Here is a 144,179-nt window from a genome sequence, read left to right as displayed (position 1 = left end):
GATTATACTCATTCTCAAAGTATTCTGCTTTTAACACCCAGGAAATGTTTATTTATTTTGCCTTCAAGATCCTTATTAGCACTTATAGAAAGTCAAGATTTATTCATCAACACAATCCAAAGACTCCATTTACCAAATTTTTCTTCCTTGCCTTAATGAAATTTGTCTGAAGGGCTTTAAAAATCATTATAGTTAGAAATATATTCAGGTCTGCTGTCTTGTAGATAGATGACCACATTATTACTTGTCCATCAAACATAAGTAGGGTTTTAATAATATAGACATGGCTACTAAAGATTCCAAACAGGAGCATTTCCTTTAGAGGAAATTGCAATTCTAACCTCTCAATTCCCTTTGGAATCAATTAGCAGACGTTTCCTGTACCATACAATTACTTCTTAGTTTAGGGAATAAGATGCAAGTTAATATTCTTCAGAATATCTACCCCTCAAATGGCAAATGAAGATTAAGAATAGAAATAGGAAGATAAAATGATAGTGAATAAGCCAAAATGCCACCCTTATAAGGGTTACTCTCTTCTATCAATTCCATAGGGAACAATACCATTTGGGGAATTCTGTCCTCTGTGCTAACCTGACTTGGCACCTTAATTAGCATAGTCTTTATCATCTGCAAGAGATCCTCAAGATCATGAGCACTTTGATGACCCCTCACAGAGGATAGGGTGAGGGAGAGTCATTAGAACTTCACCTCGAAAACAGACATTTGCTACCTCTTGCTCACTCCTCTCCATGTAATCCTGTTCCAGCTGCATGTAGCCTCAGGAGGTGCTAGAGGATTTAGAAAGTAGAAAGGCATCTGAAATGTGCAGCTTATAGGAAAGTCATAATACATATTGGGGTGAAACTTTTGGATGATATGATTGGTTACTCACACTCTGATAAGGATCTCCTCACCAATGCTTCTATAAATCAGCCCAATGAAATCATTGGCAAGTCATGGTAAAAGTGGGTGAAGTTATTCCTATGGCTGCCTTTTGGCATTACAGTTGGAGTGAATAGACATTTTCTCAGAGAAAATTCACTTCACATTCTTTGTTTCTTCATGTCTGCATCTATTTTTATATACACATTAGTTGGAATGGGAATTTAACAGTCTATCAATCGATTTCTCATCTAGCTGTCTATTATCTATCATCTCTCTCTCTCTATTTCTATCTACTTATCTAGATGATATACAAAGATAAAATATAAAAAAATCTAAATTTATGTATATTTGTTGATACATATTAAAAAATAGATTCTGTTTTTGGTTTAACAAGAGAATCCAGAAACAGCAAAATCGTAAACAAAATACTAGTAAATATGTAAGAATGGATTTTCTGTATCAAGTTTTCTAATTTCTTCAGTGTCCCCAAATGAATACAATATGTTAATATAGGTATCTCTGCCTATCTATCTTGGGAAGAACCACTGTACAGAGCAATTTCACATCATTCAGTCACTAGATCATTGTAGACTAAACAATACATTTTATAGTATATTCTTACTGTGTTCTCTTCTTGCTGAGAAAGCTACAGCAGTAACACTTCATATCTCAAATTGAACATTAAAGTGTTTTAAAAAAAATACATTTTGACTCTTCAGACATTGTCACCATGAAGGGAACCTAGACTTCACTGAATTAAATGTTAGCCACAACAAAGATCCTTCCTTCCTTCCTTCCTTTCTTCCTTCCTTCCTTCCTTCCTTCCTTCCTTCCTTCCTTCCTTCCTTCCTTCCTTCCTTTTTAAAAAATTTTTCTTAAAAATTTCCACCTCCTCCCCTCCTGCCATTTCTCTCCCCCTCTCCCCCCTCCCCCTCCCTCTCCCCCCTCCCCCTCCCTCTCCAGTCCAAAGAGCAATCAGGGTTCCCTGCCCTGTGGGAAGTACAATGTCCTCCCCCCTCCATCCAGGTCTAGGAAGGTGAGCATCCAAATAGACTAGGCTCCCACAAAGCCAGAGCATGCAGTAGAATCAAAACCCAGTGCCATTGTCCTTGGCTTCTCAGTCAGCCCTCATTGTCAGCCACATTCAGAGAGTCCGGTTTGATCACATGCTCCATCAGTCCCGTCCAGCTGGCCTTGGTGAGCTCCCATTAGATCAGCCCCACCGTCTCAGTGGGTGGACGCACCCCTCGCGGGAGCATTGGGGTGGGAAAAGAAGGAAGGATGGAAGGAGAGGAGGAGAACATGAGGTAATGGGATGGTTGAGATGGGGGAAGGACAGAGAGGGAGAGCAAGGAAAGAGATATCTTGATTGAGGGAGTCATTATGGGGCTAGGCACTAAAGAGATTCCCGGGAATCCACAAGCATACTCTAAGCAATTGTGGAGGGGGTGCCGGAACTGGCCTTTCATTGTGATCAGATTGATGACTACCTTAATTGTCATCATAGAACCCTTCTTCCAGCAACTGATGGAATCAGAGGCAGAGATCCACAGCAAAGCTCTGGGCTGAGCACCCAAGGACCAGTTGAAAAGAGGGAGGCGCAATAATATGAGCAAAGGAGACAAGACCATGTTGGGGATACTTACTGAAAGAGCTTACCGGAGCTAATGGGAGTTCACTGCCTCTGGACTGACAGTCGGGGAACCAGAATAGGACCAAACTAGGCCATCTGAATGTGGGTAACAGTTGTGTGGCTGGAGCAGTCTGTGGGGCTGACAGTGGGACCAGGATTTATCCCACCTGCTTGAGCTGGCTTTTTGGAGCCCATTTTCTTTGGATAGATATAGTGGGGAGTGCCTTGATCCTGATCAAGGTGTTGTGCTAGACTTTGTTGACTGCCCATGGGCAGCTTTACCCTCTCTGAAGAGTGAATGGGGTAGGGAGAAGGAAGTGGAAACTAGAATTGGTATGCAAAATGAGAAAAGATTGTTTTTTAAGAAATAAATTAATTAATTAAAAAATAAAAATATGCTTTGTTATATACAGAAAATTGTTTGTAGATTTTATTTTCTCTATTTGCTCCTACTTTTAAATGCTTTTTATAAAGTGTTTCATTTTTAATGACATGTATGTTTGTGTGTCTATGGGTGGGTCTGTTCATATATTTGAGGGTAGATATAGAGGCCAAAAGAGGGCATAGGATCCCCTGGAACTAGAGTTATAGGCAGTTGTGCACTTCCCAATTTGGGTGCTGGGAAATGAATTTAGGTCATCTGCAAGAGCACTAAATGCTCTTAACCAACAAGTCATTTCCCCAACTTCCTATTTCCTCTGGTTTGATTGAACAAAAACATCATTTTTTATTCTAAAAAGGTAAACTCAAACCGATTTTCTCGCTTGCTAGTTCTTATTGTAAGGTTAAAAGTGCAATACTAATAGGCAATAAGATCAGGATTGTCTTGAAAATTGTATGCAATAAGATTTCCACTATGGATTCCACCTTTAGTGAACTGAAAGCATTTGAAAAATGATTGTACTTACATTGTTCAGAGTAAATTTTATACACTAAATGAATAAACTTTGCTTTTGTCCTTATTTTATAAGCAGAGTAATACAGAAACTATTTACATGACATTTCTATAATTGTTAGACATATATAATCTAGAAGTAACTTAAAATATTCAGGACTAGTAGACATATTTTATGCAAATATAATCTTATTTTGTATGAGAATTGACCTACAAATTTCCATATGGGTGGAGTCCTAGAAACTGAGAGTTGTGAACATGGCACATGATCTCAGAAAAATTCTTATCTCCAAGCAATTTATATCTTGGTCATAAACAATGCTTGGTAAGCAGAAGAGGACGAATTTCTTACATTTTAAAAGCAATGAAGTATTCTTTCCAATTTAGTGTTTTATAATTGTAGAGGCAAGGGGGAAGATGGTTTCTCAGTTAAAAAGCAATTTATTAGTAATGAAAACGGTGCATGGACTTAGCAGAAAAGTCTAGAAAGATGAAATTATGAATGAAAATGTGGTAATTAGATTTTCTTAATTCACTACTTAAAATTAATACATTAAAGTTGAAAGAATCTAAATAAGGTCTATGTTTTAATTAAAAAAAGAAATCAAAGTGATTACTTTTTATACCACTTGTTTTACTAATTAGTCAGGCAAAAGTCATAATTAGAATCTTAACAAACTAATTAAGAAAAAGTTCAATAGTCACAGAGAAGCAAATATTTAAAATAGTTTTAAGGCCCAGACATGGGAAAGTGCACTAGAGCTATTATTCCATCTACACATAGTGTCACTGTGAGTTGGCATCACTCCCTTGGAAAGCCATGTGAACCATAAAAACAAATATCTCCTTTGATGCAGCAATCCTATTTCTGGGAATTGGGCCAAAGTAAATAAAAGAAGCCAAATGCTGCTTGAACAAAAGAAAATTTAGTGTCTAATATTTTATTAAGTGTAAAACATGAGAAGATGATAAATATGCACAATTAGAAAACACATGATGGAGTTCTGACTGAATAGAATATTAGGCTATCACAGAAAGAAAATGGAAATGTTTAATATGTTTGATGCAGATCGCTGAAGAAAGGTTGGGTGTTTCAAGTTCAAGATGACAGAAGACACGCAGTTATTGCCATTGCTTCTAAAAACTCACTGGAAAGAATTACAAAAGAATTATTCATATAATATGACTGAAAAGGGAAAATAGGGCCAAGAGCAAATCAGAAATATGATATGTATTTGAACTGTGGACAATATTTGGAGTGACATAAATAAAATAGTGCTATCCACAGTTGGGTCTGCTTTTAGGAAATAGTATGCGAAGTTGTAAGAGCTACAACCTTCTGAAGTTTCCTAAAGTAAGCCTAATCAGTTTACACAAATAAAGGATAGCGAAAAATAAGACAGAGATCAGTATCAGATAGTGTAAAATGTCAGTTATTATGAAAGTCTATACACATATACAAAGGACAACATACATTCATGTATACGTGCACAATATAGAACATTGCTTTTCCGTGTGAGCTCTTTTCACAAGTTTAAATGTGGTGGTAACTGAACACAAGAAGAGTCAAACCTTCCTCATCCTTTCATGTGTGGAGACAGCATAGTGTATTCCTTGCTCGCTTCCCAGTTGTGTATCACAGGCTGACATTTCCAATTGCCAGAGGTTTCTTTATGGAGCAGAACTTATAGCCAGTTCATTTTCTGAGTCAAGATAGGGGAAAGGAAGACAACCGTAGAGTTATAGAATAAATTTTGATTAACCTGTAATAAATGTGGTCCTTCATTCATACATGTGAGCAGGAAAATCAAAGTTCCTCCAGCAGCTATGGGGACACTAGAAGATTCCCCACCATACAAAGATGAAGAAACAGAAGAGGTTTAGTTCTTCTATTAGCACCCAAAGAGAGAATGAAGACAGTGCTTCCATACACACAGAGAAAACTGTAATTAAAATTGGCTTCAGAATTACAATGCAATGCTTAGAATCTTTGTAAGTTTAAAAGTAGTATTATATGTGTTTAAAGTTTTAACTCGCGATGTGTTTCATAAGTTTTGTAATTTATGTCATTGCAATTAAGCCACTTTTAGAGGTGTATTGGAAAATCTTCAGTGGTGTTTGAAATCATGCTTCTACATAACATGCTATAACAATTAGGATTGATTATCAACTTGACAAGAGCTAGAATCCCCTGGGAGACAAGTTAGGGCATGTTTGTGAGGTATCTTCTTGATTTGGTTGAGATAGGAAGATCCCAACCTGAACGTGCACAATGCCATTGCACGGACTGGAGCATTGGAAGTATTGGGAAGGTAAGCATAGCAGCCTTCACCTTACTTTGCTTTCTGGCCGTGGGTGCAATGTGACATCTGCCTCAGTTTCTTGCTCCCATTCCCTGGGAATAAAAATAAACTTGCTTGTCTTAAGTTGCTTTGGCAAATATTTTGTCATGGCAATGAGACAGCTATTAGTACACCTGTATTCCATGACTTTTATCCTTGTTCATTTACAGGCTAAAGAAATCTCAGAAGTAAACTGAAGTCTAAGTACACTTATCAAAGTTTGTGGGATGTAGTGAAAACCTTGCTCAGACGGAAATTTTTGGTATGAATAATGTGTTAGAAAAGAAGAGAGGGATAAGATCAATAATTTGTTTGCCTCAGTAAAACATGAAAAAAAAACGAGAGTAAGCAAAAGAAAAGGAAAATAAGAACAAAGTTAATGGAATGGAGAATACGATACTATCTCAGAAAATCAAAAGACTCAGTATGGCTCTGAAAGTATTAATTGATATGATAAAATTTTAGCTACGTTAGCAAAGAAAAAATTGAGATTGTAGTTGTTTTATTATTATTATTATTATTATTATTATTATTATTAATTATTTTACTTTTTGGTGTTTGGGAGCCTGCCACCCAGTTCCCTAATAAACGCATGGAGACTTATTCTTACCTATGAATGACCAGACTTAGCCTAGCTTGTTTCCAGCCAGCTTTTCTTAATTTATTTTATCTACCTTTTGCCTCTAGATTATTTTACTTCTTATTTTATTGCTGTTTGTGTGGCTGGTTTCTGGTGCCCTCCTCTCCTCCTTTTCTTGATCCCCCCCTCCCTCTCCCTCTCCCTCTCCCTCTCCCTCTCTCTCTCTCTCTCTCTCTCATTTTTCTATCTCTCCTTTTATTTATTCTCTCTGCCTGCCAGCCCTTCCCATCCCTCTTCTGTCTAGCTCGTGGCTGTTCTGTTCTTTATTGACCAATAAGGTGTTTTAGACAGGCAAAGTAACACAGTTTCACAGAGAAACAAATGTAACATTAAAAAATGCAGCACATCTTTGCATCATTAAATAAATATTCCACAGTACAAAAGAATATAGCACATCTTTAAATAATAATCTACAACAAAAATGATTCACACTTCTTATATCAGAAATCCCCAACCTGAAAAATACTTGTGTCAGTCCCATGCAGGCCTAATACATGGGGAACTACTTAATCTTATTTCACATTGATATGTCGTGTTTTGTTACTACTTACAGGAGACCTGCCTTTTCCTGAACAGAAATGGAGAGGGAGTGGATTAGGGGTAGGAATGGAAAGGGGTGGGAGAAGGAGAATAGAGATTGGAAACTATGGCTATGATGTAAAATAAATAAGTAAATAAAGTTATTAAACAAAGAGAAAACGCCACTATGGGCCCATTATTTTTCAAAGGAAAGGGAGGGGTTCTTATGAAAAACATTCTGTCTAAAAATTTGATTACATTTATAAAAGAGATCATTTTGTTGAAAGAGAAACAATCTGAGTAGTCATAGTATCGATTAGAGAGTGATGTTGACAGTTAATCACACTCTAATCAATCAATATTATCGAATGATAAACAAAAGACTCTATTCTACCTTCATAGGTGTCTTCCAAGTAAAGCTTTTATTATGAAGATGTAAATTTCAATATATATAACTTTCTTTTTAAAAAAGAACCCAAATACCTCTTGAAATGTAGCTATACTTTCAGTAACAATCTTACTTTTTTTCCTGTGAAAATTTTTATTTCTTCTTGTCTTTCAAAGAAAGATTTCACTGAATTCAGAATTCTAGGCTACCTCCACTGTTGAAAGACATCTCCATCTTCCTTATGCTATCTGAAGAGAAACTCAATGAAATTCTTAGAATTTTCACTTTACACACAAGGTTTCTGGCTTCCCTAGAAATTTCCTTCAATTTCAATTTGTTATATCTGACAATAGGTATATTTTGGTATCTGTTTGGTCTCAGGCTTCCTGGGTCTCTGGTATACTGCCCATCTGATGTCTGTTTTGTTTAGTTGCATGTTTCTGCTTCCTTTGGTAACACCCCAGATCCTGACTGTTTTAATGGTTATGTTTGGTAGGAAGGAATTCTATGTTTTAGAATCCAATGTTCAGGTGTCAGTATTTAAGAGTTTGTGTGCTTTGCCTGGACTAGTACTTTGAAAACTGGGTCCAAGACTATTTCTGCTTTTAGAAAAGAAGTTTAGAAGTAGCAGAAGTTGGTTTTTCTCTTTGGTTTTATATGTTTCTGTCTGCTAATGTGTCAATATATTGGGCTCAGCTAAAATTGTTTCTTGTAATGGCAGCATAGGAAAAAGTAATAGCTTCTCTAACTTACTTGAAAATGGCTACCGTTCTCTTCCTAGTACTAAAGCAGGGCAGGGTAAGTGATTTTCTATAGCCTTTGCTCTGAAAACCTTGGAAGCCTCTTCAAGTAAATTGCACACCAATGCCAGGTCTCAAGAACACTGGTCCTTTGAAATATTGAATCTCTCGTACTTGTGCACACTAGCATGCAGCTGTCCATCTATGATGAAGCAGGTCTTCCTACCTGCAGATCAGATCCCCCACCTCGTTTCTGCTGGTCATAAACTTCTGTTCTTAGACATTTGCTTCAGGAAGTTGTGATTCAGCATGTCCTCTCGCTCCACTTTCTTGGTCCCAATTTGCCATGTGAAGACAGTTTTCTGGTGGATCTTAAAAGGAGAATTTAATTTCTGTCTCCTCCAGGTTTTATATTAGCTAGAGAAAAGAGACAAAATCAGCTGCCTTTTATTCCAGTCCAGAGAAATTCTTTGTTTAAAGTTTGAACATCTCAATTAAAATGTATTTCAGAAAATCACATTAAAGGAATTGAAGAAAACATTAAGAAAATTGCTCATATTTTGGGAAAAATTTAAAAAGTCAGATTGTGACAAGGCACTATGTAAATAAATGGGATAATAGAAAAGTAGCTTAAAAGAGCAAGGAAAAGAAGAAATAAAAGCAAAGGTCACAATATAAAGTAGAATTTTCTAGAGTTAAAGAGAGACAATGGGCTTTGGAGTAAAACATCTTATTTAATGGTTGAAAATGAATAATCCAGAGATAGGTCATCTTAGATGTTAGCACACCATGGACAAAGGATTGGACTTCAGAACTTCTGAAGAGGTGGAAGGTGAATTTTTTTAGTAGCTTCAAAGGAAAATCAGATGGATAAATACTCTGGGTTTCTCAGCAGCAGTAAAGGACAGGTGGGAGACAGCAGGTCCTTGTATCAGAGTTCTGAAGATAAATCAACATACAATCTCAATGTGAGTCATATGGGACAGTAACAGACACTAAATTTCATATATGATTGCAAATGGACACGTCTGTTGTAAAAATGTCACAGCTAAAAATAAATAAATAAATCAACCAGAATACAAAATGCCAGGAGAGCAGAATGGGGGAAAGAAGAAAATGTATTCTACCCACTGAAGAAAGTTAAATCAAGAAAATAGCATAGAACCCAAGTCATACAAAGGGAATTTGCCTTCATATCAATAGCTGACCTTTAAAACGTCCATAGACTAATCCTGAGAGAATAAAAATAGTCCATCAATCAAAATATCTAGAAATAAAGAGTAAAGGTGAAGATATTCCAGACAAGGCTTAAGTACTTAGTACCCAAGTGTGTAGCATATGATTAAAAAACAATTGAGTCATATTAGAGTAGGAAGTAAAAAAGTTCCAAAGAAATTAATGTGGGGCAAAGCCTCTGCAATAAATATAGTAGTACAAAATTACTGAAGAAATGAAAGGGCACATTGTAACGAGTCTTTCTTTGTTTTCCTTAGAAATGGCATGGAGACTAACTAATTATGAAAGCTCAACCTAGCTGCGTGGTGGTGTCCCATGCCTTTAATCCCATAATCCCAGCACTCTGGAAGCAGAGGCAGGCATATCTCTGTGAGTTTGAGGTCAGCCTGGGCTACAAGAACTAGTTCTACAACAGGCTCCAAAACTACAGAAAAACCCTGCCTCGAAAAACCAAAAAAAAAAAAAAAGGCTCAGCCTAGAACTTAGGCTTCTAACTAGTTATTTAGTTCTTATAACTTAAATTAACTCATTTATATGAATCTACGTTCTGGCACATGGCTCATGGCTGTTCCTTTTCTTCCAGCACATCCCGCCTGCTCTGTCTCTTGGCGTCTCCACCTTTCTTCTTCCCAGTGTCCTCTCTGTCCCTGGAAGTCCTGTCTATACCTCCTGCCTAACTCTTGACCATTCAGTTCTTTACGACACCAATCACAGCAACACATCTTCACGCAGTGTACAAATATTCAGTAACAATGCATTGATTTTCTTAATAAAGAGGAAAGGAGGAGAAAGTGTCAGAATTTGCAAGACCACTCAGTAGGTAAAGGTGCTTTCAGAGAGGACTGATGACCTGAGTTCCATCCCTGACAGACCCAGAGAGTGTAAAGCTAGAAATAAATGTTCTAATTTATTCTTTCTTCTGGTTTTCACAATGGCACATACATATATACTTACAATGGCATTTCATTTGTATTTTAATTAATAAAGTTTGCCTGAAGATCTGAGAGTAAAACAGCTCCAGTGGTCAGATTTATAGACCAGGCAGTGGTGACACACACCTTTAATCCCAGTGATCACACTAGTTTGCCATAGAAAACCAGGTGGTACTTGCCTTTAACCCCAATGGTGCATGCTTTTAACCCAAGCCCTAGAGAGGATTATAAAATGGGGAGAGACTGCTCAGTCTCTTTCTGAGATTACTGGAAGCAGGATCGCCATTTTTAGACTGAGGTAGAGGTAAGAGCCAGTGGTGGCTATTTTGCGTTTTTGACCTTCAGGTTGAACCTCAATTTCTCTCTTTGAATTTTTATTAATCATGCTTCATATACTAAATAAATGAGTGGTAAAATAATAAGGCACATCAATGTATACAATTAAGTTAATCATAAAACAAATCAGAGATGTTATGCACTAGTGCAAGATCTAGAAGACAGACTCACAAAGACAATGCTCTACATTTCGCAGAAATGATGGTCTTGAGAAAAATTAACAAGGGACAGAGAGCTTCATTGCTGCCTGTATTTTGTTGATTAATATGTTTTTACAGTATTACCATAGATTTAGTTAAAACCTATTCTGATATGTATGTCAATGTTGTTAAGGTTGTGAAATTATTAGGTTATTCCAATTTCCTAGCTTGCTCTTCTGTGGTTTAGATAAAAATATAATTTTTAAGAAATGGCATTATAATTAAAAAGGGAACTGATTCCTCCAGACTTCAAAGTATTTGATAAGATTTAATTATCATGTGCGCAGCAGTCACACCTGTTGTATTATGTGGATGCCAAGAAGCATCTTGAAAATGTGCAAATGAATCTGCTACCATGGTTTGATAGAGGCTACTTTGCAGCTACAGGTGACATCATTTAGCTTTATGGTTACTGCGGTGAAAGGTAGGGGCTTGGCTGTAGGTGGTCTGCTCCTGAGAAGCTCCGTAGTGTTTGCACTGTAATTAAACACCCCCTATTACCATTCTCCACCACTGATGCTATCAAGCCAATATTGAGCAAATAATAATTTTTATAACATGAAAAATACATTAACATATATTTGACAAAAATAAAATGCTATTACTCTTTAGAAAGATCAAAAAGTACCTGCTAATGCATCTAATCTATATCATTTTATATCTGACTCCACAGAATTAAAGGATATAATGGATATAAAATGTAATATATAGGATATATATGTATATATATATATATATATGCACACACACATAAAAAGGAATATAAAGGATACAATGGAAATATATATGGATAACTACTCCACATATTCATATAGCCTCATTGAAATAAGGTGACATTTGTCAAACAGAAAGGTATTTTGAGACTTGGGATCTAAATCTTTGTGTTTTCCTAACCATCTGTGCAGGATCAGAGAAAACAGCTTAGATACATTCCTCTTGGGCAGCTCTCTAAGAAAGCTTCTGCAAATAAATAGACAGATCTCAAAATGGAGGCACCTGTGACTTCCTCTAACCCGTGCTCTTGCGTTTTCAGTATGGGTTGCCTCCTAGAGGAGGGGAATTTTACTCTGGTTACTGCTCCAGTGAATTTAGCACCTTCTCTCCATGCTGCCCCTTCAGTCAGTGGAAAATGGGACAAGGTCCACCACTTAGTGTAAGCAGGTCAACAACTACAGCGATTAGGACTTCACAGTTGTTCATTTATGAGATTCATTTTTCTGGATATGATGAAAAAGTAATCAGTGGTTAAGAGTCCTTTTTACTCTTGTAGAGGACCTAGGTTTGACTCCTAGAACCCCAATCAGTTGGCTCACAACCACATGTAACTCCAGTTCTAGAAGATGTGTCAGCTTCTGCTGGATAAAGACAAGTAAGTACACAGACATACACACGGAATAAAAGGAATCCTGAAAGTCAGTCTTAAGTGAACAAAGTAAATTGAATTACTTCAGATAATATGCCTATGTAAACATATACTTGTAAAATTACTCTTAACTGTGAAATTTTACAGATAGTGACTTATTATTGTGATTAAAATCCACCACCTTATTAATAATGATATACAGATACCTTTATATATCATTTGCATATTATGTGCATATAACTTATGTAAGGGTTTGTTTAGTTAAAAAATAGTAACAGGCTGTGCATTTCCCAGGTTACATTTTCTGTCATTTTTAGTACAAGAAAAGAATTTCCCTTTTCTGTGAAATAGGAACAAAAATTATTGAGAAATAAATTTTCATGGAGCGTGATCATATGGCATCCAATACACTCTTTCAGAAGAGACAGAACCAGGCTTGCTGTAATGTGCTGTCACATTTAGTCTCCGGTGCCTCTGATCACTTTATTGTACTTGACTCTCATTTACTTGTTGTACTTGACTCTCATTTCCATCATTAATTTCATGACAATTTTTCCAATTGTTTTCTTTATTTCCTTCACGTGTCCTACCCAAGACTCTCTCTTTCCTTCCTAGTTTTAGTGAAAGTGTCCCTGCACTTGATTTATGTAAATTTAACAGCTATAACTAAAAAAACTAAACATTTGCATTCATATGGAAACTTCCATTTGAAATGTATACAAAATCCACCTTATGTGCTAATGGAGAGGTCTTGAGTTTGCAGGCTTTTTAAGTTTTTAAAACGTATGAAATCCACAACTGAGACTGCTCAATGGGTAAAGGCACAATCTGAATAATTTGGTTTCAACCTTAGGAACCCCACCTAATAGAGGGTGAGAACTGAATAATCCTCACACAACCTCATGTGCATAATGGAATACACCACCTGTACTCACACACACACACACATAAATCTCAAACAGCCACATGTGCAACATGGCAAAAAACACCTGCACTCGCACACACACACACACACACACACATACACATGAGAGAGCCACATGTGCATATACCACCTGCACTCACACACATGTAACACATATACACACAATACACACACCCCCAAAACACACACCATATGTAAATGCACACATATACTGCTAGCAATAATAAAGAAAATGAAAGCTTTTCCTGAATGGAAAAAAAATCCGTCAATGCATTATTTGAAAATCTATTAAATTTTGCCATCAGTTAGGTGATTAAGGTCATTTCAGACAAAGATTTTTAAAAACAGACTTAAGAAAACCTCTTTAATCTTTTTAATAAGTCATTTAAGATAAAAGCCTATTTTTTTATGTGAGAAGGAGCCTCTGAGGTTGCAGTCTAAGAATAGAAACCCATGTTCATCTACATTTCTGAAAATCTTACCCTACATGAGGAAGGATGATCTTGCTCATCTACATCAACAGCCACATCAGTATAACGTACGAATACTCAAGGAGACATGGAGACTCATTTCTGCTTGGCTATTTGGAAGATGCCATGACACTAATAACACAAAAATGCACCTCACAGATAATTTAAATGAGAGATATGTCATGAAATAAGGGATTGAGCACATAAGTCTGCACATAAATTATAATTACTGGTAACTCTAAAAGATCTGGAGACATTAGCAAGAGGAAATCACAAGTGGACATAGGTAAGTCTACTAATAAAATCCTTAAAAAGTTAAAATTTCATTTGTTATGCATTAAAGTTTTAACTGTCCACTATTCTTTTTCTTATAAGTCTTCATGCTTAAGTTACACTTTAGAATCCTGTGATTACTTTAAATATATAAATATTCATTAATGTATTTGCATAAAGTGATAGTCACTATCCTCTCACCTACTATCAAGGCTCGGAATTGATTTTATTAGATATAAATGTGAAAGTGACAATTATTTCAGTTATGCATTTTAAGGAGCATTCAGAATATGTGAGATATGTTCCCATTTTTAGAATGTCTCTGTTATGAAAGACCAGGCCATCTAATACAGCAAATACATGCAGGATTTGATTGCAAAATACCTTAGAGCAGATATAGTTAACTTTCTGTGTTATCCCTAGAGAAATCTCTTTATTAGTTTCTGATCTGAAGAGTTTGCCAGTTAATGTTTCCTCACATGCAAAAACTGGTGTTATATTCACCTGGACAGGGCTCAAACCTGAACATGTTTTCTATGAGTACAGGTACAGATACCTACACACATGTAAACTTAAATATGTATGTATTGCGGTCACAACACAGCTAGTGCTGGACCAGTAAGAAGATGGAGCAGCTGAGATCTCAGTGAACATTTCTATGTCTTCATCCAAGTTTGGGGCTTCTCCATTCAGTCTTTCCACATGATCTAGTCTGGAATTCCTCAGAGCAAGACATCAGTCGTTCTGTCAGACATGGCACAGTGCTCTGCAGATGATACTGTGGAGAGCCAAGCCTCCTAGTAAAAGACCATCCTTATTTCAGGGATAGACAATTGACCCATGTCTCAGCAGGAGGATCGTTGTTGTCAACAATACAGAAGCAGTTGGCATAACATACATGGCTTCCCTTCTGTAGGAAATAATGAATGTCTCAGAATGAATCATCAATGTGAAATTATAAAGCTAAGAAAAGAACTTAATCTACCTAATATTTTTGTAAAAGGCAATGTATAAAGTATTTAAAGTAATTTTAAATAAAATGCCACAGAAGTAAATCAAGAAAGCAGCACACTGAAGAAGTGTTAACTAAGGAGTGAAACAAATTCAAATTAAGAGATCCTACATGATTACTGCATAATCAAATGTTCATCTAAACCCACACTGGCTCTGGAAATGGAAGCTCACTGACTACAGGAAGATGTGGGTTATTTTTTACCCCTTTCCTTTCATCATTTTTGCTTCAGTGAACATAGCAAAGATTGATGCAATTTCTTTTAAGCATTAAAGTGACTGATCTCAGTCATGACAATAATCTCTCTGGCATAGGCTCCGGGCTCTTCCTAAGTCCTAGTAGCACACACTCACCCAGAAGAAAGACCATATGGCTGTGTGCTATAATGTATCATGGTGTGTAGTCTTTTAAAACCTATGCAAACACAACCCATGCACTGATTCCACCATTCTGTAGTCACGAGCAAGAAGATCAGAGAGAAACCATTCTTCTCAGAATTTTTAACCCAATAACTACACTTCATGTTTGAAGTGTTCAGATTGATTGACTTCTTCAAAGAGAGTAGAAGGAATATTTATCAAAACAAGCATTATGTGTTAGTTCAGACATAATGAAAAGAGAGTAGATTGTAATGTCCTGGACCATTCTTATAACATCAGGTTATAATAAACCTGGTCAACTAATACCAACTGATCAGGTAATAACAATGCTTGCTTACTTATGTTACCAAACACTAAAGATTAGTATATCCAGATAAACAGCTAATACTATCTTAACCAATTTTGAAATTTGAATATCTAAAGTATTTCAGTAACGTCACTAATGTGTGATGTTTGGGTTAGAATTCTGTGCCAGTAGCTCTCTGAAGGATTTTCCTGAGCAATCTTTAGTTCTCCAAGGCAACAGTTCACAAACTGATGTGGCCAGAAGCTCCTCACACACGTATTAGTGGGTGCATCCCAGTGGTTTCCTTACTCGTGAAATTTCATTTCCACAGAGAGAAATAGTCACATCTTTGAAGACGTTATAAAGCACATCCAGATACTAAAACTGATGATCAGATAAGAGGAAGAAATATGTTTATTGACTTAAGAAGAAATCTCAACGTTTCATATCCTCTTTATTTTACTTGGTATTTTTGGTGGTATTGGGGAAGTGGAATGTCTTTTTATTCAGATGTCTTTTCTACCTTTTGTTTCCCAGCTTGAAGAATCTGAGTTTTAGATACATGATTTGAAACCCTAATACTCTCCTCTAAAGCTGAATCCAAGAACCGACAGAAATTGCTCAGCTGCTTAAGTGCTTGCCTTCATCCAATCTGAGCTTCTTTCCCACTCTCGGTTGTTTGATTAAGAAAATGGGGAGTGGTAATGTGCATTTGCAACCTTCGTATTGTGGAAGAAGAGATATGTGTATCTGAAAGCTCTGGCCAGTCAGCCTGAGGTGCTTGATGAGCTCCATGTAGACCAATGAGAGATCCTGTTTCAAAAACAAAACAAACAAATAATACTAATTCAAAAAACAAAACAACAACAAAATAGATGGAAAGCACCTAAGGAATGATGCTCAAGGTTGTACTCTGGCCTCCATGTACACACCCACCCACCCACCCATCCACACCCACACTGAGAAAGAGGGGGGGAGGGAGGGAGGGAGGGAGGGGGAGGGAGAGAGAGGGAGGGAAGGAGGGAGGGAGAGGGGGAGGGACAGAGAGAGAGAGAGAGAGAGAGAGAGAGAGAGAGAGAGAGAGAGAGAAAGAAAGAAAGAAAGAAAGAAAGAAAGAACTCAGCAGTGAGGTCAGTATCACATGCCCAAGTCTGTTTGCAGAAACTGTGAGTCCTGGGAAGGCATCAACTTTACAAGTATAATTTCCTTATATGCAAGAATGGAGACAACCAAAGACACCACTCTGCTAGTGCTGTTTTGCTATCCTTTAATGGACAGATTTGCCCAGAAATGAGCAATGAAAAAGAAAAACATCTTGGCCTCTAGTGACTTGAGCTTAGTTAGTTACAATGGGATCATTTCAGTGGGTAAAGAATAAAGTGAATTAAAAACAAGAAAACAGCTACAGTAGAAACAATGTAACACCACATTTATTTTGACACTTTAACCTTAACAGGAAAAGGTCCAGGGGCAAAATCTGACTGCAGAACTGAAAGACGGAGCTGCTATTTGTTTTGCAGACCTGTTCAGAAACTGAAATAGCTACTCCGCTACCCTTAGGTCTGATAGGACCTAGACCAAGTAACCAATAGAGAAACAACAGGAAAACAAAATGTTATTATCTTAACCACACACTTTATGTGGTGGAAAGATGGTTTCATTTACTTTCATTTTTGGTAATATGTATTTAATAATATGTCCTTACCATTATACAAATTCTCGTTTTTCAGGTGCTCTATGAAAAATTCCAAAAATAAAAAGGAAAATACTTGTATGGGCTCAGATGATCTACACTTCAAATTCGGGTCCTTCATGACTTTACTTCGTATGTCTGGGATAGCCCTGACCAGTGTCAATTTTAGGGACTCAGTTTCACCAGGAGGGCATAAAGATACTCTCCAATGCCTTGCAGTCTCATAAGTCTGCAGTTTTAGTAACTGTTCTGAAAGCCTGGTCAATTACATGAAGGTCTATAAAAAGGAAAAATAAACATTCTTTTACAAAATTGGATAAAATTTATAGAAAGGATAAATTCCTCTCTCACATTGGCAATGTTCCAAGTAATCTTTTACTTCTTAACCTCAATTTACATTTTAGTGGTCTCTGGTAGAAATTTCGTTTGATTACAAGCTGTAGAGCATCTAGCTGTGTGAATATCTATAAGATCCAAACATCTCACTTCCACATTCAAACTTGTTCCACAGTGTCTTCCTGGGATTTGCACTGTGACTTTACTAAGAAGCAAAACCACTGAACCCAAATGTGATCTGTTCTTTCCTTAATCTGATATAATATAAATCTTAGAATAAATGCACAGAGTAGTTAAGAGATATTTAATGCAAATCAATATAATTTTAAATGACATTTTAATAGACATGTGTATGAACTCTTTTATTATTTTTTCTATCCACAACTTCCAGTAAGAGTTCTTAGATATGATATTTGATATTTTCTCATGCTATGTTAGTGTACCTGATGGTTTCCAAATAAGTAATATCACCAGAGAGATGGAGATGAATACATGAACTCACTTGTAACATCAATTCTGTATCTTGTTTGTGTAAATACTCATATCCTTTTCCATAAAGGACAAAGAATATATTCTCCCAAGTCTATCAGTGTTTTGTCTCTAAGTTCAAATGGCAATGAGACCCTTTTGATCTTACCTAGTTTACTTCACCACATTACTTGAGTCAGCTTGTTCTGTGAAGTCAGAACAGATTTTACAAGATGATTTTATGTGCTAAAAATGCCATAACATGTAATTAATGAAAGATGTATAACTGACTGAAAGATAGGAAAATACAGTAAGAAAATTACAGTTTAATAGAATAAAGTTTTACATTAGTATAGAAACATTGGGTTTTACAATAAAAGAAAGTTAAATTTAGTGACTCTATTGCATAGCAGTGTTGATATGAGTCACTTCCTTTCCATGAAAGCAACCCAAACCCTAACTTCCTATCCTGGTGTATAATTTGCATCCACCAGCATATTTCAGATTTCAATTCTACACATCTTTGTTCCAGAGAGAGAGAGAGAGAGAGAGAGAGAGAGAGAGAGAATAATCTATCATATCAGGGTACATTTGTACTTTCAGAGGAATCTTAACTAATTCTAAGAATAAAAATGAGCACTAAACACCAAGCAAGCAACACTTGTAAGAACGATTTCCCTTTCAGAAATGGAATGAGATCTCAGCTAAGCTCTACAGATACCATGAAAGGGAAAGTTAAAAAGCACTTTCCTTTAGCAGAGTAGAATAACTTGCCTTTAACTGAGGACACCACACACACACACACACACACACACACACACACACAACAGGAAGACTTCTTTGTTTTGGTTTCATAATGACACACGGTAACCTTGTATAATTTTAATAACATAGCTCAATTTGGATCTGAAAGAAAAATGAGCAAACTATTGTCACTATTTTTAAATTCTAGACTCTTTTTCAGTCTTAATAACATGATTTCTTCTGACATTTTAATTTCTTCCAAGTATTTATCACAATTTCTAATTCTAATTGATTCCTTCGTTCTGATGAAGGATCCTAGTGTGTGAAGACATCCCCACAGCTTTGGCCTTTCTCACTGGCTTGGTAATTCATCATTCTACCTCCTGACCTGGAAAGAATGGACTGGTAAAAAATAAACTGTGACATCAGAACTTGTAGCATCCCCTCACTTCCAAAGAATATGAGGGGACAGAACAGAATGTAAATGGAAAATATTGGACATCGAAGTCCTACTCTGAGATAAGAGGTCGCAAGAAAAGTAAGAACAAGCGATGTCTTGGAGGCAGGATCAGTGAGCTCATGGCAGAAGCCTTAATATGGGGGAAATTGTAGTGTATAAGTCAGAAAAGTGCTTGAGAAGTAAAAAAAAAAAAGCAACTGTCAAAGACTGGAAATTCTGGGTGACCTTGTGCACTAGAAAAGAGAAGTTTGGGTGGATTGTTCGTTGGGATAATGGGAAAATGTGGTATGAAAGGGCTGAAAAGAGAGTAGAAAGAGAAGCCAGACAAAGGCATAGACTATGAACAATTGCAAAAATAAATCCTGCTGGGCGGTGGTGGCGCACGTCTTTAATCCCAGCACTGGGGAGGCAGAGGTAGGCGGATCTCTGGGAATTTGAGGCCAGCCTGCTACAAGAGCTAGTTCCGGGACAGGCACCAAAGCTACAGAGAAACCCTGTCTCGAAAAACCAAAAAAAAAAAAAAAAAAAAAAAAAAATACTAACGTGATAGCTTATATGAAAAGTAGGTTCAAAATTTAATGACCAAGGCGATATAAAGAGCATATTTACATTGCTGTAGTAATGACTGGGTACAGAGATAAAGTATAATGAGAGGAGAGAAAATGGAAACTTTCAGGAACTTTTGAATGTGAGAGAGGAGGTGAGAAGCACAAATTAGCAGACTGACTGAAATGACCTAGAAACAGGTGACTGATTAGCGATAAACAAGAACCAATAATGGGTGGCTTGGGACAGTGGCAGAGAGGTAATCATGATATGAGCAAGTTCTCTTCTGCTTCCTCCAGTTTCCTCAATGTAACAGAAGGTGCTATTGCTAACTAAGGATGAAACAAAGGGCAGAAAATATAAGGGAGATTTGTGTCGAAAAGGGAAAGTGGGTAGTCGGTTTCTAGAGCACAATTTTTCCAACTGTGGGGTCATGTACTTCAATGTGGGACTTGAAGAGAAACTGGCAACGGTAATGACTTCTTATTGTTGACAACCAAAATTTAATTAAAAGCAAACACTTAAGTAATCTCATGTCTTTCTGGGAGGTTTCATTGGTACTCCACTGCTGTCTTTGCTCCTAAAAATACAGCATGGGCCATTAGCACGGTGTATTGTCACACTATGTGGTATTACCATCCTAACCTGGATCATCCCAGCTTAGATTCAAGACAGTCACCTGTCATGAATTGCAGCTTTGAAAAATTGTTTTCACTAACAATGCAAAGCTTTATGCCATTAGAAAAACCATATTTTGATTAAGAGAAAAAAGCTTATTAATACTTTCTATTATTATTCTTCAGCATGTAAGTATTAGTAAGTCTTTGTTAGGATGTGTAATTTCTTTCATTTGTCTTTTTAAATTAATTTTATTGAGCTATACATTTTTCTCTGCTCTCATCCCTTCCTCTCCCCTCCTCTTTAATCCTCTCCCACAGTACCCATGCTCCCAATTTACTCAGGAGATCTTGTCTTTTTCTATTTTCCATGTAGATGAGATCTATGTATGTCTCTCTTAGGGTCCTCATTGTTTTTTGGGTTCTCTGGGATTGTGATTTGTAGATTGGTTTTCTTTGCTTTATGTTTAAAAACCACTTTTTAGTACATATGATAACTGTCTTTCTGGGTCTGGGTTATCTCACTCAATATAATGTTTTCGAGCTCCATCCATTTGCCTATAAATTTCAAGATGTCATTACTTTTCTCTACTGTGTAGTACTCAATTGTGTAAATGTACATTTTTCTTAGCCACTGTTTACTTGATAGGCATTTAGGTTGCTTCCGGGTTCCGGCTATGACAAACACTATTGCTATGAGCATAGTTAAACACATACCCTTGTGGTGGTACAATTGTGCATCCTTTGGAAATATACCCCAAAGTGGCATTGCTGGGTCTTGAGGATTGTTGTTTCCTAATTTTCTGAGAAATCACCATACTGATATCAAAAGAAGCTGTACCCGCTTGCACTCCCACCAGCAATGAATGAGTGTTCCCTTTATCTCACAACCTCTCCAGCATAAGTAGAAGAATGAAAATAGATCAATATCTATCACCATTCACAAAACTCAAGTCTAAATGCATCAAAGACCTCAACATAAAGCCAGCCACACTGAACCTCATAGAAGAGAAAGTTACAAGGAGGTTGCTTGTTTGTCCAGACTACCCAGAACTGAAATAATCACACAGAAACTGTATTAATTAAATCACTGGTTGGCCCATTAGTTCTAGCTTCTTATTGGATAACTCTTATATCTTAATTTAGCCCATTTCTAATAATCTGTGTGTTGCAACTTGGCTGTGGCTTACTGGCTAAAGTTCTGGCATCCGTCTCCAGCAGGGGCTACATGGCTTCTCTCTGACTCTGCTTCCTTTCTCTCAGCATTCCTTTTAGTTTGCCCTGCCTAGCTCTGTTCTCCCATAGCTCTGCTATAGGCCCAAAGCAGTTCCATTATTAACCAATGCTATTCACAGCGTACAGAGGGGAATCACACTTCATACAATTGAACACATTGGCACAGGAGACCACTTCCTAAATATAACCCCAGCAGCACAGACACTTAGAGAAACAATTAATAAATGGGACCCCCTGAAACTGAAAAGCTTCTCTAAAGCAAAAGACACGGTCAACAAGACAAAACGGCAGCCTATAGAATAGGAAAAGATATTCACCAACCCCAAATCAGACAGAGGTCTGATCTCCAAAATATAGAAGAACTCAAGAAATTTGTGATCAATAGAACAAATAATCTAATTATTAAGATGGAGTACAGAGCTAAACAGAGAACTTTCAACAGAAGATCTAAAAAGGCTGAAAGACACTTAAGTAAATGTTCAACATCCTTAGCCATCAGAGAAATGCAAATCAAAAGAACACTGAGATTCCATCTTACACCTGTAAGAATGGCCAAGATAAAAAACAAGGATGTTTAATTTTTAAAATTGCTTCTAGAGTTACTAACTTCACTTTCAGACACATATAAATCATTGGATGAATTCTGGCTTGTAATTAAGACAGAAATTCCAACCATTTTTGAAATGACTCTAAACATATATTTATTTGCCATTTTGTGTCTGTATACAAAGTGAGATACTCAACAATGGCCTTTATAAAATCATAATTTCAATCATAATTTCATTTAGCACAGAAAGTAATAAAGTATTCATCCAAATACTTTTCAGTATCAAGTATTCATCCAAAATTCCATCCTTTACATAAATATAAATAAGCACAAATATCTCACTGCTATATAAATTTGAATTTGCTGAAGGAGTTCCCTTAAAATAAATTCCAATTTATTATCAGCCAAATTTTATTAAAATACAAATTATACAGATAGATATACACACACATGTACATTCAAACATACGTACAGCGTATACCTATTTAAGCAAAACAAGCTAGATTTTGAAAGGAAGTACTGAACTTTTCTCATATGTGACATCTACATAAAGGACATTAAAGTCAAAAGAAACTATTTGGGAAGAGTAAGGTGACAAGAATAATGATGGGGGGCAAGGGAGGGCAATGGGATGAATGTGATAGAATACATCTTGTGCACATATGAACTATCAGTATGAAATACATACAGATATGTATAATTAATACATGCTAATGATAAAGTGAAAAAGTCTAAAAAGCAACATGAATGAAATAGAAATCACAGAAATAGAAAGAAACCAGATAATTTATCATCTTAGTTGTGAGCACAGAAGCATATATGTGTTGACATAAGCCTTACTGAAGAGGACTGTCTCACAGTTCACAATTAAATAAAAAGCAAAATATCTGGAAATAGAACATTTACCATAAGTGCCTAAGTTTCTCATGCCATAGAAGCTTCCATTCATGCCTCAGTGAACCTTTTTGCTCCTCAGTTCAAGGCCACCGTTTTCCTCAAGGATATTTGCTGTTTAAACAGTTCAAGCATTGTTTATTTCAGTTCACCTTGAGGTCACCTCTGCCAAGGAGAAGAGTGAAGAACCTGGTTAATAATTACACAGAGCAAAGGGAATCTGGCTCTACCTTCATGAGGTACTGAACAAAGGCTCTATGATGACAGTTAGGGTAGTCACCAATCTGATTAAAGAGGAAGGCTAGTTCAGACACCCTCTCTGCTATTGCGAGAAGTCTTAGCTGGGGTCATTTTTCTGAATTCCTGGGAGTTCCTGGTACCAGGTTTCTACCCAACCCCATAATGGCCACCTATCAAGCTATAACTTTCATTATTCTCTCTCTTCTTCCTGCCCCCAACTTGACCATCCGGATCCCTCATATTCCTATCCTCACCCCCTCCCCTCTACTGTCCACCTCAGTTTACTTAGGACTATTTCCTCTTCCCAGGGAGATCCTTGCATCTCTCTTAAGCTTCTCCTTGTTAACTAGTTTCTCGGGGAATGAGACCTGTAGCCTGGTTATCCCTTGATTTTAATCTAATATCTATTTGTGAATGAATACACACAGTGTTTGTCTTTCTGGGTTGGGTTGCTTCACTCAGGATGATTTTTTCTAGTTCCATCCATTTTCCTGCAAATTTCATGATGTCATTGTTTCTTTCTGCTGAGTAATACTCCATTGTGTAGATATTCAACATTTTCTTTACCTATTCATTGGTGAAGGGGAATCTAGGTTGTTTCCAGTTTCTGGCTAATACAAACAATGCTGCTATGAACATAGTTGAGCAAGTGTCCTTGTCATATGATGGAGCATTCTTTGGGTATATGCCCAAGAGTGGTATCACTGGGTCTTGAGGTAGATTATTTCCAAATTTTCTGAGAAACCACCGTAATGATTTTTAAAGTGGCTGTACAAGTTTGTATTCCTACCATGCATGGAGGAGTGGTTCCTTACTCCACATCTTCTCCAATAGAGGCTGTCATTAGTGTTTTTGATCTTGGCCATTCTGACAGGTGTTAGATGGTATCTCAGAGTTATTTTGTTTTTCATTTCCCTGATATCTAAAGATGTTGAAGACTTTTTAAAGTGTATCTCAGCCACTGGAGATTCTTCTGTTGAGAGTTCTCTATTTAAGTCTTTACTCCATTTTTTTAATCAAGGAGTCTTCCTTGTGTACTGCAGAGATCCACAGCCAAACACTATGCCAAGTACCGGGAATCCAGTTGAAGAGATGGTGGAGGGATTTTATGAGCAGGGGCGGGGGAGAGGAGGGCTTCAAGATGATGTTTGGTCATCCACAGATGCAGCTGACCTGAGCTTATGAGAGCTCAAGGACTCTCAAGAGACAGCTAGGGAGCTGGCATGGGACCAACCTAGGTCCTCTGCATCTGGGTGACAGTAACATAGTTTGATCTTTGGTGGGCCCCTAGCAGTGGGACCAGGGCTGTCCCTGATGTATCAGATGGCTCTTTGGAACTATTTGGAATTGTTCAGCAGCCTTGATGCAGGGTGGGGCGCGGGGCAGCGGGGAGAGTTTGGTCCTGCTACAACTTGGTATGCCATGTCTTATTGATTCCCATGGGAGGTCTTACCCCATCTGAATAGAGCTGGAGGAGAAGTGTCTGACAGGGTAGAAGGGAAGTCAGGAGAGGGAATTGGAGGAGATAGTGGAAGGAAAACAGTGGTTGGTCTATAAAATAAAAAAAGGATGAATAAAATTAGAGAATCTGGTTCTACAAAAGTCCACATCACCTGGGACATGGAATCATGTCTCTCATGGATATTAAGAATTTTTCTTAGATCCAGAAATGCAAATAATAATTTTCTTCTCTTATAGTATAATATAAAACTACTATATCATAGTACATGGCCAAGCTGTCTGCTCAGATCATTAGAGAGCAAGGTCTTGGGTGTTAGGTACTATGCTTTAATCACAGTTGTCTCCAGAATATGACCCCCTGACTCAAACATACACAACTTATTTAACCATAATAACTCCAGATCAGTTACGGATGTAAATGTAAGAGGAAAACTACAGAACCTCTCAAGGAAAAAAAAATCAATATTAGCCTGTCCTTGATGCAAGTAAAGTGTTTGTTAAGAAGGACCCCCAAAGCACTGAGTCTAAAAGAAAAATTTCACAAGTTGAACTCAGTGAAATTAAAAATTTACAAAAATATCCCTTAATAGCAAAAAAGACCATGGGAAGTGAGGACAATGGGAAACAGTAGTTTACTTTATACTGCTCCAAAAGACTGATAGACAAATAATATAGAAAGAACTACTAAACAATGTAAAATATTGGCTTTCCAAAAAAAAAATAAAATACAGTTCAAAGGACAGCACTGGTACTTCAAAAGAGTATATACACCAACAAACATATGAAACACTTCCATCTCATTAGGATAAATACAACTTAACTTCATGGTATAATTCTATTGTACTCTAATTGAAATTACTTAATAACTTCAAAAGTAAGAAGTAAAGAATCATGTTCAACTCAGACTTTCAGCTCTTGATAGTGGTGGAAATTCCGACCATTTTGCTGTTGGTTTCTTCTGAAAAGGAATGGACAGAGGCTCAATGGTTAAGAACAATTAATGTTCTTGCATAAGGCCTTTGTTTGGTTGCCAGCACTGACTTCAGTGTTCTCTAAACCACTCGCAACTCCAGCACCAATATATGTGACACGCCCTCTTCTGGTCTGTTTCAGAGACTTCATTCATATGCACATACTCCCTACACACACAGACACCAATTTTAAGCATAAAATATACATAAGTAAAAATTAAGTAAACAAATCAAATTTAAACAATTTAAATAAAACAGAAATTAAATAAACTAGAACATATGTACTCAGTATTACTTTTAGCAACTGATCACATCAAAACTGATCCAAATGCACAACCCAAAATACTCACAAGAAATGTTACTTTCTGTACTTCAAAACATCACTGAAACTATTCGCCTTCAATAGGAAATAAGTTTGTAGAATTATTTTCTGAATATAGGAATTACAATGCAATGGGCAATCAACTTAAATGTGTATTATATTGAAAAACAAACAACAAGCAAACAAAATATCACAAATGGATATGGGAATTGTTCTCCTAAATAATAGTGCTGTAGACATTCTCTAGGCCTCTGGAGAGTCATGGTGAAGGCTCCAGTGATCACTAGATTCTTCTGAACTCTTTTGGCATTGTCTTAGCAGCATTTCTTCACAGGGCATCATAAAACATGATCTTACAAACTGACATTAAAAGACTCCAGTGATACAGTAAATGAACTCAAATCTTGAAGGCTGAACATAAGCTGTAATAGGGTCACGACTTTGTAGTATTTACGTCACTGCACACCTAAGCTATTAATTTGCTAAGGACTTAGAAATTTCAAGTAAGAAAAAAATACTGTATAAGCCTGTTCTTTTCTTAATCATATTAGATTAATATGCTGTGAAATATTATTAGGTAAGTTTAATGCAGGTGTATGGATTAAAGGTACTAGAGAGCTTTTGTGACACAACCATTGACAAATGATGTGTAAGTTTAAGTTTTCACAAGCAATTAATCTGCTATCCTGCAGTTAAAATTAACTATTGCACTCAGAGTTACATGGCTGGCTCAAATATGTCCAGCATTAACATACTACACTTGCAAAATTGTAACTAAAATAATGCAATATTTTTAATATATAACAATATAAAGAACAAAGACCAAGTCAGAATTCTATGTCTTGCCTACTTTACAATCAGACTTTTCTAGTTGTTTTTATTTTAGTTTAGTGAAATTTAGAGTTTATTTCAGTTCTAGGAATCACAAATATTGTGCTATTCAAAGCCTATACCACCTTTCTGGAATAAATTTCATGCTTAGCATGAAGCTCTAAATTTGACCTCCATCAATTACAAGCAAGCAATTAAATCAAATAAATAAGTAAAGCTATTAAAATAATAGTTGTCACTGGTGTGTAATTGGTTAGTCATATTCTCACATAAAAGTGACCAAGTATGTATGTCCCTAGATTTTTACTACAATTGTTACCATGATTAATCATAGACATTGTGTTCAGATTTCTCCTTTGTCACAAATTCTCAGGAGGGATAGAATGGAAACTTTTGGATCAAACAAAATTAGTAGAAAAATTCTAAAATTTGAGGATTGAATTGGAGCCTGGAAATTCTCTATTCAGTCACTTTCACTGGATGGTTCACTTCAACTAATTCAGAAAGATGGACATTTATCTTTCTCTCCAGAGGCAAGGTTTTCATAACTTGTACATACTCAATAATTTTTACCCTGTCGTTCTGTAAGAATATGAGAGGTTTTTTTTTTTAGAGCCTCTCCATTTAAGGAACATTTTCTTTTTTCCAATTATTTTTATTATTAAATTAATTATTTAAAAACACTTTTTTCTCACTTTTACATACCTATTCAGTGATGTGTAAGAGTATAAGATTTCCATCAAATCAGCATCCAAAAACACCAGCACCACAAGCACTTCCATTGACAAAGTGCCTATTTGGTTGTGGCCATTGTTTTTAGTCCTCTATACTTATATCTCATTAACATATTTTATTACTCTGCCTCTAGTAAATCAACAATAGAGGCTGAATTTGTCTGAAGTCAACATTTAGATAGGACTAAGATTAAGAGAAGAAAATTTAGGAAGAGAACTTTCGCTATACAAACATGTCTCTGACTTGCATGAAACACATTTATTAATAAAAAAAAATAACCATTATTTTCTTTTTGTGTGTGGCCAGACAATTTTATATTTGATCCCTTAGTTTTGAACAAGAGCTCAGGGTCCTGAATGCACACCAAATATCTCCTAGATATTGTTGTTAGAGTCCATGCTACAACTGGCTTCCATCTATGACTGCTGGTACTTGTATAATGAACCAGTATTTAGAGATAAATAAAAAGTGAGGGAAGTTGGAATGTAGTATTGAGTGAAATTTTTATAAAACCTGAGGGCCAATGAAAGCAATAAGTAGGTGGATCTGTAGATTGGCAATTCAGAAGTAATATGAATTGACATTCTCACTTTTTCATTAGCTTTCATTGCTTTAGAGCTTCAAGTTGACTTTCTTTTTGCTTCTTTGTCTACTAGTTGGTCTGTTAAACATTCTTTGATTATGTAATTTAATAATTTCTGTGGTCAGCATTCAATTAAGCTTTTCTTTATGATTTCCATCTTTCTCCTGAAATTACTTACACTATACAAATTCTCTCTATACATTGTAATTTAAAGTACTAACGTCAAACTCTACTTAATGTTCCATCTACAGAAAAAAGAAACATTTGAAAAGAAAGACAGGACAAATATGAAATGTGAAAAGGAAAACACATGGAGGAAAACAATAAAGTGGAAATTATTTCAATATTTCCAGGACTCTGGGCTGATAATCACTGTCTTTAATAAAGAAGAATTAAACCATATCTTCGAATTTTTTGTTTTGTTTAAGCAAAGGAGTAGAAGATGTTTTATTATGTTCATTCCTTTGAACTACTATTACCCTCAAGATAATTGAGTCAAAAATACTATTTGGTTCTCTGAACTCCAGCTAATGTTTCTTCGTTGGTTTCTGCATCTGTCCCCATCAAATGCTGGGTAAAGCCTCTCTCATAACAGTTGGGCTAGGCACCAACCTATGAGAATAGCAGAGTATTATTAGGAGTCATTTCATTGACTTTCTTTTTGATAGTCATGTTTGATTCTATGCCAGGTCTCTGGGCTGTTCTGCCTCTGGGTCCTGGCTTGCAGAAGATGGGGGAAGAAGGACTGTAGGAGTCAGAGGTCAAGGACACCACGAGAAAATTCACAGAACAAACATGGGTTCACTGGGGCTCGTAGTGACTGAACCCACAACCAGGAAGCCTGCATGAAACTGACCTTGGCCCTCAGCATATATGTTACTCTTCTGTAAAATGGTCTACTTCTGAGATTCCTAGCAGTGAGAGCCGGAACTGTTTGACTCTGATGCCTGCTTTTGGCACCAATTCCTCCTACTAGATTGCCTCATCCAGCCTTAAAAGAAGAGGAAGTGTTTAGTCTCGCTGAAACTTGATAAACTTTGGCTGACTGATATCCTTGGGAGGCCTGCTTGTATCTGAAGAGAAACAGTGGAAGAGTGGATGGGCAGGGGGTGAGGAGGGGAAGAGGGATTCAGAATAGTGGAGGGAAAACTTTGGATGGAATGTAAAACCAATCAAACAAAATAAATAAGTAAAGTATCATTTGGTGATGATATGTACTGGTCACTTAACTCTTCAGATAACCTGTCAGTGTGGGAGGTTTTGTCAATCCATTGAGAAGTTAAGCTGTGCTTGTTTGAATATATTATTTCTGTTTTGTTGTTGTTGTTTTGTTTTGTTGCTGTTTGTTTTGATTTTTGTTTATTTTGCTTTGGATTTTTTCCTTCTTTTATCCCTCCCTTGCTTCTCCCTTCCCTCCTTTCTTCCTTCTTTCTTTTTCTTTTTTTCAAGACAGGCTAGCACTATGTAGCTCTGACTGTCCTGGAACTAACTGTGTAGATCAGGCTGGCCTCGAACTCACAGAGAACCACCTACCTCTTCCTTCCAAGCATTTGGATTAAAGGTGTGCACCTGTACACCAGGTTTGGCATGGATTAATGTATTCCTTACTGTGATTTTAAATTTCTTCTGAAGGTGTCTTGGTCTTAGAGTGACACTAGAGTGGTAGGATGTTTTTCATGTCCTTGCTCTATTTTGTTAAGAATTTTTATATCTATGAGCTACAGATGAAACACATCTATGTGTTCTGGCCTATTCCAGTGATAGGCAGTTCTCTACATGGTCCTCTGTGTTTGCTGGGCTGGCAGAGGAATTGCACAAGAATGGAACTCTCCATGGTCCTGTTCCAGCCACAGTCCTTGATAGGTTCGGTGTCTCAGAGAACTGAATTTCTGAATCTTTCTCTCCATCTTTCTTATAATATTTTACATAGCCTTGCATCTTTGGAAGATGGTGTATGAGAAGGAAATGATTGCTCATTTTTTCAGTAGTAGGAGACACTTAGTAGACCAATACAGGATTTTCAACCTCTCCATCAGAGTTAGGTTGTTATTTTTTTTTTTTTTGAGAAATTCATGTGTGAGTATTGTATTTATGTAATTCCTCTCTTTTTTCTCCCTCCAATTTTTCCACATCCATTTCCCACTTTTCAAATTCATGACCTCTTCTTTCTAATTATCTATCTATCTATCTATCTATCTATCTATCTATCTATCTATCATCTATCTATCTACCTATCTACCTACATACTTATATTGCTGAGCTCATTTACTGTTGATCACATGTATGTGTGTCTAGACCTGGCTGTTTGGGATTGGATAATCTAGTATTGGACCAATCCTTGGAGAAGACTCATTCTCTATCTTTCAGCAGCCATTATTGCCTGTAGCTCTTCTTTATTGGTGGGGTCTTGTATAATTTTCTTCATCCACTTTCATGTGTCAACATGTATTGACATTTTTAAGGTTTTGTCTAGGCACCTGCAGTGTTAATATTTCATGTTCCCATGTCATATACTGAAGATGCTATTGTATATCAGACATCATGGTACTCTGGTTCTTGCTATCTTTCTACCATTTTTCTATGACATACTCTGAGCCCCTAGATGCAAGAGTTTGTGTTGTAGATGTATCAGTTAGAGACAGATGAAAGTCTTTATCATTTGCTCTCCCAACTACATCTGTATCTGTGCTTGGTGTGACTCAGTTTTCTAACCATTGCCATCAGTCTTTGGGTGTATGTCTAGTCTTTCCCTCTGTCTACCACTTGTGGAGTATCTTAAAGAAGCAACTGCATATAGTAGAAACTTCCCTGTGTCTTTGGATATGATGGATTCTTTTCTCACAGACCCATCATTGTGGCATGTTTCAGCTGTCCTCTTAGGTACTGAGATGACATCTGACCCCTCTAGTCCATGCTTCAGTCACTGTGACGCCTCTTCTTTCTTAAGATTTCAAACAACTTTCCTGTTGTGTTACCTCATCTCTCAAAGAAAAGTAAAGTGTATTATTTATTTATGGGAGTAACTACTTTCCTCATTTTTTATCTTAGGTGGAAGTAGAAGTTGTTTTAAACAGCATTTAAATTTGAATTTCTCACCTCAAAAATGAAAACTTGAACTGACCACTCGAACCTGCATTGAATCTTTTACTTTTTAAAAGTTTGCTTCCATTGCACACAGTTTTACATAAATCTATGAATGAGTTCTTAAAATGCATGGATTCTAAAAAAATAGATATTATGATTTACATTTCAATTGCTAATTTAAGAGAGCATGTAATTTCTATATGTTAGCTAGCAATAGTCATTTTTTTCCTGCCCAGTGAGTATGAAATGAGTCCACTGTCACTGCAATCTATTTCTCTCTTGTAAGCATGAACATTTTGTTAAACATTCTATAATCATTTAGCTTTGCACTATGGCAAATTTCTTCTTTTTATTTTGTTTATCTCTATTGTATATTCTCTTCAGGTGAATCTGAAAAATCTTTACTTGATTTTTTTACTAGCACATCTTTTCAAAATAATTGCCTTTCTACTTGCCTGTGATACATTTTGTCATGTAAATATAATCTTTATATATAAGGTTAATTTTGTGCATATTTTCTTTATAGCTTCTGAGATTCAAATTTTTGCTAAGTGGGATTCTCTAATTCTTATACTTGTGGTTGTCTAAAGCTATGCAAAACACAGCAACATAAAAACAGCTCGAATGGTGTAGGTAATTACACACACACATAATTGGAGTAACTCATAAATTATTAGATACTGCACATCACCTAGTTCAATGCCATGCATATGAATTTCATAGAACTTCATAGAATTTTACCTATGGATATTAATAGATGCAGCAATGTCCATGGAACTCAAAGGATGTCTAACCTAGGTCTACCAAAGTGACATCTAGTCACCTTTTGGGAATAGAGATGTAGCTCTCAAGTCCTTTGTGTTTGTGTCTCCTTTCAGATTCTCTTTCAAAATGATGTTATCATACAATTTTAATTTCAAATACTTAATCATTTTGTAGCTATTTTTGTGAGCATAGTATCCACATTACATATTTCTAAAGATAAGTGTCTATGTCTACTTTTTCTTTTTCTGGTAAGTCTTTTTTTTTTTTTTTTTTTTTGAGACAGGGTTTCTCTGTAGCTTTTGGTTCCTGTCCTGGAAGTAGCTCTTGTAGACCAGGCTGGCCTCGAACTCACAGAGATTCGCCTGCCTCTGCCTCTGGAGTGCTGGGATTAAAGGCGTGCGCCACCACAGCCCAGCTCTGGTAAGTATTTTTGCTCACTTAATAGAAATACTCTCTTTGTTATATATTGACCTAACATATTTTCATTTTTATAGTACTAAGGATTGAACCCTGGGTAGTGAATATTTTGGGTTAAGCATTGTACCACTTAGAGATATTCATAAGATCTCTCCCTCCTTATATATTTTGAGGTACAGTATCTTCATGTTTCCCAGTTACAGTAAGCCCATAACAATGGCTTAAAGTAACTGTGTAGTTAAGACAGGCTTTGAGCTTGTGAATCGACTGCCTCAGGCATACATTAACATCTCCATGCCAATACCATGCTAATTTTTATGACTTCATATTTCTTCTGATATCTGGTAAATCAAGTCAACCATTCTCTAGTTTTAATATTGAAAAGATTTTATTTACTAGATAACATAATTTTTTGGCTATTTGTTTACATAATTTTTATTATTAAATTTATTTTTTAAAAAAAATCTTCTTTTTTCATTTTACATACCTATCCCAGTTCCCACTTACTCCTCTTTCCCTCCCCCATCCCCATCCACTCCTCAGAGAGGGCAAGGTTTTCTAAGTAGAGTCAACAAAATCTGACACATCACTATGAGGCAGAAATGAGCCTTCCCCCCTATATATAGGCTGAGCAAGGTATCCTTCCAAAAAGAATGGGCTCCAAAATGCCAGTTCAAGCACTAGGAATAAATCCCGGTCCCAATGCCAGTGGCCATACTGACTGCCCAAGCCATACAACTGTCACTCACATTCACTGGGCCTAGTATGGTCCTATGCAGGTTCCTAGACAAATAATTTAGATGAAATTCAATACATTATTTCACACATTAGAATTTTATATATTGGATTTACAAACCTTACTCTTCTTTCAATTGTTGCATTGAAATATGTTATATTCCTTCACAAACAGTATTTTTCTCCGAATATAAAGTTTTCTTTGTGTAAAATCAATACCTAAAAGCCTTATACGAAAAATATAAATTTATTTTTCATTTTATTCAATTTTTTTCATTATTAAGATGAAACCATCATGTTCGATGCATTTACCTTCTATCTATTCACTTTAATAAATCCTCTTGCTAATACCAGTTGTTTATAGCTCCAAGAGTTTTTTAGTTAGAAACTTATGTCCTGAAAAGGAGATATTTTTATCTTCTGAGAACTTTGTCCAATTTATTAAATTATGTATCTCATTACAAAGGCTTAATTGTTGAAAGCCTTATTAAATTAAGATGTAAAAGTATGAGTACACGCCCAGTTTCTGATTTCAATTAAAGCAGATTTTTCATTTTAGCATGTAGAATAGTAATCCCCATAGCAGTACAGAATATTCATTTTTTAAAAAGAAAAGAACAAACACAGTTGAAAGGGTCGGAACTGGAGCTCACGCTCACCAGAGGATCCTGTGTGCCCGGTCCTGCTTGTGCTTACGTAACCTTAACATCTGTGTGAATGGCACTGAGCAAGGTGGAGTACTGCTTTTGGAGAATCCAAAAGGTGATAATAAATTGAACCTTGTAAAGCTGAAGAGTGTTGTTACCAGCATATTTGGTGTTAAGAATGCGGAGCTGTCGGTCTTCCACGGAGAAACGGAAATACAGAACCAGACTGACCTGCTGAGTCTGAGTGGAAGGACACTGTGTGTGACTGCAGGAGCAGCCCCCTCTGCCACCAACAGCCCCAGCGCGCTTCTGTGTCAGTATATCAACCTGCAGCTCCTCAATGTGGAGCCACAAGAGTGTTTAACAGGAATTGTGGGCACTCTCCTGCTTGAAAACCGCTTGGACAGAATGAACTCAGCCACCAAGGGCTTGTGTATGAGGCAGCCAAAGTGTTTGGACTGCGGAGCAGGAGGCTGAAGCTGTTTCTGAATGAGACTCAAACGCAGGAAATTACAGAAGATATCCCAATGAAGACTCTGAACATGAAGACTGTGTATGTGTCTGTCCTGCTAACAACTGCAGATTGCTAATAGTGATCCGTGTAGCCTCAGTCAGCCATGCCCTGACTTCTGCCCATCTCCTTACACGTACACACACATGGGCTCAGCGAAGGTGTTTCCTGTGGCCACATGTCTGATATGCTGCTTTGAACCAACAGTTCAGATGGGATTGACTGATCTGAGACCTTACGTAATGTTCACATACAACCTTAAACACCTATGCAGTTATGTTGGGGGAGGGCCCTAATGTTACCTCAGTGCCACAAAGTTTATTTCTATACTTGAGTTCTTTAGTACAGAAGGCAGGAGTGGTTTAGATGGCATAGTACATATATACATATATATGTATATCATTTTATGGCCTTGTGAAACTGATTTGAGACCTTGTGAAGAAATGGACATCTTATATATTTCTGCTACCTGGATTTTCCTGGGTGATTTGATGAGATATTTTAAGTTTAATTAAATCAAAACAGTAAACACTCTCTTTAAAAAAAGGAAAACTTTAAGGAAGAATGTCTAATGAGAATTTTATCAAACATTGTTCTTAATAAACCTTTATATCAGATCGATGTTTAGGCTTACATAATGAATTTTTCATTACCAAATAATGATGAATCTTCCTTCCTACTCCATGCCCATATCTGTTCTACTGAAGATGGAGAAAAGAATTAACAAATATCTCTGTCTTCTTTCATCGCCTGATGAAGGTTAATATTCAGGGGGATGCTTATATGTTTTTCTTTGGGTTCACCTTCTTATTTAGCTTCTCTAGAGTCACGGATTATAGTCTCAATGTCCTTTATTTATGGCTAGAAAACAAATATGAGTGAGTACATCCCATGTTCCTCTTTTTGGGTCTGGCTTACCTCACTCAGGATAGTGTTTTCAATTTCCGTCCATTTGTATGCAAAATTCAAGAAGTCATTGTTTTTTACTGCTGAGTAGTACTCTAATATGTATATATTCCATACTTTCTTCATCCATTCTTCCATTGAAGGACATCTAGGTTGTTTCCAGGTTCTGGCTATTACAAACAATGCTGCTATGAACATAGTTGAGCATATACTTTTGTTGTATGTTTGGGCATCTCTTGGGTATATTCCCAATAGTGGTATTGCTGGGTCGAGAGGTAGGTTGAACCCGACTTTCCTGAGAAACCGCCACACTGCTTTCCAAAGTGGTTGCACAAGTTTGCATTCCCACCAGCAATGGATGAGAGTGCCCCTTTCTCCACAACCTCTCCAGCAGAGGCTATCATTGGTGTTTTTGATTTTAGCCATTCTGACCGGTGTAAGATGGTATCTTAATGTTGTCTTGATTTGCATTTCCCTGATTGCTAAGGAAGTTGAGCATGATCTTAAGTGTCTTTTGGCCATTTGAACTTCTTCTGTTGAAAAGTCTCTGTTCAGCTCAGTGCCCCATTTTATAATTGGATTGATTAACCTTTTACGGTCTAATTTCTTGAGTTCTTTGTATATTTTGGATATCAGACCTTTGTCAGTTGCGGGGTTGGTGAAGATCTTCTCCCAGTCAGTGGGTTGCCTTTCTGTCTTAGTGACAGTGTCCTTTGCTTTACAGAAGCTTCTCAGTCTCAGGAGGTCCCATTTATTCAATGATGTCCTTAGTGTTTGTGCTGCTGGGGTTATACGTAGGAAGTGTTCTCCTGTGCCCATGTGTTGTAGAGTATTTCCCACTTTCTCTTCTATCAGGTTCAGAGTGTTTGGACTGATATTGAGGTCTTTAATCCATTTGGACTTGAGTTTTGTGCATGGTGATAGATATGGATCTATTTTCATTCTTCTACAGATTGACTTCCAGTTTTGCCAGCACAATTTGTTGAAGATGCTCTCTTTTTTCCATTGTATACTTTTAGCTCCTTTATCGAAAGACCAACATTGGAGCACTGGACTGAAGGCTCACGATCCAAAGGAGGAACAGAAGGAGAGTGAGCACGAGCAAGGAACTCAGGACTGCGAGGGGTGCACCCACACACTGAGGCAATGAGGATGTTCTATCGGGAACTCACCAAGGCCAGCTGGCCGGGGACTGAAAAAGCATGGGACAAAACCGGTCTCGCTGAACATAATGGACAATGAGGACTACTGAGAACTGAAGAACAATGGCAATGGGTTCTTGATCCTATTGCACGTAATGGCTTTGTGGGAGCCCAGGTAGTTTGGATGCTCACCTTAATAGACCTGGATGGAGGTGGGTGGTCCTTGGACCTCCCACAGGGCAGAGAAACCTGCTTGCTCTTTGGGCTGAGGAGGAAGGAAGACTTGATTGGGGAAGGGGGAGGGAATGGGAGGTGGTGGCGGGGAAGAGGCAGAAATCTTTAATAATTAAATAAATTAATTAAAAAAATAACAAAAAAAGAATTAACAAATATTAGCTAAATTTTGAAATCTTTACACCAATCATATTTTCACAGTCCTTTCCTTTTTGTACTCTATCTTAAACACATGTCTATATTTAATACACACATATAGATTTCTATATTAAACTTGTAAACACATCATATATATGCATACACATATACACACAGAAATATATATATGAATCATATATATGTATATATATATATATATATAATGCATTTCTCTCTCTCTCTGTGTATGTTTTCAGCATTTCCCAAATTTCCCAGCACTTTCCTTTTAAAGGTACCTGAACTCTTTTGTTGGTTATTACAGAACTCTCCCATTTGGTTTCCTTCACATCCATCTTAATGCATTTGTCAGACTGATACATTCAGACAGAAATTAAATATGACAGCTCTTTGTTGGAAATGCTGCAACTGTTCCTTCACTGGCAGATTCGTTGTTTTACTCAGTTCCCTGGATGATCTAGACACTATTGTCTTTCTGACTATGTATTGCCCTATCTTCTGGTCCTGTCTTGACCCAGGTACATTGTCCTTTGTGGCACTTCTCAGCATTCTGCACTGCCTTTCCCATGTGCCTGGAATGGTCTCTCATGTTATCCAAGAACACACACCTGTTGTATCAGACTACTCTTTCATTTCCCGATTTCTCAGATCTGAACAATCACACAGACTGTGTATTAAGTGCAACACTGTTTGGCCTATTAGCTGAGGACTCATAACTAACTAACTCTTTCATTTTAAATTAACCCATTTTTATTTGTCTGTGCATTGCCATGAGGCTATGGCTCACCGGTAAAAGTTCTGGTCATCTGTCACCTTTTGTAGCTACATGGTGTCCCATTGACTCTGCCTACTTTCTTTTCTATTTTTCTCTCCAGATTTTCTGCATGGCTTTTCCCTGCTAAGCCATTGGCTAAAACAGCTTTATCCATTAACCAATGGTAATAAAGCATATTCACAACATACAGAGAGCAGGTCCACATATTCTCCCCTTTTCTGTTTAATTAAAAAGGAAGGTTTTAACTTTAACATAGTAAAATTACATATAATAAAATAGGTATTAAGAATTATAGTTGCAATATTTATATCTAATTTATCTTTTATCATAACTAAAGCAAACTATAACTATCTGTCTTCAATTCTTCAACTCCTCAAAGACCCCAGAAGGATATAATATTACCTAAGTAAACAGGAGGTACATTGTAAGCAACTTCCAAAACTCTAGAATTGACAGAGATATCTTTTCTATCCATTTTTTTATTGATTTTTAAATGAGATCTACATTTTTCTCTGCTCTCCTCCCTGCCTCCCCTCTCCCCTTCAGCCCTCTCCCAAGTTTCCCATGCACCTGCTCCCAATTTTCAGGAGATCTTGTCTTTTTCTACTCCTCATGTAGATTAGATCTATATATGTCTTCCTTAGGGTCCTCATTGTTGTCTAGGTTCTCTGGTATTGTGATTCGTGAACTGGTTTTCTTCGCTTTATGTTTATAAACCACTTATGAGTGAATACATGGGCCAAGATCAGAAACACTGATGACAACTTGTGCTGGAGAGTAAACTCCTGCATTGCTGGTGGGAATGCAAGCTGGTACAGCCCCTTTGGATGTCAGTGTGGCGACTACTCTGAAAATTAGGAAAAAACCTTCCTCAAGATTCAGTAATACCACTTTTGAGTATATATCCAAAGGATGCTCAATTGTGCCACAAGGACATGTGCTCAACTATGTTCATCGCAACATTTTTTTGTTATAGCCAGAACCTGTAACAACCTAAATGCCCCTCGACCAAAGAATGGATAAGGAAAATGTGGCATATTTACACAACAGAGTACTACACAGCAGAAAAAAAGGCATCTTGAATTTTGCAGGCAAATGGATGGAGCTAGAAAACATCATTTTGAGAGTGAAGTAACCTTGACAGAGACATCTTTTTTTTTTATTTTTTATTTTTTTTGAGACAAGGTTTCTATGTAGCTTTGGAGCCTATCCTGGAACTAGCTCTTGTAGACCAGGCTGGCCTTGAACTCACAAAGATCTGCCTGCCTCTGCCTCCCCAGTGCTGGGATTAAAGGCGTGAGCCACCATTGCCAGGATTGATAGAGATATCTTGCTGTCTGGAAAATCACCCAATTTTCTTCTGTAAAGTTGGGGCATCTTCATTTAGCCTGCAGTCCCATAATATCTGGCAGACGTTCCAGTGTTGTAGGAAATTTGAAGATCTGTTCTGCTTTGTCCTTGCAAATTCTTCTGTGCCCTGAAAGATGTCTGGCAGTTCTTTCATGAAACAGGAATCCTGAAGGACCATCTCACCTTCTTTTGACAAGTTTAGCAGTCATTTTCTGTAGGTACTGAATGTTCAGTTTACATATCAAGTAGTCCAGGCAAGAGTTGCTTTTTAGTCAAATGGCTAGCAAACCTTGAAAGGAACCTCTTCAATGCCCATCATCCTCTTGTCGAAGATTGGTGGTGCCAGAAGCAGACACCTCTCACTGTCAATAAAAGTCTAAATTCTTAAAACATTTTAAATGCCATTTTTAAAAGTATTTGAAGTGTTGAAGATTATCAATCTAACTGATATATATATATATATATATATATAAAACCTAACATGACTAAAAGTTTAATTATTATAGATGACTATCTATTAATTTGTATCTCTTAATTATACATTACATTTTTTAATGAACTGCCCAAACATAGTACCTTAAGCAAGAGTAATATACATATACACAGTGTAACAAAATCAACCCTAAATATGTATCAATAAATCAAGATCCATACCAATGCAAAGTATTCATCTGTATATCATATCTCCCTCCTTTTTTTCCAGAAAGTTTGGGAATTTGGGTGTAGTTTTTTTCCAAACCACTTCCTGCTGTTTGTTGGGCAAAGTATTTTTAGGGGGTTCATGGAAACCTTTTGGGGGGCATTGTTCCATCAAGTCACATTAACTTTGAAGGATTCCACAGCTTCTCATCTCCTGTGGAAACAAAAGCAGAACCTCTTTTTGAAAGCAACATATCCCTAGACTCAAATTTTGAAGACAAGATACCTTTATGTTGGTTTAGTTTAGTAACTCCCAGAATCAAATATTTCTCTGCATTTAAAAAATCAAAGAAAACACAAAAATATACATAATCCAGACTCTCTGTGTATATTCTATCTTTACGTGGGTTAATTTTCTTTACTCCTTTAATATATGATTGTCTGTATTTTTTTTATATTACTTTACTGTCTTTTTAAAGACTTTGTTTTATTTTTTAAACATATTTCTTTTTATAACAGTCTATATTCTTTTTCCTCTCTCTCCCAAGCCTCTGTACATTTTTAAACACACTGTATCATGTTCAGAGGTATATTTTTGTCTGAATCTGTCTTTATCATGCATCTGTAATCATTTTTTGTCCAGGAGCACTTTTTAAAATGCCTAGCGGTATGGTTAGGACTAAGGCTGCTTTGACTTTTGGCTTCCCAGAATTTAACATGGCAGAGGTATGTTCACTGCCTCTGTTTGCCATACTCATTGTCCCAGGGACACAGCAGGTCTATGTTGCCATTAAGCAATTAGTAATATCCTGCTCATGGATCACATTTAAGTGCAGGACCTCTTGAAAGAGCAAGATCTATTCATGCCACAATGAACCAGGAAGATGTTTCTTAATGAAAACATGCAGTTTTTTGCTGCTTATGCTGAGTGAGGAAGCCTTCTCTTAAAGAAGTCATGCCTCTGCTTACAACCAGCAAACAGATCCTAAAAAAATTCAGCTACCACGAAGCAGTGCTTAATTCTGTTCTTTTGTGTCTACAATTCCTTCCAAGCTCTCTCAGCTTTTATGTGGTTGTAGTGACCCCACATTGGTGTGCCACTTGTAACCAGAGACTGCTCATTCATTTCCCGACTGCTCAGATCCAAATAATCACGCAGAAACTGTATTAATTGCAACACTGTTTAGCCTAGTAGCTCAGGCCTTATATTAACTAACTCTTACATCTTAAATTAACTCATTTCTATTAATCTGTGTATTACGACAAGGCTGTGGCTTACCAGTAAAGGTTCTAGGCTTCTGTCTCCTTCAGCAGCTACATGGCATCCCCTTGACCCCACCTACGTTCTCTCTATATCTCTGTTCAGATTTCTTGCCTCACTTTACTCTGCTAAGCCATTACCAAAACTGCTTTATTCATTAACCAAAAGTAATAAAACACATTCATAGCATACAGATGGGAATCCCACATCACACAGCAAAGTAATCTTTTCCACTCTTTGCCAATCTGCACTAACACCACTCAAGTCACACTTCTGAGAAAAGATATGCACAATTTAAAGTAGCCAATTTCCCTTTTAGCACCTGTTTACATCTCTGTTCAATGTTATTTCTTCCATTTATCATTAATTTTATTCATCATCAATATATGAAGTGTATATTTTACCTCTTTTTCTCACATATTCATCATGATAGACAGAAAGTTTCATGGGAGTTTGGGGAAGTACTTTGGTTTTTACTTTAATTCTGTTATTTTGACACAGACTAATCCATTGAACATGTAAGTTAAGAGATAAAGGAATCATAGTTTTAATATAATTCCTCTCATTTTAATAAATTTTCATATTTGATCATAAACATCCTTTATAATCTTTTATTTTTCTATTTAGAATGTTATATTGCATTTTTAAAATGAACTTGAGAAAGCTTTTATCTTTTTTTCTCCTAAGGCTTGAAATAATTTAACTTTGAACAGCTCTCTTTCTTAAAGGTTATATAAAATGCACGTTACATAAGCCTCAGCTGGGTAGCCATCTGTTCTCACTGCCTTTTTCAATGATAGATCTTTAAGCATCTTTTTCTAAACTCTTTTATGGTAACTGGTGTATTTAAGTTTCCCCTTCTTCTTGGGTGAATTTTGGCAATACATAGTTGGCTGGGAAATAATCCATTTCCTCTAAACTTTCAAATGTCTTGTCAGAAAGTTTTGTATATATTTTTGTGACTGCTTCAATCACTTCAAAATTTATCCTTATTTCTCATTTCTATATCTGAATTTATGTTTTAAAAATCATTTCTTTTTTTAAACAAGCTCACATGTTCTTAGTATTGTATTATTAAATTTAATTTTATTAGGATGAGTGCAATAAAAGTACAAAGTAAGTGAATAAAGAACTAGAACACAAGTGCCCTGTTGCTGTATTCATAAAATCCTATCCCACAGAGGAAAACAGTATGATTACGCCTCAAAAAAAAACCTTGAAAATAGAGCTGTCATATGATCCAGAGATTCCAGTTCTCAATGTGTACAGTCTTTCAGAAATCTTTTTTTATAAATTATTTATAGCTGTGTTTATAGCGGATTATCTCAACAATTAAAACATGGAATATACCGAATTATATACTGGGTAATAAACAGACAAGCAAAATATAGTGCTCACACAGAGAATGGAAAATTATTTAGCTAGATAAAGTATTTCTGATATTTGCCACAGTGTGTGTCTACTTTGAGAACATCATGTTGAATAATATAAGACAGTAATAAAGCAACAAATACTATTTGCTTTAGTCAGTATCATCACTGTGACAAAACACCATTATAGTGTAATTGTTCAATATTTTAGGATTTTGAATATGGTCATTTAATTGAGTGATGAGGCAGTGCATACATGAAAAGGAACAGAGCTGCATGCCATGACATCATAGAGGAAAAGAGAAGGCAGGGAAGAGAGAAGTGATGATGGAAGAAAAAAGATGGAAAGAAAAAGGAGAAGGGAAAGAAGAAGAGAAAGGGCGAAATTAGGAAGAGGAAATGAGGAGGGGAGGAGGAGGAAGGTGGCTAGAAGTGAGAGACACAAAAATGGAGACAGCTGGAAGAACCTCCAAAAGCACATCCTTAGCAAATACTTTCTTTAATTAGGTCCCACATTCTCCTAGCCCATTCCTTATGGTCTTTTCTACCAGTGCTCTCATATCCAGTGACCTTTAAACCATGCCACTAGCTGCTGACCAAGGTGTTAGCAACTAAGATGTTAGGAACATCATTTTAGGTTCAGGGTATACTGCACATTAAGTTTTTTAAAGTAAGCTTAATTTTGTTTTATTTACTTATATTTGCATAGTTTGGTTCACATGACAATAGGATGTCCCTCTTCTTTAACACATGTGTTTTTAATTTTGAAATTGGTCATTCCTAGTCCTTTTTAAAAACTTTTACTTGTATTTAAAAAATACTTATAATCCACCCTAAACATTACTTTGTATTTATTTATTACTTTTTCAAATGTATTTTAAGGCTGATGTTGACATTATTTTCTAAGTGATTGAGGACTTCCAACATTGTCTTTTACTCGGAAAGATGCTCAGTTAGTCTCACATGTATTGTAGGGATATTATTGCAGTTTCTAAAAGACCTTCTTCACCATATGGACTTGGGGTGTTAAAATGTCTTGTGTCATTGTCCACTGGGATCTGTATTTTTTATATTACAACTTATTCTGTCAATGAGTTATATTTGGAGACCTTTTCAGAACTCCCCCTTTTCTTTTTTTTGAAATTTATCTTTATTTTGACCTATCAATATTTTCTTAAACCATTTCAAGTGACAGATCTTTGCAGTGTATAAGGGTGTGATCCCACAACCCACTAGGCCTTTCTCTTGTACCTCACTCTGCATCGTTTTTGCTTCCTTTGCCTTTCTTATGTGGCTCATTACCCCATGATTATCCCAGTTTTAAGTTATAATTAACAAAATTGAAAATAATAGTGTAGAGAAACAGTTTCTTTAATATGATTAGAACTGAGCACTATTAACTGTTTAGCATTCATAATTTCTTAATTAATTCATCATGGAAAAATCTATATTGCTTCATGTTGACTAGATCACAGTCCCTGAAATAGTGGGATAAATTTTGAGAGTGAGTGAGGGAAGAAAGGAGGGAGGGAGGGAGGGAGGGAGGGAGGGAGGGAGGGAGAGAGAGAGAGAGAGAGAGAGAGAGAGAGAGAGAGAGAGAGAGCATGCTTCCTTATGGGAACTGGTTTCTATAACATAGTTGTATAGTTTTCAACTGTTTAAAGAGAGACCAAAGACATAAATAATTAAAGACAGCTGCCTTCTAAAAGAGTGATGCATTTGGAGTCTGTAGGAGTCAAGGGCACATTGAGTCTATGCTGAACTCTGAACTTCTCCTTTATCTTGAAGATGAGCAGCCTGCGGTGGGCTCAGGAGAAGTGCCTACCTTGCCACAGTACTTTTACCTGACTGCGAGTCCTCTCCACTTCCTTCCTCAAAATCTCTGCATTCTATCTCTGCCCCTCTAATTCCTCCTTTTCACAGTGAAAGAGCATGTTTTTGTCGGTACTGGAAGGAGCAAGGTAGTCTTCAACCTTTGAGAGAGGCCTGCTGTGTGGGAAACCTCTGGCGTGGATCTTCCACAGCAATATGGAGCCAGTCCTCACTCCAGCCCCCACAGCTCAAGGAACAAAAGCATTTGGGGAAGCTTCTCTATAGAAGGCAGGCAATTCTTAACTGGCTGTTTTCTATGGATCCTTGTTTCTGTTTCTATCCAGACGTTCCACGGAATTGGAGTGGCACATTTCTGAATACAGTAGGCAGCTCAGACTTCATTTGCCTGCAATTTGTTTCCTCTTTTTGTCCTTCTGACGAGAGCCGGCAGGACTGATTCTGAGAATAGAAAACCTGGAACGACTCTAGAGTTTCTTGGGTGTGGGCCCAGTGCTGTTGTAATATTTCCAAAGGAAGAGATAACTACGAGGGGCATATTACATGGTTACTAACTGAGAAAAGGGCACTCATTTTATGTGGAAATATTGCAGAAGATGTATTTCATGGACAGACTCTGAAATATGGCTTAAAATTATTTTTTAGGGAGGCTGGATACTTGTGAGAAACAGGGAGACAGAGAGTAGAGAAGTGATTTGTTTGTAAGGTCCTTCTGAAGGTCATGTGCACACTTTGATGTGGATGAGAAGAAGGTAGGGCAGTAGAGATTGACCTTGCCTGAGTTTGCCCTGTAGGAAAACTGCTCATGTTCCCAAATGAGAATTTGCACTTTTAATGATGAAAAGGACATAGATAAGGTACACATGATGGGTTAAAGCAGCACACTGAGCAACACATAGCAGCATAAAGGAAAAAGGAGGGCAATCCTGAGGGGTTGTTTGGACATTTTGTTTTATTTTATTCTGTAGAAAACACCCTTCAAAATATCCGTGTGATTCATCTTTGGACTGATATAAACATTCTAAAGCTAAAGTTGTTTTACTGAAACAGACATGCATATAGTGATACTGACAAATTCAGAGAATAAAGGTCGGAAATATTATTCTCCATTCCTCTGGCTAATACTGTCTACTCTGATTATTTTAGAACTCCTTTTTGTATCTTGTACTTAAAGTAAATAGAAAAAATAAATATGAAATAACTAGCATTTTATATTCAGTAAGCAGTCCACGAGACACTGGTGCTTTACTGTGGTTTCTTGTGAATTATGTAGGATAATACTTACAATAGTTGCCTATACATTATTGTAAGAGTCATTTTTCTGTTGCTGTGATAAAGCAACTCAATAAAGAGTTTATTTTGGCTTACTGTTCCAGAGGTCCAGAGTCCATAATGGCAGAGAAGATAGAGCATGACAGGAGAAGCAGGGAACTGTCCATAGGGTACATAGCTACTCTAGAGAGGGAGAGGGGGAGGGAGGGAAGGAGGAAGGGAGATAGTTAGACAGACAGACAGACAGACAGGCAGGCAGACAGACAGATAGATAAACAGATAGATAAAACAGGAATTGGGGCAACGATACAAACACTCAAGGTCTACATCCAGTGGTACCTGTAAACTTTACTTCCTCCTACAAGACTACACCTCCTAAATGCTCTATAACCTCTCCAAACCAAGGACCAAGTGTTCAAACACTTGAACCTATGAGTGAAAATTCTTCAAATTCAAACCACCACAACAATCAAAACTAATCCGGTCGAAAGACTCTAGATAACCTTAGGAACTCACAAACCATTCATCTTGTGGGATTTTAGGTTTCCCTGTGGCAACTGTAATAAACAGTCTAAGCCATGAGAGTATTTTAAAATGGGTATGAGTTAAGAGCTGTCAGTTCTTCTGTGTGTGTTAGCTTTGAACTAACCCACTAGGTCTGTCACTAACAGAAACATGAAACAATACATGGTTTTTTTCACTGTTCTTGTGGATTAAGATGTGGATGGGTCTGGTGTTACTGAGGCTCATCTTTACTTTAGATAGCTATTATCTCCTGGTGCCCTTATGTGTATCTTATTAAGAGTATTAATAAGATAGAATTAGGGCCTTGTCCTTATTACTCATTCAACAAATATATCATTTTTGAAGGTCTTACCTACATCAACACTGGGTTGTTAATCTTAAAGGTGTAAACTTGGGAGGAAAATAAATCTATACAATAAAAATATTTACTATTTTGAATAACCATTTTGCCTGATTCTAAACAAAATCCCATCATGGACAAACACTGTAATATAGTTTAGTTCTTGGTTAAAATTGTATTAATTTAGTAATACACATTCATCATATTAGAATTGTAGAAGCCTATATTGTAGAAGCCTATTATTATTTCTCCACAAATCATTTTACTCAATATCATTTTTATTAATCCTTTGAGCATTCCAAAGCTGGTACTCTTATCCTAATTTGGGAATTCACTAGGTTTGTTGTACTTGTTGTTCATGATGCCTCTCAGAACAGCATTGCCTTAGCATCACTTCAAATCTACATATGTAATGTTTCATATCTCTGCCGTAGCTAGAAGAATAAACGTTGATGTTTTCAATGAAGATTATCAAGGAGATATGTATCCCCCGCAATCTTTGGTCATTCTTAGCACCTCATGTGCATACTTACAGTGTTTGCTTTGCTATAGTTGATGCTATGCTAATCTGTGGCATCTCTTACAATATACTTATTATTGGATGGTATTTGCACTTAGGATGAATTACCATCATTATGTTCAATGTCCCATGAGAACAAGTGTCACTGTCCTCACTTTTATATCCTTACATTTACTGGTCTACTGAACATAACACTTAGAAATTATTCTTTGTCTCAAATACAAGCAGAGAAAAGATAGCATGTTCATGGTTGTTTAAATAAATATCAACTGGCTAAACCTGTTTCCTAACCAAAATTACTTCATTGAAGTTTTTCTTGGAAAAATCTAATGACAACAATACTTTTCAAAACCTATGGTAAATATAAATGATATATTTTTGAAAAATGTCACTAGAAGTAAACAACTGGTGATGCTTCCTTCAATATCATATATAAGTACATGTTTATGTGTAAAATTTAAATATATCACATATATTTTTATTATATTAATATATAGTTAAATGTAGATATGTAGCTGTATATGTATTTGTAAATTATAATATGTGCATATGTGTGTGCTTGAGTGTGTGTATGTATACATGAATGTAGGAGCCTGCAGAGGCCAAAAGAGGGTATCAAATCCCCCTGAAGCATGAGTCAAAGATCATGTGCTTTCTTTCCCTCTAAGCACGCACAGCAGTCCCTGCCCCATTTACATCTTAAGAGCATTTCTTAGTTTATAGAAAAAGTTGTGAAGAAAGTGTATAACATTCTCACGTATAACTTCTTCTATATCACCAACCAAGGGCGTCCTGTTCTTGCACATTCAAACTAATTTTTAAAGAAAGACTTAGCTTTGTTATGGCATTTCCCTACCCACAACCCCAATGCTTACCTCTGTCCTGCTTTGGGTGTCCCATTCCTTGGCACCAGGGAGGTTCCCTTCTGCTTTCTTATTGCTTCTATTACTTTCTCTTCCTCCCCACTATAATTGCTTTTCTAGATTCATGTTCTAAACCTACATACAAGCCGGGCGGTGGTGGCGCACGCCTTTAATCCCAGCACTTGGGAGGCAGAGGCAGGTGGATCTCTGTGAGTTCGAGACCAGCCTGGTCTACAAAGGGAGTTCCAGGACAGGCTCCAAAGCTACAGAGAAACCCTGTCTCGAAAAACCAAAATAAATAAATAAATAAATAAATAAATAAATAAATAAATAAATAAACCTACATACATACATATATACAAACACACACACATGTATAATTCTTATAGAAGAAATAAAATGGCCTACAAATTCATGGAAACTGTTCAACAAATAGTCATCAAAAATGTGAAACTTTAAATTTCTTTGAGGTTTACGTCACCCAAGTGGAACAGACAACATCGAGTTTAAAAAACAAACAGCAAACAAGAAGCCATCATGGGAATGAGGGGGAGGGTTTTATTTCTCTCTGGTGGCAATACAAACTTGTATACTCACTATGATAATCAGAATGAAGGGTCCTCTAACAATCTTAAAATAGAACTGCTACATGACCTAACTATACCATTCTTGGCTACATACCCAAAGGACTCCAAATTAACATACCAAAGGTATATTCTATGTATGTTACTTCACTAACCATAGTTGCCAAGAAATGGAAAAATATGCTGTGGCATATATAAATGTGATTTTTTTATATTTAAATGAAAGATCATGAAGCTCTAAAGAAAAATAAAAACATAAGATTTGGAGGAAAATGGGTGAAACTCACAATCATATTAACCAAAAATAGTCTGACTTAGAAACTTACTGAACATTTTCTCTTATAAGAGAAATATAGATTTAAAATTGAGTTTGTGTGTGTGTGTTTGTGTTTGTGCAGTTTTTATGATTTTAAATGTCTTTCATTACTACCTTATATTTGTTACAATTAGCTTCTCAATGTGATATATTCTTGCTAATCAAAATCATAATTGTTAAATATCACAGTCCACTCTGTCTATTGTGTGGTTTTATAAATGTTAAAAATGAGCACATTGTATCCATCCTTATTGTGACGAATAGGCATCCTTACCTTGAACCTAGTCTTAGCAAGAAAGTATCTAATTTTTCACTAAAAATACTGATGACAGCTTTGGAGTTTTGTGTCAGGTTGAGGAATCTGTGCTCTATTTCAAGGTGGTTGCATTTATGTGTGTATCATGAATGGACGTTGCACTTTATTAATGTTTTCCTGCACACAGCTTTATCTCTTTTTCTTCAGCCGTGTAGAAGGGCAGATTGAACCATTTGCACCTGAAATGCCTTTCATAATAGAGATAAGTTTTAATTGTTTACTTTAAGTAACAATGACCCCAAATTTCCAAAATAAACAAGCAATGTAGCCATATACTAAGCCACATATTTTAACTATGCTGGCTTAGTTTGTAGGCTGCACTTCTGAACCTCTTTAACTGTAGACTAGGATTCTTCGTATACCCTCGCTTCGTATAGTCACAAGTTGAGGCAGAATTCTATTCTGTGACCTCTGAGAGCTGTTCATTTCCATTTCTGGGTGTTCATTGTCCTGAGAATGGATGTAATAACTTCCCAGCACTGTCCATGCCAGACAGGGACTCTCCTGATATCATGTTCAAAAACTAGTGTCTTGTAAATAGTTTGTAAAGATGTCTAACACAATAGCGTCATTCAGTTTGTACATAGCGTCGCAACATTGTTTAAATTCTACCTGCAAATAAAATCACACACAGTTGAAACTTACAAGCAGAACCTCTGAGATCATGGTACACCGTAATAAGCCTATTTATGACAGAAGACCAACATGAGAAGGCAAATTAGGTAAATCTTATATTTTGATTTTTGTAGATATGCAAGTCTATTCATGTGTTTATGGGTGCACATGTGTTCATAAGGAGGCCAGAGCACAACCTTGGGTGTATTGCTGGATATAAGATTAACTAAAAAATAATAAATAAAATTAATACCCCTGCTATGTACAAATGAGAAAAAATCAGAGAAACATTACATTATACAATAGTCACAAGTAATATAAAGTATCTTGGGGTAACTCTACCCAAACATGTGAAAGACCTATATGACAAGAACTTTAAAACATTCTTGTATGGATACTGGCATAAAATTCAGGACCTCACTCTTACAAGAGAAGCACATTATAGACTTACTGAGCTATTTCACCATTTCAACTGTCAATGATTTCTAAAACTTTATAATAAAAATTTCAATTATTTCTCAATAAAGAACTGCTAGCAAATGGTGCATTTACTTTTTCCTTTTATTGCACATGAGTCTTAAATTTGAACAACTTATTTATCTTATTATACAAGAAAAGTGTTCTTGAATTCTCTATTATGGCATCAACTGTCACCTGATCATTTCATATGTAACTCAGGTCAGTACTGTGCAAAGGACTAAGCTCTTCATCTATACAATTATAAGTGATAAAAAAATGCCTGCATTGAAACTATGCCACACTGCAGTCTTAGAAATCTACTGTTGTTTTATTTTATTTGGAGTATCTTTACCTAGAAAGAAAATATGATACATTTTATATATTACTTAAAAATATTTACAGACACATCATTTTACATAAACTATTATACTTACTAAACTCAACTTTGCAAACATTGGCACTCACCCTTGCAATGAACAAACCTATTTTTTTGGCCTACAACATCATCTGTGATATGTTGACACTTAGGAACATTCTATACTAAAGGCGACATGGTTTAAGGTTTCAAATGTCCTGTGACATATAACTTTTCTCCCATTCACACGGGAAGCATGGAAAGCTCACTTACTAAACCTTGCTTTGGATAGGATCTTACTATAAAGGGAGATTATGATAGGACATTGCTATAGTGATCTTTTGTCAGGCATGTCTGTGCTTGTTAATAAAGAAGAACATATTTAGAGAAATGTAACTAAGTTGCCAGGTTGGGATCAACATCTCAGCCTTCCCTTCCTTGGAGGTTTCACTTAGATGCTGCCATACATTGTATAAACTTCACAAACCACTGACTCCTTTCAGATTTATCTGATATTGCTCTTGATAGCTTTATTAACATCCTACCCAAAAACATTACTTTGCTTGCTCCACAGCTTTTAATAAACATCATTACTTTATAATATATTGATTAGATTTCAATATCTACTTAGGGAATGGACATTAACAACTAAGAGTAATGACAGGATAGATTTCTGTGTGCTTCAGACTAAGAACCTGCCTCTCTGCATACACGTGCATATACACATCTTTGTTGGTGCCTATGTGTTCTCAGCCTCTAACCTGTCCTGCCTCAGTGTGATCTCTCTGCAAATCCTCAATCTTCTGGTTTACTCCAGTTTCAATACATAATATTCTATCTAGTATATATGTGTGTGAGAGAGAGACAGAGAGAGAGACACACAGAGAGAGACAGAGAGAGACAGAGAGACAGAGAGAGACAGAGAGAGACACAGAGAGAGAGAGCAGGTAAATATAGTCCAACGGACAATTTTTGAGAATCTGTTTCCTCTTACTTTATCTTTGAAGAAGGGTTTTTCCTTCTTGGCTTCCCTGCTTCTTGCCTGTTCTGTCTCTGTCTTTCCTCTAAGAGTAGGAGGGTTGAAATTACCGACCCTCTCCCAGCACTTCCAGCTTGGGTGAGGTATGTGAGGACCGAACTCAGGCCTTCAGTTCTGCTGGAATGTATTTTAACCACTGGGTCATCTTCCCCTTCTGAACACAAAGTTTTGTTCTTGTCATTTATTTAAGCATGTATTTAGATTTAACACGTATACTACCATTTAGATAGCAGTTTTGGGTATGATTAAGGCACATGGTTATGTGTCTGTCCAGTTCTCTTCATTTCAACGATACTATCCCATTGAATGTACTAAAATATCTATGCTCATTTTGTGGTAACTTTTAGAATATCCAGGTTAATCTAGTTGAATTCTGTGACTATGCATTGATAGGCACATGCAATCCTGCTAATATGAGAAAGATGAAGTTTTACTGTATTTTATGCTAAACAACCCCTACACACTGCCACTGATACATAATCAAAAATAAAAATTTCATCTTTATTCAATAAAGGTTGATTTTTTCAAAAATATTTATTAAAAACTGGGCCTTTGCAAGTTTTAAAAAAATGTTTCAATTACTATAGTCTCAAAAGGACTAGATAGTTTAAGATATTTCTATATATTTGCCAATCTATTTGGATAGGATGCTAATTGATTTTATTTTGTTATTTCCATTTTTTTTTAGCTATTTCACAAACTATTTGGCTACTCACTTTTGCTTTTCTCTGAAATGTCTCTTCTTTGGACTTGTCCATTTTCCTATTGAATTATTGAACTTGTCTCCTTAATTTGTCAGAAACCTATTACTAAACAGACTGATATTTTGTACAGGTCTTCGGAACACCTATCTCTTGCTTTATGCTTATTTCTTCTCACAGTTTTTATGGTATTTCAATTCCAATTTAAAATATAGTTCAAATTAATATTTTAGCACAACGGGTTGTAGTTTAATATATTTCCTTTATGACTTATGAATTTTCATGTACTTATAAAAATCATTTCTTGTTCTGTGAGCCTGAAGAACACAAAGCTATTTTTAGACAGTTTTCTAAAATCTCTAAATGTGTCTTTGACATTTGTGTCTTAATGCATGTGATATAGTAACCTAATTTTATGTTCTGAAAACTCTAGCCAGTTTTGCTGACTTATAAAATATGCTCGTTTACTTTCATGTATAATTTTTTCCTTCAAGTTATATATTGATATATATGCACATTCATTTCACAGTTCTATATTATTCTCTAATTATCAACATTTTTTCTTTCTTTATATACTGTAGTATTTTCTTATTTTCTATTCTCTTATCCTTACTCCTTTTAAAAGACATATATTTGGTCATTTTTAAAAAATTGTTTTTCTCTGCCTGTGAGAAAATATACTTTTAGTTAATACATATGTTGATGTGTTACATGTGTTTGTGTTTACATAATATTTGCCTATTTTTATAGAATAAGTTTTGATTTAAGTAAATGTTGCATATTTTTATTTGTGTTATTTTAGGTGTAAAAGTGTTTGCATGCATGTGGTACCATATGGGTACCTGGTGCCTGTGGAGGTCAGAAATGGGCACTAAAAACTGTGGAGCTATAATTATGAATGGTTGTCAGGTACCATGTAGATGTTGGGAGCCAAGCTCATGGTCTCTGCAAGAGTAAGTGCTCTTAACTGGTGGTTCATCTTTCCAGCTCTTGTATAAGTAACATTTTTAACTTGTGCCGTTCTTACCCTTTTTCCTTCACTAAGTACTCTGTTTTCCAGATTGGGTCCATGCAGCTCTATAGACATGATTTGTTGGTTATGGTTTGAGTAAGATTCTTCAATGCATTTTCTCATGTCTGTCTCTCTCATGAAAACAGGGAGACACATCCAATTCCTGACCCACAGATAATGCTACAATGGACATTCCAGTACCTGTCTCCTTAGGGACTTAGAATCAATGAGGAAGATTGAATAATCAAAAAGAGTATATATATTTAGTTTGACCATAATGCCAGACTACTCTGTTAAGCAGTTGTCACAGTTCTCAACCCTACTAATAGGAAATGGTGGGAGTGGTGGTGAGGCTTTCTCTCTCCCTAACATATTGAAACTGGCATTGCTTTCTTTCTGTAATATTAGCAATAATTTTTTTTCAGACTCCCATGGCCCCCATCTTTTTGGCAGAGTCTTTTACTCTGTGTGTCTGCTGCATGTGCGTGATTCCTCACTCCCAATAAACACCTTTCTTCAAAGATTACCTGTATAGAACATGATACCATAATGTTATAATCAACAGCATTCTATTAAAACACTTGAACATTTCTTTACTGTTTTAGTTTTCAGTTCTCGAGTTGCTGTTGCATACCTGTGATAGCTAACTTTGATTCCCTAGCTGATTATCTTATTTTACAACATTCTGCATAACTTCATCTAGCCTTCCTGGACGATTACTATTGGTCACTTCTGGGTGGATATCAAGACAACTGGTCCCTAAACACCAAGACTTACTGACTGAAATAATCTTTCAGTGAACTCATTGTACAAAGATGTTATTGGGGAAGGTATGAAGGGAAAAGACAGAGGTTACTAAGCAGTTGTCCTTGGGGCTCTTACCTCATATGGCTTGTGCCTGTATCCCCTTCCTGTTTCCTGTCTACCATGACACAAACACCTCTATTTAAAAATACATTTCTCACATGATGGTCTGACACCTGTGAGCCCATAAACAATCAAATTATCATCCCTTTAAATTATATCTTTTAGATATTTTGGCACAGTGGTGAAGAAGAATAATATAGTACCTTTACAGGCACATATATGTGCACAAGTACACACACACACAGAAAATATATTTTTCCTATTGAACACTGCAGTTCTTTGTGTGTTCATTTTTAGAAATTCCAAGTATTGTAAGATTAACTTAATTTTAATACTTTATTAACATATATTGCATATGTAGAGTATATTTCATTATGAAATTTTCATAATTTATCTGGAATTTAACCACATTCACTCCCTGCTACTCTCTCTTGCTCCTTCACACATCTGCTCGTGAATTGCCTCCCTCTTCCCAACTATTTCAAATTTTTCTATTTAAATTCATTTTTAGTACGCATTTTATTTTTTTACTTAATAGAAATATAGCCTAATTTTTATTATCTGCTAAATTTCTTCAGTGCTCTTAACTTAAAAGAATACAATATAGTAAATATATGATATTTCAACAGAGTGGGAAGAGTGATATGATTAAACCCCATTAGTCCCTACATTCTAGGCAAGCCCTTGACTACTGGATTAGATCTGCAGTCTTTGTTGCTTTTAAAGCACTTGTTTTCTGGTCCTAACAAATGTAATAGTCTATTATTTTTTCTGTATTTTAAGCACTTTAAAATGTCTTCCAGCCGGGCGGTGGTGGGGCACGCCTTTAATCCCAGCACTTGGGAGGCAGAGGCAGGCGGATCTCTGTGAGTTCGAGACCAGCCTGGTCTACAGAGCTAGTTCCAGGACAGGCTCCAAAACCACAGAGAAACCCTGTCTCAAAAAAAAATGTCTTCCAATTTGTTTTTTAGTTAAATATTTTCTCTTCAGATTATTTCCTTTTTTCCTTTTATTAAAAATAGATTAGTTTCTCATACAATATATTCTGATAGCTTCCCCCTCCCTTTGCTCCTCTCAGTTCCTTGTCTCTGATCCAGGTCCAACCCCTTTCTGGTTTTCATTAGAAACGAACAGTCATCTTTTTACTTACAGAAGCTTTTCAGTTTCATGGTGTCCCATTTATTAATTGTTGATCTTAGAGCCTGTGCTATGGTGTTCTATTCAGGAAATTGTTTTTGATCTACTTGGACTTGAGTTTTGTGCAGGGTGATAGATATGGATCTATTTGCATTATTCCACATGCCAACATACAGTTAAACCAGCACAATTTGTTGAAGATGCTTTCTTTTTTCCATTATGTATTCTGGCTTCATTATCAAAAATCAGGTGTCCATAGGTGTGTGGATTTGCATCTATATCTTTGATTCAATTTAATTGAACAACTTACCCTTTTTCTTGTCAATACCATGAGGTTTTATTACTAGTGCTCTTAAGTAGAGCTCGAAATCAGGCAGAGTAATATCATTTCTTGTATAGAATTGTTTTTAGCTATATTAGTTTTATTGTTTTCCCGCATGAAGTTGAATATTTTTCATTCAAGATCTGTGAAGAATTGTTTTGGAATTTTGATGGGAATTGCACTGAATTTGTAGATTGCTTTTGGTAAGATAGTTATGTTAATCTTACTATGTTAATCTTACTGATCCATGGGCATGGGAGGTCTTTCCATCTTCTGATATCTTCCAATTCCCTTTTTCAAAGACTTGTCACACACGTCTCGCATTTGATTGGTTAGGGTTACTCCGAAGTATATTTTATTAGCTATGTGCAGTGTGCTATTTGACTGATTTCTTTCTCAGAAAATTTGTCATTTGTATGCAAGACACTCTCTGCTATTTTTGAGTTAATCTTGTATTCATCCACTCAAATCATTGAAGGTGTTTATGAACCATAGGAGTTCCCTGTAGAATTTTTTTGGGTCACTTATGTATACTATCATATCATCCATTAATAACCGACTTCTTCATTTCCAACTTGTATTTCCTTAACCTACTTTAGTTTTCTTATTGCTTTAGCTATAACTTCAAGTACTATATTAAATAGATATGGAAAGAGTGTACAGGCTTGTTTTGTACCTGATTTTAGCTGAATTACTTTGAGTTTAAATGGGAAAAGATTTTCACCGACTCCATATCTCACAGAGGGATAATATTCAAAATATATAAAGAACCCAAGAAACTAGACATAAAAACAAATAAGTCAAATAAAAATGAGATATAGATCTAAACAGAGGATTCTCAAGAGAGGAATCTCAAATGGCCAAGAAACACTTAAGCACATCTTCACAATCCTTAGTTGTCAAGGAAAAGAAAATCAAAATAATTTTAAAATCTATCTTGCACTTGTCAGGATGGGCTAAGATCAACTACAAGTGACAGTTCATTCTGGAGAGAATGTGGAGTAAGAGAAACATGTTTCCATTACTGGTGGGATTGCAAACTTGCACAACCACTTTGAAAATGAAAATGGTGATTTCTCAGAAAATTGGGAATTGATCAACTTCAATACCCAGTTATAGCACACCTGGGTATATACCCAAAGGATGCTCTATCCTACCACAAGAATACTTGCTTAACTATATTTATATTTGGTTTATGCATGATACCCAGACACTGGAAATATTCTAGATGTCCCTCAACTGAATGGATAAAGAAAATGTGGTACATTTATACAATGAAATATTAATCAGCTGTTAAAATAACATCATAAAATTTTTAGGTAGATGTACACAACTAGAATAAATCTGAGGTAACTCAGGCCTAGAAACTAAAACAAGGGATGTACTCACTTATAAGTAGATATTAGCCATCAAAGTAATGGATAACCATGCTACAATGCACAGAAACAGAGAGGTTAGAGAACAAGGAGGTCTCATGGTCAGATAAAAGGATCTCCCTGTGAAGGGGAAATAATATAATTTTTTCAGATGGACTTGGGGTGGATGAGGATGGGAATAGGTGGGATCAGGTGAGGGGAGTGGAGGGAGAGAGTGTACAGGAAGAGACAACGGGAAACGGGTGTCATTTTGGGGACAAAGTAGATGCTCAGTGCAGTGGAAACTCCTTGGAATCTACAAGAGTGACCCCAGCTAAGACTCCTAGCAAGGAGGGATATAGAGGCTGAACCTGCCGTCTTCTGTAACCAAGTAAGGTTTCTAGTAGAGAAACTGGAACATCAACCCAGTCATAAAACCTATAATTTGTCCTGCCTGCAAGATGTGCAGGGGGAAATAAACAACCATTGTGAGAATGGACAAGTAATGATTGGTTCAACTTGAGACACCTGTCGTCAGAGGGAGCCCATGCCTCACACTGGCTGGAGGGCCAGGAAGCAAGGGCTGGGAAGCCTGAAGACCTAGGATAGAACCAAATGTGACAGGTAAAATAAGTCAATGAAAATACAATTTATGAGGAGTGGATGGGGGTTTGGGTGGGGGAGTGAGATGGGGAGCGGGAAGAGGGTTGGGAGGTGGAACTGTGGTTGTAAGCAAAATGAAAAAAAAATCTTTTAAATAAAAAATTAAAAAAACAATGTCAATGAAATGATTTGTAATGATGTTCTGCTCTACATCTAGACAAGAGCCTAGCACAATCACCAGAGAAAATTCATCCAGCAACTTATAGCAAGTGCAAAGATCAACAGCCAAACACAGCTCAGAGAATCTCATGGAAGAGGTAGAGAAAGGATTGTAAGAGTCAGAGAAGTCAAGGTTACCACAAGAAAGCTCCCCACATAATTAGCCAATTAGGCCTCATTGGGGCTCACAGAGACTGAGGCAACAATCAAGGAACATATATGGGTCTGACCAAGGCCTCTGAATATATGTTATGGTTGTGCAGCTTGGTAGTCTCATGAGAGTCCTAACCGTGGGCGCAGGGGCTGTCTCTGACCTGATTTCCTTGGTACCAGATGTATCACTTTCTTCCATGCAACTTTCCTTATCAATGTGCTGGCATCTTGAGCCCACAGCTCGAAAATCTTCTGGAGCAGACATAGAGAATGACAACACTGTCTCTAATCACTGTTGCAAAATCTGCTTTATTTTTAGATTCTTGCCATCATCCTCTACGCTATAGGTTCAGTAAGTGGTTGCAGTCTGGAGGGGCTACAGGTATTTGGTAACTGCTGGGGTAGGGAGAATCCTTGTTTGAGAGTATGGCCACTGATTTTTCATGCTCCATGCTGCAATCCAAGTACATAAGGGCAGCACTAATTAGATTTACTGGGTTATCAATATTATAAGAAGACATGAAGGTGCAGGAAGATTTGTTTTTGGAAAATGAGGGGAGGTAGATGAAGAAAATGGGAGATGGATAAGATAATATTTCTCTGTATGTGTACATATCTATTTTAAGCAACAAATAAAAATCATTACAAAAATAATACTGTGAGTTGCACACACTTCTGTTGTTAAGTAATCCCTCCTTGATTTGATATGTCATCTTTTCCATTTAATTTAACAACTGGTTCACACATTTTTCTGAAAGCTCTAAAGGAAAGATGAATATCTCATTCATATTGATTTGTATTCTCCTTTCAGAAACTACCACCTAGCTCTATGCCTATGCACTTGCTCAGTCTCTATAAAAGATCGTCTTAACTCTTCTAAGTGTTCGTAAGAAAATTAGTCCTCATCTTAAAGCTTGATTATGAACACAAAGTCCATGTACCCTCCTAATTAAACACTTTAGTCAGTTAAAGACAATCTTCATTTCAAGAATTTTATTAGTTTTCTAAAAATACACTGAAAAGATTAATTGTATTAATAATTACAAAGCTGAGCATTTTTTCCAGCAGTTGCTGCCCCATCACATTTCTCTTTCTCGTGGCAGATCAGTGTGTGTGAACAGTCAAAGCAACGCATTTGTGTACCAGCTGACTTGTAGCTTTACAAAGAACAGGTTTGGAAAACATTGAAATTATTTTATTTGCCAAATTCAAAATAATTTTCAGTTTACAGAAAAAACCATTCAACAAATTTTCTGCAATAAAATTAATCTTCATTTTTTTTTTCATCCACACTAGAAATGATGAGCAAGGCCATGAACTGAGGCAAAGCACTACAGGTGCAGGGATATGTCGCTCCAGGTTGAGGACTCTGAATAGTGGATATGGCCCTACCATCCATCTCATGACTCCATCTCATTCAGCACTCCCTGCCTCACCAGGTCTGGAACATGAGCAGATCTTTCTTTTAAGTTGGTTCAGATTCCACAGAAAAACTTTTTCTTCTCTTCCTTCCTTATCTTTGCCTACAGCAGAAGTTCTCCCTCATAAGAACCCTCTGAGTTTCTTTGCTTATTTTTGTATTTTAAAGTTACTATTTATGGGCTGGTGAAATGGCTCAGCGGTTAAGAGCATTGCCTGCTCTTCCAAAGGTCCTGAGTTCAATTCCCAGCAACCACATGGTGGCTCAAAACCATCTGTAATGAGGTCTGGTGCCCTCTTCTGGCCTGCAGGCATACACACAGACAGAATATTGTATACATAATAAATTTAAAAAAAAGTTACTATTTATTTATTACGTTGGAGGTAATTGTGTGTGTGTGTGTGTATGTATGTAAGTGTATGCATGTACCATAGTAGACATGTTGAAGTCAGAAGACAACTTACTGAATCTGGTTCTCTCTATCACGTGGTACCTAGAAAATGAACTCAAGTCATCAGGCTTGGCAGCAAGCTCTTTTACCCACTGATCCATATCCTAGGCCCCCTTTTTCTCTCTTACTTGGAGAACAAATCAAGACATCACAAAGCAGAACTATCACAAAGCTAGGATTCTGCATTTAGTACATTATTGGATTTGGTTTCACCCAATTTACATGGTCATTGTGAGTGACCTTTAAGTACATATGTTTCAAATCTGAAGGGAATTTGAACTCCAAGTTAAGCTGTAGATCATCTATAGGTCATGCAGAATCATGACCTAAGTCCCTGAGGGTGGGGTGGGCAGCATAGGATGAATGGTGGGTAAGGAATATTTTAAATGAAAAGGAAGGCTCAGTTTCAGTGTCAACAAACAAGAGTAGAATGGAAATAGATCTGTGGATTGGTGATACCAGAAGGCATGTGCCAAGTGAACAAGTAACTGTGCAGGAGAGAGAGGGAAGGAGGGAGGAAGGGACAGAGGGGGAGACAGAAAGAGAGAAGGAGACAGAGAGAGAGAGAGAGAGAGAGAGAGAGAGAGAGAGAGAGAGAGAGAGAGAGAGACTTTCAGCTTTTAAATGGCCAGAAAAACACATAAAGAACTTGAGGGCTTTTAGGAGAGTTGTAAGACCTTCTTTCCCTGCTGAGCTATGAGCTGTTCTCTTACATTCTCACTAATGAGCCTTTCTCAAGGAAAACACTTCCCGGTTGCCTTCCAAAGGCTTTGCCACAGAAGTGTCTTTGCTTCTGCCTCTTGGAAAAATCAGAATCCAAGCTGAAGTTCTATGCATTTTGTTAGAACTTTAGAAAGATTACATTCACACTTAATTAGCTCATTTGGAAAATATTGATCGGAACATCCCATTTTCTAAAAATTACTTTTCAATTAGCACTCCAATCACCATATTATTAACTTCATCTCCATAAAATTAGGTGGTCTCTATTAGGCTTTACATTAGGAGAGATGTCAGTTTGATTGCTTTAAAAAAGTGAGTTGCAATTTTATATCAGACTGTGAACCATATGTGGATTGATGAACATTCTCAAGTCACCGTACTTTAAAATGCAACCAAACAGGTAATTATCATATACCATCAAATGTAATTATATATGTTAATCTCCATAACATCCTACAAGTTATTACCACATATTAGCAGTTAATCATATAGCTTAAATGGGACCATGATGCATTTTTATGAACTTTCTAATCTGCATCAGTAAGGAATACATGGAGCTAGGGAGAGGAAGGGGTACAAATGAATGCCTAAGTGAAAGAAGATAGAATCTTGAAATCCTTAGCACTCAGAAAGAATTTTTCAGTTCCAGAGCCTCAGCTTGTCCTAGGAGATACTGCCAGGAGAAATCAGTGCCATCTCAATAGCCTACTTGAAAGGCTCTCTGCGTTGCCACGACAAGAGACTTTCTTACATCTAAGCTCTTATCTTCTTCCCCTTCCTCTCCACTATTAAAGAACACAATTAACTAAAATTAAAGCCAGCGTTTTCTTAAGTTGATTTCCTTTCTTTTTATCTCTGAAAGGGTGCTAATACAAACCCATACCCACATATGCTTTCTTGAGGCCTGAAATTCTGCCACTCCGTGTGCAAATTATCCTGAACAACATCTACCCAAGTGTTCACTGGGTTTTGCCACTTCCATTGGACTGTGTGATGTTTAATGTAAGCTGGTGAAATTAAGAGAATTCCCAAATCTCTTCTCCTATTCATATGGAAAAGCTACTGCCTGTGTCATTAATTATCCAAAGTAAGTTTGCTATTTTTCACCAGGAGAAAGAACAGCTTAGATACGTAATGACACCCCAGATGAAACTATACCTTAGCAACTGAAAAGGTTCTATTCATAAATAGGAAGGAGAAAATTGGTGGTAGAGAAAAGTGCTGTGTAAGGAAGCACTGGACTGGGCTCCCTAGGTCCAGTTGAGGAGCAGAAGGAGGGAGAAGTTGAGCAAGGAAGTCAGGACCATGAGGAGTTGGTCCACTCACTGAGACAGTGTGCCTGTTCTAATGGGAGCTCACCAAATCCAGCTAGACCAGGACTGAATGAGCATGTAATCAAACCTGACTCTCTGAATGTGGCTGACAATGGGGGCTGACTGAGACGCCATTGATAAAGACACTGGGACTTGTTTCTACTGCATGTATTGGCATTTGGGGACCCTAGTCTATTTGGATGCACAGCTTCTTAGGCCTGGATGAAGAGGGAGGGCCTTGGACTTCCCACAGGCTAGGGTTCCCTGCAGTCTCTTAAGGAGGGACAGGAGGGGAAAAGGTAACTGGGAGAGTGGAAGGGGAATGGGAGGAGGGTAGGAAGTGTAAATTTTTGAATGAAAAAATAAAAAAAAGAAAACTTAATAACTGGGAAATTCCTTCTGTATAGAGTACTGTACTAAAGGTTCACCCCAATAATGACACTTAATTTCTGCCTCTAAAAAGAAAAGACATGAGTGGGGGAAAAGAGAGAAAAAGAAAGGGAGTGGATATGGAGAGGAGAAGAGGGATCAAAAGGGAGGAAGAAGAGGGGAGAGGAGAAGCAAAGCGATCTGTCCTTGACTTACAGATATGAATCTCAGTTTTCCTAAACTCAATGACTTCAATTATGAGAAGTTGTAATGTGGTCACATTATTTAAGATTCTAAAGTCCTCTTTTATCTCTTAAAAAGGAAGTGGCATCTTATTTCCAAGTGTGTTGGAGTGTTTCAATTTTATTGAGCTGATTAAATCTCTGAGATTATGTTTTAGTAGGTGTGTAGTGATCAAGCAATCAGGAGGAATGAGGGAGAAAAGTTACAGAGAAAGTTATCAGACAGGAACTTTGACCTTGAGGAAAGAGTGAAATTTTAACAGAGGGTCATGAGAAACATTGCTACTCAACAACTTAAGCATGCCCATGGGAATAACCAGGCACTTAGGGCATCAGCTTAAGACTGGATTTCTTGTGATGTTGCATAAGACCATGACTATATTTTTAAATTAAAGGTTAGGTGTCAAAAAGGTTTGGCTGATTCTGCATACTTCCCCCTTTTGAGCTGTAACATTTTAGATCATAATAGCAGTCAAGGAACAGCAAAGAACCCTCCCAAGGTGTGGCTGCATGCTCAAACAGATTGCTTCTGTAACAGGTTTGATAAGTTCATTCACTGTGCTCCTCCCAGAAATTCTGCAGTCTTTGAAACAATTAAAAAAATAAAACACACCAGTATCAGAGAAAGACTCTTCCCCATCTGAAGGACAAGCTTCTAGCACACATATGTGTAACTGTGTTCTGACTGATTTGGTCATTGCTGACTAATTCATTTAAGGATGCCTCTTCCCATAATGTGCTACCTCATTTTCATCCCTCCAAATTTGGAATGGAAGCTTCTAGACTGCAGTCAATATCACTGAGAATTAGAGTTCTTATAACAGGAAAGCACGTTGGTCACAATTAGGTGGTCAGATTCTGCTTTATAAAATAGCAGGACAGCCGAGGAAAGGGGGAAGAAAACAGGGAGGGGGAAAGAAAGGAGAGACAGGAGGAAGAAAAAATGAAAGACAAGAAAGAGGGAACCATATAAACAAATACTATAGATGGAAGAGAAACCCAGATTCAGGGCTCCCTCAGATTCCTTGGACGCTTGGATGTGCCCCTCCACATGCAGCTGACAGGAAAATTATGGATTATTCTTATCTCTTCAACCTCTCTACCTGATCCTTGCAACAACACTCCTGTGCTACAGTTGAAGGTTGTATTGTTCTATAGTTTAAGTTTTTAATTAAACTAAGTTATCTTGTGTTTGTGTCTGTATCTCTTTGTCCTCTTCTCTGTTCTTCTCATGTGGGGAAAAAATTCATCTCTTTGCCACAAGTGTTCTTACAGATGACTCAAGAGCCTCCTAGTTGTTGGGTGAGAAATGAGTACAGCAATATGTAAAATACCATAACTAAACATTGAGTCATCTCCTATAAAATATCTGTTTTCTTTCTTATAATTGTGGTCCTCTCACCTTCAGATGAATTTATATCAATTCCTTGTTAGTAAGCAGTCTACTGAAAATCCTGTTTTACTTGGGGAATAAAAAAATGAAGAGGGCTCTATTTTGCTGTGACATTTTTTTTTCTTGTAGGGCCACAGCATTTTTAAGGTCTTCTGCCCTAGAAGATACAAGTAGCAAAACCTGTGTTGGATGCTTAGATAACTTGAATGACAGGACATATTCAATGTCTTCTCTGGCTTACACTATACTGGTGATACATTAACAAAATAAACCCTATTTTGTTGTTCTGTCCTATGGTTTGAGTATAACAGGCCTCGGACAGTTGTATGTGTTTGTACACTTAGTTCGCAGACAATGGTATTATTTGACAGGATTGTTGAGTTTTGAGCAGGTGAGGAGTAGTTGGAATAAATAGGTTGCTGAGAATCAAGCCTTAAATGTTATGGCCTGCTGGGCTTTTGACCCTAATTTTGTGTTCTACTTTCTAGTCCACAGAGGTGTATGCAAACAGCCTTTTGCTTCCCCAAAGCAGATTCTGACACCACACTGCTGTCCCATGATGTGCTCTCCAAACAGGAGTCAAAATAATCCTTCCTCGTTTAAGTTTCTCCTTGTCAGGAATTTAGTCAATGCAGCAATGGAGATGACAGGTCCAAGATGAGGTTTTGGAGTTATTCACTAACTCATGATTCTCTCAAGTGCCAGGAAACAAATGTGACGCTTCCAATCCATCCTCCAGTCTTAGGTAGGACAAGCATTTGATTAATAAATGAAACAGCAAAGCATGTTTGACAACCCTGTATCCATGTTTACCATGCTTTCCTTCTTAGCGCAAAGTAAATACAATGAGAAGAAGAGGGACCTGTGCTGAAGATGAAGGCTCTGGATGTCATTCTATTTCCTCCCATTCTTGGCATGATAGGGAGTCTATCTACAAGATTTAACTTTAGAAATCTAATCTGTACTTGGATTAAAGTACCTGTATTGCGGAATTGTAACAATCAAGCATTGGAGTACATGTGACACTAAGATATTTTGAAGGCTCACCTAGTAGAAGCTATTGTCAACAGATAGACTAACGGTAGCTGTGAAATAGATATTCTTCCTGGTATGGGCACTTGGGCATTAATTCTGATGTGATCCCTTAAGACTTTTTGCCTTTTCTCAAATATATTGCTGGGTGGGCAGGTTCTCAACATGGTAACTTGAACATTGGGTTTTTGTTACTATTACATTTGCTCATATGTATGTCTATCTGACCTAGAAGAGAGAAGTCCAGGGAAAGCAAGGGAGGATTGACACCTTGGTAACCCACTGCAGAGACTAGTAGAGTCTTGCCTAAGGAAAGTTTTAAGCATTCATTAGGCAACAAAGCATATCTAGCTCATAAACAGATTTGTTTTTAATTCCTGTGCTTGTTTTGCGGCATTTTTCACAGTTTGAGTTAAGCTACTTCATGTTGCTTTACTAGGGCAAGGCAATAAACCAGACTGGTCTAGCTTGCTTTGTAACCTGCTTCTCAGGTTCCTCACTACATACCATTTCTGAATATTTACAGAGAGAAATTACAAGTTTTATTGGGTGTGCTGAGAAAAAATGATAAGAATCTGTCTAGAGTGTAGCAAGCTATCAGGAGAGTGACAAATGTCTCATGGCTGTAATTTAACTGAAGGTCCTTGGCAAAGGTTGACTTTGGGCCTGGCTGGCACCCTAGATTTTAGTGTCTTAGTGGGTGAGGCAGCACGCCTGGAAGTGTGAATGGACTTGTTACCAGAGGAAAGGCTTTATTTATTCAGTAAAACCTTTGCTTCTTTTTATTTCTGAAACGGGAAGAATGATAGGGTATTGTGTTAACTCAGCTAGTTGCAGGGCTGAGGGGGTTAATTACAAAGTCTGAGTGTAAGTTCAACAGGCATCAACATGCAATGAGAGAAATATGAGCTTAAGTTGGAAGGAGTTTGTGCACAACAATTTCAACCAGTGCTTTTTAAATTCTGAAGACTCTGGAATCAGTAGAAAAAGTAGGGTCCTATTTAGGGTAAACAGGGAAATCGAAGGAAAGTCATGCCAAAGCAGAAGCGGTCTCTTTACAGACACCCGAGCTCTGCAGACTTGTCTCTATATTTCTATATTATCTCATGGGACTTCTACTTTTTTATTTTGTTTTGTTGTTGTTACTATTATTGCTTAAATGTCTAAACTGTTCTTATTTCTAAGTTGAATATTAACTAGAAGTATGATTTTTAGAAATGTATTCTTATCTAACTCCAAAGATGTGAAGGTACTTTGCAATAGTCCATGACTTCCTAAATTTCTCTAAGTCTCTAACAAAGCACTGTCTCTTCCACCACAGCTTTTAAAAATTTCAATTTTGAGATCTTGCGTGGGAAGTTTTGAATAACGCCACACCTGAGGAGTAGCTTCCTGGAAACAGCCTGATTTTTGCCAAAGCTTTTTATTTCTCCCCCAGAAATTGTATCATTTGCAAATTTTTCCAATACACCTCATTAGTTAAATCAATCAAATATGTTAAGGTCAGGATGTTGTTTCCCACAAGGTAATAGCTGGCCACATTGGATACACTGTGCAGAATGTCTCATGCCTTGGGGTTGGATTAAGCTTCACTATGTTCTGTTGCCAGACTGTTAGCAGAGACTGAAGGTGGAGTTGACAGATACTATGACAGAATGAGTCTTGTTGAGAGGAAACCACATTTTCAGAGGATCTCAGGGCTACTCATGCAGATAAGAAGTCTCACCTGGATAAAAATAACTCCCTTTTTCTGTCCCCGTTCTGATTAGAGAAAGGAGTAGAAAAACATTGTTCTATAGTTGTGATATCACAGATGTGACATCCCATGAGTTTGTGTGCTTACCTTGTAGACAGATATGCCACCTTAGATGCTTTTTCAGTCCAGGGTTGGATGCAGGTAGGCTCCTTGAGGTTTATCTTTCAGTACTGTGTGAGAGCCATTTGGTAGAGAACTCAGTCTAGGGAATTACAGTCTGATCAACCTTGATCATGACTTCGATTATTTTATTTCTTCTGTGACTTCAGGAACATTTCATAACTTCTCTGAGCCTACTTTATATTTTGTAAATCAAGGTTTATTTTAATTCTTAATTTTTGAGAAGTGAGAAGCTGAAATAACATAAATAATAAACAGAGTGAACAAATAGAAAACTCTTTCTTGACCCCTTGCCTCCAATGTCCTTTCCACTCTCATCATCATTCACAAGGAATCTCCTTGGAATATTGTCTGAAAAATTTCTCCCCAACTTAATCACTTCTCCTCATTTCCCCACTGCAGTTCACAATTGTCATTGTTTTTCGAGGATAGGTCTGTTTTAGGCTTTGTTTCTCAAGGCCTCTCTTATTAATCCATCCCCAAACCTTCTCCAAGCATCTCATGATGGAATAGATCTCTCCAAGAGTGAAGAGAGCCCTTTCCCACTGTGCCTGTGGCCTGTATGACCACCTCACGCTGCTCCATAGCTTCCCTTTACCGTCACAGGAGTGAGTCCCTACATCTCACCCCGTTATGATTCTCATTTCCAAAGCTACGTCTTTTAACTCTTCCTCTTCAAAGGTAGAATCAATTCTAAAAGGAACACCTAAAGACAAATGAATTTTTAGAGCTATTTTAGCTTTTACAAATAAGAGTTGAATATAGGCTCCATCATGGCAATCAGTCATTATTATGTGAGAGTTATGAAGAGATGTCCTGCTGTTTCAAAGCTTGCATGGTTGCAGTTAAGAAGTCCAAAGCCATTCATGTCTTTGATCTACTAAATACAATCTGGTTTTAATCTGTCAGACCCTCCCTTTGTACACACTATGCTGAAACTTCTCAGCAGAATTATTTGCTGTAATTCTATTTCCATCTCTTGCTGTGAGCTCTCATTGAGTCTCTCTCTCTCTCTCTTTTTTTTTTGTATAGAAATCCTTTGGCTATAGGAAACATGATTGAAGTGGTACTTTGATGATTTCTTACACAGAATTATCTCCTTTTTCCTCTCTTGTCTCTTTGTTAACTAAAAATTAGCCACTCACGATTCCTTCAACTTTAAAAAATGTTTTCCTAATGTTTTTCTTTTTCTTTCTCTTTTCTTTTTCTTTTTTTTGTTTTGCTTCTTCTTTGGCTAGCTGTTCTTGGAGGGTTCCTCAATATGAATTCCAGACATTCTCTTAGTGATCTGTTTTATATCCTGCACATAATTCAAAGTACTATTTTTAATCTCTAGATATTTAATATTTTCTCATATACCATGTGTTCTGGCTTCCCAGATACAATCTAAGCTTCAGTCTCTAAGAATATTAGAATGTTTTGTTTACACATATGGGAATCTTATTGTCTTTACACAGTTTCTGTTTCTTTCAAGTGCACTTTGTTTAGTTCGTTGCTGTTTGCTTTTGTCTTGGTGTGAAAAGTTTTTGTGTTAGAAATTCTCCTCATATGTCCAGTGGCTCCTTGTTTCCTGGCATTAATTATATAAATAATTGGCTAGTAATTTTCCCACCACTAGGCTTAAAGTCAATTTCTCTAGGTCAGTCGTTACTCACGTTATATTTGATTTGAAAATTTTTTAAAATGCCAGTGTTTATTTTGTGTTATATTTTTAATTATGGGTTTATATTTTTAGCATATATTTATAATTGTTTTGTTTAACTTAGATGGGAGAAAAAGTAAAAGATTATGTTATTTCTATTATTTTCACCTGTGTTTAGTAACATGTATTCCTGATAGATTGTCCGGGCAAGGTTCCAAGCAACTTATCAATAAAATAGTCCTCATCTGCCACAGCCCCAGACCACTCCCTTGTACATGCTTCTTCGAGCACTACTGCCCTAACTTTTCTGAAGCACTGTTCCTTAGACAGTGTTCCTTATGATTACCTGATGAGCTCTCAGCCCTTGCTAGGCAGTTCTTCAAGCTGTTGTTATTACCAAATTGAGCACCTAGACACCAGGCACATTCCAGATAGAGGACAGTCTTGGATTACGTAGATCTGTGCAATGTTGAGAATATCTTCCTTTCCTTCCCAACTATTTGTGTAGATGGAGAGAGATCAGGTTCCATGCTCTGTCATCCACTGCTCTGATCCAATGAACAGACATCCTTGTACTTTTGAGTCACTATCTAAAAAGAACACTGTAGATTCAAATGTGTTTTATTTAAACAATTATCACTGTATTTTGGTTTTATCTGTATATTGGTTGTAAACACCAATAAATTGCTTTGTGTATTTTACCTCTATTAGGGAATTTGTTCAGGACTGACTTCATGAAAGCAGCAAGCCTGCGTCACACTTTCCTTTTACTAAGATCTCCAATGCTTGTATTGCATGTGGGTAGCCTACAATTACACCATAACACACGGTCTATCACTAAGCTTTTGTATTCACTAACACATACAAATACATTGTTTGATTTTAATTTATCTTAAAGGGGAACTTTCCAGTTCTCACAGAGAAATCATTATCTTGAGATAAGTACGTAATAAAAATTATAGGAATATAAGGAAACAACCATTTTTGAATTCTGTTTAACTCATGCCAGCTTGATGCTTTGTTCCAAATAACAACATAATGAAAATAAAATCAAAATATTTAGTTAGTTCTACTTACCTTTTTTTTTTAACTTTGAAGATGGTCCTTAGCCTGAAAAGATGGTTCTGCAGTTAAGAACAGGTACTGTTCTTACTGAGGATCCAAGTTCATTCCCTAGAGCCTTTGAAGGGCTTATAATCAACTATATAATTCGTTATCCATCTCTTGCCTCCTCCAGTACTCAAAAGTATATGTCATATACATTTACACATATTCACACACTTAAGAGTGCCTGGTAATGACCTGCCTCTCTTTGACTATGCATACATACATACAGATAATAAAAAATAATGAAATAACTTCTAAAAGCATAAGGTTCACTCTTCCTTGTCTCCACTTCTTTTATTTTTCCTTTTGCCTTAGGTCATATTCCATATATACCCTTCTGTATGCTAATGCTTAATATAAGGTTATAAGAAAGTGTCTGTTTACATATATTATTTTCATGAATGGCCATCTTATTCATTGCCTACATTTGGGATCTTCACAGTCTAGAGAGCTTTCATTTTAAATATCATTAAAATTTGCTATTATTTTTATCTCATTAGGTCATTGCCATGATATTCTGGGGAAAAAGATCATTTTCAGTGGGAACGATTTTTATCATGACTAAAGCAATTTTCTAACCATAAGTAGAACAAGAATTGAAATTCAGTTCTTTCCGATCCAGGACTGGCATTCATAAGCAGACTCCAAAGGCAAACCATCTTCACACTCATTCTGTTGTGTTGACCATAGCCTTATCCTTGGTGCTTTACTGTATTCCTAAGTTTGGGAAATATTGGTCTGGTTTAAAAGGGCAGCTATGATTATTACACAGAATTTTCTGCTAATCTGAATTGCAGTTTAACTCATGGGAAAAAAAGGGCAGAAAATATGGAGGGCTGATCTGGAAAGGAGTATGTATCAGCCTATATAGTGGGTCCCAGATTCTCCTATGCTGTCAATATGATGTTGGATACATGTCCAGCCATATTCTACTCCAGTGGGATGAATTGAATGAGAAAGGGAATACGGCTAGGGAAAAACAAAGGCGAAATCCAAGACAGAGTCTTAGGACCTAAAGACTGGTTGATGATTCAGAAGCAAAATTTCAAAGTAGGAAGAAGATTAAACCAATATGCAGCCAAAAGGGAGGGCCCCTGTAACCCCAAATTCAAAGAGCAGTGGTATCATGTACATTTTCATTGTTCTTCTCCTTGCTGTTTTTAAAAGCTGTAAGACCACACAGGGGCTGGTGGACCAAAGAGTTTCTATTCTCAAAGGGAGAGAGAACAGGCTTGGCTTTGCTAGTTCTTTACTGCACAGATCAAAGATTCCAAGAACAACTGGCCAGCAGAGAAATGCAATGTGCTTTAATACATTTGTTTCTTAAAACCTGGCAGATTAAAGTAAATGGTGAACTGAAATTAGCTATAAAAAATGTTAAAAGGAGATCCATTGCAAATGGTCTGTTAAAAAAAAGATTTTAAAAAGAAGCCAATGGAATGGTTTACAAAAAAAAAAAAAAAAGACTATCTTTGGTCTAGAAGGAAGGGGTATGCAGTGGCCTGCCTCATTTGACTGTGCATTGATAAGGGTGAGTGTATGAAAATGTGTGCTTGTGTGCTCACATCCACATGAACTTATGCATATTTGAATTACCTAGTGTTCAGAGTCAACCAAAATGGGACAGATCATAACCAAACCTACTGTATGATATTAAGAAAAGGTTTGATCCAGTTGCCTAGTGTTAAGCTCTAAGAGGCAAATTTCAGCGTTCTTTGCCAAGAACAGTTAATCCCTTAAAATTCAATTTAATACATATTAGTTCTATGGCTACGCTTGTGTCTGCATGTATATTGTTTATGGGAGTTTGGGAGAATTGCCCCAGATCTGTGGCAAATTGTTCCACATTTTCACATTTAAGACCAAGTATCTCATGGTCTTCTGTGAAAACAGCTGTCTTAAAGAGTGAAGCAGAGCTGTCTGAAAATAAGGATATTCTTACGAATCATATTGACCACTATATTTTCTTTTGAAAAAAATCACTCTCTGCAGTCCCTCTCTTTTAATACTGTCTGAGCTCATTCTTCCAGTTAATGTTATAGAATTGGTACAGTATTTTATATGGAATAACCCCACAGAAAGAATTTCTTGGTCATCCTTTCTGCTGACAGAATAGCTTGAATGAGCCTGGGTAGAGATATCCATCCATGTTATGTGAATGGCTAAGCCACTGCCTCACAATTCTTCAACTCTCATTTATTACTGATATTGTGAATATTTTCTTACACATTAATAAAGTCACTTAAAATCCCATAAATCCACTAAATGTTGTGAATTATTCTAAAACCTGGGACTTACTATTTTTTAAGTAAATAAAGAAAAATTGATCATATCATGCACTGCCAGTTTTGAAGTAAAAATATAGTATGTATTTTTTTTGGTTGGTGAAATATATATATGTGTGTGTGTGTGTGTGTGTGTGTGTGTTTCTGAGTGTATATATATATATATACACACACACACACATACACATATATATGTAATTATAGTTAACAAGAGTTAGACTTCCTAGGATATGAGTACAGGTTTCCTGATTAAGAAAAACATTTTTTTCATGGTGGGGGGAAAGAGTATCCATGATATTTAAGCTTGTGAAGAAAAGAAACAAACATGACATTTAGAAATATTTCATACCAATGAAATACAAATGTCATGAATGTTTAAATAATGCTGACAATTTTAATAGTCACATACCAAAAACTGCTGCTTGTGGTGACAGTACTCACTTATATAAATAACTTTGCACTATAGAGACAATCAAACCATATTTGTGGCTCCTATTGTATTCAATGCACAGTTTGTCCTACATTGTACAACTGAAGTAAACGTGGCATCAGTTTTGATTCAGAAGAAGTCAGTATGTTGTGTAAATTTAAAAATAATTTAGAAGATAATGCCAAGAAATTTTATTTTTAAATGAATTGCGAAGCAGTCAGCATAAGTTGGCATTGCCATATAAAACCTGACAGAACCTTGGGCGCTAAGGCGTCTTACTGTTGTTTTCTTCCTGGATTTGGAAGGCATTAAAAAAATGTATTTCATACATTCACGAGAGGCATTAATTTAATTTAAAAGGCATGCAAAGGGAAAAGGACAGTATTGGATTGATACTGTGCACCCTCCATATACATGTATGTTCCTCAAAGTGTGGCTTAAATATTTACTTTTCAAATGTAAGTAAAAAATTAATTGACTCCTCACTTAATTGCTGATTCTTAGACCTATCACCATTCAGATCTTTTATTTGGGAAGTTAGTGCAAGACTTGAGGAACATTAGCACTGTTGTGCTAGAGGTTTTGGTTGATCTGTTTTTTCTGTCCCCCCCTTTTTTTTTAACTTTTGATTCAAACTGACTTGTTTATCTGAGTCTTGACAGTTTCCTGTTTGTCTACAGATTAATTAGTGCTTATGAGAGAATTTGTGTAATATAAAACTCTGTTGCAGTGGAAGGATGTAAATTCTAGATTATACTTAGAGCCTCATCTCCATGACATTTCAAAGGTCTTTTGAAATTACTTGTATCTTTTAAAATAAAATTCATTTGAGTATTAGGTTAAACTGGGCTCTAAAATTATAAAGAAAAGTGGTGAAATACATTTTTCTTTAATCTTTGAACCAGAATTATATAAGAACAGATGTCCAAGAGAGCAAAAGTGAACCAATTCGAGCTTAATTTTCTGTTAAATATACGATTCATCTTATCCGCAACTAAAGAAAACTAAGGACCAATCTGGCAGAAAGGAAGCCCAGAGCAGGCAGTCTGTGAGAGCTCAGTCCTGAAATAAGTCATCAAGGTAATGGGAAGGGCAAATCCATACCCCTATGGCCACTAAATGTGAATCTTCAGAAAAGGGCTTTATTCTAGACTGGACAAAATTAACTAAGATGTTTGGCCCCAGATTCTTCTTAGACAACCTGGAATGATCAACGTAAAAGTCACTCTTCAGCCCACCCTTACCAGGTGCCATGGCTATAGGTGGTCCAATAAGCATGAGAACACTGTAGTTTGAAAGAGAGGAAGCTCTCCCTTTTTTGGAGTGTTTTCTCCTTTGTTGCCTAAAATTAGCAGCAACTTAATGTGACTGTCTGTTTTGGGAGTTAGTGCACAAGGGTCTTTGGGAATGCTGAGTTAGAAGCAGATGGGCTCTCTGTCCAACTTTCTTCCCTTTCCTGTTATTCTGAAAACCATTCCGGATCGTGGGAGTCCCCAAGAAGAGACAGTTTCAGAGATCTGCTGGGATTACATTTCTAAATTGTAATGCTATGAAAATAGTCACTGTCAAAGGCTTTTGTTCTACTAAATAACGTAACTAATTTTATTGTCAAATGGTATTTTCTATTAGGGACATTCCTCAAATTTGTGGCCAAATACTTGAAAAAAAGAAAATTCGGGGCTGAGGATTTATTCTGTTGGTTACGGGATACACACCATCCTGTTGTTAAGGTTTTGGGTAGCTGCTTGTTCACATCTTGACACATAGGAAACATATGGGGTGGACCTGGGATAAAAACTTTAAAGCCCAGCTCTCCAGAAATCTCTTCCTCTCATAAGGTACCACCTCTTAAAGGATCTACCACCTCCCAAACAAGTCTTCCACGTAAGGATCAAATATTAAAACACAGGAGCCTATGGGATACATTTTATTTCCAAGCCAGTAAAACATCTAAATAAATCACCATACTTTGTATTTTATATCTTGTGGACATAGGCATATATTAAAGTTGGCCATAGCATTTTATATAGTAAAAAATATTTTTCAAACTAGTAGATAACAAAAATATGCTTATGAATCACCACTAGGAGTTCTGCAATTTCACTTGAGATTTTTTTCAGTATGAGCCTTTTATAATTTGCCTGTGAGACTAGAATGGGATATTCCAATTCAACATTCAGTTTCTTTTCCAATTTAAAAGATGTTAATAGTTCAGATGTTTTATTATATAAATTGAGTTTAAAAGAGACCAACATAGGATTAAACTTTATATGGTAGTCCATTTACATACGGATATATAAGTAAAGAATAGATTCATCCATTATACCTTATACTAACTCTTTTCCTAAAGTACGAACTATTATATGTCATTTCCATATGCGTGAGTGGTGACTGCAGTGTTCCAGAGAAATGATTGACATTTAAGATGACTGCCCTGGCTGTCAGACTGATGATAATAGATTGTTACTGACATTATACAATTAGGGAAGACGAGAATGGTTATAAACTCATGATGATATTGTCACAGTTTCTACTCAAAGCTTGTTAACTGGCCACAGAAGTAAATCTGTATTTGATACTAGGAACTTTGCTAATAAAATTATTCCTTTTCTGTTATCTGAATATATACTTTAGACTCTTACTTACTGACTGTGTGAATTCAGTTGTCCACTATAGTAACTCCATCGAGAAAAATGATCTATGGTTTTCTAAGAAATACACAGTTGTCAGTGTAGAAAGCTTCCTGTGCTTTCTACAAGGACACTTTACCTCCTTTTTTGGGGTAAAACACTGAATCTCTTTGGATCATCCACGTCCCTACATCATAATAAATTTAGATAATGTTTCTCTGGACTCAGTGATTCTCTGTGTATACCAGGGACACACAGCTTTTCTTCGCTTTATTTTTTCAATGTATCTGTTTTCATCAGTCTCACATCTTCTGCCACAATTAATAGATGATACCTAAATTGACCTCTCAAATAAAAAGTGGAATATTTGGCCCTTGCCTAGAAAATGAATAATGTGTTTTATTACACTTGGATTATATCCCCTGGACAAAAGCTACACTATATTTAAACTACTTGTCAAGAGGCTAAATGTTATTGAAGCCAATACCACAATGACTAAGCCACATTTAGAGTTATTTATTTATACTTTTCAATAGTTTATTTATTCCGAGGTGAACGTTTTATTAAAAAATCCTCAATAACATTATTTCACCCTCAAATCTCTCTGTTTAGCAAGCTCATTCCTTCCTCATAGATAAAGGATATTCTTTCCTTGGTTATCTTCTTATTTCAAAACTGTAAAATATGGGCCGGGCGGTGGTGGTGCACACCGTTAATACCAGCACTAGGGAGGCAGAGGCAGGCGGATCTCTGGGAGTTCGAGGCCAGCCTGGTCTACAAGAGCTAGTTCCAGGACGGGCACCAAAGCTACAGAGAAACCCTGTCTCGAAAAAAAAAAAAAAAACAATAAAAAAACTGTAAAATATACATAGTTCTGTTTTATAAAGGTGACTCTAAGGGATATCCTAGGTGGAATCACGCTTTCAAGCCTAGATTGATGGAGCATATGGACCTTGAGAAAAACAGGATTGAATTTCTTTTCTACAGTTTCTCATGTGTGTTCTGATTAGAATCTGAGAAAAGAAAAGAAAAAAAGCCTGAAACAACTTTATCTCTTAGTAACTGAACATCTCAGCAAACAAAAGCACATTTTTTTTTAAAAAAATGGCATATCTCTTTTTAATATTTTCTTTATTGGCCTATTCTGAGACTAAAGACATCCTGCATACTGACCTGTCTACGTAGCTTTGTTGACAACATTTTCTTTTGAAACAGGCCCTGAATTTTCCTTCTTTTTACATTGTTTTTGTTATTCTCATGTAGAGAATAGAATTTCCTCTCTCATAGTGACACAACAGAACTCCTAACTATAGAAAGCTGCACAAATAAACTTTGAAGACATTTCTGCGGTGTCCACATGTGGTCCTGGTCTCGGCTGCGCACTCTCTAGCCCCTCCAGCACCATATGCTTCTCTCACTTAGAGGCACAGCATGTGCCTGCAAAAGAAAAGTCGACTCTGCTAAAGAGGAGGAAGCAAAAAGGGTTTGATTACAAAGGCCTTTTTTTTCAACATTTGCCTCTTAGTGGATGATGATTCATTTAAGCAAACAGCCCTTAGCAGATGTGATCTGGCCTGCCATCAAGTGCTGGGACAGAGATAGAAACATAATAAAAGATCAAAATGTAACAGTCTCTGCTACTGTATTTGAGATACAGGCCAGCCAGGAGTGTCTTCACTAGGTTAGATTTTCAAATATTAACATCAAATATCAAGTGTTACTTAGAATGTTAAATGTCATTAGTCAGATATAAATTTGTTTGGGGAAACCATACATGCATTTTTAAGCTCTAAATGAAATTAGGATTGATTTTCCATGTTTAACACCTCCAAGATGCAAAACAGAGGATTGTGTCTATTTGGTGATGCTTCATGAATTCACGTGCTCATTGGATCTTCTACGTTATTTTAGTCACACAAGAACTGTAAGCGAATTTCTGACTGATAACTAAGAAAGACTCACTTCTTTATTTATTATGATGCTCCAGAAAGTAATTTTTCAGTGAGGAAAAATTACATTTGCTTGTATGATTTTGTTCTGAAATTGTGCGGCTATTAAAATACCCTGAGCACACATATCCCACTTTCTGTACAGATTTTGATTCTAATTGATTAGTTTTGGAGTGTTCTGAAATAATATTATATTCCTTTAACATATTGTGGATTACTTAATAAATTACTCACTATAATATTTCTCAACATAGCCTCATTGTGGAATCATTGACAAATGAGTGGATGAAGACAAGCTAGTATTTATAACCTAGAATTGTACACAGTCATTTAGAAGAATGAAGCTGTGTTGCTTATATGAAAATAAATGCAACTAGATCATTGTGTTAAGTGAATTAAGCTTTTCCTACAAAGACACATCTCACATGCGGTTTCTCAAATGTGTATTTTGAAGGAAAAGGATGGGCATGGGAACAAAGTGATACAAACAGGAATGTGGAAAGGCAGGAGAAAGGGGGAAATAAGAAGTGGTGATGATGTGCAATAAAGGGTGATTATGATCACGGCACTTACGCATATCAGTGAAAGCCATCATGAAATCATTTATTATACATAATAAATATTCACTGATAAAATCAAACACAAGAAAGTGTTTCTAAGTCTAAGGATTGTATAAGACGTTGACTAAGGAAATTCACTAAATGCCTCAAATAAGAGGTAAAAGTTGTGAATCTGGTTCATACTGCTTAAAGAGCACACATCCATGGGGATTTTAATAAAATTAAAAAGTAGAAAATAACATGTATGGATGAGAAATCAGAATGGAGAAGGGAGTGAAGGGGATTACAGCACATAAATACAATACACCATGTATTTATATTGATTTTGGATCAAGTTTTCAAGACTTTCAGATTATGATTTGTGTGTGTGTGTGTGTGTGTGTGTGTGTGTGTGTGTATGTGATTTTTCAAGACAGTGTTTCTCTGTGTAAGAGCTGTGGCTGTCCTGAACTTACTTTTTAGACCATGCTGGGCTCAAACTCAGAGACTTTCCTGCCTCTACGTCCCATGTTCTGGGATTAATGGTGTATGCCACCACACCCAGTTGATTATGATGATTTTCATAGACATTGTTACCTATCTTGCTTATCAGAGTCCAGTGTTTCCTTTTTCCTCTGAAAATTGCTGACATCTCCCATATATCACTTGGAGCCAAACAACTTCTGATTGAATATAGACCAGGCTTCTTTTGAGTCTCTCCACTTTAGTTTGGTTTCTTCCTCTACTTATTATGTATATAATATTCTGTCTGCGTGTATGCCCACAGGCCAGAAGAGGGCACTAGACCTCATTACAGACGGTTGTGAGCTACCATGTGGTTGCTGGGAATTGAACTCAGGACCTTTGGACAAGCAGGCAATACTCTTAACTGCTGAGCCATCTCTCCAGCCCTGCTTTCTTCCTCTTTATTTCTTGTTTCTTTTCTAAGCTATCTTATGGGAAAATAACCATTGCCCACACTGAGCATTTGAAAGCCTAGCTGAGCTTATGTTTAGAATGGCATGTTTGGTAATAATCTTTGTTGCACCATAGTAGAGCTCTTTGTGAGCAATAAATATCTTTCAAACATGTTTCTTAACACATAAAAACAAATAATAGGTTTTAATGATTAATAAGTTGTTATTGTTAAGATATCCATGTTATTTAGTAAAATCCATAAATAAAGTATGACTTAATTTAATGTGGTGTGTGTATGTGTGTTCATATACACACATATACTTTCTACTTGTTACAGAGTATGGGGCATATACATGGCTGGTTAGGTATGAGTGAGTACTCACATGTTTGAGGAGATCAAAAAACTCTTCTGCTATCTTTCTCCCATTGTGGTGAAACCAGGCAATGTCTGTTACTGAACCAAGAGCACATCTGTTCAGCTACATTGGCTAGCCAACAGGCCCTAGGGATCTGTCGGCCTCTATCTCCAAGTTCTGGGGTTACAGACAAATACAACCATTCCTGACTGTAACATATACATTCTACATCATTGCTGAAGACTCTAATCAGGCCCTCTGGTCCTTATGGTCCTAGCCTCCATAAATAACTTATTATTCTAATATTTGCATGGACAAGGTAAAAGCAAAATGAAATGAAAACATTTTCATCTTTTTAAATAGCATTTAATTGCAAATATATGGCCAAAATACTATGAGAATTAAGTATTTGCATTTAATTTTTAAAAATTATATACCATACGCCTTAGATCATCAGTATACAGTTTTGTATCACATGTCTGGCCATGTAGCCCTCTTAATTTCAGCAATGCTGTCAGGTTTTACAATGGCTGCACAGTTTCCAGATTAAACATTGAAAATTTATTTGTTGGGATGAGTTCCATCAAACTAGGCTCACCATGGCACATGTGTGAAATACAGAAATAGCTATTTGTCATTGTATCGTTTCCTCCTTGTCATATTTATAAGAGTTAAAAACACACTTTAAATATGAAATTCCACAGTGCTGGTGACACAGACTGGAAGGCATCACCAGCTAGGTGGATGAGACTTTTCCTATAAGCAGATAGCTCGTTATATGATGAAGAAGCATGCTGCATGAAGAAGATGGCGACCTATAGAAACAGTGTGTGTACTTATGTCCCAAGGTGGTGTATTGTGATCCACAGCTCTCTTTGTTCCTGTTCTTGTTGCTGTGATAAAATATTTTGTAATAAACAACTCAAGGGAGAAAGGGCTCTTTCTGGCTTGTAGTTATAGAGTGTGATGTATTATAATGGAGAAGTCACGGCAGCAGGAGATGGCTAGTTGAATCGCCAAATTCAACCCAGCCTCTGCCCGACAGCAGAGAGAGGACAGAGTTTGTACAGCCCAGGCTCTTAACTCAATGGTGCTGCCCACAGGGGGTGGATCTTCCTCCTCAATTTTTGTTAGCCCGTACATGGCGGTTCTGTTGAACTTGTCTATATTGCATTTTATGATCGAAATTGGTGAGGACAACTGACCAGGTCTATTACTCAAGAGGGCACCAGATATCATTATAGATGATTGGGAGCCACCATGTGGTTGCTGGGAACTGAACTCAGGACCTTTGGAAGAGAAGGCAGTGCTCTTAACGGCTGAGCCATCTCTCAATTAACCTAATTGAAATCATCCCCCATAGGCATGCCCAGAAACTTATGTTCTGGGGGATTCTAGATCTCACCAAATCGAAAAATGAGATTAGCCATAACAACAGCTAAATCTAATTTAATTGTGAACTTTTGTCATTGTAGCCTATACACACTTTATTTGTCCCAGAGTACATGAGTTGGATTACCTTCCAAAAATTATTTTTCTTCTGACTCTGCCTACATACCAATATGTGCTGTTAAATTTAAGAATATTTCATTCACAATTCAAAGACTGAAAATAAAATATTTTTATTTGTTTAGTTGGTAAGGATGATCATAAAACTCAATAATCAGGGAGTAAAATACAAACAAAATTATATAGTAGATATGTGGTTCAACTTTTCATTCTAACATTTTCTAGAAACTTCTTTGCCTTGCATGTAGGTTCATTTTGTGTGTGTGTATATATATATGTTTATATATCTCTCTATATATAATTATATATCTATATGTATGTATGTAGTATCTATCTATCTATCTATCTATCTATCTATCTATCTATCTATCTATCTATCTCTTTAAAATGAATCTGGCATTTGAGAAACCAAGTAACATTGTTGCATTATTAACTGTATGCCTTGCTATCCAGGGACCAGAGAGAAAGCGAAAGCAAAGAAGTTCTTCCAGTCTTCTTCCTGATACTTATTTTTGTCCCAGTAGAGAAAGGCAAGCTGGAGTCCCAGAGAGATGGACCTGCAGTTAAGAACACTGACTGCTCTTACAAAGGACCAAGGTTTAATTTCAAGCACCCACACATCAGCTCACACCATCTGCATTGTTAGACCCGAAGTCCCTTCCTGGCCTCTTCAGGCACTGCACCTGTGGTGCACAGAAACACATACAGGCAAAATGTCCATATACATAAAATAAAAATTAACTGCTCCTGTCGAAAAGGCCGCATGTTTATTGGACTAATCCTTGTTCAGAACTTGTTGGGGCAGACATGTTGTTGAGACTTCGCGAGTGTAACTTCTCTGACATTTCTAGGAAATGCAATCTCACAGCAAGCATTCTGTTCATCTGGCTCTTGCCGACTTTCTAGCTCTCTCCTCTGAAATGTTCTGTGAACTTTAGACATGCTAACATGGACTGTGGAAAACTCACAGGAAGATTTCCTATACAAGGAAGTGCAGGCATCTAAGGAATGCTGAGGGAAGGAGATGGAGTTTTTCCCAGAGAAGAACTCCAAGCTGGTTATCCAATATCATGTAGTCACTTCTGAAATCATATACATACAATTAACATTAAAGAAACTCAGTAGGTGGTATTTATATAATTAGAAATACACACACACACACACGTACATACATATACATAGGAGACATTGGAGGGAAGAAGGTGGAAAATTATGTAATCCCATTTTAATTTAAAAAAAAATATATACAAAAAGAGGCAACCTGTCTCATAAACATCTCCAGCCTGGAGGTTCAACCTTTGTTAACAGTTGTTGGTCTGAACTTTTGGAAATGGACTTAATCTTTCACAGCCTAGATTGTCCTGTGGTACTCTGATAATCCAGTCACACATCACTAACCCAGTATCTCTTAAGACAATCCATTACCAGACTGTACTGCAAACTTGTCTGTGGATGGAAGATCAGAGAACAAAGAAAACAGCAAATCCTACTCAGATAGATCCTGGCTTACTTTCTCAAGTGTTTTTATTGCCAACCTGAAAAGCTGCTCTTTGGAATCAGTAAACTGCAGTAGAACATTCTTATTTAGGGGTTTATGTATTAATTTTTTTTTAAAAAAAAGCAATCAGTGAAAACCAATAAAAGGACCTATATCCATAAACGTGCTGAAATGATGGCCACACAGCGCTCATTCAAATCTTCAAAGACCATTAGAATTAATGCCTAATTAATTAGCAGCACATCTATTAGAGACAGGTTTATAAGGCTGCAACGTAGAGACACTGAGTGAAGTGCCCAAGGCTACAAGGTGAATTATTATCCAACTTTCTGCCTTTCTGCATCCCAGGCATAGGGGTGTGTGTGTGTGTGTGTGTGTGTGTGTGTGTGCTTTCTGAGCATGGGAGAAAACTAAAGCTCATAAAAGGCGATTACAACGCGAAAGTCTGATGTTTTAGGTATTTGTCATAAACTCACAAATAAAATCTATCACCCATAAAGTCATTTTATTAGAGTAAGACCTGACAATGATTTATTAGCCTGTGGTGATACTATAAAGCACAGCTTTGACACTCGGCGTTTTTAACAGCAGGTGAAGTGCAATTGCCTTCCTCAAGTGAATGGATGGGAGTGGGGCTATTTACCCATGATGAAATTTACGTGCCCAAACAGGAAAGCTGCCAAGTAGGCCTATTTGCTAAGGATTTGGGGCACAGGTGGGCCTGCTTCATAGTTAGCCATAAAATGCCTGCTGGACGAGGTCTATTAAGGAGACTGGAGACAATGCCATTGATGAGTCTTAAGGAGTAGATTATGAGGCAGAAAGAGGGGACATTTATTTATTGACATTTGTCCATTTCATAACTCAGATAGCATATTTTATGACAACATAAAGGAGGGATTCTGCATGGAATACTGCACTACATTAATGGAGAAATAGGTAGGTAGGGGACTCATAAGGAATAGAACTATCTATCCACACTCCTCTCCAGCTCAGTCCCTCCCTACAGCTTGTAGTACCAGAACTGTGATGCCCCAGTGCCTGGGCTGAACTCCTAACCTTAGTTCTAGAATTCGAGCATTTCCTACTTGGGTACCAGTCATTTTGTTGGACTTGTATCTAAAGATTCTAGCAACTGGTGGATGAATCTCTCTTCTTCCTTTATTATTAAACCTTTTTTTTGACAATTTCATACATGTATATAACACATTGTGGTTAGTCTCTCACCCACCCCCATCACCCTCCTTGCCTTGTCAATTATCTTCCTCTTTACAAGTCCTTTTCTCACATTTATGTCTTTTTCCTTTTGTCCTGGGATTCACTGTGTTTAGACAGAGAAGATGGGGGATGCCAGGGAAACAAAGTCCTCTAAATCAACAGGATCAGTGCACATTGACTAAGGCAGTACACACAGATGCTGCAAGGGTCTGTGCCAGGTGGGATCCTAGAGTTGAAGGAAGTAGACAGATACCCACACGCCTAACCCAGAAATTATCTCCAATAGATAACCACTTGCAAATGGAAATTTAATTTTCTCCAAGGGAGTCTTACTGGGCAACTAAACTACTCTTAAGAGTAGACTGCATGCTCACCATTAGATGACCAACAGAAAATGAGTTCAATGTTGTCTCTGGAGGTTCTCTGCCTCACCATGTCATGTAGAGTCTATTCCTTTATTTTTTAAAATGTTATTTTATTTTATTTCATATATGTAAAATATATAAAATATTTTTATCCAATAGGTTCTTTGCATATATATTGTGGCTTCCAGTTTAGTGTTTTTATGGAATTTCCGAGTGTGCAAAGGACTAGGTATCTGTGTCTATCTGTTTCCTGTGCCTTTTCTTGGACTCTTTTTCTTTCTGTTTTTTCTTATCCTTATGTTAATTTTTGTTTTATCTTATAATATTTAATTTTATTATTATACCTTAGAAGCTTATTTGTTTTCAAATGAGAGACAGAAGGGAGTGGATCCAGATGGGAAGGGGGTAGGGAAGAACTAGGATGAGTCAAAGGAGAAGGAGCTGCAATTCAGGATATATTGCCTGAGAACAATTTGGTTTTCAACAAAAGAAAGAAACACAGTCAAAATTAATAATTGGCTGAATTAGAAGAGAATAATATGATGATTTTTATATTTAAGGAAACTATATTGACATATTCATTCAAGAATGATGGTATTTGAAGATGAATCTCATCTTTTAACACTTACATTGAATAAAATAAGGAATGAATAAAATACATAAAAATAAAAACAAGAATACAGTCTTGTGGGAAAAATCAAGTCAATTTCAATGTTCAAGAATTCAAAAGAGATTGAGTGAAATTAATACTAAGAAAGTAATTAACAAAGGCACTGGTATTATTTTACACAGGCTAAGAAACTTCTGAGTTTTATCTTGAACCAAGATTCCCCATTTGGAAGTATACAGCCAATGCAAAAAAAAAAAAATATTCTTCACCTCAGATATGGAGCTCACTGTACAAAAAGGGAAACTCGTGTCATGCTCCAGGTGTGGTGTTAACCAGTTTCAGTTCAGTGTAATCTTGATATACACAACTTTGGCTCATGGTTTTGGAAGTTTCCCCACTTTGTCTGCTCTATAGATATGAACACACAGTAAGAATAATTTCCTGGAGGCAAGAGTGTGCTGTGAAGGTGCACATCTCATGGCATCCAGAAAACAGAGAGAGAGAGAGAGAGAGAGAGAGAGAGAGAGAGAGAGAGAGAGAGAGAGAGAGGTCCTGGAATGATCTACACTTAAAGCTATACCCCCATTTACCCTACAGGTCCAATAATATCAGAGTGAATGGCCATCAATCGGATTGTATGCCTATTAGTGAGATAGCCCATTAATGAAAGCAGAAGCCTCTTCATTAAATTACTCTTCAATAATTATATTTTCCAGATGACAATTATGACTTTAACATGTGGGATTTGGGGGGGAGCATAATACCCAAACCAGAGTGGGTACTTTTCTGTGCTCCTATGTGGAGCCAGACTAATCAAGGTAATGTTCTCTACATCTAGCAAGTGTTATTCACGGGCATGGGCAAACTCATACATAAGCAAACAAATTATGTGCCCTTTTTTTGCAATAATTCTCTATCCTACAAATTCTATTAGAATAAACTACGTTTTCAAAGTGAGTATTATCACTTGAAGAGTCTCTTGTTTGTTGTTGTTGTTGTTGCTTGGCTTGTCTAGTATTAAATCATCTACACAACAAAAAATTTCCCAGATAATTTGAAGGACAAGGCAACAAAAAAACTACCATTCCTTAACAAATAGTGGAGTTGCCAAAATAACCTTGGTGAAGCACACCAGATGTCTATTGTGTGTATTCAGAACAAGTGTCTAATGACACTAGAAGTCCACAACTAAAAAAGACAGCATAATAAAACATAAGCAAGGTCTAATGCAGTATGAAAAGGCTCTATCCAATTCTATCATTGCTTCTGCCATAGATCAATGTTGGGTGCAACGCATGGACCGAGTTGCTAACTTAATTAGCTCCCTGTAATCCTTTCTCTCTGAACTCTTACATTTCCAAACCCTGGAGTTCTTCCACGGAGCCTCTCTACATTCTCCACCTTTGATGAATTCAGTCATCCTGATTCAAGCTTCTCAGTCATACCCACGTCCAAGGTGGGATGTGACTCTGCTCTTTCATGTTGCACCTGCTGACATCCTGGGGCTGATAGGTACTGGCTTGGCACAGTAGTTATAGCTGTTGCCTCTTTGCCCATTACATCTGGCTGCTGGGAGAGTTCTTGGTGGGGCAAACCTCTCTACCACTATGGTAATGCTTCTGGAGGGAAATGAATGCTCCCAGAACAGCCATCAAGGTCTGAATCCATATGGCTAGGAACAGAACGCGGTGGTAGAGCATTTGGAAGAAAGATGATATAAATGACTGAATGACATAAATGACTTAGTCCATCAACGAGAGATGAACCCATAAATCTTATCCATGATCCACACCATCCATGAGATCTGTTCCCTCTCCCCTATTTCTTCTTTTCATGAGCCTTTTTGTCTACTCCTTAATACTTTGGGAATATACCAGATCCACATCCAGAAATTCTAAGACTTTATTTTATTTTACTCTGATTTGGCTAATATTATCCCCTATTTTCAATTGTCTCCCTTTTTGCACACTCAAGGTGGTGGCGCACGCCTTTAATCCCAGCACTCGGGAGGCAGAGGCAGGCAGATCTCTGTGAGTTCGAGACCAGCCTGGTCTACAAGAGCTAGTTCCAGGATAGGCTCCAAAACCACAGAGAAACCCTGTCTCGAAAAACCAAAAAAAAAAAAAAAATTATTTATTCAAAGATAGATATTCAGAAAAGACTTTCATGACTGCTTTCCAAAGAAAGAAAATTACTGAGTGTCATCTGTATAACCAAATAGTTCCCAAGGGATAGGCAGGATAAAGTAATATTCCAAACTACCATTCCATAACAAATAGTGGCGTTACAAAGATAACCTTGGTGAAGCATTCCAGAAGTCTATTGTGTTTGTTCTGAATAAGTGCCCAATGATACCAGAAGTTTACAACTAAATAACAGTATAATTGAATGATGTGCAATTGAATGATGAACAGAGAAATTATTGTGAGCAAGGTGAATCTGATTTTCTCGCTATTTAGTCTTCTGACCCTCTGGTACTGAGCACCGCACATACCCACAGAGATTACTTGTGATCTCCATGTCTCCATCTCACAGTATGTTCACACTTACCAAGACCAGCTTTTCCCCATCCTGATAGCCAACTAGTTGTATAATTCTCACTAATAAACATAAGAATTTGATATGATGCTACTTTCATGGAAAATCGTCAACCGTGGGATCAAGCATAGTCCAAATAGCACCACCTGGTTTACCATGGATTCTACCAGGGCAAAGAGCTAGTAATTTTTGACATTAAAATGCACTTAGTACTTGGAAAATTTCCTCAGCTGTTCTGTATTAAATAGAAGGGGAAATAGCAGGTCAGTCTGACACTGTTGCATAGCAACACTGTGTTATAAGAATGATTATCCAAAGGCACAGATATTTTAGTATTCAGTGGTAAAACTGCCCATAAAATACATTTTTATACTAAAGTATACCAATTTCTGAGGGATATTCGTAGATACTCAGAAGATCCTTGCTTTATCTGTGATGCTGGGTCTGGCTTCTACAGGGCTGAAGCAGAATTCCGGATAAAGCTATCTGTACAGATAGTCTCCGTGCAGACAAACAAGCAGAGGTCAGAGAATCTATTCGGCTAGTCTGGAAGCCGATGATTTTTTTCTACAATCTCTCTTGATGTCATTATGCATTATAAAACTGAGGATAATTTAGTTATTCCATGGAGCACCCATGCCAGTATCCAATCCTACCAGCATCAGGATGGAGTTAGAAGAACACATCACCCCCAGAATTCATAATCAATTTTAATTGAATTACTCAAGAATAGATATTTTTTAAAGTTAATCTATGTGTGGTGGCTTTCTTGTTATTTGGTGGGCAGATTCTGTATTTTAATGTGCTTTTTTTGAGGATAGATTATCTAGCCTCTGAGGTAGGCATATGGTCATGTTGTGTGTGGTGTATGCGTGCATGCTTGTGTGTGTTTGTGTGTGGGGGGGGTGTAGGAAAGAAGTCAATGTCAGGTATCTTCCGTCCTAAATCATTTTCCTACTTTGAATTTGCTGTTTGATTAGCTAGTTGTTTTTGAGATAGGGTCTCCTGCTGATCCTGAAGCTCATTGATCCAGCTGCAATCACTGGCCAGTGAGCTCTAGAGACACTATCGTATCGACCTCCTGTAGCTCTTGGGGTTAGAGGACTGCTGTGCCTCTTAGTGTGGGTACTGAGAATTTGAACCCAGTACTCCATGCATGCTCATCAAGCATTTTATCCACTGGGGCATCTTCACAGAATGTTGGACTTTATACTTCTTTTCCATTCTCCTTTTTCATGGCTAGAACATCTTAGTTTCATCTTCTTAGAGGACCCAAGTTTCCCATAAAACAAACTCAGCCACGAGGGTAGGCTGACTGAAAACAAAGCAAACAGAAGCCAGATGTCAACTTCCTGAGAACTTCCCTGTGTAAATCAGTCAAAGCATCCACATATAAATGATATAATAGTTATAGTTATTGATTTCTGCTTTGGTACCATCCAAATTTCTTGCTCTTATGCATTATTTGGTAAAATGGGTATTGTTTTGTTTTTTTCTGTTCTCCCATTTTTTTTCTATTAATAGCTTTACAGAGACTCTTACTGCCATAGAAAGAATACTGCAGGAGCTATAAGAAAGTCGATATTATTCCTCGATGTCTGCATATAGCTATATGAGATTAAATCAACAACTTGATTCTTGTAATTTCTCTCAGCTGTGAGTGGGGGATAGATTCAAAATATTTAATCCGATGACGATTAGACCTGCTTGGATATATACCATTTTTCTCGTTTTAACCTTGACCTCTCTGGCACATTCCCCCATTTCTCTCCCACACATTAAGTCAGGAGAACCAGAAACAGAACACAGGTCCTCCTCTGGTTACTTGAAAAGGGCTAACAAGATGCAATGGCCTTGGCTTGTGCTTCTGAGAATGCTATCTTCCTCTCAGACATTCCGCACTAGGAGTGTTTATCCAGCTATATTGCTGTAATAGACCTGTCATCCCAGAATTTACTTAAGGCTAACGGGACCCATTTTATATTTTCAACCTATTATCTTTCTGTTGAACTAAGTTCACACTAATCATGATACATTTCTTCAGATCTCACTTTCCCCCTGCATAGACCAGGTCAGTTTACAATTGCTTTTTTTTTTTTTTTTTTTTTTTTTTTTTTATCTCTCTACAGAAAGAATGCCTACAGTCATATTTCTAGAGTGTTTGTTTTCTACCTCTGTCATTAGATTCTGATAATTATATGCTTCAAAAACAGGTTAGGACATGATTACATAAGATGTTCCAGGCCGGCAATATGTGTAACAGAATACCTTATATAAAAAGGCACACACTGTTGCTTTCACTATCACAGCAGCTATGCTTTCCCTGCAGTAAATCATGGTAGAAGCAACCCTGTTGAAATACAAAAGTGCTTCTCATTCACACAGTGGCATCATTTTAATCCTTAAAGGAAAGTTCAATATGCATTATATTAGGTACAGCGTGTCCCATCAATCAAATGCCGTGGAAGATAGATGGCAAGCCATAGACCAACTGCCATACCATTATTGACAGCTAATGTCTGTGTGACTGCATTTCATTAATCTGCATTTCCGTTCCTTGTAATAAAAAAAAAGTTGAGTTATTTCTTCATTTTTCCTCAAATATCCTTGAGAAGCTTCCATTTAAAATTCCAGGTTCTAGCTGGAGGACACTTAAGGAAATGAGCCTTCAGGATGAACAGAACTGAAACGTGGAGAGCCTGAATTACACTAGAAATTGTTGAATGGCGCCAGACTTACTGACAATGAGAAGATTATGGCACAGAGACAAATGTCATATACCAAAAGGCCGAGCAAGCCTTCTGTCTCAGGATTTGTGTTGTTCCTTTTATTTAGGGAATCCACACTAGACTAAAAGCTTTCACAATGTTTTGGCATATGATGATGCATTGGTTCTAATTTAAAGATGGTTTATGAAAATACAGTTTGAGTTATATATTGTTATAACCACAATGATATAGTTGGATATTATTATTATCAGAGAAGGTGTTGTGTTATATAACTGCTGCACAGCTACTGAATTTATTGTTTTAGATATTAAGCAGGGGTAGTAAGCAGAGGTGGGATGTTTGCCTTGAGTGTGGTATAATTATTCTACAAGTGGTAGAAAGAGATTGACAATCGTGCTCCCAGAAGAGCAGGCGTCTGGACATGATAGTGTGGAGAGTGGGCTTGTCAGGGGAGCATGAAGAGAAAATGTATTATATTACGAGGCTAAAGCTCCAGCCATGTGAGAAATGGATGAAGCGCATGTTGTGTTCTAAGAATCGGAAATGATTTAATGTTATCAAAACACAAAATATGAACGAATTTGTAGATGAAACTGTGGATATAAAAAGGTGGTTGTCAGACCATACCTCTAAGAAAGTTATAGAAAACACTGTAATTTATCTTGCCCTAGAGAAACACTAGTTCTCTGTTTCCTTAAGGACATGCTGTTCAATTACATGGCAGTTGGAAATTGATGTCCAAGACACGGTCATTCACTTAGCTGATAGTTTGTGAAGTGTTAGGCATAAGCAAATGACCCTCTTCTCCTTTCTTAACGTTTCTCAATATTAATGTATATAATAAAGACTTGATAATCATTTTGGCAAAAGAAAGTTTATTCTCTGATAATGAACCAGGAGTAAGAGTTTCCAAAACACTGGCATATGTGAGCTAGATGTCTGTAGTGATATGGACTAGCATAGTTACTAGATTCTGAGTTCTGAAATTGTAATCATTATAACATCCAAGTTTGGAGGATTAATTACAGAGTCTTTCTCAAGTTAAGCTCATGTTTTCTAATGTTTAACTGAATAAGTTGAGTTAGCATTTTTATTTTAGGAGTCAAAACTCTCCATTACTTGCCATGTATTTTGTAACTATTCTATCCTGGAAAGTCTGAGCTCTTAAAATTAAGGTTAATGGTGCATTCCTGTGGCTTTTATTGTTGGTTTTTATAAAACAGAGGATGATTCTCAAACTCACTTAAAAAAAAATAGTGCCACTGTGCTAGACTTGGAAATAAAATTCTGGCACCTTTGCAAGTAGGTAAATCTTAGCACAAAGAACTCATCTTAGTTCTTGGGATGATCTAGGCTTCTTATCCCCTGTGTCTTCTCATATGACCTTGGCTTCCTGCTAAGGACAAGGCTCCGTATTCTTTTCGGGCTCTGTTTTAGTCAGGGTTTCTATTGATGTGAGGAAACACCATGGCCAAAGACGATTTGGGGAGAAGACATTTCGTTTGGCTTACACGTCCACATGTAGCCCGTCATTAGCAGAAGTCAGGACAGGAGCTTAAATAGCTAGCACAGACTGCTTTTTTAATAATTAATATTAAATATTAAATTTACTTTAAAAGCACATGCTTCTATATTCAGTGAGTAATACCCAACAATTGTATTGTGGAGATTTATAAAGGTCTAAGGAATTGTGAATGCTCATTGTTTACTAAAAGATAATTCATTGAAAAAGATATAAGGAAAACTGCCTGATGATGTCCTCTAGTCCAAACTCTGGAGTGCATTATGTTCATCTGGAAGAGAGCTGCAAGACAGTCTTCAGCCTGCCTAAATATAGCATTGCAAGCCTACCTCTGCCAAACACTTTTCCGATGAAAATCACATTTCAGTTTCACACCTTGGCCTCAGTCAAGGACATAGTGTGTGTCTTCTCCAGGGAGAACTACTCTGTTTCATTCTATTCTTTTTCAGGGATACTCAACAAGAATCTCGAAATGCATGAATCTTTCTTAAGTGAATGATTGTCCTTGCCATTATAGAATAGCCAATACTTGTCTTTATTAGAAAATTAGGCCCAAACTTGTAGTTTCTTAATATCAGTGAAATGTGTTTGTGTAATTATGTAGGATTTGCTCCCCAAACTTTATTTTCTATCTTCCACATACTACTAGTTATGAAAAAAATATTCTTACATGATGAGCATATTTAATATTAATAAATGGTTATGAAACAAATGCTGATTTAGGATAAATTAAATGTCAGTGATTTACTATGCCATGAATTATGGAATCAATCTTTATTTTTATGTTTTTGTAATTGTATTTAATAATATTAATTATTCTATTCACCAAATTATATTATGTTATTAATAATCAAGATTGTTAAAGAGGGCCTACTGAGATGGTTCAGCCAGTAGACACTTCTGCCAAACCAGAGGGTCTGACTGATTCCTGGGAACTACATGGTGGGAAGAACCAGCTACTTCAGGGTGTTCTCTAACTTCTGCTTGTGCATTCACATGACTTATCCCCCTACACAAATCGATAAAATAAGATGAAGAAATGTAACCTATTTATGAGACTGTTAAGGAAATGTATATTAATTAAAACAAATGCAGTGTATCACATGCTATAATAACCAAAATTACCATGATATTTAGCATCTAGAATAATGTTATTTAAAAGTGAATTGAAATAATTATGAATTCAGTTCACTATAATTATGTATATCTCTGTATATATATATATTGCTATAGTTATGTTTTCATATACATATATGGTTTACTTTAAATAGAGTGGAAAAATTAACCAGGCTATGCCATTTGAATATATTTGTAGTTGTTACATATCTACCATACAGGATCCTTAGAATGTCAACATAAGAATATATAAAATAAAGTGGCACTGATTTTAACGTCAGAAAGCAATAGTCAAAGAAATGGCGCTCAGGTGTTTCTGAGTTGCTCCTTTATTGTTGTACTCAAGAAACTTTATTTTTTAATTTTATTTTCTTATATTTTTATTTAAAATATCTTTATCTTTTACTATATTTCTATTATTTAAAATAATTTTGGCATTAAATACATTTTGATCAAATTCTTCTCCTTCCCCAATTCCTTCTCTATCTTTTCCATTTCATAACCCAACTTTAAGTTGTTTCTCTAAAAATAAACAAAAACCAAATACAATAGTACACAATCCCAAATCCAAGACAACAAAATTGAAATGCCACCCCAAAACAAAAACAAAACAACAGAAAACAAAATTTAAAACAAATTGTTGTGGAGCATCTGTTTATACTGTGTAAAGATTTGTCACTGTGATTGGTTTAATAAAAAGCTGAATGGCCAGTAGCTAGGCTGGGGAAAATAGGAGGGACTTCCAGGGAGAGAGGAACTCTGGGAAGAAGAAAAACAGGAAGATGCCAGTGAGAAGCCAAGAAAGTCAGAGGTAAAGAATAGCTACATGGTAGAATGCTGATTAATAGAAGCAGGTTAATTTAAGTTATAAGGACTAATTGGGAATAAGTCTAAGCTAAAGGCCAAGGTTTCCTAATTAATAAGTCCCAGTGTCATTTTTGTGGAGCTGGAGTCAACTACACCGAACTGTAACCAAATAAAGCACAAACATACACACATGCACACACACACGTGCATGCATACACCACATACACACACACACGCACACACACATACACAAGCTGTGAAGTCCATGAGTCTATTAATGTTCATTTACTATTACTGAACATGAGGTCTGTCCTGAAGTGGTTGTTGTAGTCAGTATCACTCATTGTAGAAAACTCATTTTCCCTCTCCGGGCAAGCATAAATGACATTCAGTTGCTAAGATTTACCCTAGTGCTAGGTTTTCATTCATTCATTTGTTCATCATTCATTCATTCGTTCATTTTTTTAAATTAATTTATTTATTTATTAAAGATTTCTGCCTCCTCCCCGCCATCGCCTCCCATTTCCCTCCCCCTCCCCCAATCAACTCCCCATCCCTCAGCAGCCTGAAGAGCAGTCAGGGTTCCCTGCCCTGTGGGAAGTCCAAGGACCACCCACCTCAATCAATCCAGGTCTAGTAAAGTGAGCATCCAAAATGCCTAGGCTCCCACAAAGCCAGTACGTGCAGTAGGATCAAAAACCCATTGCCATTGTTCTTGAGTTCTCAGTAGTCCTCATTGTCCGCTATGTTCAGTGAGTCCGGTTTTATCCCATGCTTTTTCAGACCCAGTCCAGCTGGCCTTAGTGAGTTCCCGATAGAACATCCCCATTGTCTCAGTGTGTGGGTTGCACCCCTCGTGGTCCTGAGTTCCTTGTTTGTGCTCTCTCTCCTTCTGCTCCTCATTTGAATCTTGGGATTTCAGTCCGGTACTCCAATGTGGGTCTCTGTCTCCTTTCATAGCCTGATGAATGTTAATATCCAGGAGGATAACTATATGTTTTTCTTTGGGTTCAGCTTCTTATTTAGCTTCTCTAGGATCACGAATTATAGGCTCAATGTCCTGTATTTATGGCTAGAAACCAATTATGAGTGAGTACATCCTATGTTCCTCTTTTTGGGTCTGGCTTACCTCACTCAGGATAGTGTTTTCTATTTCCGTCATTTTTTAAAAATCATAACAAAATACACAATAACATAACACCAAAACTATCATGTCAAAGTAGGACAAGACAAACAGAAGGAAAAAAGCCCAAGAGAAACATAAGAATCAGAGAGCCATTCATTTCCACACTCAGGAATTTCATAAAAACACTAAATTGGAAGTCATAATATAAGCAAAGATGGTCTTTTGTATATCTCTGCAGGCCCTCTGCATGCTGCTTCAGGCTCTGTGAGTTTTTTTTATCTCTAATCACATTGATTTAGAGGGCTTTGTCTTCTTGGTGTCCTCCATGTTCTCTGGCTCTGGTTCTTGGACTCTTTAAAACCCCAAAACTAACTTTCTAGAAATGTCAGTGAATTAAAGACTTAGAAATTTCTATCCAGGTTCTAACCATTCATTCCTTTGTTCTAGTGAGGTATTCAAGTCCTCTGCATCGGAAGCGGGCTATGGGAACATATACATTTCTAATTCTTATTGTTTGAATCAAATATGTTCCTTCAGATGAGTTGCACAAATGTCAACTTTACCTGTGTGGTTAAGGACATAAAAATATAAAAGCAAAAATGGTAAGTTCAGATATCAAGTGTTAATTGAGGTTCTCTGTCTCGCCTGATCATTTAGCTGCTTTTAAAATAATCACTTAGAGACTTAATATTAATTCCAAACCATTTGGTGTATTGCTCAAAGTTATTACTAACTAGCTCTTACAACTTAATTTAGGCCATTTCTATTAATCTATATTTTGTCACGTTACTTTGTGGTATTTCCTGTTCTCTAGTGTACCTTGTTGCTCTAGTGGCTACCTGACATCTTTTTGACTCTGTCATTCTTCTCCCTGTATCTCTGCTTGGATTCCCCATGCTATAGGCTAAAACACCTTCTTTATTAACCAGTGGTAATAAAGCATGTTGCTGTGGGGTTATCTTACAGCAGTCAAATGATATGAATGATCAAGGTTGTAACAGTGAACCAAGGGCTCTCTGAGGAGTGGATAGGGGGTGGTGGGGTGGTAGGTAGAGGAAATGAGAGGAGAAGAGGGAGTGGGAACTGGGATTGGTCTGTAAAAAAGAGGGTTTGTTTTCTGTATTTAAAAAAAGTAAAATAAAAAAATTATTTTAAAAAAAGAAAAAAGAGAGAGGATAAGGCACATTGCTTTGGGTTGAGTCCAAGCCTTACCATACTATATCTAGGCTGAGCAATGTATCCATCCAAAGAAAATAGGTTCCAAAAAAGTGAGTACAAGCAGTAGGGATAAATCCTGGTGCCACTGATAGTGGCCCTGCAGTCTTCCCTGCCATACAAATGTCACCCATATTCAGAGGAACTAGTTTGGACATATTTTGATTCCATCCCTGTCCAGCTAGAGTTCTTGAACACCCATTAACTCAGGTAAACTGTTGGGTGTCCCCATCAGGAACTTGACATCTTTGCTCATATTCTCACTCCTCCAAATCTTCAACTGGATTTTGGGAGCTCAATCCAATGCTCTGTTGTGGGTCTCTGTCTCTGTTTCCATCAGTTGCTAGATGAAGGTTCTATGGTAACATTTAAGATATTCATCAGTCTGACTACAGGGTAAAACCTGATCAGGCACCATCTCTTCTATTGCTTAGGGTCTTAGCTGGGGTCATACTTATGGATTCCTGGAAATTTCTCTAGTGCCAGGTTTTTGCTAACCCCATAATTGCTCCCTCAATCTAAATATATCATTCCTTGTTGTCATCTCTGTCCTTCCTCCATCTTAACTATCCTATTCCCTGAAGTTCTCCTTTCTACCTTTTTCCCCTCCTTTTTCTCTTTCATTCTCCCTTCCCCCTAACCTTCTCTCCCCACCCTTATGCTCCAAATTTTGTCAGGCAATCTTGTCTATTTCCCCTTTCTAGATGGATCTATGTATGCTTTCCTTAGGGTTCACCTTGTTACTTCGCTTCTCTAGGATCATGAATTATAGGCTCAATGTCCTTTGCTTTACAGTATCCACCAAAATTAATCTATAGATTCAATGCAATCCCCATGAAAATCACAACACAATTATTCACAGACCTTCAAAGAACAATAATCATCTCCACGTGAGAAAACAAAACAAACAAACAAAAACAGGAGAGCCAAAACAATCCTGTACAATAAAGGAACTTCTGGAGGCATCACCATCCCTGACATCAAACTCTATTATAGAACTTCGGTAATGAAAACAGCTTGCTATCAGTTCCTGCGAGTTTCTTCCTGCTCTCTGCATCTGGCCTCTGGCCTCTAGCCACTTCCCTCGTGTTATGGCCCCGAAACAGCAATCTGCATTTCTGCCTCAGTCCAAGAAACCCAAATCGGCTCCTTCCCCGAAACTGGAGGACAAGTCTGCCTCTCCCGGCCTGCCAAAGGGAGAAAAAGAACAGCAAGAAGCAATTGAACACATTGACGATGTACAAAATGAAATAGACGACTTAATGAACAAGCAAGTGAGGAAATACTAAAAGTAGAACAAAAATATAACAAACTCCGCCAAACCATTTTTTCAGAAGAGGTCAGAATTGATCGCTAAAATCCCAAATTTTTTGGGTAACCACATTTGTCAATCATCCACAAGTGTCTGCACTGCTTGGGGAGGAAGACGAAGAGGCTCTGCATTATTTAATCAGAGTTGAAGTAACAGAATTTGAAGACATTAAATCAGGTTACAGAATAGATTTTTATTTTGATGAAAATCCCTACTTCGAAAATAAAGTCCTCTCCAAAAAATTTCATCTGAATGAGAGTGGTGACCCATCCTCAAAGTCCACTGAAATCAAATGGAAATCTGGAAAGGATTTGACAAAACACTCGAGTCAAACACAGAATAAGGCCAGTAGGAAGAGACAACACGAAGAGCCAGAGAGCTTCTTTACCTGGTTTATTGACCACTCTGATGCAGGTGAGTTAGGAGAAGTCATCAAAGATGACATTTGGCCAAACCCCTTGCAGTACTATTTGGTTCCTGATATGGACGATGAAGAGGGAGAGGCAGAAGATGATGATGATGATGAAGAAGAAGAAGAAGAAGAAGGCTTGGAAGATATTGATGAAGAAGGAGATGAAGATGAAGATGCTGATGAAGGGGAAGAAGGAGAGGAGGATGAAGGCGAGGATGACTAGCACAGAAGACTGATGGATTCCGACTCTCTTTTTTATTTTCTTTTTATTTTTTAAAGATCTGCAGTCCCTGGGAGTAAGTTGCATTCATTTCCCTCCTGTCCACAATCCCTCTTGTGCTCAGTTGCCCTGTTTCTGAGGTCTCGCTTCTCAATACCATGGTTCTCAACTTATTTTTGGGGAAATGTCTTGAGCAAAATACAATGGGAAAAGAATCTCCACTACTCTGTTCTACATTCATTTTTATGTTTTCTTGTCTTGAACTGTGGATTCAACACCACCACCACTGTGCTCTGTGGGAAAAAAGAAAAGCCCTCCAGCCCCCTTGACTCTGCTGGAGGCTGGGGGTGGGGTGCTAAGCCCCTGTGTAGTAGTGCATAGAATTCTAGCTTTTTTCCTTTCTCTGTATATTGAGCTCAGAGATTACACTGTGTCTATGTGAATACAGACAGTTAGCATTTACCAACATGTATCTGTCTACTTTCTCTTGTTCAATAAAAAGAAAAAAAAAAAGAAAAAAGGGGGGGTTAGAAGGTCAGCAAGGGTGGGTTTGAAGTGTCTGGGGGGGGTAAGTGAGCATCGTGACAACATGGCTTCTCCTTTGGCATGTTTAATTGTGATGTTTAACAGACATCCTTGCAGTTTAAGATGACACTTTTAAAATAAAATTCTCTCCTAACGATGACTCGAGCCCTACCACTCAATGAGAGAATCAGCAGAACCTGTAGGGGTTTATTTGGAGTTCACATTCTCTGTTGTAACTTTATTTTTAATTATTTTTAGTTTTAGTTTTTTGGTTTTCACTGGGAGGAAAAGATGCTCATTTTAAATGTTGAAGTGTACAAGTTGTTTTGTTACAATAAAACCAATGTGTACACACACACACACACACACACACAAAAAAAAATAACAGCTTGCTATTGGCATAAAATCAGACAGGTTGACCAGTGGAATCAAATCCAAGTCTTGGATATAAATCCACACACCTTTAAACACCTCACTTTTGACAAAGAAGCTAAAATACAATGGAAAAAAAGCATCTTCTATAAATGGTGCTGCCATTAACAGATTTCAACATTTAGAAGAATGCAAATAGATCCCTAACTATCACCATGCACAAAACTCAAGTTCAAATGGATTAAAAATCTCAATATGAATCTGATTAAACTAACCTGATAGAAGAGAAAGTGAGAAATAGTCTTCAATGCATGGGCACAGGAGACCACTCTCTATATATAACCCCAGCAGTACAGACACTGAAAGCAACCATAAATAAATGAGACCTCTTGAAACTGAGAAGCTTCTGGAAGGCAAAGGACACAGTCTATAAGACAAAAAGGCAGCCTCCTGAATGAAAAAAGATCTTCACTAACCCTACGTCAGACAGAGGACTGATCTACAAAAATACAAAAAACTCAAGAAATTAAACATCAAAATTCCAAATAATCCAATTCAGCAAAATTTCTAACCCTCAACTAAATTAAAAATTGCTCTAAAGAGGCTGTGATAGTTAACACTGATTGCCTACTTGACAAGCTCTAGAATGACTGTGAGGCCAGCCTCTGAAAACACCTGCAAGGGATGGTCTAGATTAGCTTAGTCTCTGGTCATGCTCCTAAGGAATGATTCTGATTAGATTAACTAAAGTGGGAAGGCACACCCTAAATTTGGTGGCACTGTGCCCTGGCCTGGGATTCTGCACTGCTTAGAAAGGAGAAAAATTGCTGTGCTCTAACATTCATCACCTCTGCCTCCAGACTGCAGGTGCCATGTGGCCAGCTGCTCTGAACTCTTGCAGCCACGGCTTCCCTGCCGTGATAGACAGGGAAGAATTATTAACCAAAATAACTCCTTTCTCTCTGGAAATCTGATGCTTTCCTAGGGCACAGTTCAACCGTCCCTCCTTGCATGGACAGTTGCTGAATGGAATCTGCAAATGCAAATTCCTCCCTTACCTTAGATTTGTGTTCTCACTTAAACAACCAAAACGGGCGTTCTAACAAAACAAAACAAAACAAAACACCAATAAAAAACTGAACAAAAAATCATATACTCTATGTGTTGTGATCTCACCTTTTAAAGGTGTTTTGACACTTTGAGTTACATTATAAAATTATTTTCAAAATAACTGCAATTTAATATGACAAATTATATAAATTTGTTAAAGAAAGCCATTTAAGAGATCAAAGTAATAGAAAAGTGAGTAGTTTAGCTTTATTGGTGATTGGTGACTGACACAACCCATAACTGAAGCAATTTTTACAAATCTATGTATGTATATTATGTCTCTTTGAGTGAAGGGAAATAATTGACATCACATGTGTGTTGAGGTGACAACACCCTTAGCTGTCAGCCTTCACCTTTCATCTTTCTTGAGAAGGGAGACTGTGTACACTAGACTGGTTGACTCATGAGCCTCCATGAATTCTCTTGTCTTCAGCTCCCATGTCACATTAGGAGTGCTGGTGATACACAGACATGTGCTTCTGTGTTCAGCTTTATGTGTATATCAGAGTTTTGAACTCAGATTCTAATTCTTGTGTGGCAAGTTCTTTTATCCCATGAGCTATATCCCTAACACTTTCAAATCATTTTGAAGAACCACAAAATAAGATTGATAAATAAGGTTGAGAAACGTCAGTGAACTCTCTGCTTATTTTTGATTCCCTCCCTCTTTCATACACTCATCATTTTCCATTGGCCACTTGGTATTGCACACTTGACAACTGTGTAATGTCCATGCTTTACAGAAGAGATGAGGACTCTAAAACATGTGCATTGTACATTGCAGTCATGGCTATTCACCAAAGTCTGGGAAAGTCATTCTCCAGGGAACACTGAATACTGCAATGACTCCTGCCAGAGCAGTGCTTTCTCTTTTCTGGGAGGTGCTGGTTTACCCAGAGAATTCTAGAAACTAGAATTGGACAAATGCAAATCTTATGCTGTGGCTTGAAAACCGAGCCAACAGAACAGTGTGTTGGAATGCATACACAGTTTGTAAGACTAGTGTCTATAGAACAAATTAGCGTGACAACTACTGACTTTTCTCTAAACCGAACTCTTTCCAGGCAAGAAAACCAAAGTTCAGAAAGGTTGTTCCAGTCACTTCTAATCATAGCAGCACCCAGTTGTTAAGTGAGATTTTATTCAGCCCAATGCTCTTGTTATCACACCAGGACAGGAAGTGGGTTATATATATGAAACCACTTGAGTTTCCATCAGTCACTCTTTCTGCTTTACTGAGCTTCTACTAAAAAGAATGAAACTTTATGTGCTAAACAGTTATCCAATAGCAAAATCATTTTGTGGCAACCACTGACCCTTTGAAAAAAAATGTCACTACTATTGGTACATCCACTCAACAGAAAGATGCACTTGAACTTGTGTGTTAGGATGGTGTGCAGACCATCAACTTCTGTAGGAAATGCTTAATACTACTTTTACCAGGTTACAGTAGCATTCAGGTGAAACTAAGAAACTTAAAGTTCAGTAGAAATTTAGAATGACATGCCTTTCAAAATCTGCTCTGATTCACTTGAAGAAAAATAAAACCATGGATAAAAGAGTGAACACCAAGAGGGAGGACTTTGCAGTTAGCTCAGTAATAAAATTCTAGCCCCATAAACATGTGGACTTGAGCTCAAATCCCAGAATTCACATTAAAAAACAAAACACAAAGACTTGGGTGTGGTTGCAAGCACACATGTAATTATAACACTGGGGAAGCCAAGACAGGGGAATCCCTGTGGCTTGCTGACCACCCACCTAGACTAATCAGCAAGTCCAAAGCCTCAGTAAGAGCTCTTGTTTCTAAAAAACAAGGAGGAGAGTGCCTCCTAAGAACAGATACCTGTGGTTGACCTGCTGCCTCTACACATGCACAGGCATATACCTCTGCCCTCCATGAAAATACATATATACACATTCATATGAACACAGACACATATAACATCTGGTCATGCAGAGGAAGTAGGGTGAGTTAAATTCTGAGATGATCAGAAACTATATTTTCTTAACACTTTTAATTAGTTCCAGATCTTAGTAAGCATAAAGGGGCATATGCTGGAACACAGATAAGGAAAGAGCGGTCCCTCTTCAGGAATAAAAAAAAACTTTTAAGTGTTGAACTGCTGTCTGTACCTGGATGTGGCTGATAACATTTTTATTGACCTTCAAGGTACTCTCTATCAATCTTGGTGCATTATAAGGCTCTCTTACTACCTGTAGAATGATTTGTATTTTAAAAAGGAATCAATTCAATATTAAGTTGATTTTTTGGAAAGACTGTTATAGAGAAGTAAACAGAAGCTGGGGGGGGGGGTTCCAAAGTACTAATATGTTGTGCAATAATCCTTTTGTACACTGTGAAAATTTGTCACTAGGATTCATTTAATAAAAAGCTGATTGGCTAGTAACCAGACAGGAAGTATAGGCATGACAACCAAACTAAGGATGCTGGGATGAAGAAGGGCAGAGTCAGGAGAGACTCCAGCCAGCTGCTGAGGAAGTAGGATATGTAGAAAACGAGGTAACAAGCCATGAACAAAGTGGAAGCATAGATAAGAAATATGGGTTAATTTAAATGTAAGAGTTAGGTAGTAACAAGCCTAAATGATTGGATGAGTTTTATAAGTAATCATAAGTCTATGAGCTGGTTATTTAGGAAGCAGCTGTAGGCTTGAGAGCTCTACTAACACGCTGCATGGCAGGTTTAGAATTTTTGTTTACATAGACATAAAATGTTAAAGATACACTGTAAAGACAGATTCAGATGGAAAAGGTCTCTAAATGGATCACAGTGTGTTTTAAAATGTGCATAGACTTAGAAGAGAGAAGAAATAGAATATATAAAAATAGTTTAAAAATTATAGGGCAAATTCCTTAAGGAGGGCATAAAGCAATATTAAAGAAAAGCCATCTAAAGATGGAAAATATTCAGAGTCAGGATTTCAGATGTTATTGTGTTGTCTGGCTGCTAAGGGACACTGAACTATAAAAACTGCTAGATTAAACAAAACTATATATTTTAAAGATTTCTTGATTTCAAAATTTAAGCTAAAGATGTATTACTTTGGGGAAGAAGTTATGCTTCTATTTTCCCAGGAAATGAGAGGCTATGGATTCATTCTGTGCTAAAGAAAATCATGTTTTATTGAGGAAGACCCCCTGAAAATCCTGACTATAAACATAAGAAAAAAATAAATCTTAAAAAACTTACAAGACACATAATATACTTTTTGCCTGCTCAAACACATAAAAATTCATCTTTGACTAACTTATGTACAATGCAAAGTCTATACTTGTATTAATGCAGATATCTATATTTCCTTTAAAAATTTATGAATTTTCAGAGCAAGTAGACCAGATACCAATGAAAATGGATATCTCAAATGATCCAGCATTCAAAACAGCTTCAAGGCTGCTGACTGAGATGATCGAACCCCATAGACTACTCCAGCCAAGATATAACAATTATCATAAATTTTCCGAGGGTCCAAAGATTAACAGCATACCCAATCAACAGGAAGTAGTCTCAAAAACTAAACCCATATTTCCCCCCAAAATGAGTTAGGAATATTTATTATTATTTAATGGAGCTGGTGGTTACAAATTGCTACTGGTCATAGTTAAGAAAAAGCTAAACAAAGGAGTTAAATTCAAACATCTCTTTCTAGAGGAAAAGTGGGGGATAGGATATAAAAAGGATTGGATAAACAGGTAGAATATGCTTTAATCCAAAAAAGTAGCTAATTGACTTAAATATTTATAATTGGTATGGATTTTTATATATTGATACAAATTTAATGTTTGTTTTGTTATATTGTATGTATGTTTCTTCTCTTGTTTGAGTTATTGTGCTTATATAGCTCATTAAAAATGTAATGTATAATTAAAAATATATATTAATTCTCATCTATAGTAATTGGATATATTTCCCAGGTCATTGGCAGATATATTTAGATAGAAAGATAGTCTTCAATCACCTTAAAGACCCACAGAATATGACATTTAATATGTTTAAGGCATTTCACAACAGTAAAGCACTTCTCCTCGCTGCATCAATCTACTTCAGAGTAGCTGATGGGCATCAAAGAAATTCTATATGGAGCTTGTTTTCTTTATGTCAAAAACTAGCCATGTGGGCAAAGAAACTGCTCTGGTTTCTATTGCTGACAGTTACAGTCTAAATTGGGCCAGCAGGACACAAAAATGGTGACCGTTGAACTTTGCCAAGAAAAGGTAGAGCAGTCCTTCAAAATTTCCTATTTTATAGGAAAGTCTTTCATATATTCTAGGCCTGTAGGCCAGATTTGGATGCCCCAACATTATGGAGAAACTATGAGTGACTGTCCACGTAGCCTGATGTCTCTGTCATGATGTAATATTTTATCATTCTCAGGCCTTGATGAAGTTAAAGACTACATAGTTATAATTTGTGTTAATTATAATAAAAGATAGATTGGGTATAAAACTTTGGACTCACAGGATAAGATATATGATAAAATATTTTCTCTAGTTTTGTCAAATGCAAATGGACTAGATATTATAATTCTCATTCTTATTTAATAACTATTTTGTTATATTTAATCTTACTATGCTACAGTTAAAATCTTCCTTTTTAAGTAGACAAAAGGGGAAATGCTATGGAATAATCCTTTTGTATATTGTAAAGATTTGTCACTCAGATTGGTTTAATAAAAGCTGATTAGCCAGTAGCCAGGCAGCAAGTGTCCAAACTAAGGAGGCTGAGATGAAGAAGGGCAGAATCCGGAGAGATTACACTCGAGGCAGCTGAGCACGTGGAAAATGAGGTAACAAGCCATGAGTCATGTTACAGAACATAAATAAGAAGTATGTGGTAATTTAAATGTATGTTAGGTCGTAACAAGCCTAAGCTATCAGCTGAGCATTTGTAAGCAATCTTAAGTCTTCCAGTTGGTTATTTGGGAGCAGCTGGTCAGGATAGGGAAACTCTACTCACACTAAGACCACTTTTCTCTTTCAAATAAGTACAAAGAGTTTTACCAAAAATGAGGCTGATCTGAACTATGCTGTTGCTTGGTTATTAAGACAGCATTTTTTTTTCTGCCTAAAGGAAGTGTGAAACTTTTATCTGATTTCAAATAGACTTCACACTGAAAAATGGTTAATGAGTTACTCCTTTCAAAAACATTTCATTCTCATAAGGAATTCCTCCAAGACATAAATCTTTTTATATTCATAAACAAATAAACGTATAGTGTTGGAATGTTCATCAATGAGATTTGTCTTTGAGGCATAGAAGAGATTTAAGGACAACAAAAGAGCTAGTTTCCATAATCCTATTCTCAAAGTCAGCTTATTGTCCCCTATTTTGAGCCTGGGAATATTTTTCTTCATGTGTTTTCCAAGGGATTCCATGAGGGAGCATTATTGCTGTAAGTTGCTTACTAACAGGATATATTTTCTACTTAAATGCATTTATAGTAATATTCTACCTTTGTCAACTAAGCCAAGCGCAGCTTCTGTACACTCCTCTGTATATAGAATGACTCTCACACTAAAAGGCAAAGGAGCTATATCCTAAATTGTCATGCATATGTCCCCATTGTCCTTCCTGAGCAGTGTTCAAGGATGCAGTGACTCATAGTTCCTAGTAAGACTTCAAGAGGATATGGATTTTCACAGGCTATGGTCCAAAGTGGAAAACCCTATCTCCTAGCTCTGCCTATGAATGATGTGACTGGCAAACTATTGCATTTTACTTTCCTGACTTCATCTAATTTACAAAGGAATGGTAAACACATTTACATGTCTTCTGTGGCAGAAATCTGTTTTCATGAATATCCCCATGAAAATTAAAGTTTTTATGGATCCCAGTAACCATTGCTCTTTGTTTTGGTTTCATGTAACATGGTCTAATGCAGCATAGGATGGTCTTGAACTCTTGATTGCCCTGTCTCAATCTCCTAAGTACTGAGTTATAGTACTATCATGTTAGGTGCTGCATATTATTTTTATTGTTATTGATGTTATTATTGTTCTAGCTATGTAAATCTATATGGTGTGCTCATCCTTATTGGCACATACATTGAAATAACAACACATATATCACATACACATTTATGTGGGGGTGTGCTCGTTTTTCTAGTCACGTGAGAAGACTAGAGGTTGATTTCTGGATGTTCTAAAAATGTCTTAATCTCTTCACTATTTTGTTGTTTGAAACAGGGTCTTTCACTGAACTTGGACTTATAATTTTAGATAGCCTACCTGCCAGTGAGCTTTGAAGTTCTGCCTATCTCCACACTCTTGTGCTGGAATTACCAGTGTGAGCCACAATGCCTAGCTTTATTGTGGGTCTAGTGATCTGAACTCAACCTCAAGCATATGTAGTAAGCACTTTATGCAATAAACTATCTTTCCAACACCACTTTGACTTCAGAAACACTTAGTCCATGATCTAACCCTTCCATTGTTCATACTATACATGTCAGAGACATTCTCTCTCTCTCTCTCTCTCTCTCTCTCTCTCTCTCCCAAAATCTATCTCCTTAATCACACAGGCACATACATACACACACAATCTTATGACTACAGATGAACATCTCTGGTTTGTTTTGTTTGTTGTGTATAATTTTGTTATTTTTTAATGGCCAAGATGATTTTAGGGCCTTGCTAATAGCCCTGAAGAATAACCACTGTCCCTATACTGTGGTCAATGTATCCCTATCGCATGAAGTCAATTTTCTGCCCAGAGTCGCCATGGCTTCTATAACCTCTATTTTTATCCTGGTTACAGGATGAATGTGGCTTCTGAGATCACATCACTTCAGTGTCCTCTTTGGTTCTGGCCATTTGCATTTTCTTTTATCTCTATCTGAAGGTTTTAACACCTGCATTCACTTGTTAAATACTTTGCACAGATCTTATTTTGTTTTTAGGCATTCTGCCTCACTTTCCTTATTTAAATTGGTCCTTCCCTGGGAAAACTCTATTATTTTCTGCTTCTTATGTTCATGACATATATCTCCCACTTAATGCAGTTTGCATTTTAGTCACCTTTGAAATTTTTGGCTTTATATACCAAAGCCTGTGCTCACTAAGAGTGAACATACAACTGCCTAAACTTGGTTTAACCCATTCCCCAAGGAAGCATGTGGGATGCGTAGTCTTGATTATCAACTTGACTGGAACAGGAATCAGCTAGGAGGCAGGGTCCTTTGGAACTGGCTGAGGAAGAAGACCCTCCCTATAGTAGGCAGCACCTTTCAGGTTTGGCCCAGCTATTGAGAGGTTGAAGGTAAAGATGGTGCTACATGACTATTTAATTTTATCTCTGTTTCACCTGCAATCCTCCATTATATCAGACTGCAGTTTCTGTGGCTTCCAGCATGGACTGAGGGCCAGGAATTCTCCAGAAATCCTTCAGACCTTTAGTGCCAGATTGAGTCCGCTGAGGTACCCCACCTCGTGGCCTGAGAGTTACTCAGTTTCTCAGCCTCTCCAGTGTGCAGAAAGCCATTGTTGACTTACCCAGTCCACATCAGTAAGTCAGTGTACTACATCTCCTTTCATAATACAGATTCATTCTAGTCATCCTGTACCTTGAGGATCCTGGTCATCACTGAAAAAGACAAGACATTTAATAGGGATTCCACAGGCATTCATCAACTGGTTGACTGGAATTTCAAAAAAGTCCAAATTCTGTACATTTATTGTGTGTAGGTAGCCCTGTATTCACAAGCCCTTAAATTTCCAGGGAATAAGCCTCTATGAGAGTCCAGTCTGAAACTTTGCCCTTGATATCGGCTTTCCTGACTCATTTACCAGAATGAACCTTGCATGCTTCCACAGTCCCTCCAATGATTGAAAGACCCATCAGAAACATTTAATCTCCCATGGAAGCAATTTTATCCATATAAATCTCCATCGTTATCAGAAAAAGACATTACAAGGGAGACAAGCTGTTTCCTGAATTACCCAGGATTAGATTAACAAAGTTCATTCATTATTAAACTAAGATACTATTAGAATACACTGCCTGATTATGGAATAATAAATAATTCAGCATGATAATTAGCCCATGAATCTCTTAAAAATTCTAAATTGAAAATATTATGAAACAGGATGGAGGGAAAGCTCAGCAATAAGGTGCTTGCTGCAGAATCATGAGGAACAGAGTTCAGATCTTATCAATCAGATAAAAACATTGGTTGTAGTGTACATCTTTGATCCCAGTGTGGGTGTGGCAGAGAGAGATGGATGGGTATCTATGCCTTGCTGGCCAGATAGTCTGGCCCAATCTGTGTGTTCCAGGTTTCAGACCCTTTATTAAAAAATAAAATAAAGAGGAGCTGAGGAAAACAGTGAAGGTTGATATATGGCACACACACAAGTGCATGCACACACACATGCACACGCGCACATGCACACACATGCACACACACAGGAGACAGAGAGAGAGAGACAGAGACATAGATAGAAAGAAAGACAGAGAGTGACAGAGAGTCAGAGAGAATTATGGAAATATGTCTCTAATAATTTTGAAAGGGACTAAAAAGGCCATATACTTTTTACACTAAATTATTTCTACATCTTTTAAAGTAAATTTCAGGTGCAGAAATATATGTGATAGGCAAACCTCAGAAAGTTTCTGGAACAACATAGTTGAGATTCAGTTACATTCTTTTAGCATCAGTGACTAAACATGCTGCAAGCCTTTCCATAAGGAAAAGATATAACCAATTACATATTTACTCTTCAGTTCATAGGCACATGGACTTAATGTTGTCTTAAGTGTCATTGTGCATAATGCTGAAGAATAGTGATATGGTTAATATTGCCTATCTTTTCACAAAAGAATGCTGTCAGTAACCAGAGGTGCCACGAGAAGATCAGTTACTCTCAAAGGACAGGAAGGAATATGACTGTGATCATGGCTAGTCTACAGCACAACACTGAAGAGAAATGACACAAAGGTGCAGACATGGGCAGAGTCAAAATGAATAAACTCTACCAGTACCAAGGAGCACACAGCTTGTTTGTACATATGTTGTGCCTTAACAGAAATAATCTTTGTACAAACAAATGTTCCCTTTCCTAATCTCCGCACATATGACTTCATATAACTTAGGCCATATCATGATTAGAATGGATTTTGTCCTAAATCAAGTTCGTGTAAATATAACTGTGCACTGGTAGAGACACATTCTTATGACCGTAAGTGAAATACTGTACCACAGCAGGAGAATGTAGAATCTGAAAATTTATCGAATCCCTAAAATCCCTATAACACCTGATTTGGCAACAGATTCCTATATATAGCAATACCCTCAGATTAAGCAAAAATCACATAACTAGACACCTTCATGAAATACTTAAAGCTAAATACAAACAAACAAACTCAGTTAAGGCATTGAAAACATGTAAATATAGGCAGGGAATGATAAACCAAGACCCATGAGAGGAGGATGAAGAAAACATTAGGGCATGGGGAGAATGAGAATGAAGGCAAGAAAGAGGGAGAGAAAATGAGAAAAATGAGAGCAAAGACAATCGTTTGGTTTCATGGAGACAACCTGTGTCCCGCTTAGGGCTTTTGTTGCTGTAATGAAGCCATAACCATCATCACCTTGGGGAAAGAAGTGCTTATTCCAGCTTAAAACCCTCGGTTCACAAACTGCCACGGAGCAAAGTCAAGACAGGAACTTAAATAGAGGAGTAATTAGAGGTAGGAACTGATGCAGAGGCTATAGAGAGTGTTGTTTACTGGCTTGCTCCTTGTAGCTTCTTCAGTTTATTTTCTTATGCCCTAGAACCATCTTCCCAGTGATAGTACCACCCACAGGAGCTGAGCCCTCCCACATCAATTACTAGTTTACAAAATGCACCACAGCCTTGCCCACAGAATAGTCTGGTGGAAGCCTTTTCTCAATTGAAGTTCCTTCATTCCAAAAGACTACAGCTTGCATCAAATTGACATACACTCAATACAGAACTGAAGAGTCTAATTCCAATGGGTACATGTACAAAAAAAAAAAAAAAAAAAAAAAAAAAAACTCTTGCGCTAAAGATTCAGGGAACATGTGGAAGAGGAGAAAAATTATGGGAGCCAGAGAATTCCTTGAAGATATTTGCTGTCTTAAGTAGCTCAGAAACTGAGAAGCCAACTCAAACCAAATAGTAAAATAAAAGCAGTGATTTTTGCTGAGTTTTGTTAAGGCTGGTGCTAAGAACTTTCTAGGACATTAGCTGAAATATTAAGCAGGTGTCTTTATTTTCTCATTGTACTCGGGAAGAAACCTTAAGAGTTCAACTACATGAAAGCAGAGTAACCTTGATAATCTTGGTGCTAGAAAAGGATGGCATTGTATTATAAACCTAACAATAGTTCCACATTAGAGAAGTATGTTACTGGATTTAGATGTAAGACCTACCAATGTCTACAGTACATAATAAGAAGGTGATTGTCTTCTTAAATACACATTTTCCTGCAATGTGTGTGTGTGTGTGTATCATAGTATATAGGCATATAGATCTGGATTCATGTATAACAAATGTACAATGTAAAAGATGATTAGATATATCAAAAATAGAGAAAATGACAACAGAGGTGGAACCAGAAACAATCTGATGTATCAAAGGGGAAATAGAACTCTTCAGGTTCTGTACACTATAAAAGTTTTCTGTTGCCTTCTGCTGCACTGTGAAGTTTGGAGAGCATCATTTCTAAACAACAGGTAAACTCTGCTGGATTCTAGAATTTCGAGGTTGTGCCTTCCTGAGGAGTTGGGGTACAGTGTAAAATGGGAGTATGTATGACATAAGATCTAGTGAGCTTCTCTAGCTATCTGTTACTATCTTGCCAAATGTCACAAATCTTATTTTATTTCTAAGAAATTAATTAACTTAATCTTAGACCTATAATATAGTCATTTTAAAAGGAGAGCTGGGATAAAGTTATAAAGCCAGCCTGTGTTTCTCCTTCTTGTTTGACTTATTTTTCTACGAGCTCTTCGTTCCCCACCCCGTGTGTGTGTGTGTGTGTCTTCTCCAATTAATCTCCGCTTTGCTTTTGTTAATGAGGCTGAAGTTCATGCACTTGGTTTTTAGGAGCTACTCCTAGGATCTCCCCATCTCTGCCCTCAACCCTCACCTGTCCCAAGCACTAAAGTTACAAAAGCAGGTCTCTGCACCAGATTTTATATGAATGCTGAGGATCCAGATTCGACAAGCACTCTACTCACCAACCACCTCCTCAGCCTTCTTCCTATTTGCTTTCTATGAATAAACTTACATGTCAGTCAAGCAGCATTCTCACAATCCTCCTCCAGAAGATCAACATCCATCAGTGCCGAAGGGCAAGCACACCATCTTATTCATCCCTGTGTCTACCCAGTTTACCATAGAGTTGTGCTGAACAAATATTTAGTGAGTTTCACTGAGCAAGTCTTTGCCATAACCAGCACCACTGTAATCTTCATGCAATTACATCCTTTCTATTGAGTGATAGGTAGAGCCCATGGCAGAACATTCACCTGGTAGAGGTAACTCCCCAGCACTAGACCAACTGCAGGAACACCCCTTGCTTTTTAAAAAAGTGTCCTGTGTGTCTGTAGCTCCTTTTCTGAACACCATTCTCCCTTCCCCGGAGTGTCCTTATACTTTCCCAAGTTTCCACTCTACAGTTTCCCTACTTCGAGATACAACTTTGATTCTAGTTTCTCTGAAATGTCTTCTTTGATCTGCAAGCAAAATTATTTGCCTTTCTTTGATCACTTAGTATTTTGATCAAAAATGAAATACTTACAACTCACTTCTATCTTTAGGTTAAATTTTATATTTTTAAGATGCCTACAGTGGAGCACCAAACTTTTTAATAATTGTGAAAGGCAAGATTCATGTAATTATTAAACTGCCTTATAGTCATCTGTTTTTTATTTTATGTACAACTTCATTTTGCGTAAAATATGAATGGTGCTAAAATTCAAATTAACTGAATTTTAATTTGATACCATTAATTAATTATAAAAAATTCACTGTTTGTTCTAATTTTTCCAAATTCTAGAAAATCAAGTACTATTGGTAAACATTCTCTCAAAACATATGAGCTGGTGCTGAAACATTCCAGGTTTAAATTAGGAAAGACCATCAAACACATATCTTGAAACAGCTTCTTTTAAAGATTTATTTTTTGTTTTGTTTTATTTTTTATGTGAGTGTTTTGCCTACATGTATGGATGTACACCATTTGTGTGCTTGATGCAGGACAGAAGTGAATTTTGGATGCCCTGGAACTGAGATTAAAGACAATCATGAGCAACCATGTAGGTGCTGAACTGGAACCCTGGTTCTCTGAAGAAGCAACCAGTAATTCTAACTGCTAAGTGATCCCTATGGCCCCTTCAAGTAGCTTTTACAGCATCCCAAAATAATGTGTATATATATGGACAGAGAGAGAGGGAGAGAGAAAGAGAGGAATGCACAGTATCCAGATATATGGATTTGTCATTTATTTGGAAGTAATATCCACAGCGAAAAGCTGTATGATAGCTTTCTTCTCCAACCACGTGGAAGCAACAACCTTCTATGACAATGAACTTTTCTGATAAGAGTTCAAGAACATTCTGCAATTGAGGAAATTCCAATGACTTGTCATAATACTATCAGATCTCTCGTTTCTGGTAACATACACAAGCAATCTGGAACTGACTCATGAACACGAGGGTGTCTCAGTTGAAATGCCTTGAAGACCAGCTCTCAGGTTATACAAATCTAAATGAAGCCAACTAAAGATGATCTGAGTGACTTTTGCCAAAAGATGGGCTTACAAGTAAAAACTGCTTTAGGAAATAAAAATAAATAAATAAAAACATTCAAGAGCTTGGTAATTAGACATTTTTTTACTTATCTCCATAGACATTCCTGCAAGAAGTTTGATGTCACACCAAGCTACTTCCCCTGCCCTCTTTAGGAATGTCATTCTCATATTTGTTTGGGTGGGGAGAAAGGAGGGTGGGGAAAACAAGAAATCCTTGCTGTGAAGAATTGACTAACATTTAGCTCTGTTCACTCATAAGGAAGACATCTGTCATGTGTCAGCTGCATGTGTCAGATAGCAGTTTTACATGTTAAAATGGGAGAGAGATGAAGAAAGAAAAATCTCAAAAGCATAGCAAAGAGACTTGAGACTCGGGGGAGAGTTTTCAGATGTGAGACGTACACAGCCGAGCATTGGGAAGCACTGGGAGATGATGACCTGTAGCCATTTAGAAGAGCGCCATGCTATCAATGGAGCCAGGAAACCACAAAACAGACAGTAACTAAGCTAGCTTATACCACTGGAATGTTGGTATGTGAATCAGCCTTTCCAAATACTCTTCTCTTGGCTTGTTGAACAACAAGATTTGACATTCATGGATATTGGTTCATATTGAAAAGCATGGAGTCAGATCACGTGTTTGAACATGGGGATAGTAAGGTCCTTTTATATTGAGGGCAGAGAAACTGTCGCTTTCTTCTAATCTTCAGACCCACCCCCATTTTAATTTATTTCCAGGCAATGGAAGAGAGTACATTGCCAGTTTTTTCTATAGGAATGGTGTAAGTGTCTGTGTCCAATGATGGTGTAAGTGGTGTAAGTTGTTACAGGAACAAGCAGGCCTGCTTTTGGTCCCATTCACCTGGCTAGCTTAGCCCCAAAATAGCCACACAGAAACTGTATTCATTCAAATACTGCCTGGCCCATTATCTCCAGCCCCTTAGTGGGTAACTCTCACATATTAGTTTAACCCATCTCCATTAATGTGTATCGCCACTTGACTGTGGCTTACTGGCATGAGTCTAACCAGTGTCTGCCTTGGGCAGGAGAACCATGGTGACTGCCACACTGCCTTCTTTTTTCCCAGAATTCAGTTCTGCCTTCCCCACCTATCTAAGTTCTGCCCTATCAAAAGGCCAAGGCAGTTTTCTTTATTCAACCAATGAAAGCAACACAAATACAAAAGGACCTCCTACATCAGTAAGTGGTGCTTTCCTATTTTTCACTCGATGAGGACAAGCCTAGGAAAATGGGTAAGCAGAAAATTTTGATGTAGGCAAACAAGAAAATGTATCTGGTCACAGTTACCTATCCCTGTCACACAGAATCCTCTGTCTAGTCTTATCATACTGTATACCAAACACACAGGCAAAGAATCCCCAAAAAGTCAGTTGACCTGAGTTAAGTTCCATAATTCTGAGAAGATAGAGCATATACCATTAAATTGAAAATTACCATGGGCATAGCACTGAGAGTATCCGTGATTCTGACCCACTGTTAGTAAGTTGTTAGCTGGCTTCTTCCAGAATGTGTCTAAAACCTTCACATTTATCACAGACACAGACAATTAACTCCACATTTTCCTTATATTAGGATCGTAACAGAAACACAAACAAGAGAAATTTATGATCTCATATTTCTAGAGTCCGAAATACAAAGTTGGGGTGTCATTAGAGTAAGTTCCTTGGATGTTCTTGCAAACTTCTCTCCAGCTTCTTGTGGTTTGTGACCATTCTTGGTAATTCTGTGTTGTAGAATTGTCACTCAGATCTCTGCCTTCATCTTGACAATTCTTCACCTATCTGAACTTTCTTTTGCTGTAGGGACACCAGTCATACTGACTTAACGTGCCCACAACTGACCTCTGCTTCATTTGTTTATTTTATTGAGAATCTTTTTGCAAAAACAATACATTATGAAGTATCCAAAACATTAAAACAAACATTGCAATTTCTAAATCTATTGTCCGTTTTCAGATGTGGTTCCCAGGGCACAAAGTATTGTAGTTTACATAAATTCACTAAGGAATAACTTGGCTACTGTATAAATACCTAGTTCATTGATTGTTCCAAGGAGACCAAGGAATCCAACTGTCTCAGTTTCTCCAATACTTAAATTCCAAGCACATGTCTTTAAGCCGAGTTTCTCATCATCCTCATTCTTGTCCTTATCCTTGTCTTCCTCACCCTCTCGCCTCCTCTGCATCCTCTTTCATGGATTATGGGGGTTGAAATCAGACCTTCATGCTTGTATGACAGACACTTTGCCAACTGTGCTTTCTCCCCAGCTCAATTTTTAATCTTTTAAGATCAAAGTTGGAGAAAATAAGCAGAGATTGTTTCAAGACTTTTTAACTTAATATAACATTGGTCTCATTTGATGAAATATTAATTTCTCCCACACTATTCAAAGTAACAACTTTAAGATGATTTAATATAAGTACATCATTGCTGGCTTTGAGTAAAACTTGGGATTTTTATCTGATGGTGTGAATAATAATTTTATATCAGTCTGCCTCCCTCTCTTTTACCTATCTTTCTTTTTGCTTTGTATAGTACCAAAACATTCAAGAGTTAAGACAAAATTCATATATTCTAGTGGTGCACTCAGACATGATTAAAGGCACAACTTTGATAAATACTATTTCATCTGTGTCAACTTGAAGTAAACACAGAAAAAGAGACAAAAGGGAACCTCCAGGATCTTTTAAAAAGACATTATATAGGAAAAGCTTGACTTCTGCATTTCTCTAAAACAGTGATAGAAATGCTCAGAAAAATTCTGTTTTAATGTCCTCAGTTCCTAAGAAGAAAGGTGCTATTCCTTTCAGTTTGTTTCAATTTGTTGGAAGTATCATTCAGACCCCACAGTTGGTACACAGCATCAACAAAAAAAAATCAGCTAATTATGGGCATGATTTACAACATCACTGACACCTTTTTGTGTCCTTGATATCTACAACTGTATTTTAAGTACAAAATAATCACATTGATTCTAACTTGTGAAATGAAGAAGCCTCATCTAAAGAAGCAAGCAGGCTTTGTTTTGCAAATAAACTAGCCTATACCTGACTCATGAATACATTTTTACTCTCTCAAGTGGGAGATTCTATTTTTAGACCATTCCTTAAGAGCCACCCACTAGGTCACTATTAGATGCCAGAGACAAATGGCTGCATTGTTTAAGGAAATGTAAGGTAGCCTCAGAGGTCAACATAAAAGACTCCAGACTTCTGTGCAAACTGAATAGCTTGGAAGTCAAGTCTCAGTCTGTGAATTTGCTGAACTACTTATAGTCCCTTCAATTTATTTATTTATTTTTTTCACTGTATGAGGAGAAATGAATTTTTTCCAGTCTAAACTGTTTTTCTCATTTGTAATTCTCAAATTTGGAGGCAGTCACCATGATGACTCAATTGATCTGCTCTTTGGGCTGTGAATCTGTTTTTTTTTTTTTTAAGTCAGACTCTGAGCTTTGAAAATGTATTAACAGTTCCTACAGACATGACTCTGAACTATAAAGGCAGGCCAGGTTCCCATACACATTTTATTTGTTATCTTTGACTCTCAATCTACTGACCCAAATCAGCCAAGATTTCCTTCTTAGCCCTCTTCTATTCTCTTAATCATTTCTCATGTTTATAGACAATTGAATTGTTCAGTAAGAATCAATCATTCCCTGAATGTCTTCATTGCTTATACATAGTAAAGCCTAGAGGGCAAAGTCTATTGGAAACTTCTGTAAGCACAAGAGAGTGATCCATGCTAAAGCACAATAGCTTTTCAAGAAGAGTAACTATCTCATTCTGATAACTAATCTAATTACAGTGACTCAAAAAAATGAGTACTTCATAAGCAGTGTGAATTAGTATTAAGACATCATCATAATTGTATAGTTAGTAATAAAAATATTGAAAATTTTAATATGAGTTTACTGGATGTAAAAAAACCCAACTGATTTCACGTCCTTAAGCAGTAATTTTAAACATGGTTGTTTTAATGCTGCTCCTAATGTAACAGATCATTGAAAATGATTGTATCTACATAATTTAATAGTCCTTGCTCCAAATAAGATATAAACCATGTCTATCCTTTGCTGGATTGTAAATCCCCAAATAGCATTATTTATAATGCCAAATTGAGAGCTAATGATATTATTCATTAGCATGCATTCTTTAATGAATCCTAATTTAGATATGCAAAAATATGGTGGTTAGCTGACTGGCACCTAGAGAGTCAAAAACCCAGTTCTATGGTCAGGTAAATAGCTCATGGGATAAAACTACTTTCCATCAAGCCTGAGGATTTGAGTTACATTTTCATAGCCCTTTGGTGGAACGGAAGATCCTACTCTCAAAAACTATCTCTGATTTTCATACACATGCCGTAGAATGTGTATCAATCTTCCATAAAATGATGTGGGATTCCCCTCTGTATGCTATGAATTTGTTTTATCATCATTGGTTAGTAAAGAAGCTACTTTGGGCTATAGCAGGGTGCAATAGAACTAAGCAGGGAAAACTAAATTGAATACAGGGAGAAAGAAGGCAGAGTCAGAGAGACGCCCTGTAGGTGACAAAGAATCTTACCGGTAGGTGACAGTCTCATGGTGATACACAGATTAATAGAAATGGGTTAATTTAGTATGTAAGAGCTGATTAGGAAAGTCGCTGAACCATTGGCCAGGCAATGTTGTAATTCATATAGTTTCTGTGTGATTATTCGGATCTGGGCAGTAAGGAAATGTAAGCACAGTCTCCGTTTACAACAAAATATAGATAAATGTAATAAAAAGACTTTTAAAAACACATTTGATAACTATAGCCATTAAAGAATCATTTCACCAGAAAAAAAGTGTTGTTAAAAACCTATAAGCATGGGTTGAAACTGGACTCTCTGAGCATGGCGGACAATAAAGGCTGATGAGAAGCCAAGGACAATGGCATTAGGTTTCGATCCTAATACATGAACTGGCTTTGTGGGTGCTTAGCCTGTTTAGACGCTCACCTTCCTGGACATAGATAGAAGACCTTCGTCTTCCCGCAGGGCAGAGAATTTGGACTGCTCTCCAGTATCGAGAGGGAGGGGGAATGGTGTGGGGGAAGGAGAAGAGGAGTGGGGATAGGGGGAGGGGACTGGGGGGAGGGGGCAATATTTGGGAGGAGGGGAGGGAAATGGGAAACGGGGAGCAGGTGGAAATTTTAATTAAAAAAGAATAAAAAAAAAAACCTCTTTTACCTCTTTTACTAAAAAACTCTATATTAAAAATTTAAAGAATTACTGTTTATCTTCTATCTATACCAACAAAAGACAGAAGTTATGATCTGTGTGTCTATACATGAACCAGTGATGAGAAGGGGAGAAGATATTTCAAATTCACAACAGCCCCTTTCTGAGAATTGAGGATGCACTTACATGATATCAATGAGAAGAAACACAAGATAAAAACAAAAAGAGTCTAGCTATCATCAGTTAATTTAGTTAATTGTCTCATCTTTAAATATATATTCTAATTGCTTTTATAGCAATAAATGCACAAGTTATAGAATAGTACCCATATCTTTTTCTCACAAACTTAAATTTCAATATCTTTGTATTTTAACAAAAATAATAATAAACACTATTAATAATAGTGGGGCAGTAGACACAAGACATTTATAAACTATTTCATGTCATTGTATTATGTATTTCCTGTAGTCAAAATACTATTTTTAAATACAACATCAATAGACATGCTAATGTGGAGGGCAAAAGTCTCATGGAGACTCACCCATAAACAAAGAATTGCAGACAACTAAGGAATACTAAAAGAAGGAGAAATCGGTTTCTCCAAAATGACACTCCTAATTGGTTGTCCAAGACCAAGATATCAGCTATGAAACAATATACTTACAAATAAAACTAAGGGGACTGTTGAGATTATATATATATGTATATATATATATATAATTATGTATATATATGTACTATAATTCAGTAATATGAATGTAATATGTACACACACACACACACATATATATATATGACAAAAACAATAAAATAAAAAGAAGTCAGATTTGGAGAGAAAGCGGGGGAGCAGATACATGAGAAGGACAGGGAGAAGAAAGGGAAGGATGCAATTATATAATTGTATTTTAATTTCCAAAAGTGAAGTTATAAATATTATTAGAACATGAGCAACATTAAGGTTTTAAAACCAATACACAATTACAAACTTTATCAAATGTCAAAAGTAGAAGTTCCACCAAGTTTACTTATGTTTTCCTAGTGTTCCTTTTGTGGGAAAGTCTGAACTCAGCAGAAGTGACTCATATTTGCTCTGTGGGCTCCATTCAGAAGAACAGGCAATTTGACACTACTCCTTAGCAACCCAGCATTAAATTCATGATTAATATTACTTACTTTAATGTCTTATGAACAATGTTTTTAAGGATCTTTATTCTTAATATATGACATGTCTTCCTTGTTTAGGTTATTATAGTTTAACGTTAGGAACATCTATGTGTATGTATGATCACAAAGAACATCTTTCAGGTTTTGGTTCTGTCTGTCCACCATTATGTAGGTAGGTCCCAGTTATAGATTCCAGATTGTTAGGCTCATTGGCAGAAACCTGTGCTTCACTATCCAAAATGCACATGTTTCTGATATACAGTTTACTGAGATGTTGTCAACACATGTAATATCCTATTATCACAAATGGTTTCAATGTACAAAACTGGATTTATCTTACAAGTGATTAAAATCTCTTAGATGTTGCCTTATGATGTCTTCTAAGCCCTTAGCTCTGTGTACATCAGAAACATCTCATTGACTGTTATGTACCCTGGTCTTTGGAGGTCCCCCCTTTCAACTGCATCCTATTATTTCTAACTTCTCTCTGTCATTATTTTCTGCCCCTTGACCCATGAATCTTTATGATTGTGATTGATAGGAACTCTGTTACCAAAATCAAGTCATGAATTTGCATTGTCCTATGGGTCAAAAGAGAAATGATTGTTGCCTCGTTAACCTTTGGAGTTTTAAGAATCCAATTTGCCTAATGGCTCTTATTTGTGACTTGAGGTCATGAGCTGCATCATTTCTCTCTCAGAACCTGATGCTCAGATTCACAGGGTCAGACTACAGAGATGGGCATCAGCTGTGCTCTAAACACTGTTTGCAAGTCCAGGGTAAATAAAGTGCTGATGTCCGCGGATGAAGGGACTCACCCTTCCTTGTGTATGTGTTCAAGAGTACTCATGTTTCCTGGTACTCAAGGATGTGTTTGAACTGCAAAGAGGTCAGCGGTTGTTATCTGGTGTCTTCATCCATCTCTTCTCTCCTTAATTTTTAAAATAAGTATCTGTCATTGAACTTGAGACCCTTCTATTTATTCTGACAGACTGCCCAAGAAGCCCAGGAATATGTTTATCTCTTTCCATTCAGCACTAGAATTACAAATAGTAGAACTGAACTTTCTTCTCTTGGGCATTCTTTTAGCAAATAGGCAGATAGTCCTTAAACTTCTATTAAATAAAAGTACAATATCTATCTATCTATCTATCTATCTATCTATCTATCTATCTATCTATGATTTTCTATCTACCTATCTAGATGATATTTTATCTATCTATCTACCTACCTATCTGTTGCCTATCTATCTTTCTATCTATCTAATCTATGTATCTATTTATACACGCATATACTCATGCATGACAAATATGTATGGGATAGATAGATAGATAGATAGATAGATAGATAGATAGATAGATAGATAGATTTAGAAGAAATCAGAAACTAGAAAGTTAATATTTGCAATACTTTAAATGTGAGTTAATCCACTTAAATATAAAGTGTGCCTTAATCATCCATAATCATTATCCATAATTATTTTAATATACTCATGATCTTCATTTTGGTATGCTTTCTGGAAGTAATATGTAAAGCCATAAAGAATAGCAACCTGACTAGCTTTCCCTTTCTCATTTCTGATTACAGACTCCATTTAAGTGAGCAAAAGCAGTATACCCTGCCATTTCAGTCAGGCTGGGTACAAACTGCAGCAGAATATTTGGCCTGAAGGAATAGTTGGCATTTATATTGGTTTGTAGGGAAAACTAGGGACTTTAAATGAGCGACTGTGCCTGTCTTTTGGCAGTGAGGGGCTTATGCAGTCATCATACATCTATTCAGAGTACAAAGTCTGTCTGAGGCATTGTCTGCTCAGTTGTTAGTGAAAGGAGCTTTGTTTCTTTGTATTTTCTTCACATATTGAGATAGAATTGTATCAGATGCAAAGAGATGAGTTTTGGATGTTTTCGTCTGGATAAACCCCAGAACATTCGTTCCAATGAGTCATTATGTTTAAGCCTTCAAATCTACCTTTGCTGCAGTTTTCCAGTTTTAATATTGAATCTTTCTTTAAATAGTGCAGAGATGAAGGATACTTAGTTATAAGGCCAGTATTATAAGAGATAATTAGTTAATTTTTGTAAAGATTGTTAAAGGTAAATAAATCCATTTAAGTGAAATGCACATCTCAGTTTCTATTGATATCTTTAATATACTTTCAATTTGTATCCCAGTGGGGCCTACTGGAACTACAGAAATCTAGATTCCAAGTCATCACTCTTATAGGTTGTTTTTTAAGTACCTGGAAGTGATAATTTTGTATACTCTTCTGTTTAATGTATTTAAAATAATATTTTATATCTGTTTGTTTTGGGAAATTACTTGGGGAATTACTGTCTAGGCTAATTTAGGAGAAAAACTCTGGTGAGCTGTCTGCTTTATGCAAGAATTCTAAAATAAAATGTTGTTTCGTGATGACTTAAACTGGTTCTTCTCATCCACATCCCAACCCCACACTAAATATTTGTATTAATGTGCCTCTTGATGGAGACATTGATACTCCTTTCTCGTTTTAGAAACTTAAGATGTGGTATAGCAAAGAACTCTTGATCATCTCTTGCTCTGAAAAAAAACAAAGTACTAGTTGCTATCATTTTGATGGAAGGAAATTAAAAATCTAATGGATGGAAAACAGCAGAAAAGTCTTCAGAAATCTGTAACTCATGCAAAGGTTTTGGATTCTAGTGAGAGCGAAGCCTAAACAACAGTGGCAGGGAAATAAAAGTAAGAAAAGATTAATTATCTATCCACAGCAAGTAAAGAAATACTAGAGTTCTTTCTACAACATTGTTTCCTTGAACAAAAATAATGCTGGAAATTTTATTTAGAGAACTTATGCATACTGATATAGAAAAGCATTTTATTGGTGGGCACATATTTGAGCATGCTCAACTAAGGACCACATTTCTGAGTATGTTCATACAGGGCACACTGTTAAGAAAATATGAGAGTCAAAATTTGGGGCAACTGATGTTAGGAACATGAGACACAGGTTTGCTAAGTTAAAGTAGCACATTGGAACACTTTAGAGAATGCCCAATGTATGTCAACAAGGTAGAGGACAAGAATACCTGCAAGCATGCCCATCTTGCACCATAAAGTTAATATGAAAAACAAGATACTGAAGATGCAGTAATATAGGAATTCTATCTTAAAAGTAACTGCCCTTTTAGTGGCTAATACAGGTTCTCAAATATATATATATAATCATTCTAACAGGAACTCTAAACAAAGCAAACATTATATGTCTACATACACAATATTGATATCTATACCATATATGAACATACCAATATTCATATATGAACATATAAATGAAGAGCTAAATAGTTTAAGTGATAGTGCACTTTCTTTATTCTTTATGCAGTTTAATAAATTCATTTGAAAAACAATCCTTACTCATTAGTATAGATTGTTGTCTTCAATCTTAGCAGACAGTGTGTCTACCAGTCTTCCAATGCAATAGGACTGAAATCATCAGTGATTTGAGAACTTCCCAGTGTCTGATATCTTATAGTAAGTCTTTACACACACAAAACATATGCACATATATCATTTGCACATACACACATGCACACACACCAACACACACAGATATATCTATGCACACATGTACATCTATACATGTACATATATGTACACATTTGTATCATGTCATCTTTTTTCGAAGAACCCTAACTTTGTCACAAGAAAAGCAAAGATTGGGGTAAGTAAGAAGTTGGGAAGAGGGTTTTAAAAAAGAAAACTTTGTAGAGGATTCTCAAAATTTAAAAAATAAGGTGCTGAAAAGGAAATGAAAAATGTCTCTTGCTTAGTTCAGAAACTGTTCTCCAAGATTTGAATGTGATAACTGGAGAAAGTGGAACATTCTTGTGGAGACAGGAAGTTAATATTAAAATGTTCAAATTAAATTTGAGAGAAGAGTCAAGTTTAAAAAACTCACGTGATGACTGTATACAGAGTCAACTAGATACTCCTAAGTCATAGAGTTAAGAACAATAGGCAAATGACTACAAAATTATGGGGAATTGAGAATACATATGTAAGCATGTTCAGTAACGTTAACTTATGGGAGTTCAACAAAGTCAATGTGTTTAGTAGTGCAAATGTGTGAGATTAGCAGGCAGGCTAGTTGTTGCTAGAATGTGGTTTCCAGGACTGGAATAAGGAGTTAAGAAAAAGACACCAGCCAAGCGGTGGTGGCGCACGCCTTTAATCCTCGGGAGGCAGAAGCAGGCGAATCTCTGTGAGTTCGAGGCCAGCCTGGTCTACAAGAGCTAGCGCCAGGACAGGAACCAAAAGCTACGGAGAAATCCTGTCTCGGAAAATAAAAAAAAAAAAAAAAGAAAGAAAAAAGAAAAGAAAAAGACACCATGTAAATATTATATTAATAGTCATATTTGCTCTTTCTGCCCAACCATGATAGTGGACAGAGCATAGCTATTTGTAAATACACGTTTTATCTTATTTTTTGCTAAAGGAAAAACTAAAGTTGTTACATATATTAAAATATTCCTACTCCTGATCTAACATGACAGTTTTGAAAAAGTTTTCTGTGGTGTTTCTTCACTGAACACTCTTTCTGTAATCTCTCAGGAATAGTCTATTATCTGTTTAGAATCAGATGACACAGATGTACAGACATAAACCAATTATAGTCATTGAAGAAAATAATTCATATCTTCGTAATCCTAGATCTGTAGCCACACACACTAAAAATGCCATATTTAAAGTATAAATACAAAGGGTTGGATATTGAGAAAGTATTTTCAAGAAAATGGTTTCTTACTGAGTTCAAACACAGTATTTATGTGTGTTTGCAATATTTAGAAAATAATTGGTACAAATATATTTGCTAAGTATTACTTTTATATAAATTTTAAAATTCAATTATAAGTTCAAAATATACTTCAAAGGAGTATGGGCAACTTTGGAAAATGGAAGGAACTAAAATTGTTTGAGCATTCTTTAGAAATGATTTCCCTTCCAGAGAATAGTGTTTGTTCTGTTCTTACAAATGAGGCTATGTGAAACAGATATTATTCATTTATTCTGAAATACTGAAACTGGCTGCCTTTGTTATGCAATTATACCTTTGTTTCTCTTTGGATTTTTGAAAGTACTGAGTCTATTTTATGCATTTATATGGGATCAAACATCAGTTAGTTGAATATCCTTAATCTGTGCTTGAAATGAACAAAATTATTCTTTCCTTTGATCCATTTTCTTCTATTATGTGTATTATTTTTTTTGAAAAAAAATGATATGTTTGGGAAAACATCCACATGGTTAATACTTCTACAAAGTGGGCAATTGCTTTAGACTCTGTGATAAAAGTAAATAAGTAAACAAATATATTAATACTGTGAAATTCCAGGAAAGCAGTAAACACATCTAATAAGTTGACTCATCTACCTCAAGAGAATGGACTATGTCTAGTACCTCATAATCAATGAGTAGTTTGGACTGGAAGGGTCAATTAATGATTGCCCACATATTAACATTATATTTTGATTAACTGTGATCTTTTGTTTGAATATATGCACATATTCAACACGAACTATGATAGTCAAAGCTTTGTATTGATTCCTTCATAATTTGACTAGGCTGCAGAAAAGTGTAGTTAGCATTGTTAATAATATTCCATGGGCCAAACTGGAAGAGATACAAAGACTAAATATTTCATACCCTCTCTTAGTTCCACTTTCTGACTATATTTTAGGAAATGGGATCATTAGTTATAAAATTATTTTGAAGACTGGCTATACACACAAGCTCAGCTAGAGTTCAGACAGGATCCTGGGCATATATAGTAGAAGTATCAGATTTTTAGACAACCAGGATTTAGTTTTAGCTCTGAACAGTTAATATTAATAGGACAATTGCAAAGAAAATACTAGTTGGAAGTATGTCGTAAAGAAAGAAAACTTTCTTGGTTGAACCAATACTGGCTAAAACTATTCAACTTTTCCACATTCTTCTTTTTTAAAGAAAATGTATGTATTCATAATCAAAAACTGCTTCGTTAATGAAGAGTTTATCTCTATAGGTGTAAGAACAAAGGCCAAACACAAATGTAATGTAAGTTTCAGCCCCATGTACTTAACAAGTACCTAACCTTTCACATCTTCTTGGAAGCAGTTTACTCATGCTCAAAGCCGTGATCTATGTATTTGTGAGTCTATTTCTAGTCATATTTACAGTTACTTTTAGGATGAGAATCACATAAATATTATTTGTCTCAGATGAAGATGTTTTATAACAAATAATGAACTAAACATATGGCTGGGTTATTTTGCACACATTTATGCTCTGATTGCATTCTTTATAGAATAAGGGAGATTTTTCTTGAAAATAGATTCTTTTCTCATCCAGTACTTCCCAACCACACTTTCCCCTCCCTCTCCTACTCCAGTTCCTTTGATCCATTTCCTCCTAGTTTCCTCTTAAGAGCTGATTAGACCTCCAAGAGTCTACATCTAGGCAAGACAAAACAAGATAGAATAAGACAAGGCAAAAGTTCTCCTATCAATGTAGGACAAGGCAATCCAATAGGAGGAAAAGAATCTCAAGACCAGGCAAAAGATTCAGAGAAACACCTGCTCCCACTCTTAGGAGTCCCACAAAACCACAAAGCTTATAGCCATAACATATACACATAAGAACTAATGCAGATCCACTCAGGCCCAGAGACAGCCACTTCTATTTCTGTGAGCTTATGTGAGCCTTGCATAGTTGGTTAGGTGGACCAGATTCTCCTAGTGTCCTCCATCCCCTCTGACTCCTACCACTTTTTTGTCATATTTGTAATTGTATATAAATGGATAACCCCTGCTTATTTCAGTCTCTAAGTATATTGATTGCTTTAAAAGAGAATCATGCCACAATTATAGCTCCAGTCCTTAAATGTATAAACATCTGCCACATTTTGCATTTAGGTTTGACCAACACTTACACCTCATGTCACCATTATGCCATATCAGAAGATAAATCAGAACAAATAAAAATCGATTAGGCTTCCCAGTCACAGCTAAAAATTCCAGTATTCACAGATCTATATAAACAGGCACTAAATTATGGTGTCAGTAAATTTTCCATTTAGAGAAAGAGAAAAATCTATAATCATTTTATATATTGGTATGAATTATTAATAGGTGTACCATAAATAATTTACAAATTCCACATAAATAGTATACCAATTCCATACCCCTATATATTTCATATTAATTTTAATAAGAGGTCTTAGATATGAAAGGTATTGTCAAAGAAACTACATGTAAAATACTGTCATGTGAACTACGCTCTACCAAAGATTTAAAGACAAAATAACAACGAATTAGAAATCAATTAGAACCACAGTTTAGAAACTATAGATCACATCACCAATATCTTCTACACACACACACACACACACACACACACACAACACATATATATGTATATATATACACATATAACATTATTGGTATGCAGATCCTTCTTTATTTAGCTTTGTGTATGCTTATTTCAAATTACAATGGCTACAGTTGAGTACTTTTAAACAGGAACAATGCGGACTACAAAGGCTAATGAACTTACTATTTTGTTTTTATAGAAAATGTTTTCCATCTTTGTTTGAGACACAGTCCAGAGACTCAAGGAGACAAAAATAAAATCAAAAGACAGAAACCAATGATTCAGTGGATAGAATTGTGGCATGTTGTGAAAGATCATTAAAAGCAAAATAGAATTAATAAATATGCTAATAATTCAAAGGAATGTTAAGTATGAAATCTAATAATGAATACAATGAGTAACTTGATGTGCATAGATTGAAAAGTAGAATTAAAATACCTGACAAAAATAAAATATGAAATGAATTTAAAGTTGAAGTTTGATTTTAAAAATAAATAGTTTGATCTGAACCTAGGAAAGATTTTATATCATGAGGGACCAAAGTAGGAGGATCCTGAGTTCAAACCGAACCTGGGTAAACTATTGGCATCTAATGTAAAAAAAATGAATAATATAACTCTGTGAGAATAACTTCTAAGGAGAATGATTCACATATTGTATAAAGAGATCTATTCTAGGCAGTCAAACAATGTTATTTATGAGGAAGTGAAAATGCATAGTCATTAAAACTTTCGGCATCAGGAGTAAAGTAAAAGATACTGTAATAACCTACAGCAAGGAAAAATATTATAGAAACTAAAGAGATGAGGTAAGTAATGAAGTTGGAACAATGTAAAGGAATTTGAATAAATAAAAAAAGCAAATGAAGAGAGTGAATTCCCAATGGTAATCATTAAATGATTAAAATAAATTATTAATATATAGATCATAAATATGTTTCTAACTTAAATCTAAGAATGCTTTAACACACTCTTAAAATCTGCAATTTTATATAATTGATTAAAAAAACTGAAATGTTCAATTTTTGAATCACTTTGATTTAACCAGAGCACCCAGAAAAAGGGTCAAACATTATTATGGGTACTTTTTTTGGATGTGCTTTTGATTGGTGTAATGCATACTTCCAATATCAACTTAGAAATAAAGAAACATTTAGAAGAGTAGTGAAATGTACATTTAAGTGTGTCGGTGTGATGGTTTGAAATAAAAAGTCCCCCGAAGAGAGTGGCCCTATTAGGACATAAGTTCTTATTAATGTAGTTGTGGACTTATTGAAGGAATTTTGTCACTATGGTGGCAGTCTTTTAGGTCTCATATATGTTTAAGATACCTCCCATTGTCTCAGACTACTTCCTATTGCCTGAAAGTCAAGATGTAGTAATTTCAGCTTCATCTCCAGCATTATGTCGGTCTGCACATAACCATGTCCTACTATGATGATAACAGATTAGACATCTGAAAATGTAAACAACTCCAATTAAATGTTTTTCCTTTTTAAGAGTTGCTATGGTGATGTGGGATTTCCCTCTCTATGTTGTGAATACCATTGGTGAATAAAGAAACTGCTTTGAGCCTATAGAAGAACAGGGCAGAAGGAATATGGATCTTGAGATTGTGAATTAGAAAAACAGTTGAAAGCTTTAAGTGTTGCTTAATGGGCCATAATAGTGGGAATATGGAAGATGGTGGTGCTGAGTGTGGTTTGAACTATGGGTCTTGGATCAATAGGCTTTGGAGAAGACATTTAGTATGTTGCCTAGAGATCTTTCTTGGTAAAGATAGTGACTGCTTTTTGTCCTTGTCTAAAGAGTCTGCTTGAGGCTAAATTGAAGAGATTTACATTAACTCTTTTGGCAGAGGAAATCTCAAAACAGCCTAGTATTGACTCTGTCATGTGGTCATGCCTAAATTGATTCACAATGAAAAGGAGCAAGCTGAGCAAGGAGTAACAGGAAGGGGAATGAAGCTGAGTCTTCTGTTCAGGGTGATGAACAGATTAAGAAATGGACTAAAGGAAGTGGTGACTTCATGGTAAGATTTCACACAGCTAAATTTTCAACTTAATGACATATATAGAAAACAGAGCTATAGAAGAGATTAGAGCATGGTGTGGTGGTGCATGCCTTTAATCCCTGGACTTGGAAGGCAGAGACCAACAGATCTTTTAGCTTGAGGCCAGCCTGGTCTATAGAGCATGTTCCAGGACAGCCAAGCTTAGGCAGTGAAAAAGAACATGGGAAACAGAAAACTTGTTAATATTTAATTAAACAAGGGGCTATGTTTCACGCCATGATGATAATGGATTAAACCTCTGGAAATGTAAGCCATGAAAATTAAATGTGTTGTCTTTATAAAGAAAATGTGGTCATGCTATGGTCATGGTATCTTTTTAGACCTATAGAAACCCTAACTAAGAGAGTTGGGAAAGGTGTTTATAGGAAGATTTACATGAAAAAACGAAGGCATACTATAAATGTAGGTGTCACCATCCTTCAGGCTGAGGCCCAGAATGAATAAAAATGAAAAAAGACAAAGACATTGACTATAATTATCTTGTTTTCTCAATCCTCCTTTCTAACAAAATACAAGGTGTCCAAACCATCATGAAGTCTACATGCAACCCTTTCAACCATAAGCCAAAGCAAATCTTTTCTCCTATAAAGTTGCCTTTTTTAAGGCATTTTGTTGCAGTCATGAGAAATACAATTAGTATAGGTAGAAATATTATTTCTAATCTGTTTAATAAAGCAAATTTTCCTCTATGGGTGATCCTCATAAAGACAGCTGAATATATGTGTGGGGCAAAAGAATGATCTTCCATAGATAGAAGGGAATTACTTAGACTATAGTCATTGCCCTGAAATATTATCACATCATAGACTGAGATTGCTGCTAACTCTCTTTGATTTTTGTTATTATCCATTTTTTTTTGTAATCTACCCCTTCTGAGAAGGACAGAAAGACAGACTGAATCAAATATATATGTATTGGAGGGAATGCATATATACATATAATATATAATTTTACTAAAAGCATACATTTCTTATCCACCTAAAAAGGCTAGAAGCTAATACCATATACCAGGTTAATATTTAAAAAAAAAATGAAGAAATTCTCAAATTAATGGAAGCTATGAAAATTCATGTTATGGGAAAAAAGCATTTGGTTTGTAAAAACAATTTTTTATTCACAAAAGATAAAATTTGCCAGGTAGATATTAAATTTATGTTTATGTATATAATTATTTATTAAAGAAGCATTGAAAGAATAATGTGAAAAAAATCTAGAAAGTTGTTGTAACTGATTTCAACTTCTTTTCTGAGAAAAATCACAGATAAAAAGATGGGAGTTCACTTTGAACATCATGCCTTGTTTTCTTATTCATTTGCTCCTTCTCGATTTTATTCCTCAGCATGAACTAGTTTATTCTAGATGGATAAAGCATCACGATTCCATACATCTTCCATCACAAGCCAAATTCAGGCATGTATTGCTTTGTAGCGCCTCTGGTCATGGTTATTTTCAGAGTCCAGTTGTCCAGCGGGCGTCTCACAGGAGCATATGAAATTGTGTTACAAATTTGAGACAAGCACTAACTTGATTAGACAGTGATTTTCAAGTCAGCATTACCAAGAGTTCTGCTAAATTAGGCTGGATTGCAGGAAGATGTTTAGAAATTAGGCATAGAGGCATTGAGAGGACAGCTGAATGAGACGGATTACAGTTTCAAAACTAATTTTAAATGAACCAAAGAGATAATGACAATTCCATTGAACAACAGCTAAAAATTCTACCAGTGGTGTTATACAGGTTGTGATTTCTATTTATCATATTCAACATAGACATTGAGGCGTAAGAAATTGCTGAGTAGATAGAGTTGCTTGAATGTAAGCCTGATGACGCGAGTTTTATACTTGGCTCCTAGTAGCTAGAAGAGAGAACTGACCCCTGTGACCTCCATAACTATTCCTATATATGTGAGTGCTAGCACATGCATATACATATATGCACATTATACTCACATATACATACAACATATATTGAAATTAGCTTCTCTGAAAACTGATATCACTTGACAATTACTATATAAAAGTATCATTCTTCTTCATTTAAACTGAGTCCATGCTCAAGAGACAATGTCTATAAATATTACCACCATTTGGGGACTGTTCAAACAGTTGAGTCCATGGGAGATAGTTTATATTGAAACCCAAACACTCCTGATAAACCCTTTGGAAAGATAATGAGTTTTAATAATGGAAATTTAATGACTTAGAATGATTTTAGTTGCTTCAATTTTTGACAATTGCACCCATATCTTAGAACATCAGTAGAAGCATCTGAAGAGCTACCTTTACCTAGTACAATTATGACTCCCAGTACTATAAAAATGAAAACAAAATCTGAAGGGCTGCCCCGTTATCACAAAGAAATCGACAATAGGACTCCAAAGGCAATAGAACAAAAGCAAATAATTCTAAGCAACATTAAAAATAATATACTATAAAGTATCTCTAATAAACTTTTAAAAGTATGGGTTAGTATAAACTTGAACTCTGCTAATTTATTAGATTTATTCCCCTGTAGATTAAAATTGGAAAACTTTCAAATGGTTCAGTTTTAAAAGTTATTTTAAATGCTTTATCAAAATCTTTTTCTTTCTTTTCTTTCTTTCTTTCTTTTTTTTTGAGACAAGATTTCTCTGTGGCTTTGAAGTCTGTCCTGAAACTAGCTCTTATAGACCAGGCTGGCCTTGAACTCATGGAGATCCGCCTGCCTCTGCCTCCGAAGTGCTAGGATTAAAGGCATGCGCCACCACCACCTGGCCTCAAATTCTTTTTCTTAGTATATATTAATTATGTATTTGTGTGTGGTTTTGTGTGAGTGTGTATGTGCATGTGTGTGTTGACACTCTGTCCCATGTAGCCCGGGCTGTCCTGGAACTCCCAGCACAGTGGAAGATGAACACACCTTTCTTCTGTCTTCTGTTTCCCAAATTCTGAGATTAAATGCATGTATCACCATGCCAAGCTCAAAACTTTTGTTTTGTTTTGAGATAAGGTAGCTTTGCTTTAGAGGCTGTCCTGGAACTTACTTTGTAGACCAGGCTGACCTCAAACTCATAGAGATCCTCCTGTCTCTGCCTCCCTAGTGCTGGAATTAAATATGTGCACCACCACCACCCTGTTTACTCAAACACTTTTGCTGAAGCAAAGGAGCTAGAAGGGTAGAGATCACCAGATGAACATGGCCCGCAGAACCAACTAAGCAGGGTTCCTAGGGGCTCACAGAAACTGAAACTGCAAAAATGGAGAAAGAATGGGTCTGCTCTAGGTCCTCCGCATGCATGCTTTGGTTGTGTATCTTGGTGTTCTTCTGTGATTCTTAATAGTGTGAGGAAAGGTATCTCTGACATTTCTGCCTGCTTTGGAAACCCTTTTCCTCCTAGTTGTTTGCCTTGTCCAGTCTTGCTATGAGGGTTTGTGTCTACACTTCTTGCATACTGTTATGTCATGCTTGGCTGGTATTCCTAGGAAGCCTGCATTTTTTTTTTTTTTAGAAGGGAAATGGAGCAGAAGTAGAAATGGAAGAAAGAGAAAGTGAGGGTTGGGAGGACTGAGAAGAGTGAAGAAAGGGCAGCCTGTGGTTTGGGTATGTTGTATAAGAGAAGAATAAATAAAGAGAAATAATAAAAGCAAAGTTATTTTGATACTTCCTCTTCAAGCAGTATCATTTTTGAAAGTATTAGTAAAAATAGAAATGGGAAATTCAGAGCCCTTCTCACCTATTCTAATCAAACATAGTTATACCAAGGACCTTAAATGCGGCTTCGATTTAAAAAAAAAAAAAAAAGGTGTATAAAAGCTTTCCCCAAGTAGTGTGGCCTAAAACGAATGAAGCAACTAGATCGTCTTGTTGCTGGTTTTTCTTTTTTGATACATTAAACAAATCCATATGAAATGTCAGTGGTGTCTTTGAACTTGATTTCATGAGACTTTCAAAAATGCTTTTTAAGTCAGGGGTCGACTGTCTAGTTTTGCAGCTTGCAATGAATTCCTGAACTTTTCTCTTCACTACAGCAATCATATAAGCACAGAGTTCCCCCGGAGAAATGCAAGACTTTGTTCTAAGAGACAAGAGCTAGATTACAGACACCCTCTTCAAAGACCACATTTATGAAACACTGCTTGAGGTCACTTAAAATATTTGGCTATCACCCAAGCCAGAACACAGGTGAAAGGTTAGATAATATTGCCCTCCATCGTAAGAATTACTCACAGAGACTAGAGGAACTTCAAAATATCACTTTAAACTGCTGTCAGCTTGGTTCTCCATATTTGCCAATCACCTATTCTGCAGTTACCCTCAAGGAAAAGAAAAGAGAAGGAACAACATATTTTCTAATGAGTATCATTCATACACAAAAACATAGACATATTTCTTAGCACACTAGAGGAAATGGACATAGAGGAATATTTAAAATATATCATATGTTGCCTCCCATCGTCTCCCAAGAGTCACCAAAATTGTTATTTATAACCTTAAATTATTCAGATTTCTTCCTGACTAATAAATCCTTTTCTGAGAAACCAGGAGAGACTTTAGGTTATCAGTATGATTTTCTTTGAGAAAAATGGTTAATTTTCTGCCTGTATTCTAACCTGTGGTTCAAGTAATATTGACTAAATGTGTAAATTGCTGTCACTGATATTTTATTGCTTTGGGTTTAGTCTTCTTGTTTTCGGAAGATGAACAGTGAATCTCAAGAATGTGGAGTGGTGACTTACAGGTAGTATAACTCTAAATATGTTTGCCATAATTGGTGTTTGGAAAACCAATAAACTGTTGAAGAAAACTATTTTCTAACTGAAACTATAAAATATCTATGTAAATTTATTCTTCTGACATAAACAAGTCATAAATTGTATTACATAATACTGGATGTATTTGTTCTCAGAATACAGTTCTTGGGGGCACACTGTGGATTACCTTAGGTTTTGATCTTGAGCCAATGACATTCAACCATATGAACAGGTGAACACACATTACACAGACACAATTAAAATGCACAGATCCTGGAATTTATCTGAGTACACACTTATGAAGACTACCTTTGATCTTGCTGTTGTAGTTTTACCCCATGTAGTTTCAAATGTGACATGGCTATCTTCCAGTCATTTGTGTTTCTGTATCATGAAGACATAAGTAATTTAAAAACTCATTGGAGATTTACAATCTACTTTAGGCAGATTTTGTTCATATTCCTTACACACTCTGCCCATTTATTAATATGTCATAAAGTCTCTTTTAAAAAATTGTTTCATCGATTTAGTATGATAAAACCTGCCATTTCATCGTTTCATATTACTCCCAAATCTCATGAAATCACAGTGGTATAATGAGCAAAGACTAATAATGCAATTAGTTGCCCTGTTGCATTTGAGAAACTTTCCATAATCCATTGCTCTACAAAGCTTCCCATTAGATTCAATAGGAAACTACGAAATGGTCTATATAAACATATGTGTAAATAGATGATACATAAATAGGTGGAAGAGACAGACAGATGATAGATGGGTCAACACACATATACATAGCTACCATATCAAAACTTATTCTTTAGTCTTCGTGCAAGCTATCTGATAAACCTAGCTATGCTTAAAACTTACCTTTTTTTTGTTTTTTGAGACAGGATTTCTCTGCATAACAGCCCTAGCTGTCCTAGAACTACCTCTGGTAGCCCAGGCTGGTCTAACTCAAAGACATCCACCTGTGTTTGCCTCCCGAGTGCTGGGATTAAAGATCTGAGCCACCACCACCTGGCTTTAAAACTTACTTTTTAAAGAGTTTTCTGAAAAGTCTTCATTGGATCTTTATACACACCTGATTTACAATAGTTTAGAACCATTGTATTGTTGTACATCAACCCAATTGCCTTCTCTGGGATCATAGTTCATCAAAAATCCTAAAGGTTATAAAAAATTTTTTAAATTTTATTTGATACTGTAAAAATTCTGAATATTCTATGATTCACTTCATTTTCTCTTTCAGAATTTGAGTAAGACTTTTTATCCCTTTTCCAAAATGTTATTTGTTGTTATTTTAGACAGGCTTGTTAAGAGTGCGTGTGTTTGCAGCAATGAAGGAATTCTGTTTATAGAATACAGTTTAAGTTATACCCTCACTTGAAGATGGACACAGTTTTGAACTACTAGCCCTTTACTACCTTTGGTAGACGCATTGGCTACATCCTCAGTATCTAAGTGGATGACCCAGAACTAAGGATTAAAAATGTTCTGCTTATTACTATTATTTCCAGAGTTCTTCTGCCTGAGTCACGACATATCCTGACAGCGTGCTTGATGTGATGGACTGTCAGAAAAGGGAAAACAGATGCTGCTGAGTTGTGTTGCAGGTTCACGGAAACAGCCTGCAAGAATAAAGACTGTCAAAAGCAATCACGCTAACAGCCAAGTCTCTATTAGCTGTGAGAGAAGACGTCTCGGCAGATTGGAAGTGGATAGTTCTGGTGACACAGCTCTCGCAGGTGACAATAGTGTGAACTCAGCTGTCACAGATACTAACCATCCTGGTCATAAAGTGAATTTGAACTATTTGCACAATTAGCCCCAATTCAAGTCTTAAAAGTCTAAGGAAGTGGCAATGGTTTTCGTAACACTCAGAGCTTGCAGGCTGCACAGTTTATGGGAGAATCTGCCAGGCCTAGGGGAACAGAAGGTCATTCTGACCCTTAATGAGTCTCTATATAGACAACGTTTCCCTTAGACACAGTTTTTTTTTTTTCCTTCTTGGAGTCGAATATTCCCACATGATAAGCTGATCGTTAAGCAGCCATGATCTTACTCTAATCTTTCAGACTGATATAAATCCATCATAAAGGTTAAGAGCTTGCCAGCTTGCAAAACAACCCAGCATTTTAAGAGCAGACAGTACCAGGCCATGGGTTATAACCTGGTCAGATGCATTTGAATGCTTGGTATGTAACAACAATGATGTCCATTTGTTTGAATCAAGAGGAAAGAATTTATGGACTTCTCAGAAAGATTTCTTGCCCTGCTTGCTTGCTAACCTTTGTTAGGGCAGAATGAGCTGGGAGGGGATCACATGCCTATGTGTTTATGAATAAACACAATTTATTTTTTAGTGTTATACTAAACATTCACTACCCACAAACTACAATGGGTTATAACCATATCATCATTTTGAAGAGCACATAATTTAAAAACAATCTTTAAAACAATTTCTGCAAGGAATAAGATCATATTTCACATTTTCTAATAAAAACTCATCAACTTACTTGCTTTGCTGTAAAAAAAAACATTGTACAATGACAAAACTTTTCTATTTATAATAATTCACAAGTTATTTATAGGTATGGCTATTTGTGTAAAAATTACTTTATGTTTTTAGCTAAGAGACAGAAAACCTTTGACTGACAGTTTATCTTTACTCCCTATTTCTGAGACTTTTGGTTGTGAGCCTAGCCTTTAAAGGCTGGGCCATCTCTCCAGCACACGATATTGTAAAACCAAAGTGTAGCTCAGTCTTAAGATGGCTTTCTTAGTCTGCTCCAGTTCAGGAGTGTAGTTCCCATGAAAGAAAAATGGGTGTGGGGGAGAGAAAAGGGAAGCAAGGAAGGGAGGAAGGGGATAGAAAGGTGAGAGAACCAGTGAGAGGAAGAAAAAAAGAAGTTGGGAAGCAGGAAGGAATGAGAGAAAAGAAGGCAGGAAGAAAAGAAAAAAGACGAAAGTGATATCTTTTCACTAGTGTTACAAGGTTTCTGTATGAAATAAAATGTCTATTAATCCCAGTTACTTAGGAAAGAGAGAAGTCTGATCATCAGTTGAAGGTCAGGGTGGCTGGAGTCTATGTGAGACTCGTCTATGCTGTACAGTGACTTCAGAGCTTTAATGAAACCTGTCTCAAACTTAAATAACAAAGAAAAGTGCTTGGGAATATAAGAGGCAGAATACTTGATTAATATGCATAAGGTCGTAGATTCAGTCCCTAGTACTGGAAAAAAATTATTCACCATTAATGATGTTTGTTGCGAGTAGACCAATGCAATGGATTCTGTACGGAAAGCTGTATTGGACATAAACTTGCATCTTTGTGTGTTCTAATACATCATTTACAATGAATAGAAGACAAATATATCACAATAAATTTAGATGCATTGAATATTACCTTTTCTTACATGTAAAACTGTTGATCAAGGGTTAAAAATAGAATTGAAAAATTACAACCCCAAAAGAAAAAAAAGGATATCAATGGATCATTTTAAGAAAGCATATGATATGCTTATTATGATGTATTTATCTATTCATCAGTGGAAAAACAGCAGGTTTCTCCAAAAAACAATTATTTTTAGAAGTACAAAAGGCCAACATTATCTCTGTAATTTTAATAATTTGAGATATTTTCAATTTATTTATTTCAAACTTTTAGAAAAGCCAATGCATATGGAAGAGATTTGAAGCACATGGAGAGTATGTTGCTGTGAGGAGGGATATTCTTTAAGTATTATTCTTGAATGCTGTTCACAGTGTGTGTTAACCTTCATGCTAGATATATAAATACACATTGTCGGTGTCTTGCAGCACACTTCTGAAATAGCGGTGGAGCACTGATGACTGTATCAAAGAGCTTGCACTTTATATATGTTTACTGGGGCTGGGAATATTTCTATTTGTGTGTATGACTCTCCATTCCAGTCTACCAGTGATGTCGACTTAGGAAAAGGAAGCCATTAGAGCAGGGAGGTCTCAAGGAAAAGTCTCCAGTGACAGGACTCAAGTGCTTTCCCTGCTTGCTGTTTGCTGTGGAGTAGATGTGAACTCTGTGGCTCTTTTCATGCTAGATGACAGGAAATAATGGACATACGTAAACTTATAACAAGCATAAAACCTTGAGTCTTGAAGAACACTGGTGTTCAAGATGTTTAAAGACCATGCATGGGAGATGAGTCATAAGCCTATGAAGAAGAACACAGAGAGGAACTCAGGAGGCGATGTTGGTGATGGAAAATACTCTCAACAGGAGAAGTGCAATGTAGATCTCAAAATAAGCCTTAGACTATCAACAAGGAAGTTGTTTTTACCTTTGATGGTGCCAACAATAAAAAATTTATGTGATACTTCATGTCATAGCACTCTCTATAGAGTGGAACATGAGGATTCATAACCTCAAAACAACTCATTCTTCCAAAGTGTATGCTTTTACGTTAAGTGTGACTTTGTATATAAAAAGAGAGAAACTTATAATTTAAGAGCCAGAGGTGATAGATGACTTCAAGGAACCAGTATGTTATTGACACAACAGTGCAGTTGCAATTAAATGAATTCATTGTGATGGCATGCACAAGACTGCATAAGTTCAAGGCAGACAAAGTCCCAGCATGGGGGAAGGCAGAGTAAGAATGTAGTAGGAGCTACTGGTGTTGATAGCTGCCATAAAGACAGGGGCAGTTTTCCTTTATGGTGTTAACTCTACACTACATTGACTATACAATAGATTCCACGCACTAAAGTAACTGGCCAACACCAACTTACTTGATGGATTTAAAGTAATTAGAAAGAGCACAAGGGTGAAGAGGTAGATAGGGATCTATCTGAGAGTATTTTGGGGATGAGGAATGAATATATTGTGTGATTAGCATATGAATAATAAAATATTTATTTTAAAGAAAGACGAAGAATCTTTTGCAGGGTGTTTATCAGGGATCTAAATCTAATTGATCAATCCATTCAAGGAACCGTTACTATGCATCTTACTTCAAAGCCTGTAAAGCAATAAGGTTTGGAGAAATAGCCCATATATTTCCCATACTACGTTAAATCTGCAGAAATCATCAATTTAAAATATAATTTATTTTACAATTTTTACATTAATAGTATTACGTCAGAATTATCTTTGATTCAGTAAAATAAAATAATGTACGTTTATAGTGTTCTATTATAATTATTGTAAGAATATTCTGAAAGATACTTGTTTTAAATTTTTTATTCATTTTATGTACCAACCAGAGTACCCCCTCCCCCCAAATCCTGCACCTCTCAATTTCCCCCATCCCATCCCCATTCACTTCTCAGAATGGGTAGTCAACAAAGTCTGCCACATTAATTTGAAGCAGGATGAAGACCCTACCCCCTGCATCAAGGTTAAGCAATGCATCCAGCCACAGTGAATAGACTCCAAAAAGCCAGTTCATCCACCAGGGATAGATCCTGGTCCCACTGCCAGAAGCCCCCAAATCAGACCAAGCCACAAAATTGTCACCCACATGCAGGCTCCTAGCTGTTATTTGTACTGTTGCTCTGCTTTTCTCACTGTTTATCCCTTTTCCACGGTTTGTTCTAACATCTCTATGCTATATATCTAATGCATTCCTTTTTCCCATTTATAGTTTTTTTGCATTTATAATAATTATATGGTAAAATTATAATTTTGTGGTTTTTGTTCATAGCGTTTACAAAAATTGGAGTAAATATTGGTTATGATAAATTTACACTCATATGTCACACTCACACAGTTTATACAATGCAGAACAGAAATTTTAGAATCTAATGTAGAAAAGCTATAATTCTAAATCACTAAAAGATGCCACTTAAAAAATGATGTGGCTAAATTTTGGTGACATATGACAGAATCAATATCCTGTTTACTGTCAACTGATTTGTTTCAACACATATCCTTGTTAGTTTTAATGTTAATTGAAGCCAACATATCCTATTTTCTGGGTCTCATTTGTTTCTCATTTCTAAACCAATCTTTCAAAGGCAGGAAATGAGAACTATATTTTCTTGGCACTGGATGTCTGCATGTTTTTCTTTTCCTACACTCATTCACAGTCAGGAAGCACTAACTGACTCAGTGGGCTATCAAAAACAAAAGACAAAGAGGACATTAAGTTTGGATGGTGACATGGATGTGGTGAGGGGTCCAAGAGATGTTGGGAGTGGGGTGTGAGGGTGGATATGATGATATTAAATCTACAAAATTCCCCAAGAATAAATAAAAATAATGAAAAGAAATAAACATAGTTCATCTCAAGTGCTTGACGCAGTGTGTTTATCTTATCATAAAGTCTTTCTCGCCACACTTTATGAAAAATCTTTAAAATGGAGTCAACATGCAGTTCTTCACTGCCAAGACCATATCGCGCTTACCTGAATTAGCTCTCCTTTGTGTTATTCAAGAGCGGTGACCACTTACTGCTTGATTTATAGCTATGTCAATATATTATCTACCTAGAAATGAAGAGCCAGAAAAAGAAATCCAGGAAAAATAACATAGGTACAGTGACTTCAGAAGCACATTGAAGAAAGACAATGTTATAAGCCCGAGTAGAAGTGTTCAAAATGTATAGGTTAGTCAGCATGCTGGGCAAAATTAAAAATTAAAACATTGTAGATAGCATGACTTATGATATGATAAGTTGATATGCATCCTTTAAGCATAAATGTGTTTCCTTAGGTAAGAGGGCTGAGGACATGACTCTGGTGGTAAAGTGCTTGCTTTGTAAGAATGAGAACTAGATTTCAGATCCCAAATGCCTAATGAGTGTGACCATGTGCCTGTCATCCCAGCTATTTGAAGGCAGAGAATCAGTGCTGCCACTGTGAACTGAGTAGCTAGACTCCTTCTATCAGACCATTCAGAGTTCAGCTTAGAGGCTCAGGACATGAATCCCAGACCCCTATATGTATGTAAATGGACATTCACAAGTATCTACAGACACACATAACCCATACACATACAAATACATGTGTACATTTATGTACTGCACACACACACACACGCACAGCCAACTATAGGGTGGTTGTAAAATATTGTTAGCCATCCTTCATGTTGCTAAGAAATGAAATGGGTGGGGTCCTTGGTAAGAGCAGTGTGACTCTTAACTACTGGGCTGTCTTTCTGTCCCCACATTGAGACTGTATGAAACATGTCTAAGTTAGGTGTTCGGTAAATTTTTTGTCTCATGAGTTTATCAAATGGTTTTCTTTCAGAGCCATGTCATGTTAGTGGCTTCATAACTTTCTCCTCTGGTGTAGCTCCAGATAGAACTGAGGTTGAAGCTGATACATGGAATGCTTACGTTCAAAGAAAGCCCAAAGAAAAGTTGTGTCCTTAAAGCATGCCTAAATTTTCTTTAAATACTTTACGCTTATATAACGAAAAGAATATTCTTGTCATTATAGTGGGAATATATGGACTATATGTACATGAGTATGGAAGCATGCATGTCACAGCACTGATGTAGAGTTTGAGAAAAGATTTCAGAAGTAGGATCTCTCTTTTCACCATTGATTCCACGGATTGAACTCAATTCATCAGGCTTGTGTGGCAAGTGCTTTTACCCAATAAGCCATTGTGCTAGTTATAAGTTATAGTAGGAGAGAGATGCTTGTTGGTCCCCGGCTGCTCAGCCCTGAAATAATCACACTGAAACCATTTTGATTAAATCACTGCTTGGCCCATTAGCTCTATCTTCTTATTGGCTAACTCTTACATATTAATTTAACCCATTTCTATTAATCTGTGTATCGCTATGTGGCTGTGGCTTACCAGCTAAAGTTCTGGCATCTGTCTCTGGAAGGGGCTACATGGCTTCTCCCTGACTCTGCCTCTGTTCTCCCAGCATTCATTTTAGTTTTCCCCACCTAGCTCTGTTCCCCCATAGCTCTGCTATAGCTCCAAAGCAGTTCCTTTCTTAACCAATGATATTCACAACATACAGAGGGGAATCCCACATCTATAAGAACATTATTTCCTATCATAACACAATTCACACCTAGTGAATTTAGTAAGTTGAATATCTTAATGCTGGGTATCCTGGAATTCTGATTGGTGTACATCTTCAAAGACTCACAAACTCTTTAGGCCAAAGTAGTAGTGTGTTATTTTTCCATTTTTCAACTTTTCAGGTTTCACCATAGTCTTCTAGGGGTCTTAACCAAACTATTTTCTCAAGAATTAGAGAAATTAAAGTGACACTATTTAGAAGTGTGGAAAGGGATTTTACTTTTAACCAATAAGAGATTCTCAGATATTAGACATGGTTCACTCTTTCCTAAAATTGGACACAAATGTTTTATAAGTTATTAGAAAAAACTCTTAGATACTATAATAAGCATCTTACTTATGTCACTCTGTGTATGGAAATATTCCAGCCCTCTGCAATTTGGAGAAAATGACTCCTTGGTCTGCTCGGTATGAAGAGAGATCCTACTCCTGAAAGTTTTTCTCAAACTATAAAGGAGGATCAAGAGTGACAGAGTATAGTTGCTATTTTGACCTGGTATGATTTTGATAAATAGTACATTTCATTTGAGTGTCTCTCAGCTCCTTTTGGAATCAACTTGAGTAATCCTGCTTGTGTAGAAAAGAAAACTTAGGCAACAAGATGAAAGAGCTCAACATTGGGCGAGATGGGATGCCTCACCCAATAATGGTGTCAAAAACAAACAAAACAAAGAAACAAGTTAAAGATAAGGGGAATCAGTTATATTTATGACTTCCTAGAGTAATTACAATCTTTATTTTTTGGACTATTTTGGTTGATAATATATACAGAAATATATAAGAATTTGTGTATATGTATGTGACAACAATTAATGAAAAGCAGGCCATATATTTGAAAGAAAGCAAGGATGGATATATGATGGGGTTGGTGAGAGAAAATAATACAATTATATTGTACTCTCAAAAAGTAAAAAAAATATTGTTTATTCCAAAACACAATGTTATTATTACAGAAAATCTACAGTCTTTCTCTTTGGCTATGATGCAAATATATCCTTAGTCTAAACTCCTGTAACCTAACCACTGACACATCTGCCCTATGATTTTTGTTTTTTTTTTTTTTTTTTGTTGTTGTTGTTGTTTTTATTTTCTTGAGACAGGCTTTCTCTGTAGCTTTGGAGCCTCTCCTAGAATTAACTCTTGTAGACCAGGCTGACCTCAAACTCACAGAGATTTGCCTGCCTCTGCCTACTGAGTGCTGGAATTAAAGGCATGAACCACCACTACCCGGCTACATCTGTCCAATGTTATAAGCTAACAATAGTATGTTTAAGAAATAACATATAAGGTTAAAATACAAAAAGGTTCCACAAGTTCAAAACAGGAGGCTGTAAAGATTATCTATGCATCATCAAAATAACAATGTCAAAAGTGACTAAAATATCAGTATGTGACCATGGCTATCTAAAGTGCCCTTCACCCGCATGTATCAGCTTGTAAGTAAATATGGATGTGTCTTCTAATTTTTATTCTCCACTCTGTTTCCTTAATCTACATATTCATAAATGAGCTTTAGTGTATTACATAACACTCAATTTGTTGTTTCATCCATCACACAACTCCACTTTTGAGCTTGCCATTCACACAGTCATGGAATCATACATCATAGAGCTGTTGGTTAAATTTTAACTATGCCTAGTGTGTTGCTGGAATCCACATAATTTGAATAATTTACATAAAGTTTGAAGGTCTAGTTGGTTGCCCTGTTTTTGGTTTGCTGTCACTGACAATGCAATTCTTCTATTTTCCCCTTTTATTGAAAATAGATTTTTTTCTCATACAATATATTCTGTTATACTTCCCCTCCCTCAACTTTTTCTAATTCCTCTCCACCTTTTCCTACCTCCAGATCCACTCCCCTTCTGTCTCCAGAGGAGAACAGCTTCCAAGAAACAACAACAAACATTGCAACATAAAATATAAGATGAAGCAAAAAGTATCATATCATGTTGGATACAATACATCAACAGGAAGAAAAGAAAGAGTCTAAAGATCAGACACAAGAGACAGAGCCCCACTTGTTCTCACAGTCAAGAGACTCACAAAAATACTAAACGAATATCTATAATATATGCAGAGCAGACCTGGTATAGACCAATGTAGGAGTTGTGCTTGCTGTTTCAATCTCTGTGAACTTAAATGGGTCTTTCTTAGGGGATACAGAGGGCCTTGTTCTCCTGGTGTCCTCCATCTCCTTTGGCTTTTACAATCTTTATGCCTCTTCTTTCTCAGGATTCCCTCAGCTCTAAGGGGAAGGATTTAATAGAGGCCTTCCAATTAGACTCCCTCTCTACATAAAATCTGGCAGCAAATCTCTGTATCTATTCCCACCTGACTCTGGCAGACGCCTCCCTGGTGATGACTGCATTAGTTACTGACCTATGAGTATAGCAGGCTTTCAGTACCCAACCAATGTCTGATTTGACGAAAGGCCTACTCCACGAGTAGGAACCCATACCCAATACTGTTTGGGTAACAAAGACCCAGACAATAGGTGTCTAGATACCTAGATAAAATCAAACACTACTGTTCTATAAATAAATAAATAAATAAATAAAATTACTCCTAATGATTTTTTGCTATACTCATAGATCAGTGTGTCATCCAGTCATCATCAGAAAATGCAATTTTAATATCTCTTAAATCTTCTTAATGTTTTACTTTGTGAAACTTTCTTATTTTTTTTCATTTGTACTGCATCTACCCACCAAAGTAACTGATATGTTTTGTTGTACTGTAGGCATAGATGTATCTAGACACCTGGGAGGATGACAGAATGCCAAAATTCAATAAAGCAAGGTACAGTCAGAACTTTTCATCATTGAACAAGTGTATGTTTATGTCTCTCTACAAAGTGTTATTGATAAATTATGAGCTTTATTAATGCTTGAAGGAGAAAGTATCACATTACACTGTTGATACACTGTTGTTACAAGGGGTATATCTATATTCAGCATGTTACAATATAAAAGTATGTGAGATTTTGATTAATGGAGAAATATAAATATAAAAAACTTTGCTTGACCAAGATAACTAGTTTGGTGATCTCAGAACATCTACCCCCACAAAAGTCATAGATCTTTGTTTCTGAGGATTTAATGTTTATACTACAATATCTATAAACTAAACAGATAATTGCTAGAATGAACAGTGCTTCATCTGGGTACTGAAATAAAATGCAGTACCTACAATTTAAAATATACCTCTGTGCACTAGCATCGGTACTGTCAATTATTTGGTAGTCAGAAAAGAAAAGAATGTATTTTATAGAGACGTCTTTTCTATGGTCACATATGAACAACACTTATTAATATAAATATATTTCACTGATAGCAATATATATGCAGTAAAATATATACACCGATAGTAAGTGACTTCAGTACTAAACTTTTGCCAGCTCATCCAAACAAAAGCCAACCAGAGAAATGTAGAGCTAACGGATGTCATAAAGCATTGTCCTAATATTACAGAATTTTTTATCCAAACATAAAGAATATACCTTCTTCTCAGCTGCTCAAGGATTGTTCTCCAAAATTGACCACATATTCAGACACAAAGCAAGTCTTAACAGTTACAAGAAAATTACAATAACACCCTGCATCCTATCAGACCACCACAGATTAAAACTGGATATCAACAACAATAGAAACATCAGATTGCATACACTCTTCAATATAATTATTAGAATTGAGGGAAGTAGTAGTTATTTTTCATCATAATTGCTTTATACTTAAAGGAGTGTCATAGAGAGAGTTTGCTGTGGAAATTGTGTGCCATGGCTGTATTTGAACCAATTCTGCTAAAATTAGTTTTATGTCCTTAAAATACATAAATATACTTAAACTATTTTAAAATTGTTTTGAAGATTAAAACTCCATTGACATTATTTTTAGTGTTCCATTACTAAATATTAGATATGTGTTTTCTTTTCAGCCTAATGCAAATGGGCTAGAAAATGAATCCCAAGAGTAAGGACTCATTGCTCTGCAAATTGACAGAAAACTGCCATTATTGCCAATGTAAGTTAAGTGGCATACTTTCATATTGTTTCATATTGTTCTCGCAGGCAGTTTTTCATCATGAATGCCAAATTAACTCTTGTAAATTATGGTACTGATAATAAGGTTATTCATGAAAATATCACTTTATACCAAATATAAAAATACACTTACAGATTCAAAAATTGGGTTAATTCTCATAGATAAATTGAATAATTCAGCCTATTTGATTCCCATAATTATCTGAAACTAATTGAAAATGGCTTTTCAGTTAATAGACTAATAGAATTAATTCATGATTTAAACATGTTGTTGTCTATCATGTGCCTACGATCTTATGTCTTAGTTGA

General features: G+C 36.5%; 1 pseudogene; it reads left to right on the top strand.

Moving 5' to 3' along the window:
• Nucleotides 1-95,556: 95,556 nt before the first annotated feature.
• Nucleotides 95,557-96,412, top strand: LOC130886017 (protein SET-like; annotated as a pseudogene).
• The last annotated feature ends 47,767 nt before the right edge of the window (nt 96,413-144,179 follow it).

This window comes from Chionomys nivalis, chromosome 13 (assembly GCF_950005125.1).
Source record: "Chionomys nivalis chromosome 13, mChiNiv1.1, whole genome shotgun sequence".
NCBI lineage: Eukaryota > Metazoa > Chordata > Mammalia > Rodentia > Cricetidae > Chionomys > Chionomys nivalis.
This window is presented reverse-complemented; position numbering and strand designations above follow the sequence as displayed.